This window comes from Rattus rattus, chromosome 5 (assembly GCF_011064425.1).
Source record: "Rattus rattus isolate New Zealand chromosome 5, Rrattus_CSIRO_v1, whole genome shotgun sequence".
NCBI classification, from domain to species: domain Eukaryota; kingdom Metazoa; phylum Chordata; class Mammalia; order Rodentia; family Muridae; genus Rattus; species Rattus rattus.
Window position 1 is genome coordinate 6,100,162 of NC_046158.1, and position 144,179 is coordinate 6,244,340.

Here is a 144,179-nt window from a genome sequence, read left to right on the forward strand (position 1 = left end):
ATCAACCTTTGGAGAACGGGAAGTGTTTTTCAGGTTGACTGTACCTTGGCTGTGATTTAAGGTACTGGGAATGTCTCACATGCATGGAGAGACATTAAAGGTGCTTGCTTGGGTAGGCTTTTATCAGGAGAAAGGAAGTTGAACCAAGGACTATGCGACATTCTTCAGGTAGAGGATGTATGATGTCAGGATCCCCAGATAAGGTCAAAGAGAAAAAAGAAGCCTTGCTGGAAAGGGGAATCCTCCATTTTGCATGTAGTCCAAAGAGATGTCCAGTCATGATCGACTGTAACCTTAATAGCAGGTTTTCGCAGGAGATCATTTGGACTTGATAGATATCTACAGAACATGCCATCGAACAGATAAGGAACAGAGATTCTCTTCATAGGCCACAAAGCAGGTCTTAATAAGGTAAAAAAAATCAAGTTAATTTATTAATTTCAATGAAATCATAGGAGAATAATATTAGAAATTAAGAAGGTTAACCTCAGAAAGCATACAAATGACTGAAAATAAAACAGAAAGTTTTCAATGAACAGTGGTACACTGGAGAAAATGGGGAAAAATTTTAAAAATTCCCAGAGTCAAATGAAAATCAAATTATATCATACCAGAGCTTTGGGACAGAGCCAAGGGAGTCTGAAGAGGACACTTTATAGCTACAAGTATTCACATTAAAAAATTCAGAAAAATCTCAAATAAACATCATCCTGAAGCATTATAAAACCTCAGGAAAGCAAGATACCAAACTTAAACTCTGTAAAATATAAGATAGACCAGGGTAGAAATTAATTAATAAAAATTAGAAAACCATAAAAGTATTAATTACATAAAGAGGTAGCTCTTTGGAGAGATTAACATGATGGACCAATTCCCAGACAAACTAACAAAAAGAGAGAAAAAAACCCATGTAAATAAAATTGGAGATAATGGGAGAGTTTTTCAAATGGACTCCAATATAATCCAGAAGATCAACAGGGAATTATATGAAAGCAAATATGGCAAGAAAGAGGAAAATCAAGATCATTTTAAATTTATAAATGTATATAAATTACTGAAATTGAAGCTAGATGATTGATGATTTAAATGAGCTAAAGAGACTCATAGCAAGCAAGAAGACTGTGTCAAAGTTTAAAATTCTTATGGCAAAGAAAAATCCAGGGTCAGATGGACTTATTACAAAAGTCAATTGAAAAGACAAGATATTAAGCATCTCACAACAAAACCAAAAGGAGAAAACCACAAGCACATAAAGCTACCTATAAAAGCAAATATAACAGGAATCAACAGTCATCTGTCTAATATTTCTCAATATTAATGGACTCATGTCACATATAAAAAGGCATAAACTAACAAACTGCATACATAAACATTATCCAGCATTTTGCGGCATACAAGAAACACACCTCAATAACAAAGACAGATAGTATCTCAGAATAAAAGGAGTCTACCAAGCAAAAGGTCCCAAGAAACAAGCTAGAAAAGGGTCTACCAAGCAAATGGTCCCAAGAAACAAGCTAGTGTTGTCTTCCAATAAAATAGATTTTCAGTCAAAAGTTATCAAGCATAATGAGGAAGGACACTTCTTACTCATCAAAGGGAAAATCCACCAGGAGAAAGTCTTAATTCTGAACATCCAATCCCACATTCATAAAAGAAACTTTAGTAAAGCTCAAAATACACATTAAACCCCACACAATTATTGTGTGGGAGACTTCAATAACCCACTCTCACCACTGGACAGGTGATTGAAATAGAAACTAAACAAAGCATACTGAAACTAACAGAGGTTATGAGCCAAATGGATTTAACAACTATCTACAGAACATTTCACTCTAAAACAAAAGAATTCACCTTTTCATCACTTCATGGTACCTTCTCCAAAACTGACCATTAATTGTTGGTCACAAAACAACCCTCAACTGATACAAGAAGAGTGAAATAATCCCATGCACCCTATCAGACCACCATGGCCTAATGCTGGTCTTCAGTAATAGCAAAAGCAACAGAAAACCCACATACATGTGGAAACTGAACAACTCTCTACCCAATGAAAATTTGGTCAAGGATGAAATAAAGAAAGAAATTAAAGACTTCCTGGAATTTAATGAAAATGTTAACACATCATAGCCAAAATTATGGAACACAATGAAAACAATGCTAAGAGGGAAATTCATAGCACTAAGTGCCCTGGTAAAGAAAAAGGGGACAGATTGCACTAGCAGCTTAACAGCATGCTTGAGGGCTCTAGAATAAAAAGAAGTAGACTCACCCAAGAGGAGTAGAAGGCAGGAAATAGTCAAACTCAGGTGTGAAATCAACCAAATAGAAACAAGAGAACAATACAAAGAATCAGCAAAACCCAAAGCTGGTTCCTTGATAGAATCAACAAGATAGATAAACCCCTAGCCAAAGTAACTAAAGGGCCCAGAGGCAGTATCCAAATTAACAAAATCAGAAATGAAAACAGAGATATAACAACAGGAACAGGAAATACAAAAAAATCATCAGATCCTACTATAAAAGCCTATACTCAACCAAACTGGAAATCTAGATGAAATGGATAGTTTTCTAGATAAATACTACATACCAAAGTTAAATCAAAAGCAACTAAACTTTGATAACAGACCAATATCCCATGAGGAAAGAGAAGTCATTAAAAACCTCTGAAAAAAAAAAAAAAACAGAGTCAGATAGATTTACTTCAAAATTCTACCAGACCTTCAAAGATGACCTGATATCAATATTCCTCAAACTATTCCATAAAACAGAAACAGAAGAAACACTATCTAATTCATTCTAGGGAGCCACAATTACTTTGATACCTAAACCACACAAGGACCCTACCATAAAAGGGAACTTCAGCCTAATCTCATTTATGAATATCAATGCAAAAATACACAATAAAATTCATACAAATTGAATCCAAGAACACATCAAAACATCATTCACCACGATTAAGTACACTTCATCCCAGGGATGCAAGGTTGGTCCAGTATATAAAAATCCACTAACATAATTCACCATGTAAACAAACTTGAAGAGAAAAATCACATGATCAGCTCCTTGGATACAGAAAAAGCATTTTACAAAATACAACACCCCTTCATGTTAAATGTATTGGAGAGATAAGGAATTCAAGGCCCATACCAAAACAAAATAAAAACAATTTACTATAAAACAACAGCAATAGCAAATTAAATGGAGAGATTTTTGAAACAACCCTACTAAAATCTGGGACAAGTCAAGAACGCCCACTCTCCCAATATCTAGTCAATATAGTACTCGAAGTGTTAGCTAGAACAGTAAGAAAGCAAAGAGAGATCAAAGGGATAAATATTGGCAAAGAAGAATTAAATGTATCACTATTTACAGATGGTATAATAGTATATATAAGTGACCTCAAAAATTCTACCAGAGAACTTCTCCAGATGATACACAACTTTTGCAAAGTGTCAGTATATAAAATTAACTCAAACAAATCAGTAGCCTTCCTTTATACAAATGATAAACAGACTGACAAAGAAATTAGGGAAAGAATTCCCTTCACAATAGCCAGAGATAATATAAAATAACAAAACAAGTGAAAGACCTTTATGATAAGAACTTCAAGTCTCTCAAGAAAGAAATCAAAGAAGATCTCAGAAAATGGAGAAATCTCCCATGCTCATTGATTGACAGAATTAACATAGCAAAAATGGCATCCTACCAAAGGCAATCTACAGATTCAATGCAATCCCCATTCAAAATCCCAACACAATTCTTCAAAGACATGGAAAGAGAAATTCATCTGGAAAGGCAAAAAAATCAGAATAGCGAAAACCATTCTTCACAATAAAGAAAAACTGGGGGAATCACCATCCCTGACCTCAAGATCTACTACAGAGCAATAGTGATAAAAACTGCATGGTATTGGTACAGAGACAGACAGGTTGTTCAATGGAATAGAATTGAAGACCCAGAAATAAAACCATACACTTAAGCACACTTGATCTTTGACAAAGAATACAAAACTATACAATGGAATAATGAATGGATCTTAAATAAATGGTGCTGGTCCAACTGGATGTCTGTGTGTAGAAAAATGAAAATAGACCCATATTTGTCACCATCCACAATGCTCAAGTCCAAGTGAATCTAGGACCTCAACATAAAACTAGACACACTGAATCTAATAGAAGAGAATGTGAATTCATTGGCACAGGCAGAAATTTCCTAACTCTAAAGGCTCATGCTCTAAAATCAAGAATTGATAAATGGGACCTCATGTAACTGGAAAGCTTCTCTAAGGCAAAGGACATAGTCAATAAGACAAATCAGCACCTACAGATTGAGAAAAAAATTTCACTAACCCCACATCTGATAGAGGGCTAATATCCAAAATATGTAAAGAACTCAAGAAGCAAAAAAACCAAACTACCCAATCAAAAAATGGGGTATAGTACTAAACAGAGAATTCACAATAGAGGAATCTTGAATTGCTGAGAAGCACCTAAAGAAATGTTCAAAGTTCTTAGTGATCAGAGAAATTCCCTGAAATTCCACCTTATGCCAGTCAGAAAACTTTGGCTAAGATCGAAAACTCAGGAGACCACAGATACTGAAGAAGGTGTGGAGAAAGAGGAACACTCCTTCAATTGTTGGTGGGATTGCAAGATGGTACAACCACTGAGGAAATCAATCAATGAAAAGTTCCCAGAAAATGGAAATAGGGATTACCTAAAGATCCAGAAATTCCTGGAAATATTAAAGATGCCCCACTGGCAAAGGCACATGTTCATAACTGCCCCTTGAGTATTTCTTATATACCCCTTCCTTATGGGCAAACATCCCCTCCCTTCCCCCTCCCAACCTCCCCCCATTGCTGCCCCTCTCCCAACAGTCTAGTTCACTAGGGTTCAGTCTTAGCAGGACCCAGGGCTTCCTTCCACTGGTGCTTTACTAGATATTCATTGCAACTTACGAGGTCAGAGTCCAGGGTCAGTCCATGTATAGTCTTTTGGGTAGTGGCTTAGTCCCTGAAGCTCTGGTTGGTTGGCATTGCTGTACATATAAAGGGTCCTCGAGCTCCTTCAAGCTCTTTCCAGTTCTTTCTCTGATTCCTTCAACAGGGTCCCGCTCTCAGTTCAGTGGTTTCCTGCTGGCATACGCTCTGTATTTGCTGTATTCTGGCTGTGTCTCTCATGAGCATCTGCACTCACATTTTGATCATCCGTCTTGAGTTTCATTTGTTCTAGGCATCTAGGGTAACTCAAGCATTTGGGCTAATAGCCACTTATCAATGAGTACATACTATGTATGTCTTTCTGTGTTTGGGTTAGCTCACTCAGGATGATATTTTCCAGTTCCAACCATTTGCCTACGAATTTCATAAAGTCATTGTTTTTGATAGCTGAGTAATATTCCATTGTGTAGATGTACCACATTTTCTGTATCCATTCCTCTGTTGAAGGGCATCTGGGTTCTTTCCAGCTTCTGGCTATTATAAATAAGGCTGCGATGAACATAGTGGAGCACGTGTCTTTTTTATATGTTGGGGCATCTTTTGGGTATATGCCCAGGAGAGGTATAGCTGATCCTCAGGCAGTTCAATGTCCAATTTTCTGAGGAACCTCCAGACTGATTTCCAGAATGGTTGTAGCAGTCTGCAACCCCACCAACAATGGAGGAGTGTTCTTTTTCCACATCCTCGCCAGCATTTGCTGTCACCTGAGTTTTTGATTCTTAGCCATTCTCACTGGTGTGAGGTGAAATCTCAGGGTTGTTTTGATTTGCATTTCCTTATGACTAAAGATGTTGAACATTTCTTTTAGGTGTTTCAGCCATTCGCATTCCTCAGCTGTGAATTCTTTGTTTAGCTCTGAACCCCATTTTTTAATAGGGTTATTTGTCTCTTTGCGTTAACTTTTCAGTTCTTTGTATATTTTGGATATAAGGCTCTATCTGTTGTAGGATTGGTAAAGATCTTTTCCCAATCTGTTGGTTGCCGCTTTGTCCTAACCACAGTGTCCTTTGCCTTTACAGAAGCTTTGCAGTTTTAAGGAGATCCCATTTGTCGATTCTTGATCTTAGAGCATAAGCCATTGGTGTTTTGTTCAGGAAATTTTTCCAGTGCCCATGTGTTCCAGATGCTTCCCAGTTTTTCTTCTATTAGTTTGAGTGTGTCTGGTTTGATGTGGAGGTCCTTGATCCACTTGGATTTAAGCTTTGTACAGGGTGATAAGCATGGATCGATCTGCATTCTTCTACATGTTGACCTCCAGTTGAACCAGCACCATTTGCTGAAAATGCTATCTTTTTTCCATTGGATGGATTTGGCCTTTGTCAAAATCAAGTGACCATAGGTGTGTGGGTTCATTTCTGGTCTTCAATTCTGTTCCATTGGTCTATCTGTCTGTCTCTGTACCAATACCATGCAGTTTTTATCACTATTGCTCTGTAATACTGCTTGAGTTCAGGATAGTGATTCCCCTGAAGTCCTTTTTTTTTATTGTTGAGGATAGTTTTAGCTATCCTGGTTTTTTGTTATTCCAGATGAATTTGCAAATTGTTCTGTCTAACTTTGAAGAATTGGATTGGTATTTGATGGGGATTGCATTGAATCTGTAGATCGCTTTTTGGTAAAATGGCCATTTTTACTATATTAATCCTGCCAATCCATGAGCATGGGGAGATCTTTCCACCTTTCTGAGGTCTTCTTCAATTTCTTTCTTCAGTGTCTTGAAGTTCTTATTGTACAGATCTTTTACTTGCTTGGTTAAAGTCACACCGAGGTATTTTATATTATTTGGGTCTATTATGAAGGGTGTCGCTTTTCCTAATTTTTTCTCGGTTGTTTCTCTCTTTTTGTGTGAGGAAGGCTACTGATTTATTTGAGTTAATTTTTATACCCAGCCACTTTGCTGAAGTTGTTTATCAGCTTTAGTAGTTCTCTGGTGGAACTTTTTTGGGATCACTTAAATATACTATCATATCATCTGCAAATAGTGATATTTTGACTTCTTTTCTTTTCCGATCTGTATCCCTTTGATCTCCTTTTTGTTGTCTGATTGCTCTGGCTAGAACTTCAAGAACTATATTGAATAAGTAGGGAGAGAGGGGCAGCCTTGTCTAGTCCCTGATTTTAGTGGATTGCTTCAAGTTTCTCTCCATTTAGTTTAATGTTAGCAACTGGTTTGCTGTATATGGCTTTTACTATGTTTAGGTATGTGCCTTGTATTCCTATTCTTTCCAGGACTTTTATCATGAAGGGGTGTTGAATTTTGTCAAATGCTTTCTCAGCATCTAATGAAATGATCATGTGGTTTTGTTCTTTCAGTTTGTTTATATAATGGATCACGTTGATGGTTTTCCGTATATTAAACCATCCCTGCATGCCTGGGATGAAGCCTACTTGATCATGGTGGATGATTGTTTTGATGTGCTCTTGGATTCGGTTTGCCAGAATTTTGTTGAGTATTTTTGCATCAATGTTCATAAGGGAAATTGGTCTGAAGTTTTCTTTTTTTGTTGGGTCTTTGTGTGGTTTAGGTATAAGAGTAATTGTGGCTTCATAGAAGGAATTCGGTAGTGCTCCATCTGTTTCAATTTTGTGGAATAGTTTGGATAATATTGGTATGAGGTCTTCTATGAAGGTCTGATAGAATTCTGCACTAAACCTGCTCTGGACCTGGGCTCTTTTTGGTTGGGGAGACCTTTAATGACTGCTTTATTTTAGAGTTATGGGGGGTTGTTTAACTGGTTTATCTGTTCCTGATTTAACTTTCGTAATTTGGTGATGTAGTCTGAAACACCCTCCATTTCCTGTAGATTTTCAAGTTTGTTGAATATAGGCTTTTATGGTAAGATCTGAATTTTTTTGAATTTCCTCAGAATCTGTAGTTATGTCTCCTTTCAGACCCATTTTGTTAATCCAGGACACACCTCTGATGCCCCACCATGCCACAGGAGCACATGTATCACTATGTTCATAGCAGCCTTATTTGTGATAGCCAGAAGCTGGAAACAACCCAGATGTCCCACAACAGAAGAATGGATACAGAAAATGTGGTTCATTTACATAATGGAATACTACTCAGCTATTAAGAATGAGGACATCCTGAGTTTTGCAGGCAAATGGTTGGAACTAGAAAATATCATCCTGAGTGAAGTAACTCAGACCCAAAAGGACATGCACAGTATGTTCTCACTAATAAGTGGATATTAGCCAGAAAAAAAAAGTACAGTATATCCAAGATACAGTCAACAGAATTCAAAAAGGTCAGCAAGCTGAAGGTCATTACGCCTCAGTTCCACTTGGGAGGGAAAAAGAAAGCAACTATAAAGGGAGAGGGAGGGAGAGATTGGGGAGGGAAAGGATTTGGGTTGCGGGGGAGAGGGGAACATGATCTGGTATTGGATGGGGGGAAAAGGACTGAAGCCCTGAGGGCCAGCAGGAAGAATGGAAACAGGTGACCTCGGGAGGAAGGAGGTTGGGAAGACCCTCTAGAATGTACCAGGGACCTGGGAAGTGAGAGACTCTCAGGACTCAAAGTGGGGGGAGGGGAACCCTAGATGAAATGTCCTACAGTAGGGAGAGGGAACTTATTGAACCCATCTCCAGCAGAAAGACAGGGCATCAAGTGAGGGATGGGGTTGCTATCCCCCTTTTTCCTGAAAGAACTGCAGGGAAGGAAATGGAGAAGAGCCTGAGGAAAAGAAGGTTCAGTGACAGGCCCAAGTGGCATCCAGCTCAAGGGGAGGCCCCAAGACCTGACACCATTACCGAGGCTATGGAGCGCTCACAAAAAGGGACCTACCATGACTGCCTTCCAAAAGATACAACAAGCAGCTGAAAGAGTCAGATGCAGATGTGTGCACCCAACCAATGGACAGAAGCTGCTGACCCCTGTGGTTGAATTAGGGAAAAGCTGTAGGAAGTTGAGGAGGGAAACCTTGTAGGATGACCAGCAGTCTCAATTAACCTGGACCCCCAAAATCTCTCAGATACTGGATCACTAAGCAGGCAGCACACACCAGCTGAGATAAAGCTTCCAATACACATACAGCAGAGGACTTCCGCATCTGGGTTCAGTCAGAGAAGATGTACCTAACCCACAAGAGACTGGAGGCTCCAGGAAATTTAAAGGTCTGTTGGGGTGGGGACCTCCTTGTGGAGGAGGTGGGGTATGGGATGTGGAACAGTCGAGGGTGGACCAGGAGGGGAATAAAATCTGGAGTATAAAAATAAATAAGTAATCATAAATTTTTAAAAAAAGAGAAACGGAGTAGAGAATACAGGCTCCCTATAGATGTTACATGGAAAGAAAATATAAACAGGCAGTTTGCATAGTGTTGACTCGGAAAACAATGCTAAGTAAGAACTACAGCAAAGTGGAAACAATGTGCATGTAGGGAGTGGAGTTACCTGGAGAGCACACACAGTGGAGGGTTCATGCAGTTCCCTTAGAGTAATTAGGAACATGTGAAAGAGTTAACTTACAACACCAAAGACTATGCTGTTACAGCAATATAACAGATCTTTCAAGTGGCTGCTATGAATTCCCAACTGCTTCCTCTAACTAGTCTTCATGAAAAATATTCTTAGGAATTCTCAGTAGTGCTGCTGAGATTTGACTACCTATGGACAGTTCAGACTTAGCTCCAAATCACATTAGTTCTGTAATGAGGAGGGAGTGGTTACTTGGAATTGAACCCAGGAACCTATACATGCTAGACAAGTTCTCAGCCACTGGGCAACACACTTGGTCTGATATCTAATGATAAATATCTGACTGATTTCTCAAAAACGGTAGGGATTCCAAATATACACCACAAAAATAGTAGAAAAAGTCACATTCCAATGGCTTATATATGAATGAAATTGAATGAGCTGTTGTTCTTAAACTACTCTGGCTCATTTTCACTAAATTAAATCCTAGGAGAGAATTTAAAAGCCGTGAGCCCATCATTCAGAGCATGACCCTGAAGTGGAAACAGTTCTCCGCATTACAATGAGAGGAAATGGTTTTGACTGTGAGCATACCGTCCACTCTGAAGCTGGATGTGGAGGGTGGTGAATGGCTCCACGCGGATGAGATAGTGCATGACGCCTGCAGAATTGGAATAGTGAGTACCATAATGAAACTTATCAATCGTTCCCATCGGGTCTTCAAAATTCTCGTACCTTTAAAAAAAGTGGACTTTATAACCATAACAAAAAGGTAATATAAGAGTTGAAATCGGTACTGGTTAGGTTATGGTATAGTACTCTTTAAAAAGTCAATCATTAGTCATATGCTTTATTATCAAATAAAGGATCTGCATCCCCACATAAAACTGCAGGAAGAAATAATTTCTAAGAATGTTTCACAAACAATGAAATATCACTAAAATAAGCCTTTGAAGTATTTAAGATCATTTTTACTTAACATTAAATGTATAGTTGTTTTGCCTGAATGTCTGTGCACACTTGCATGTCCATTGTCAGTGTAGGCCAGAGAGGGAGTAGGCTCCCCTGAATCAGGAGTTAACAGAGTCTTGTGAGTAGCCATTTGGGTAATAGAAACTGAGTCTAAGAGCTTTGCAAGAACAGCAAGTTCTCTCAAATGCTGAGTCATCTCTCCAGCCACACATGTTTTGCATAATACAATAATAACATGAGTTGACTATAGAAACTTCTTGAAATAACAGATTAGAAAATATTTTTGTCAAATCTAATTCACTTCCTTCATACAAAAATCTTTCTGACAAATAATTATCAATTCATTATTTTGCTTTTTAAAGATTTATTTTAGTATTTTCATTTAAGTACATGCATGCATGTTAAGTGAGTGAATTTCATGTTTATGTAGGTGCCTTTAGAGGCCACAGGATGACACATGTCTTGGAGCTGCAGCTGTGGCTGTTATGTCCCACAGTAAGCAGGTAAAGGGAACCAACCTTAGGCGTCCTGGAACAGGAGCCCATGTTCTTAACTGCTGAGGCATTCTCTATGTCCCATAACTTTAATTTTTTGGGTTTAATTTATTCTTTGTATGTGTGCATGCATGCATGGTACACATGTTGAGGTCACGGGACAACCTGCAAAAACTGTCTATTTGGGTTCTGAGACTCAAAATCAGATTGCAAAGATCAGTGGCAAGACTCTCTGTCCACTGTGTCAACATGCTAGCACTAATGTCTATTCTAACGAATAATATACAAAATTTTATTCAGCAACGCTGAGGAACACCAAAGTTTCACACACAACAACTAAGTGCTTATTACTAGGCTACACTCACTGAACTATAAATATAGTTCTACTTTTTTAAATCACAGTGTACACAAAGAGATTACAGCACAACTTATAGAAGTCAATTCTTTCATTCCACCCACTACATAAACTTACTATGGAAGTTTCTCACAAAACTAAACAAATCTACCACACGACCCAGCCATGTCACTCTAGGGTTATTTACCCAGATAACTTCAAGTCAGCCTGCACATAAGTGTTTAGTGCAGCACTAACAGTAAGCTACAGTACCAACACAGAGATCCAACAAGAGGAACGGATGAAGAATAGAATTGGTTTTAGTGATAATGAAGAATGTACTTGTGCCATCTACACAAAAGTGACTATAACTATAAAAGTCATATTAAGAAATTGAAGGCGGTTTCAAACATTGTTTTTGTTCTCTCAATTGTGGTTGCTAGATTTTATACAGATACATAAAATCTGGTTTGTGTATATATTTATATAGATATATGGCAAAATGGTCTAGAAAATTAGGACACAGGGGTGGCAGAGAGAGCAAAGCATGGTGAAATATACTGAACATACATTGTATCTTTCTATGAAATTTTCCTTCTATAACATGCACAGTGAATATGAACAATGGTCTTTGAAAAAAATTTAAGTAGCTTCTGTTAAAAGAAGATAACATGGGACTGGAGAGATGGCTCAGTGGGTAGCAGCATATGATACTCTTCCAGAGGACCTGAGTTTGGTCCCCAGCACCCATGTGTGGCTCGCAACCGTCTGTGACCCAGTTCTAGCATATCTGATGTCCTTTTCTGGCCTCTGCAGATATCAGGCATGCAAGTGGTATAGACATACATGCAGACAAAATAACCATATACATCATAAATTTTTTTCAAGCATTCAGGGGCTACAGAGATAGCTTGACACTAGCTCCTGTCCAGGGAACCAGAATTCAATTCCTAGCACCCACAACAACAGTTCACAGGCATCTGTGACTTCGTTTCCAGATCCAACACCCTCTTTTGACCTCTGCAGGCACATGTGCAGTATACACATATATATGCTAGAAAAAGATAATCATACTCATAAAATAATAATTAAACATATAACTTTTAATTTAGAAATGTAACATTTAATTGTTTTGATTGAAATCAGTATAAATTCAAACAATGAGCATCTCAAAAGATTTAAAAAGCACTTACTTCTCACGCATAGCTTTGGCATTTTTTTCATTAACTACTCCAATTGGTTTAGAAAGATCTCGAAATACAGTGGGGTTATTTAGGTCCAACTCTTCTGAAGTATAATCTTGCAAAATCCAGGGAAACTAAAGAGACATAATTCAAAATTTAGACATTTCTTCCTAGAGAACCTAGAGAATTTCAAACATAAAAATGTTCATATAGACAGATAATCATTAAGAATAGTTTTCCCTATTATAAAGATATATTGTAGTATTTATTTATCTTCAGTTCAGTTGAATAATTTTTAGTAATTCTTCAGGGCTATTTTCAATAAAATGAAAAAAGGACTTTACTGTTAACTACCAGTCTTCATGTTTTAATACTTCTTTAAAGATCTAAAAGTAGAAAAAAAAAAAAAACAGGCAGAGCATGTGTACTATGTAAGTTCCTGTTTTTTTAACCACAGTACAGTTTGCTTACTTTTCCATATTACGTTTCAAAATTCACATGCATACATATGCAAATATAAGTCAAAATTTTAAAAAGTACATTCTTATTTTTGAGTTCCAAACATCATTATTTTTTAGTACAAGTTTACACGAATTTTTTGTTTTTTCAAGTTTTTAAAAAATTATTATCTATTTATAATTTATTTATTTATTTATTTATTTATTTATTTATTTATTTATTTACATTTACAGTCCAACCATTATCCCCCGCCCCGTCTGCCCTCTGACTGTTACTCATCCTATGTCTCCTCCCCATCTAACAGTCCACACAGTCAGCAGGACAAATCGGCAACCTACAGATTGGGGAAAAATCTTCACTAACCCCACATCTGATAGAGTACTAATATCCAAAATATATAAAGAACTCAAGAAGCTAACCGCCAAAACCCCCAAACAACCCCATAAAAAAATAAAATAGTGTGTATTTCTTTTCCAGTGCTTGAGGTTGGACCCAGAGCCTTACATATGGTACAAGACATTCTACCACTGAGCTACACCCAAGCCTCTTCATTTTTTTCTACATAAAAACAGCAACATCATACATAGTTTTATACATTATAAAGTGTAAGGTCATTTAATTTTGAGATTTATACAAAACTCACCACAGGGTACTGTGCAAGGTCATTATAGGTCCGTCCCGCCATTGTATTTATTTGAATGAGGTAGTCAAAGTTTGTTATCTCTCTGTTCACCCATTTCTAGACAGCACAAAAAACAATATCAGAATCATATCGTATGACCTCTTAGAATGTGACAATTATTAATAACTAACCTAATTTTTTGTAATCTGTATCTCTATTGTCTCCATGATTGAAGATATGGAGCTAAAAAAAGTTTAACATGGAGACAAATCAATCTTCTTCACAATCTAATTCTTTAAAACATTACTCCCGAAGAAAAACCAAACATAAGACTACACTATCCTCAGGCAAGGCTTAGATAAGAATGAAGTATGGCCTGGGTGGAAGTGCACATGTGCATTTCCAGAGAGTCAGGAGGTGGAGGTGGGAGGGGAGCACGCTGGAGGACACCGGCCCATTTAACCAACCATTATAAAGCTGAGGCTAGGGATGTAGCTAGTGCAGAGTGCTTTCAGTGCACTGCTCTGGATTTAGTCCTATGTAACACGACGGGGAAAATTAAGACTCTTCTTCAGTTAAACGTTTTATTTATCTTAAAATTTTAATTTCTAAAAGACTGCCAAACCTTTGACATTTTCATACTATATGTACTAAAAGGCAGTACCTTACCACACTAAAGCATTCTATGAGCCAAGATAAGGTTTCAGGATTTTTAGACTAAGTATCTGAAGAAAAACTACCTTTAGAGAACAAAATGAGGTGGGATTAGAAAAATCACTTCTTTCTATTAATCACATCATTGTGTTTAGTCTTCTAATGACTGCACACAGTTGAGTTATACAGAGTTTTCCTGACAGAGTTAACAATCAACTTTAACTCACTGTGGACCAAAAGCAAACAGTTATAACTATGCTGAACAGTGGGAAATGAACTATGTATGCTTCGATCCATAAAGCAAATCTACATATTGAGATATAGTTCTATATATAGGAAGCTCAATTGCTCTTAGGTGTAAGATTCAGAAATCACTAGTTAATGAATAAATTTTATTCAAAAGCAAAAGGAATTGTCCTTTATTAACCAAGGCTTATTTCCAACAACAGAAAAGAATTCTTGGCTGGAGGACTTCACAGAAGAGCCTGGCATAAATGGAGTCCTGTATCCAATTCTTATCATATCCCCTGCACAAAGATAATTATTTATTTGTACTCTAATTGGAATTCTTATTCTAAATGGAAGAAAAAAAGCCAGGGGTGATGGATCACACCTTTAATCCCAGCACCTGGGAGGCAAAGTAGGTAGATCTCTGAGTATCTGAGACCAGACTGTTCTACACAGACACTTCCAGGACAGCCAGGGCCAGATAAAGAGACCCTGCATCAACAAAAGCAAAACTAACTAACTAACTAACCAACCAACCAACCAAGTAACCAACCAAGCAGTCAAATGAATGCATGAATTAATTAATGAATGGAAGAAGACAGAACACACAAAAGAAAATTATCACAAGTTTTATTTTTAAGCAATATTCTAAGGTACAAAATGAACAAAATACACAACAAGCTATAAAATGTCTTACCTGTGTCAACCCTGATGCTTTGAATAATTCCTGTGGTGATCTTGTTCCATAACTATTAGGAGAATGAAGTGACAACAGTCTGCTGTATACTTTGTTTCTAACCTATAAAAACATACTACTGATTAGTTTAAAAATTGGTCAAGACAAAAGATTACACCATTTATATAGTTTTTACAAGATATACTTACTCTTTTGAGAATAAGTGTTTTCAGGCTGGAGAGATGGCTCAGACGTTAAAGACTAGGCTCACAACCAAAAATATAAGAATAAATGTTTTCATACTCTTTCACAGTGGGCCTCTCTCATCATTATGTTGCTTTAGAAACTCTTCATTGCTGCATAAACTTGACAGCAATTATTCCCAATTCTCCCTCCTCTCTAATTTCTTGAAACCCAGAATCTATTATCTGTTCCATAATTTTACCTCTTCTGGATATTTCAATTTCTTTACCATATTTGGTGCTATGGTTTGAATATGTCCTTTTAAAGTTTATGATTTAAAACTTGATCCCCAACTAATAAGTTCATAATAAGAGACACAGCATTTGGAGACAATATTAAATAAGGTCATGGAGACAGTAAGACGGCAGTGAAGGTGCCTACTACCAAACCTGATCATCTGACTTTGATCCTTAGGAATTACATTGTGGGATGAAAGAACTGATTCTTATAAGTTATAGGTACACTACAACTTGTACACATAAGACAGTTTTTTAAAATGGTGTCATAAGGCCAAAGCATCATATTGACATTAGCGCCCTCCTAAGAAGAGAAAAGGAAATCCAGGCACACTATGCACACTTGTCTAATCTTATATATCGCATGCTGTAAGACAGAGCGTGTCTGGCATCCACTGATTGACATTCATGTTCTCCTGTACACACTCACGGAAAACAACCATCTCAATTCCCGAGCAAACCTCACCAATGCTCATATACTGACAAGCCTCAGAATATGTTTTCTTCTTCAATATTCTCTACTGACAGGAATACAGACCAAAATACCATGAGAGCTCACTACCTGGAAAATTATTTCAAAATAATTATTTATGATTATCAGAAAGGTACTGCACCTCTTTTTTGAAGTTGAGAAAGTAGTTGGACTGATCAACATGAAAAATCTCAAGTGCCGATCTCCTTAAGTTGTAACGACGCAAGTGAATCTCTCGAATTTGAGAATGAGGCCACTTGAAATCAAAACCCTGTCCTGAAAACAAAAGAAATCTTATGACTGAGTGCCAGCCACGGAAAGTTATTCACTCCATGAAGAAAATACCTCCTTGTTTCCAAAAGTAAAACTTAGGGGAAAGTAATCTTACATTAAAAACCAAGTACTCATTATGAGTTGTAAATTGTTTCTTTTAAACTACTCTATTCTACTATACCTTTGTATGAGGCCAGATAGTAATTCTGAATTGTATGACTTAGAACTCTTTCTAAGATGTTGGATCTTTAGATTTAATCATAAAAAAGTAAGAGCTTAGAGGACAGTGTATATATACAAAAGTATGATAAAATTAAGACTGCATTTTGTAACTAAGTTTACTGTGATACCATCAGGTCAAGTCTTTTTAAATACATTAATAATAATGAGGATGATAAAGCCAGCTGGATGGGGCATGCGTGCCTATAATCCTAGCTACTCCTAAGGCTGAGCCAAGAGGATTTTAAGTACAAGGCCAGCCTGGGTAACATTTGCCTTGTATAAGAATGGCCCTGGTTTCAATCACTGGTACTGTGTGTGTACACATAAAAATTACAATTCCCCTTCAATACATAATGGTTGAGTGAACCTAATTCCTTATTGAGTCTCCATCTCTCATTTTATAAGATAAACTACAATTCCCAGTCCCACCTTGCTTTTTTCTTCCTCGAACTGATGACTGGTGGACCTGAATACTTAATAAAACGAAAGGTAATTATTTTCCAACTACTCACCATCTTCTTTTTCAATACTGTTATCATGGAAGTAAATGTGTTGAGTAGTGACTTCTAATCTGCCGGGAATTATGTCAATTACAGTAATGAGTTCACAGTCTTCAGTCAACACCAATTTTTCCTTTTGATCCTGTTCTTCCTTTTCATCACTGAACAAAAAGTTTAAAAAAAGTGATCATGAATTTAGCTCACTTTTTCGGAAAAGAGCTTCTTTCACTGCTGATATTGGATGTTTACGTTGCTGTCTTTTTGAAATTCCTAATTAGTCTAGCTAGAAGATGATAGTTTTGCAGTATGTTCATTTTACTAACTCTTGCATCTATAATTATTCCATTTTTTATGTCTCCTGAATGGATGTCTTTTCATAGCATTATTTTTTCTTTTGTTTTCCTATTTCATACAGATAATGTTCTTTCATGGAACATCATCCTGGATGAAACCTAGGGCCTTGTGGATGCACACTAGATGAGTCCTCTACTGCTAAGTTACCGTCAGACTCTGTTGCATATTTCTACAAAAACACAGCTTAAAGCCATATGTCATTCAATATTTTCATTCAAAAATATTTTATGATTTTAAGATATAGATCCTAACAATCCTAGGTAGAAAGCCTTCTTCAATAATTTCAGTAAATACTCACAGATTCTTTTTTTTTTTTTCTTTTTCTTTTTTTTCGGAGCTGGGGACCGAACCCAGGGCCTTGCGCTTGCTAGGCAAGCGCTCTACCACTGAGCTAAACCCCCAACCCCCACTGAGCTAAACCCCCCAACCCCTCACAGATTCTTAACAGCTGGTATGACTTTAGTTGATGCAATTAAAGACTTGCAACACTTGTTGTAATTAAACAATTAATTAATTGTTTGGAAAACCAGAAACTCAAGTAAATCCACAATTTTGCAATCCCATTTCTCATATCATAGTCATGCTGCTCAAATGCTCGTACATACATAAGAGCTCTGGCCGCTGTGTCCTCCTCTAGAAGCTCTAGTCTGTCTTCTTCCACATCACTGAGTCTAACTTGTTTCACTACCTCCAGAAGCAATGAATCACTGGAAGGCTGTAGGTGCTGAACACCTGTTTAATAAAATAGAATAAATTAAAAAATAGTACAAAGTATTATAGCACTTCTATATTTTGATAGTTTTGATGTTTGATCATTTTTTAAAATTATCATACATGTGGTAAAATATACATACTTTAAAAATAATAGTTATTTTTAATAATGGCTAATTCTTGATTCAGAAACAAAGTATTGGATTAGCAGTCTGAGAAAGGTATAGAGCTGACTTTATGCAAATTACAGATTCACGAATCATAATTTAATTAAAAGCAAGTTAATAATTAAATAAATTTCAATGTATTAGTAGTAATGTGATTGTGCACTTGTACTAAATAGCAAATGACAGGCAGGCCAGGCATGGTGGTGCACACCTTTAACCTTAGCACTTGAAAGGCAGAGGCAGGTGGATCTCCGTGAGCTCAGGGCCATCCTAGTCTATACACAGAGCTTCAAGGACAGTCAGGGGTACACAGAGAGCCTGCCCCACAAGGAGAGAGGAGAGAAAAGACTGTGTATGAGTCGTTGTTTACAGCTGACAAATGACAGCAGAGCCATCACTTCCTGGAGTACATAGACAGGAACAGGTGACGCGAAGACATACATAAAACACATATACACTGTACAAACTAAGTACTTTGTAATGGCAAAGGGCTTTATAGTGGAAAGAACATGGACACTAAGTTGGGACACTAGATTTCAATTCTGCCCTGCCACTTGGTCTCTCTCAATCTAGGAATCCTACTTTTTAAAAACTTTACAATTTACATGGACCTGCACAATTAAAAAACAAAAACAAAACAAAGAAGTGAAGAGGAACCCCACAGAATAGGAGAGAATCTTTGCCAGCTACACATCCTATAGAGAGTTAATATCCAGAATATGTAAAGAACTAAAAAAATAAAGAGACAAAACAAAGCAAACAAACAAGAATAAAAAACCAAACCCACCTATTTAAAAATTGGGCATGGGATCTGAACACTTTTCAAAGGAAGAAAAAAAATGGCTAAGAAATATCTCAAAAAATGTCTATTGTCCTTAGCAATTGGAGAAATACAAATCAAAACAACTTTAAAATTCCATCTTACCACAGTCAGAATGGCAAAGATACCACACCCAACAAATGCTGAAAGGGATATGGAGAAAAGAGAGCCTTCATCACTGCTGGTTGGATTTCAAATTAAAACAGCCACTATGGAAACCAGTGTGGAAAATTATCAAAAAAGGCAAAAGCAAATCTTCCCTATGAGCCAGCTGTTCCACTCCCTGGCAGACACACAGGACTCGACATCGTAAACCACAGACACTTGCTCAGCCACATTCACTGCTCCATTCACCACAGCTAGTAGAAGGAGGCTACCTGAATGTCCTACAGCCGACAATGGAGAATGACAATGTGGTACTTATACACAATGGAAAGAAAAATGCAATCATGAAATCTGCAAGTAAATGGAAGGACTAAGGAAAGACTGTATTGAGTGAAGGGACCTAGACCCAGAAAGACAAACATTAGACCTTCTCTCTCATCTGAGGTCCTAACTCAAATCTTCCTATGTGAGTATGTATGTATCCTGGAGTAGCTACAGAAACCAAGAAAGTAAAAGGAACCATAGCAGGGTGGATAGGTGGGGAGCAAAAGAGAGGAGGCTAGCAGGAACATTATAGGCTCTTGCTATTGTCCCTGGCTACCTTTTAGAGATAGAAAGCAAGTGCCCACTGCTGAGGACACCACACACTTCAAAACCAAGAGCACAGAGGACTAGAGAGCCTCCTCCCTCAGAAATAGTTTTCATGGTAACAGAATATACCAAGTAAGCTTCTAAAGGAAGAAAGCAACCAAAAGACCTATCCACGATGATGTCTATGAATCACAATGACCATCATGGCATGGTAACCCTAAGAGTTCAGTAGAGGTACACATACTTCCAAGATTATCAGCAACTCTCTAATTGAACTAAAGATCCACTCAACAAGAAAGAAATTCTGGCTGGTGGGAGAAACCTAGTCAACTACTCAGGAATAGTGAAGTCATGTATCTTGGAGGAGAACCTACAACTACTACTTTACCAAACTAGCATTAATATTTTATACTCTAGATACTTGTCCTTATACCCACAGGTAAGTGTAGTCCTCACCCCTCATCAAGAAAATCTCTTTTTGCAACAGATGAAGACCATTGCAGAAAACCACAAATAACCAAAATGCAGAGTTGTGGAGCTGAGTCCTGCTGGATACATATATAAAACAATTCCCAAACTCAGGATCATCTTGGGAAAGAGGGCTGAGAGACTGTAAGAGCAAGTTTTCTGTGAGAATGAATCACCTGGTAACATCAGAAGATATACCCACAAAGTCTAACCAGCAAGGTTAGACTGTGCACATGTGAGTTGAACAAGGACAACAACAGACATGCTGAATGGATTTGGGGTATGGGGGGATATATAATATATATACATATGCATGTAACAAAAAGCTATGAATTTGAAATAGAGCAAGGATAGGATTTATAGGAGAATTTGGAGAGAAGAAAGGAAAGGGGTAAATGATATAATAATTTATAGTCTCAAAAAGATAGAAGAAATAATAAAAGATGTGTTTTTTTTAAAAATAATTTCTGTTGTAAGTCAGGGTTTCACTATGCTGCCTGGGCTGGGTTGACCCCTAGGTAACTCATTATTAACTCCTCAGTTAGCCGCAATTAAAGACATGCATTAGTGTACTAAGCTCATCAATCAGAAGAATCTGTTTGTCTCTTCAAGGTAGCCCATGCCTGAGAAACTTTACATAGCAAACAATGACACTGATGTCCTGTCCTTCTGCCCCTTCTTCCCAAGTACTAGGATTACAGATAGGAATCTAGATTTTTTAAACTATGAAATGAAGAATCCATCACAAACTTGGTGTTTTGACTTCTTAATGTGCTTTCCATTAAAATATTATTATATACAGGCATTTTATAGAAAAGTCCAGGATGTAGACCTAACCCTGTATATTTGTAATGAGTTATTTGCAAAGTGTACTAAGTGAAACAAAACAAGAAACTATTTTCTTACTAAAAACATCATAAATTGGCAGATTATCAAAATATTTTAAGAAGTAAGCAAAATAACTCCCCACTTAATTGTGAAGTACACACACCAGAAAGCACTGAAGGATTAGTGACTACTTGCTCCTGGTTTTCACTAAGGTCATACACATTTCTGTCCAGTTTTACTGTCACCATTGTACTTGAAAATACATTTTAAAATATAATATCGTACTTTAAAATACATTTTACATGAGTAAAACTGAGGTGAAAATGTTGAAAGACTGCTGAGATAAGAAGATATGATATAAACTCATATGGAGAGGTAAAAGAAGGTAAGAAAAAAGGAGGAGGAATTTCCCAGAGAAGGATTTCTTGGAAAATACTAGGGAGATATTATCATTGAAACTATTCCCAAACTAAAGTGATCCAATGAAGGGAGGGAAGTCTGCTAGATGATGAGAACAGTTAAATTCTGAAGAGGAAGTGTTCAAGTGCCAGGATACTGACAAAGCAAAGAGGCTCCTATAACTGTGGGTTGCTATGTAAGATACATTAAGCTAGTGTTTAAGTCAAAGACAAAAATATTATTTTTCCTTAAGAGTCATAAATTAAAGAGTGGGAAAGAAGGCTAACTTAATAGTCTAAGGGAAAAGATATTATTTCTCAACAAAACATAAATGAAATATAGTAAAAATACTAGTTTTCTTTGGAAGGTTACACTCAGATTTAGGCCGAAATTAACACTACTGAATTCATGTACCCATTTGCACATACACTAAAAGGTACTATACCCCTTTGTTCATCTAAAACAGCAAACAATAATAAGCAGTCTGTCAATGTCTCTTTATTAAAACACGTAGATACTAAAACTCACCTAAGTTATCTCTTAAGGCACTAGCTTCCTCATGGGTTTTGAAATTATAATTTGGTACCAGTTTAAGTCTCATGCGTGAATAATTTTCCACATTAGCTAGTTTCCAATGAATTCGATTCTGTTTCCTATAAACATTCACAATGAAACAAGTAAAAATGATTTAAAATTATAAAGACTGGTTTAAAAGATATAAACAGGTATCAAGTGCTTCACAATTGTTCAATACAATTTAGAAATTGTTCAAGATATAACGACTGGCTAGTCTGCACAAGTCTGGGTATGATTTGCAGCACCACAAGAATCCAGACCTGGGTAAATCTGAAGGAAAGCAGTGGGGCGGGAAATAAGAACAGCAGAATGGCACAATGTATGCAAACACCATACTGAAACCCACTACTCTGTATACCCAGCAACTATTTTCAAAACTAATTTAAATGTTTATATTTGTCATCTGGGCAACTGTCACGAAAACTAAAATGAATATGTTTAACTATAACATATATGAACTTAAGACAGCTTAATTTATTTACCCAAGATGTTATGAGGTTTAACGGTAGAGAAATAAGATTTGAACACTAGTTTTCAGACTTCTAGCTTGATTACTTTATTCTTTCACTGTTAAATGTATAATATTATAACCATAACATAATATTAAAAAGCTTTACTACAAATAAAAATAACTGCAAATGAATCAAAGACCAAAATATCAAAATAAAGATAATAAAACTCTTAGAAGAAAAGGTAATGTTTTTATGACCTTGGACTTGGGTATGCTTCCCTAAATATACTATAAAAAGTATGCAAGGAAAAAAAACTAGGTTTATTAAAATTCTAACTTCTGAGTAACAAAGGTCATGATCAAGAAAGTGAAAAATCATCTCCATCTTTGCAAACTGCCTGAAGAGTCAGTGAGAATGCAAATATTCTGACACACACACTTCAGTGAAAAGTCAACCATTCAATGTGGGAACTAGGCAAAGGCACAAGTCACCACTCTCTTCAAAGACATACAAACGGCCAATGAGTACACAAAACAGTGCTCAACATTGTTAGCTATTAGAATGATGAAAAGCAAAATCATACAATCATGCTTTATATACACAATGGGACAGTTATTTGAAAAATTGAAAAATGACAAGTATTGGTTAGAATGTAGTGAAATTGAAAAACATACTGACAATTCTTTAAACATGAAATATGACCCCTAATTTGCACTTATATCGTATACCCAAAAGGATTAAAAGCATGCTTTCAAAACAACATTCATACAGCTATCCATAGCAGCACTGTCACAGCAGCACTGTCACAGCAGCTCAAAAGTGGCCAACAAGTAAGTATTTATCCACTGATTGGCTGGTCAAAAAGATAAACAAAAAGTTTGCTACTTTTTTAAAACAAGGGCTATAAAATATATACACCAAAGAAGAAGTGACAATATTAAGTTGTAAAATGTTGAAGTACGTAACATCATCAACTCTAGCTTAATAAGGTGATGTCAGAAAGGCAAAAATATTGTTATGAAGTATAGGTCTAAAGTCTAATACATGCAACGTTAGGGTAAAGGAAAACTACGCATATGACGAATAATGCATACATACAAATCTCTCATCATCCCAAACCAACTCATAAAAACAATGAATTCCAAGTGTTCTTTAAAGAACTGGAATAAAAGGATAATTGGCTTAAAAGTTTATAATTTAATGCCACAGATGTAAAGAACAAAGCATGCACCTACTTTTCAGCCCAAGGCCCCCTTTCGCATGTAAGATAGAGCCGTATTGCCTTCCAGTGTCTAGAAGCCGCCAGCTGCTGACTGGTAAGTTGTTTTATCATATTATTGTACCTCAGGTTCTCTTGCCGAGCTTTTCGACTAAATGGCTCCACAAAATACTCCTGAAATAAACAGAAAAAGAGGAGAGTAATGTATCTATAAATTTTTAATTTAACAAAAAATGGTATATGAGCAAAGATATAATTTTATTTTATTACAATATTTCTCTTTAATGAGGATGGTAAAATTTTAGCTATGTTCTACCTAGGATTTCTTTGACTCATAAATAAAACGTACACACAACACATACATACACACACACACACACACACACACACACACACACACACACTCTCACTCTGTGGCTGATAAAATACCTTGATAAAAGGCACCTACTGCTGAGCATAACAACCTGAGTTTGTTCCCAAGTGTGGTGGGATACACCGTAATTCCAACAGGAAGGGGGTGGAGTCAGAAAGATACGAAGTTTAATGTTATCCTTAGCTGTTTATCAAGTTTGAGTCCACTCTGAAATACAAGATGGTCTTCCAAAAAAAGAAAAAAGGACTAAGATCTAAAATATCTACTAAAACTCAAGAAAAACAAGCTGTCAATAAATTGTTGCTGTTACCAGACTTGTAGGAAGGAAATCATTGCTGTGGGAAAATAGATCGTGGCTGAGACAAGTAAGGAAGTCACAAAGTCCCATGAAAACTAGGTATCAACTCATCACTGCCCTTATCACGTGGATATAATGTCCTGGAATCAATCAACAAGAGGTACTAACTGAGCCTTTTAATTGGACAAAAAAGGAGGAAATGTAGATTCTGTCTGAAAGCCCGTGAGGGTAGGTGAAAGACAAGGCTGGAGCCTGTGATTGGGCAGTAGAAAAGAAGGGCGGGCTGAGAGATTTTGAGAGGCGGGAGAGACAGGAGGGAAGGGAGAAGGAAAGAAAATGGAAGAAGAGAAAGATGATCCAGATCCATGTGGCTTTAAATAGCCACAGGTAGCTATGAATATCTTATAAGGGATGGATAATTACAGGACAATTTGTCTTATCTAGGTGGGCAGTTTCTATCAATAGCAAATGGCTCTGAGTTGATTATGTGGACGTTTTGTGGGGTGAGAATTTATTGATATAAATCTGATTAATAAATGTTAAGCATCTAGAGTTTTGATTTTACTGGTTACAGGGATCTGTGACAGCAAACTGCAGTCACTACATGGGGCTAGCCATGAAGGCAGTAAGACTGCTGGGACCAGAGTATACCAGAGTATATAGTATAGTTAGCATGGGATGGAGAATCGTTTTTTTAATTATTATTATTTAAAGCAACATAGCAAGTGTTTACAAAGTGAAACAGGATGTTCTAAGTTCACGGGCATCTTTGCAGGTACAGAAAATGTAACACTGCTTCAAAAACTAAGTATGCAAGTCAGTTAGGCAGAATTTGCCAGTAAATCACTCAGGCCCTGCATTATCTCTTTTTGATGATATATATAAATTAACTCTACTAATAGATAAAAGATGATTAAAAATTCATCTTAAAAACTGTCTACTAAGAACCTGATAGATCTGAGTAGTCATATTTCTATGTGCTAAGCAACTCACAGTGGCCCTGATTTCTGTGGGTAGACGATGACACTCCCTTTTTCGTTGTGCTATAAGTAAATTTTCACTTCTTTTTGATTTGGCAAGCTGACTAGAAGTTTATTGATTTTGTTAACCTTCTAAAGAGCTAGACTTTAGATTTATTGATTTCCCCTAATCTTATACCTTTTTTTTTTTTTTTTTTTTTTGTTAAATTACAGGGCAGGAGAGGTGGCTTGGGGATTAAGAGTGCTTTTTCTAAAGAAGAACCAGGTCCAGCAGTTCTAGCACCAACACAGTGGTTCACAACTACCTGTATCTCTAGGACTCCTGCACATACAGACACAAGCATGCATTCAGCCACACACAGAAACAAACAAACAAAATAACTTAACAAACATTTACACTTTTTAGTTGAATTTATTTATTTGTGTGAGGGATGTATCAAGATACCTTCTTAGCAGTATCTACAGATAAATTCTCATCTTAACAAGTTTCCATAATCTATAAGATTTACATAATCACTACACACTATGTTTCCTATTAAAATGGTTACTGATCAACCTTTTAGTTGAATTTATTTATTTGTGTGAGGGATGTATCAAGATACCTTCTTAGCAGTATCTACAGATAAATTCTCATCTTAACAAGTTTCCATAATCTATAAGATTTACATAATCACTACACACTATGTTTCCTATTAAAATGGTTACTGATCAACTGTTTTCATCCCAATTATGGAATATTTTCTGAGTATGTTTGTTTCAAAATTTCTGGTGGAATGGCTTCACCTAAATTGAATTTAATGCTTGTAGCCAACATGAACAACTCAATTTAGAAAACACTGAGTAGTTTTACCTGAAATTTCAGCTTGCTTTCTCCTCCTTCTCGGTCTCTTTTATGCATATTCACCATTAAGGCTTCATAACAATTCTTCCAGTAAAGTGCCATGTTCTCATGACCATCATAAAATGTATGTGCTTCATACTGCTTCATGTAAGGTACAATCTTAGTTTAAAAAAAAAAAAAGAAGGAATACACAGAATTTACACACTCCTCCATAAAAATGATGTCAGCCGGAAAGTCTTGCTCAGAGAAGATAAACTCTGGGACTGGAGAGACGGCTCCAGTTAAACAGCACTTGCTGGGAGCAAGCACAAGGCCTAGAGCTCATGTCCCGGCTCTCACAGAGCACTCCTGTAACTCTAGCTCGAGGGACTCACACACTAGGTTTTGTGCCTGCATGAGCACACACCTGCATATATATATATATATATATATATATATATATATATATATATATATATATATATACATACACACACATAAACAAATCATTAAAAATAATTTTAAAAACTTACATATTTTTCAATGTAAACTTGCCATTCATTTGAATTGCAGTATTCTTGAAAATCTTCAAAAACTGAAGTGCTGCCATTAGTAAAAGGCAAGGAAGGCAGGTGCAGGTTCATGAAAAGAAGTTCATAAATTTTAGAAACCAGAGTCCGGAGAAGAGGAATCAGAAATGAGTAGATTTCTGTCTGCTCCTTGATTGACCGACTTAGAATATGTTCTAGTTTCCCTAAAATATAGCATGCCTCATCTTGATTTTCAATCACTTTGGTCTGAAGAAGAGCATTGAGCTTAGCTGATGCCATTGCACAAACCTGGAAGAAAACAGGTCAGATGAAAAAAACAGCAGCCTAGAGCAAACATTTACTACTAGCAAAAGATCTGTCTCACGCTAACAGTGTACAAGTTTTATGAGTGAGCTGTCAGTAGTTATGAGTTGAGAGTTTATAAGATAAGTTTGTAAGTTAAGAGATGTGGCCAAAGGGGAAAAGTGGTTTTGGAAAAAGAGGGAAAGGAGGTGCAGCCTCAGGAAGTGACAGTGCTGACCAGAAGTCTCAGGACACCACACCTAAAGGTGGTGGCAATGCAGGAGAGATCAGACATATGCTATATGGGATGGAAAAATGTGGAATGAATAAGCCTGTGTTTATAAACCCACCGGTTAAGACAAAATTTGAATATCATATTATGGTTGAAGGGAGAAAATAAAATCACATGAAAGACTAAAAAAAAATAATGATGAACTGATTTAATTCTAAGCTAACAAGTGTGTTAGAGTGGCAGTTCAGAGAGAAAGACCAAGTCTAGGAGGCCTCAGTACTTTATAGTGGGTTTTAAGGTAATCTATGATATAGAGAAAGATATTAGCTTTATTACAGCGTCAGTCAAAAACTTGCCCTTTGCTCTAGAAAGAAACATGGCTTCTATCTTCCAGAGTTGTTCACTATATAAAAAAACTCAAAAAAAAAAAAAAGAGAGAGAGAGAGAGAGAGAGAGAGAGAGAAAGAAAGAAAGAAAAGAAAAGAAAAGAAAAGAAAAGAAAAGAAAAGAAAAGAAAAGAAAAGAAAGAGTAGCTATCCAGGTGTGGTGATCCCAGTCCTTGGAAAGCACTGGTACACAGATCTCTGTAGGTTTGAGGACTCCCTGGTCTCTTTAGTGAGTTCCAGAATATCTGGCACTACATCTCAAAACAAATCAAAATTAAAAACACCCCAGGACAGCCAAGACTAAATAGAGAGACCCTGTCTGAAAACAAACAAAACCTCCCAACTAAAAAATAAAAAATAGAAACAGAAGAGCAGAAAACAAGAGTAGCTAGTCACATGATAAACAGAAACACAACAGACCAGTGGAGAGCTATCTACCAACAATGACTGTAGGAAGCAGCATTAGATTCCTCTGGGGACAAATAAAGTTGTTGAAAATAGGCCCAACAGCCATTTGTATCCTTAAGGTGAAGAGCAGCATGGAGAGAACAATGCAATAGTTTGTTTTGGTGGTTTGTTACATGATGTCCTAACTATTTGGATACATAAAGATACAGAAGGAGTCTGGTCCTTAACTAGAAATTTAATTAATCTTAAACTTCCTACGGCAATTAATACATATTAAGAGCCCAGGCACAAGCAAAAGAGAACTCTCAGTTTACTATTCATTTAATCTATAGCACTGAAGAGGAAAAAGCTAATGAGAAAGGGTTTGAGGAAGGAGAAGGACTGAGACTACAACCATTAGATTAGAGGGTGGTTTCAATAGGCCAACCTTCTCCATACTCTTATCTTAGGAAGAGCACTAGAACTCAGCCTCCTCATCCTAAATCTCCCCATATCAAACAATAAAACTGAATATTAAAAGAAAACAGGGTTAAGGGGATGGACAGTAAATAAAATGTTAGCCATGCAAGCATGATGACCTGAGTTTGAATCTGTCCACAAAAAGCTGTACGTGTTAGTGGTTGACTGTAACTCCACCATTCCTATAGCACCATGAGAGAGTGAGACAGGATGATCCCTGGAAGCTCACAGGTCGGCAAACACTGCTATACTGCTCTATAAAGCAGTAAACAACAAAAAGGGGATGAACACCCAAGTTTGCCCCTGACCTCCACAGGTATGCTGTGCTAGCACTCTCACGCACTCTCTCTCTCTCTCTCTCTCTCTCTCTCTCTCTCTCTCTCTCTCTCTCTCTCTTTCTCTCTCTCTCTCTCACACACACACACAAACAGAAGTAGATAGATAATCAGGTTTATCATGACTAAAACTACCTAATGAGAATAGAAAAATGACAGGGCAATTTTCTAACATTTACATTTTAATTTACAATGAAAATAATAAATATTCTTGCAAATATATTTTATCTTTAGTTCTAAAATCTAGCAAAACAACATATATAACAAAACAATGTTCATAACAGCATATACATAATTGGTGTCTGATAAATGAACAAATGCATAAAGACTTAAAATTTTGGATTACTAAAACAGGAAAATTAATATAAATAATTTTTCCTAAAAATACAATTCTTAGACTTTACATACAAAAATCTCTGTGCTGGCTACTTAGCAATTAGTAAAGTACACTGAATACAGATGATCTATGAATAAACCCAGTAAAAGAAAATATTAAAATCACACAGAGTCCTAGGACTGGGGGAAAAAAGCTGCTTCTTAAGCTCCTTTCTGATCTTATAAGTTGAAATTTCAAGTGATCTAGTATCTTTTGGAACCAAAAAATACTGAAAAGGGAGTCTGAGAGATGGTTCAACAGGTAAAGGTGTATGCCACAAAGCCTAAGGGCCTGAGTTTGATCCCAAAATCCATGTGGTGTACTCGAAGAACTGACCCCCAAAAGTGGTGACTTCCATAACACACGTGTGCACAATGCAGGCATACAAAATAGACAAATACAGTATAATTTTGAAATCCTGAAAAGGCATTTATTATCTAGTTACTACATTAGTAGCTACGGTGTGTGAGAAGATAGAATATAGCATGAAAAAAATATCAAACCTGCAAACTGCCTCTTCCAATGAACTCTAGAAGCAACTGGATCTGAATCTGAGAGAGTTTTACCCATACCGGATTCTCAGAATACCATACTGACAGACAGTCAAGGAGCTGTGTGGTATCTTCTAAAAGCTAACACAAAAGAAAAATTGAGAAATAAATAAATGCATTCACTTTTAAAATGTAATGATAATCTTTCTTCAACAATACCCATCAACATCATTGCTGAAGTAGTTAACTGTGCAGTCGCTAAGAAACCAGAACCATGCAAGAACTAACAAAGCTGCCGACTCTTCATCTGAGGTATGTTTTCTGCATCCGATTAAACTCTAAAGTTTCACAAAGAGGTGGTGAGGATTTAATTCCTTAAATGATTCTCACCCACCTACAGTATTTATCTGCTCAGTTCCATCTTTTTTGCAATAGCACATCATCGCACTGTAGCTCAGGCTGACCCGGAACTGCCTAGTAGCCCACACTAGACTCAAACTGTGAAAATCCTTTTACCTTTCCCTCATAAATGATAAAATCACAAGTTTTGGCCACTACATTGAACCCTAAAATGCAATTTCAAAATGCCATTACTAACCTTCTCAGTCCACATGTTTGAATTAACCAATCCTTCTGACTGCAGAAAGTCCTGTATGATCAACATGAGGCGGAAGGCATTTTCAGCAGTTACAGGACTACTCTTTGCATCTCTGTTTTCTGTGACTGCCCATTCTAACATCTTCTGTAGCAAACTAAGTGTAAAATAAAGTTCTTTTAACACCATTCTTTCATACCATTGTAAGCTTAGAAAGAAAAATGAAAAATCCCAAACCCCTTATTTACTAGCAACATTGCAAATCCAAAGACACACTCTCACCAGCAGGTGGCCACTAAGACTGTAGAGGGAGGACTTCCGTGTGATGCAGTATGAAAGAAAAAGTTAAGAGTAAGACAAGAAACAGACTCTATTCCAAAGAAAGAAAAAGAAGAAGAAAACCAGAACTCAACAGATGTAGAGAAAGGCTAATTGGAAACTGCAGAGGAAAAGACAAGGAACATGGCTGCATGCTCTGAGACCTCTACAAGGGAAGGGTAAGCAGATGCTGCTGCCTTTCAAAACTAAGCCAGCCAGTGAGGACAAGCCCACTGCCTTCACGCTCCTCAACTAGAGTTGCAAGCTTAGGTGAGACACTGATCTCTCTAAGGGATGAGTCAGCAATGAAAAGAAAACATCCCTGCTACTCTCTGACTTGCAAGGCGTCAACTTTAAAGTCTCCTATTACCGCTGAGTCGCCTCCAGGAATGGTGGTGCACACCCTTAATCCCAGCACTGGGAAGGCAGAGGCCAGAGGATCTCTGAGCTCCCAACCAGTCAACACTACACAGAAAGGCCCTTTTGGGGTTGGGGGTGGGAGGACAAAAAACAAAAATGAAATAATTAGAAAGTCCTGAGCCACCATGAGGACCTGAGGACAAGGTCACAAAGCTTTAATATAGCCTGCTATAGCCACAGGGTGAAAGATAGCTTAGTGAAAAACTATAGAGAACCAGACACCAATACGCTTAAAATTTCAGTCAGCAAGAGGGTCAGATCAGGGAGAGAAGTCGAAAGAGAAGACACTCCCATCCTCAGAGGCTGGAAGTGGATCTCATCAACTGAGAACCCCCGAGTTTGATAGCACTAAAAATCAACCTCCCATTCATCAAGCAGTATGTATACTTGATACCCTCAACTAATTCCCTCCAGGAGGTTAGACTCGAAAGGTCTTGAAAGCATTCAGACAGGTCATCAGTCAGTACAGATCCATGGGTTGTGGTTGCTTCACATATTCACATTCTCAGCACACTTAGGAGCTACATCCAGCCAGAGCATTAGTCACACTGGAAGGTGCTCTCTGGGTACTCAGGAGAATAATGCAATCTGCCTAGCCATGGACTGCAAAGAAAACTATCCAGCAGAGCTTCCTGGTACACAAAGAAGGGAAACTGCCATAATGAAGACAGATTTGTTATGCAGACCACACTAGTCCAAACTAGTATACAAGTACGAACTCAGCCAACAATATAACCATAGCAAAATCAGGGGTGCAGAGTTTCAAAGCACCCATGCCCATGCAATTACCTGGGAGCCTCCAATTTTTAAGGATGCAAAAAGAATCCATTTCAACATGTCAGCCTTTATCTTAAAAAACTATTTTACTCTCTTGATTTGTCCCTTGACAAATATTTGTACTTTATTATGTTTTAAATGGGTGCGTTTATACTTTACTTCCACTGTGTACTCATCTAATTGTTTCTGTTCATTATTGCTGCTGCTATTATAATTGGAAGTACTATACAGATGGATGACTGGGGAGACAGCTCAGGCAGTAAGGTGCTCTGTCTGCCATGTAAGCATGAGGACCTGACTTCAACTCCCAGCATCCACATAAAACACAGAACATGGTGGAAGATGACTACAATGTCAATGCTGGAAAGGTAGAGACTGGAATCTCTGGGGCTTATTGACAAGTTAGCCAAGCATAACTGGAGGGCCCCAGAAGCCCAAGAGATGCTGTTGTAAAAATTAGGTAGACAACTCCAGAGGAACTTCCAAAGCCATATGCATAATGTGCACAAATACTTGCACACATGCCTCTGTGTGTGTGTGTATTCGTACCAAAACAAATAGAAAGGGAGAATCATGAATTGAGAATAAGCTCAATGGGATACTTCAAATATTAATAAAGGAAAAAATGACTAAACTACAGTGTTCAAGAACTCTACACATGATTAAAAAAGCAAACCTAAGAATCCACTGGGAAGAAGCTCAGATAAGCATGTAAGGCAAAGAAAATCTACTCAATTAAATTCTAGCAGAAAACATCCCAAATCTTAAAAACAAAAACAAAAGCACCAGAGTCCAAACAGGAGAGGATTTAGAGCCTCAACTAGATAAGATCAATAAACAACCTCTCTATGGCACATTATATTCAAGAAGGAAAAACTTCAAAACAAAGAAACAGTATTAAAAGCTGTATGGGAAAAATGTCAACTCATCTACAAACGTAGAAAGTTTCAAACAAGAGGTCAGACCTTTTGTCAGTAACACTAAAAGCCAGTAATATTTCTTTAGTGAATAAAACACAAAATACTCAATAAAAATGTCGCAAACTACACCTCTCATGTTGAATAAAAAAATCAAGTGAAAATGGTCAAAGACTTTAATTGAAGACCTGATGGTTTGAAAATCATACAGGAAAATACAAGCTATAGGTACAAACTTCCTACAGAGACTTCAACAGCACAAGAAATAATACCAAGAAACCAAGAATTGATGAATGGATAAACATGAAATTAAATTCTTAAAAGCAAAAGGAAAAAGAAATCACTATGGTGAAGAGAAAGTCTATGGAATAAGAAAAAAAAATCTTTGTCAACAGAAATCAGACAGGATCAATATCTCAGATATATAAAAAACTGTAAAAATTAAACCCATGCCTCCAAAAGCTATTTAGTAAGAAATGACTTAATAAACTGATAGTTCTCCAAAGAATACAATCAATAAATATTAATAAAAAAGTGTTCACCACCCTTAACCACGAGGGAAACACAAAGTGCAACTGGCTTAGAGTCCATCTCCATTCTAGTCAGTGACACTCCAGTCGGGAGAGCCAACAGTGGTGAGAGGAGCCTTCCTGAAGTGCTGTTGAGAATGGGAGCTACTGGAATGGAAATCAGTACAGAGCGCTCTCAAATCCTAAAAGGAGAACTCGCATGACCATCTGCACCACTCTGCTTCCACCTAAGCTCAAATTTAACCTCCTGACACTGGCGTTTGCTTTGTTCTTCTTTCTACATTCTACCAAAATGGTAAAACCTAGGAAGAAAAGAGAGTAAACTGTTCTTTCCCTCTCTTCTACTGTATACTGAACTAAGTGTTCACTATTTCATTTTAGACTCCCACTCATTCGAAGAAGGGGGCTGGAAAAAAAATGACTGAGTGCTTACGTTAGTTTTACTTCATCTGAGGGTCGAATCAGCTCACTTGATATTCCTGGTTTAGTTAGCGCTGAAAAGACCTGTCCTCTTTCAATCCAAGTGTCTTCATCAGACTTTTCTAGTCCTTTACACAGGACATAATTCAAAATATTTGTAAGCAGCTGAAAAAGTTCTTCTTCACATCTCTACAAAAAGCATTAAACAATACTAAATTATTCACTGAAGGAAATGTTAAAATAAATTACAGAGCCATCTACATATACTTAGTGTTTATGTAAGACACTTTTAAACATTTAAAAAAATTTTGTTTTTAATTATGTGTGGATATATGTGTCTGCGTGTGGGATGTGCACATGAGTATAGCTGCCCAAACAGGCCAGAATTGTCAGATTGCCTGAAGTGAGAGTTACACATCATTGTGAGCTGCCTGGTATGGGTTCTGGAAATGGAACTCAGGTCTTCTGAAAAGCAGAAAGTACTCTTAACTTTTACCCCTCCTGCCCCCTTTTAACATGTCCTTATTGACTGGAGACACAACATATGTAAGATGCTGGTTCTGTTCTCAAGTCAGTGATGCTGGGCTGGAGAGACTGTTCCATGGTTAACAGCATTTACTGCTCTTGCAAAAGGTTCTATTCCCAGCACCCAAATAATGGATCACAAGCATCCATAATTTGGGTTCTAGGACATCCAATGCCCTTTTTTGACCAACACGGGAACCAGACACATACATGGCATACATACATACATGTAAGCAAAATATTCATGCACACAATATAAAATAACCTAACATGTGTAAGCTAGTATGCTCATTCCCTACTGCCACACATATACAAATAAAAAAAAAAACCATACCAAACCAAACAAAAAGATATTTACAAGTGACAATCGCCTTTATAAATTTTAGATCACAAGACTTAGAATATGAATGGAAAATATTAGTAACAGCTTACATAATGCAAAGGACTTAAGTATAAAACTAGCATGTTAACATTTTATTTGGAAAGATAAGCAAATTTACCTCTTGGCTTTCAAGAAAAGAGAAGTCATCACTAAAGCCCATTTCATTTGTGATGGTTCTGTCTTTGTCAGACTGCACAGAAAATGACTTAGTAGACTCAACTGGAGATGGGGTGCTAGGTGAGCTGTCTGGCATTTGACTTCCACTATCGCTCAGTTCACTTGCATCAATTCCACTGAGATCCAAGCTCAGATGCGAAGTGTTACTATGCCAGAATTCTTCTTGATTCTCTGACCTGAAAGATAATTCTCCTTCAGAGCTATCTTCTTGAAATAACGGTGTGTTTGAATTCAAGGACTGACTATCTTCCAAGCTCCAATGGTCTGAAGATATGTCAGCTAATGTCATTTTTTCATCATCAAGTTTTTCAAAGGTCCTCTTAACATCTTCAGTTGACATATTTTTATTTTCTTTCACTGAAATTGTCTTCCCATGTTTGTTAAGAGAATTTACATTTTCAAAATTTGCTTTTAAGAAAAGTCTAACAAAGGTGTCTTGCCAACCTACTTGCTGTGATATCTGGTATGCCGCATCTGGTTGGGACTGCAAAATCTGTAATATCTATAAAGAGAATACAAAACAAAAAAGTACAACAAAAAGTGCAAAATTCATCAAAAGCATACAGTTTTTTTAATGACAAGGTCTCTAATTACTTTAATAACAAAGTAATTTAATAAGAAACAATATGAAGGTATACTTTAGGCTTCTGTTCTGTGCATGGTATATGTGAATGTGTGTGCAGATGAACACACATGTACATGGAGGCCAGAGAGGGACACTGAGTGTATGATTCTATCACTCTCCAACTCATCCCCTTCAAGTAGGCTCTCTCACTGAATCTGGAGCTAGGGTAATGGCCAGACCCTCAGCTGCCTTATGTCTCTAGCTTCTAAAATGTTGTGGTTGCAGGCATACATGGGAACACACAGCTTTTAACATGGGTGCTGGGGATTTGAACTCAGTTCCTCCTGCTGTGCAAGCACTCTTACCCACTGATCCATTTTATCATTCAGGAGTATGTTCTTAACTAGCATTATAGTATTTGGAACTATTTGATATTGTGGTTCTACCTAATCTGATATTATTCTTGCACAGAGTAAAGATGTACTAAAACATGTGCTAAAAGAACACAAAAACTAAAATCATTCTCAAAAACCATGCTAGATGTGAATTTGTTGAGATAAAATATTAGTAAGATGCATAATTGTTGAGATAAAATATTAGACAGTATGCATAAAATATAGTAACATGATCATTATCTTAATCAAAAAGTTCTCATGAGCTTATTACATCTGTTCAGCAAGATTATTGGGTAACTGACATGTGCCAGGTATAACACTTGGAGAGTATTATACCCAGGGCACACAAGTATGGAGCCCAAGTACTCTAAAGAGAATGCTTTCTACTTCCAATTTTTTTTTTCAAGTCAAGTTAATGACTACTTTTAGAAAAATATTTTTTAGTAAGTCTGTATTAACAAAGAAATAGATAAATCAACTTTAATTCAAAAAATTAATTCCAGTAAGATGCATGCTGTTATTTAGTTTAAGTACATTGAAGAATAAATGGTCACATTACAATATGTAAGAATTCTTCCTATACGAGTTTCTTCTTTGAAATAAAAAGTAAGTTCTTAGCTGGGTAGTAGTGGGAAATGATATTAATCCAGCACTGGGGAGGCAGAGGCAGGTGGATTTCTGTGAGTTTGAGGACAGCCTGGTCTACAAAGTGAGTTTCGGGACAACCAGGGCTACACAGAGAAACCTTGTCTTGAAAAAAAACAACAAAAACCAACAACAAAACAGTTTTTAGAAACAGTCAGAAATTTGGTTAATATTTTTAAGATATTTTAATCACAAAGCAAGTAAATTTCTATATATTTGACTATATCATTGCCTGTTTTCTGATGAGAATTCCAATGACAAGTGTTATAGCAGGGATGAGTGACTGCACACAGAAAAGAATCAATTTATATGATCTAGTCAAATCACTGCGATTCAGTGTGGAAATGTAATCTGCTGATTATTTTGAAGGATAAGATGCAAAAATCTGTCAAAACGTGAAGTGTAAATGAACGCTTTGATGCAACAACTCTATTTATATCCTAGAGACGTGTTACCACACATAAGTAAAGATACGCACAAGATGTTAATAAAAACATGGAAAGACAAGAACCTGAACTGTCTATCAATAAGGAACCACGTAATACTACACAGAATAATACAGAATAAGAAGATATAGTCAGATACGATGAGGTGGCTTAGTGGTAGAGTAGTCAAAGGTTACCAGCACAGGAGAGAAAAACGTCATGATCACAATGAGGCATACAGCCTGACCCTCTCTTCTCAAGGTTAAATGTAGACTGAAGACAAAGCATAGGAACGTTTATAAACAAAGTTTAGAAAATTATTTCCACAAACAAAACAAAACAAAAACTGACATACAGATTTCTTATAATCACATATTTAATTCTTTTCTAAAATAAATGCTTTATTGTTTACGTATATTTAATTTAAGTTTGTTGTACTATATAGCCTGGCTTCCAGCTTATGATCCTTTTGCCTGGGCTTCCCACATGTTGTTAACTACAGGTATGTACCACCATATCCAACTGAAACTGCTTAAAAAATAGTAAAATAGTAACTATTATGAAACAAGCAAACAAACAGCTTACGTCTGCCACATACTACTCAATGAAAGGCACTGTCATAGTTGGAGGATGTTATTATAAAAATAGATCTTGAAAGTTTACCAACCTTTCTACAGAGGGTCACTCTGACATTCACATGTGCTTTGTGACAGATATATACTATAGATAACAGATCTTTGAAATTAATAACAGGATCTACGATAAAGAAGAAGTTAAAAATTAAACTTCATGGATATCCAAAATAAGAATTCTATAATTGTATAAATGGTGAAATAATTATTCACTTTCCAAAAGAGAACTATAGCTATATTCAAATTTCCCTCCAAAACTTCAGGTGCTAATACTCCAATTAAGCCTAAATAACTTGTCTCTCTTTGATTGCCTGAGTATATTGTCTATACTGCAGGAATATAATGCTATTATCTTTTTATATACCTATTTTGAATTATCAATGAGACTTGATAAACTACTTAGCAAACCACGCAAGCAAGATAAAGAACTTAATTCCGCCACCTAGACAGGGTGTCTGCCATAAATTCTAGTTTATGGCTAAGTTTATAAAAAATGTATTACACAAAACTAGAAGAAAATATGTCTCAAATTAGTTTTTATTTTATCTTTAAAAAATTTAAGTACTTTAAAAATTTTAAGCTCTTTCTATACATGTTTTATTTAATGCCCCTCTCTTATTTAGAAAGCCTGTCATTAACTTGGCTACTTTACTCAGTAGGCATTTACTTTAAAGCTATGTCTGGAAAGACAAAAAACCAACTACAGAAATATATTATCTGAGAAACACCTTGAAAGATCAAGTAACAAATAATTTACAAAGTAACCTAAGGTTGGGGATTTAGCTCAGTGGTAGAGCCCTGGGTTCAGTCCCCAGCTCCGAAAAAAAGAAAAAAGAAAAAAAAAAAAAAAAAAGATACTTACACAAAAAGTAACCTAAATGAGGAGATATAAAAAAAAAAAAACCTTCCAGAGAAAACCAATTTCTTTAATTTTGAAATATATTCTTTCTTATTGAAAATATTTTTTCTATTTTAGATTTTCAATTATTTTATTTTACATGTATGTATGTATGTATATATGTATGTATGTATTCACTTCACATTCCTCTTGGTGCCCTTTCTCCCATTCATCCCTCGCTACAATCCTCCCCATCCCCATCCCCTTCTCCTCTGAGGGAGTAGGGCCTCTCTGGGTGCCCCCCTCCCCCGACCCTGGAACATTAAATCTCGGTGCATCCTTTCCCACTGAGTCCAGACACGACAGCCCAGCTAAAAGAACATCCCACAGACAGGAAACAGCTTTTGGGATAGCCTCCACTCCAGGAAAACCAATTTCTTAAACACATCATTGTTATTAGTCCCAGTCTTACCTGTATTAATGATTTGGTTAACAAAGTTTTTAATAAGAGATGTGTTAACTGGTACTTCATTAAGGAGGAGTCCAATTCCTGAATAGCCAACTTCTCTAAGACGGATACGTTGTTTACTACGTTCATAAACATTTGTGCATTTTAACATCTGTTCCATGACCTGGTCACAAAAAGTATTAGTCTTTTCAATGCAGAGAAATATCGGATTTTGGAGAATTAACAGTAAATTGTACTGAAATGTATTTGTATTTGTGTGAATAATGTTTAAATCTCTAAATATGGCAAAAGAAAGAGTAGTGCATACAGCTAGCAGGCATGAAGAACACGTTCATGTATCAAGATGTTACTATTATTATTATATAATTATCAAATTTCTTTTGAGACAAGAGCTCTATGTATATTCCTGGCTGGCCTAGAATTCGCCATGTAGACCAGGCTTGCCTGACTTCCACTGCTGGGATGTAAGGTATGTGCCATCACACACAGCCTAAAACATTCTTTTTTTTTTTGGTTCCTTTTTTTCGGAGCTGGGGACCGAACCCAGGGCCTTGTGCCTCCTAGGCAAGCGCTCTACCACTGAGCTAAATCCCCAACCCCCAGCCTAAAACATTCTTAACTCATTTATATAATAGTAACCAATTTTCAAGAACAGAAAATATTTGTGAAACAACCCAAATAATAAATTCATATCTACATATTGGGGGACAGGCTGATCTTGTAGCCACATTATTTTCAGGAGTAAAAGCAGTGTTATCCAAGAGGTTTAACATTATATATATATGTATATATATATATATATATATATGTATATATATATATACACATATATATGTAATAAAATGATAATATGTCAGAATATCATAAACAATCCTTAAGAAGTATTTTAAAAGAAATACTCCCTCTCCATGAATGAACCCTAGTGAGGGCAGATGCTTCTTCTAAGAGCAGCCGCATTGGTAACCAATAGGATATAAGCAACCTCACAAGACAAACCACTTAGACCTTTTATCCCATCTTTGTTTTCTAAAGCTTAGTGATTTCAAACACAGGTGATCAAAACATAACCTGTTAAAAATATGCTTAATAACATAACTCTAACAACAATTTAAAAACAAATGCCAGGAAGAAATAAAGTATACCAAACAGGAGAATTAAGTAAGAGGAAAATGCTTGTAGAAGTGTGCCTGGATCTTCTACTTTTAGATAACAAAAAGCTCAAATGTGTGCTGTTACACAAGGGCCCAGAGTCTAGTTTCCATAGAAAATAAAATACATTCTGTGTATTTTGATAGAACTGTTAGTCTCTCGGCTTCGATTTTATCACCTATAATATAGGAATAATTAGAGCATTTATCTCATAAAACTACTATAAGGACTAAGGAAACTACTACTTGAAGAATGCCTAATGCATGACCTATGGGGTCACCACATCACAGTTGCTATTACTAACTGTTAAGTGTTCTGATGTACCACACAGGTTTATTGTATCGCAAAGAAGAACTGAGAAGTTTTATATTAAGGACAATATGACCAAGTGGTTATAGTCCACTGAGATGATTTATCTGATTATATTAATTTTTATTTGCTATTTTGATGGTTTTGCTTATCTGGGTGCCCCCCATCCCTGCCGCCACCTTTTTGGATGTAATGGTAGATTTGGAGGAAGGACATAAACCCAAGGCATGTATGCTAAGCCAGTACTCTACTACTTAACTATATTCTAATTCTATGATATACGCTTTAAAATTCACAAACATGAAAAATATATAACAAGCTAAAGGAGTATGAAAATATATATACGGGTTGGGATTTAGCTCAGTGGTAGAGCGCTTGCCTAGGGAAGCACAAGGCCCTGGGTTCGGTCCCCAGCTCGGGAAAAAAAAAAAAAAAAAAAAAAAAAAAAAAAGAAAATATATATATAGTGAGCAAATTCATATACTGGAAAATGAAAGATATAAAGATGATTTTTTGTACCTTAAAAATGATTTCTCTTAGTTTGTCAGAGTACTTCTGATTTAACAGCAAGGCATAAAGTATGTCAGCATTTCCTGGTTCAAACATCAGTAAGAAAAGCTGACCTCTAGTTGGGCTGGTTCGTAGAAGACTGAAGAGTATATCCAAAATTCCAAAGAGCTTTTCAAGTTAAACAACACAAAACAAAAAATCATTGATGTATACAGGCAGCACAGGGTGTATGTCTCAATCAGTTATTTAAACTAAATCTGATACACCATGCTTCTTGTCTCTGATCTCTTTTGTATCTTCCATTTCCTTTTGCATAGCCTTCCATGATACATACTCAGTATCTCTGAAACCATTCCTTCATTATTTGCCCATATGAAGAGAGATCTCTTCTATAAAAGTTCTACTCTGGTTACTAAACATGTAAACTCCTCCTGTACTGCCTCACACGTTTATCTCTCTCTTACAATCATACTCTTGTTTCACAGTTATCTGTTAACTTCTCTTAACTGTGTAGATCCATTAGGTTAAAAAAATTCCATTTGCATCCCTTAATACTACTGTATACATATATTTACGTTCTAAAGTTGACGGCAGGTAATACTCACAAAAAAATTATGAAAACAAACTGAAAATCTGCCAGATACAACTACGTAATGGTTTGGATATGAAAGGCTCATGTGCTGAAGGCTTGTTTGGTCACTAGCGGGAGGCACTAATGGGGTGATCAGATCCTAAAGATTCAGATCATAAGGACCTACTTCATCAAGTGACTAATGACTAGTAAGTCATTATTGTATTATAGTGGCTATAATAATGGTGACTAGGTTATAATAATGAGTATAAATTGTAATGGCTATAAATGATGATTATAATGGGCTATACAAAGGTCAAAGGAAAGAGAATACTTACCTTTAGGTATGATTGGGGGAAATAATAAATGGAATCATGTCTCTGTGAACTATTTCCTGTCCCTGGCTCCTTCCTATCCAGCTCCTTTCTGCCTCTTGATTGTCAAAAAGGAGCAGATTTGCTCTACTCTGCTATACTACCAAATGTTCTGACTTATCATGGCTCAGAGGCAAGAAGGGAAAACGACAATAGGATGGAAAACCCTTGAGTCATAAGCCAAAGGAAACCCTTATTCTTTATGACGGTTCATCTCTGGTATTTTGTCACAGCAACTACTTTCCAGATAGAAACTGTAATGTACTTCTTTACCTGTGTAATATTTCGACAGGATCCAAAACAATTCTATTCATTAGACAATTAAGTATCTAACTTTACAAAATGACAAAGTAATTCAACAGTTAAAAGTAAAATTCATCTCGGCTATACTACCTGTTCTTCTTCATTAGTAGCGGCTATATAACCTATGATACTTTGAATTTCTTCATGACTTCCACCTTTACAAAGAAAATACTTAATTAGCCCATACAATGAAGTCCTTATTGTTCGAATATCATCTGGAGATAGCTCATTACATATAGAACTATGCCTGAAAGAGAAAACGAAAGTGTTAAAGTTGAAATAATAATTTAAATTATTTGATAATTTTATATAAGAGAATTCATAATGGTAAAAATAAAGGCTAGTAAGACATGATAAAGGTACTTGTTACTAAGCCTGATTACCTGACTCTGATCCTGGGACTTAGGTGGTATGAGATAACCAAGTCTCACAAGCTGGCCTAACTCCACACACGTGTCATGGCACATAACACCCCCCCACACACACACCAAACACACACATACAAAACACACACATATACAACGCAAAGAAATAAATGTATTTTTTAAAATTAAAAACAAAACCTTTCTAGGAACTTGCCATAAAGTCTATACAGTACCTGCTTTATAAGCATGAGGCCCTGAGTACATTCCCAGGAACCCAGGTAAAAAGCTGGATATGGTAGTACACAGTTGAAGTCCTAAAACTAGGAGGGTGGAAACAGATAGATTCCTGGGGCTTCCTACTATACACCTTAGCCAAAGAGTGAGCCACAGGGCAGGAAGAGTCTGTCTCAAAAAACCAAAGGAGATGGAATCTGAGGGAAAACGAACTTAAGGTTGCTCTCTGGCTTCTCCACACACACATGTGCACAAGCCCCATATAAAAAGAACACACACAATTGGCCTGGGAAACTGACTCACTCCATCAATAAATGCTTGCTATGCAAGCCTAAGTTTCTGAGTTGAGGTCCCCAGAACCCATGTAAAACGCTGAGTGTGGCAACCAGTGCTGGGGAAAGGATGGTAGAAGGTTCTTAGGATTTGTTGGATATCCATCAAGCCAAATAGATGAGCTCCAGGTTTAAGAAGAGCCACTGCCTCAAAAACCAAGATGGGGGACAATTAAGAAGGATACCAGAGGGGCTGGAGAGATAGCTTAGCAGTTAAGAGCACTGACTGCTCTTCCAGAGGTCCTGAGTTCAATTCCCAGTAACCACATGGTGGCTCACAACCATCTATAAATGGGATCCGATGCCTCTTCAGGTTTGTCTGAAGAGAGCAACAGTGTGTGTACACACATTAAAAAAATATATAAATCTTAAAGAAAAAAAGTATTCTAGAGAGGTTAAGGATTTAGCTTAAGTTATAAACTGCTTGCCTAGCACGTACAAGGCCCTACCCAGGTTTAGTCCTCAGTTCCAAGAAAAAGAACACCAGAAGCTGGGTACGGTGTCTACACCTTTAATCATAGCATTCAGCGGAACAGTCTAGGACAACCAGAACTACGCAGAGAAACCCTTTCTCAAAAAAATAAAAATAAAAAAGGGGAGCAGAAACATCAGAAGTTGACCTTGGGCATCCATAGCATGTGCACATATATTCCCTCCACCCCATGAACGCACACACACACACACACACACACACACACACACACACACACACACACACACACACACACACACACACACACACACACTTTTAATATAATTATTACAGTCTGTGGTATCTTTGCTTTCTTTTCTTTTTTCTTTTAAGAAAGGGTCTAACCTTTCATAGGCTGACCTACGACTTACTATGGAGCTGAGAATGACCGAGAGCTTCTGATCCTACTGCCTCTAACACCTAAATGCTGGCATTACATGCTTGCAGTAACACAGGGTGTCTATGAATCTGTTCATTAGGAAAGTACTCTACCAAATGAATAGCATAGTTTGCTTCTTTTACACTAAGGGATATTTTAAGAGTTTCAATGACAAAAATTAAACTACCACAATATTCATTATACAACTATAAAATTATAATAATAAGAATCAGACAGTTGTATGTGTCTTTACATATTAACTAATTTAATTCTCGAGACCATCACAGGTCATAGTCACTTTTTAATCTGCTCTAGACAGATGAAAAAGCTTAAATATAGACAATTTGAGAGATTTGAATAACATTACACAATAAACAAAAACCAACATACAAACCTAATAAATGTGAATCTACCACTAACACTTTAGCCTCTACACTACCCTGTTTCTCTGAAGTTTTAAAGTTCCAGAACTGCTGGACAAGGGAACAAGCTACATACATACTCAAGTGTGTATGTCAGACAGAAAATAGCAAACTAAACTGAGAAGGAACCAAGATGTCATACCCATAATAAATCCTAAGTGTATCCAGGAGAAACTGCACACCATATTTCTTCCTGAAAACTCGCCTGCTGTCTTTAATGATCGTAGAAAGATACTGTATATGACCTAAAATAAAATGTTCACATAAAATAACATAACTGGAATAAAGTCACACTGATGGCTGTTCATTCCAAAGACAACTGTATAATATTTTATTCGATAGCTTGGTCTTACCAATCCGAAAAGGAAAATCTCCACGGTTCCAAATACGGAAGTCAAAGAGTAAGCACTGATACATTTGCTGAAGCAACAGTGTGTTTTTTTCTAATGATACCTGTTCAATTAGTAATTGAATTGCCATCAATACATTAACATCCATTAGAGTACCTGGCACCTAAAATTTAACAGAGAAGAGTTTCATAAAGGTCAGTTTAAATAATAGTATAAAGCTGTAACTTCAAATAACTCAGAACATCCATAAAAGATGGTACAAAATATAAACAACTTAAATCATTAGTGTTTCTGATTTAACATTGGATCATATTTTCCTCATGTCACATCCTTTTTTTAACACTCAAAGCACCTTATCACTCTAAATTTTTAGAGAAGCTCTAGGAAATTATTATCACTCCCATTTTACAGACTGTGAACCTAAGGAATGAAACAGCATCTCCTTTAAGCTCAGGCAGTCTAGTGGTACTGTCCTTAACTGTATGGTGGCTTCCCACCACACCTTTCCCGTCACAACACTGTGAGGAAGACAAGACTGTGTTCATTTCCCCCAATTGTTTTGCTGATAAGTAAATTAACCTCAAGAAAAATGACTTTTACTGGAGCCTTACACACCAACTTTGTAAGAAGGTCTCTCAACAACATTATAAAGTGATCTTATAGAGGGAGCTTCAAAAGAATTCTACACTGGTAGTTCACCAGAAAGCAGGCTACAAACTTAGTATACTGGCATCCTAGGTTGATCATAACATATCAGCTTAGGATAGGAAACCTGTTAAGTGTCAGTTTCTCTGGCAATGCTTTTTTTTTTTAATTAATTTTTATTCATATGAGGTTACTGTAGCTGTCTTCAGACACACCAGAGGAGGGCATCCGATCCCATTACAGATGGTTGTGAGCCACCATGTGGTTGCTGGGAACTGAACTCAGGACCTCTGGAAGAGCAATCAGTGCTCTTAACCGCTGAGCCATCTCTCCAGCCCAAGTGTCAGTTTCTCAATATGACTCTGTATGTTTTCTCATCTGGCCAGTAGTCTTAAGTCTGGCCTTCATAAACTGGCTTCCTAAGACAGTCTGTAAGCTAAATTAACAACTGGCGGTGGAAAGGACCCTATGTTGTACAAGACGTAAAAGTATACTACAGGGGGGTTTGAGGATTTGACTCAGTGGTAGAGCGCTTGCTTAGCAAGCGCAAGGCCTTGGGTTCGGTCCCCAGCGCCGGAAAAAAAAAAAAGTACACTACAGGAAAAAGAACTTAATTTGGCTGTACAGAAGACTCTCATTCTTGGCCACACGAAATAATCTTAGTAATTTTAAAGTGAAGTTCTTCAATGATTTCCTAATTTCTCTGACATTGAATGGTAGTCTTCCAGTGGTAGGAGCTTCAGACCAGGTATGTAAGAGTCATTCATTCTTTCTGTTCTTTTTTCGTTTTGTTTTAATGTTGTTGTTCTTTTGTATTTTTTTGAGAAAAGGTTTCTCTTTATATCCTTGGCTTTTCTGGTACTTACTCTGTAGACAACGGTAGCCGTGAACTCAGAGATCACCCTGCCTCTGCCCAGCAAGTGCAGGGCTTAAAGTTGTGCACCACCACGCGCAGCCTCAGTCTTTTTTTCATCTTTCAAACTGCCTAGTAGTTATCTGAAATGGCTATACAGGGCTTAACTAATGTTTTCATTTCTTTTTAAAGACAGGGTCTCACTATGTAGCTCTGACTGTCTTACAACTCTCTATGTAGATCAGGACAGGCTTAATCTTACAGAACCCAACCTGCCTCTCCCTCCCAAATGTGGAACTGAAAGTATGCACAGCTATGAGCAGCCTTCTGTGTCAGGAGCGTTCCTTCTAACGTTGTCACTAGGAGACACTCGACCACGATGAGGTGGTACTCTGGATTTATTAGTCTCATGGAAGGCTTCTACCTTTCCAAACATCTTATGATGGAGCCTTTCAGCAGCTACCAAAGTTTAAAACAAAACAAACAAAAAGTCTGTAGGAGAGAAGCCAAATCCTGGTATATGCACAGGGCTTCCAATCAAATCAGCTGTGTGATTTGCTGTAATTATTCCTTATAGACTGGGGTTTATAGAAAGCCCCATGATAGACTTGATTACCTTCTGAAGTAAAGCACCAAGAGTTGCAACCCCATGGGACTGAATAAGATTGTCCTGGTTGATGGGATGTCTCTGGATGAAGTGTTTCACAATCAAAATGAATGTTGCAATTAGGTTTTTCTCCAGCCTTGACTCTGTGAAAACAGGATCACTCTCATCACCTTTACACCACGTATTTTATATCGCTGCACAAAGAAGCACTTCCATGTGTTAGCTTGCTTCCAAGACATATTTGGACAATGAAATCAGAAAAAGCAGTATTTTCTATATAATTGTATCCATATGTAAATATTTTCTTGGTACCATGATTTAACAATATGATGGAGTTTTTCCCTCTAAGAGTATAAACTAAAGATAGTCAAAAGTAAAATTACTATCTTCAGTGTTTTGACCAAAGTATTATAAAAATTTACTAAGTCAGTTCAGTAGGGGAGCTCTAACAGTTATAAATAATTAAGTGACATGGCATGTTATTTTCTAATTCTCAACTGTGTAAATGACTAATCTGGGTGGGGCTGATGTAATTTTATTACCTGATGCCTTTGTAGAGGCCACTCCCATCCCTTCTTGTTCAATAGGTATTATTAATTCAGGAACCGTGTTTTCACTCATTGCTTCACAAGCCTGTCCTTCACTAACATGGCTTATTTGTTCCAATAAAGGAAACAGTACATTTAATCCACCTATGCAATTGATGATGTCCTGCAAACAGAAATTAACAATTTTTTAATATTACAAAGTAAGAGCAATGGTGTAATTCAGTATCTGCAGTGGATATGAATATGGAATTTGTTAATAACCCTTAAGTAATGTATGTGATAGCCTCAGCTGAAGGTATCCTTACACAGACAGTCTCAAAGATAACTGTTAACTTACATTCAAAAGAGACCATTTGGATCATTTTTCTGTGCTTGTGTTTTTAGAAAGTTCAAACATACACAACATATAATGTAACTCCAAAAGTGCCAAGAACAGGCAACTGTCACACAACTGTACAATTATGCTTTAAAAACACAGGTGAGAAACCAGAAGTATGCCTCACTCCTCTAATTTAGTTAACAAGAGATGGAATAGGTAAAGTAAGCTAAAATATAAAAAGTGCCCATGGCTGACAAAAAAGAAATGTTATATAAAGTTACTCTTAGCATTAATCACTAACACATTCAGACCTACTCTGATGTGTTATTGTACCCTGGTAATCCTAGTGCAAAAAAGGCTGAGGTAGAAACATTCCAAATTCAAGGCCAGCATGGGAAGGAAAAAGAGAGAAATGAAGAGAGAAAGGGAAGAAAGAGGAGCAGAAAGGTAAGGGGAGGAGATGAAGAGATTAACAAATCTCTCATCTCATGGTTACCTGTCGCAACTGCAGTTATAAAACACTAATTTAGCCAAACTTCCCAAAACAATGTTTTTAATGTTGTATCTGTACCTGACATTTTAAGGGCTATTCATACTACATACCTGCCACTTTGTTTTGCATATTTTAAATGATCCAAAATTCACTTTACCCATTACATAAAAAGATAAAAGTGTATGCTGGGAATAAACCATAACAATTACTGATTGTAAAGAGCTCTCTCCATGGTAGGAACTGAACTTTTTTGGATGACAAATATTTTTCCCCTCAGTTGTCTTTTTCATTTTTGTGAGGGGGAGGCTTTAATTTTACTTAAACATAAAAACATAACTGTCTTTCTCTTAATAATTCTGTTCCTGTCTTGATTCCCACATTAGGCAAAATTACCTAATTTATATAGTTATAATAAAAAGTACTAAGGACTGATTTTCAGATCTGCACATAAGTAAATTTCTATATGTAACACACAGAATTCATCTTATAAAGACAATATTACAAAGGAAGCAAAAGTTAAACTGTAACTTATACATGAATATAAACAAGAACATTTTTTTTGAGCTGGCTTGATGGACAGCATAGTTTACAAAGGTAATTAAGTTCCAGCCAGTCATTCTACTATACTTATTCATCCTTCAGAATATCAATCTGCATAACATTTTATCTATCTATCTATCTATTTATCATATATCTATCCATATCTAACTATCTATCTAAAGATTTTTTTTTGTTTTATTTTGTAGACAGAGTCTCACTAAACAGCCTTGGATGGCCTGGAACTACTCAAAAAGACCAAGCTGAACACAAATCAAAGAGATCTGTCTCTCTCTGCCTCCCGAGTGCTGGGATTAAAGGCACCACAACCATGTCCCAACACTGCATAAAATTTTAACAGAGACCTATTATTACGATCAATTTGGTGATGCTTAAAAGATAAAATCTGGTTTAGTGGATACATTATGCACAAGATTGAGAACCTGAAGGTCTGAGATCAAATCCCAATTACCCACAGAGAGCTCTGGGCAGGACTGCCTGATAACTCCAGCACTGGGAGACAGAGACAGGGAGATCCTGAAAGCTCATCAAGCAGCCAGCTTACTTAGCCTAAAAGGCAAGCTTCCTGCTCAATCAAAGCAACAGGTGACGCACAATAGATTTCTGTGTGCACAAGAGCGTGCGCACGCATGCGCGCACACACACACACGCACCACCCTCTCCTCTCTGTCCTCCTCTCATACTCTAGAATGTCCTGTGTCCAGCTCCTAATATTGAAAAATTCTAGCTATATGCTCTTCTTAAGTAAACTTAAAGTAAATTTAAATTATAGTACAATGCCCACTGTATATTATTAATTTACCTTAATGTCCCAATTCACTACTTTGTTTCCTGTTAATCTTCCATGCAAACAGTTAGTAGACAAGTCAAGGCAAATTGAATTTTTGCAAGCCTAAGAACAAAAGAAAAATACAACAAGCACCTTAGTGCAATTAGAACAAAACATAACTTTAATTACACTGAGAATATTCCACCATAATGTTTAAAGTGCAAAATAAAATCAATAATAACATGCCTAGCATTTGTTTTTTTAGTGTTCTTTCTATCTATCTATCTCTTATCTATCTATCTATCTATCTATCTATCTATCTATCTATCTATCTATCTGTGTTGTATATGTGTTTCTGTGTGGGGGCATGTAAGCAGGTCTAAAGCTGGGAGGCAGAGGCAGCCATCAGGCTTTAGATGTCATTAATCCTTCTTTACCTTCTTTTTTGAGACTTGATCTCTCACCAAACCTAGAGCTCACCATTAGCTAGACTGACTGGCCAGCAATCTATGCAGCAGTCTCTGACACTCCCACTGGGGTTACAGGCACACATCATAATGTCTAGTCTTTAGATAGCTGTTTGAGGATCCAAGCCCAGGTCCTCATGATTACATATCAAGTACTTTAACTAGTATCTCTTTAAAAAAAAAAAATCACTCAACTTTAGACATGTATCATTAGAACAGCATTTTGGAGAAACAAACTTTCAATAAATTGACTTACATATAAACCACATTTCTTAAGAAAAAACAGTAAGGCAATAACTGATATTTAAAAGTACATATTTTTAAAAATTCAGTCTCAAAAGATACGATCTGTAAAAAGGTAACAACCATAAAGTTAAAAACCACAAAAGAATATGTCACTGGGTATACTACTTGAACTTATGTTTTTATATTTATTTGTTTTATGCGTATGAGTTCTGTAACTGTCTTCAGACACAGCAGAAGAGGGCATCAGATCTCATTACAGATGGTTGTGAGCCACCATGTGGTTGCTGGGAATTGAACTCAGGACCTCTGGAAGAGCAGTCAGTGCTCTTAACCACTGAGCCATCTCTCCAGCCCCCTCGGTATACTATTTGAATTAGATGCAATGATTTCCTAGAATCTGGAGACTGAATAGTAGTTGCCAAGAAAGAAGATTATTATGTTTAGGTAAACAAACATATTGTTTGGGAAAAATATATAGATATTGACTGGATCAAAACTAACTTTTGCTAAATAAGTATTTTGGGGGAAAACTCAATAGATGATAGATTCAATTATGTAAGAAACATTTTAAAAATATTCAGGGATAAAGTTTTATAGTTATATCAATCTACTTGTACAAATGACTTGAAAAAAGTCATCAAATACAACAAAATATTAACAATTGGCTAATTCAAGAAAGAAATGTATAGGATAATTACACTGCTTTTTTTTTTAACTTCTAAGGTTTGAAAATTTTCAAAATATAAAGTTGGAAGAACATAAAATCAGTAAATATATTTTATCAGGTCAAATGTAACAAATAAGCAGTATGAAATGTACCAGCTTGCTAAACTAGAAAAATGTATTTTAAGTTGCCTCATACAATACAAGTACTCTCTATGTCAATGAAACGTTAAATATGATGAGAAATAATGCTGTTTGCGGCACTTGTCTGCTTTCTTCTTCCCACTGTACCTTATATCTCTTTCCTTCCATCTTTGCTGGTTTGTTACTTTCATTAACTGAGTTTTAAAAAGAGCTAGACATGGCAGATATACTGGAAAGTGTTTTTATTCTTTAGAAAGCATCTCCCCTAACCTCAATATCATATTTTTAAAAAGCAAAGTTTGAGTATTGCTGTTTCACTTCTCTTAAGATAACTAGAGAAGTACAAGTTTAAAAGGTTTCATCTCTAAAACCAACTCAGAACAAATTTCAGAAACTATTTCAATACATACTAAAATGACACACAACCTAAACTCCGGTTGAGGAAGTAAGCCTTAATTTTTGCTGCTTCTCAACTTCCTTTTACAATCCCTAATTTTTTAAAACTCAAGACTTAAGGTCCAGCCCCCCACCACCCCAATTACCCACTGAAATGACAAAAGGAATAATTTGAGCTCGTGGAAGTTACAATTCCATACAACCCATGCATTAACTCTGACCTTTCCTGTGTAGTGAAGGAGGATGTTACTTGGCAAATCGGCCATATCACAGTCCTGACACTTCCACGGGCTTAAGCAATTTGGACCTGAAAATTAGTTACAGACATACACACACATCACTAAATATACATGATCTCTTTGATTCTATGTTACCAGAACAAACTTTAAAATCAAGATACTTCAAGTTACTCAAATAACAGAGTTAAAACACACTGTATACATGTACTTTAGTTTTAGGTCACCTCTAATTTTTCCAAAGCCTAGAAAGTTTGGGGAGTTGATTAATCTCTCATGTAGAAAGGACATTGTATGAAAATATTATAAAATACTAAATTTGTATTGATTTCTTATTTTTTGGAATTTGTTTTATTAGATAAAACAGAAAGGCATTAAAAATGTGATACTTAGCATGGTGGTACACAACACACACACGTTTTATATGTATTTATTTTTATTTTATGTGCACTGGTGTTCTGACTGCATGTATGTCATGTGAGGATGTCAAATCACATGGAACTGGAGTAGAGATTATGGACAGTACGAGCTACCAGGTGGTGCTGTGAACCAGGGTCCTCTGAAGAACAACCAGTGCTCTTAACTGCTGAGTCACCTCCCAGCCTAGTTGGTATACACTGGGTATATACCCAGTTGGTATACACCTTTAGTGCTAGGACTCAGAAGGCAGAAGCAGGCAGATCTCTGTAAGTTCAAGGCCACACAGGGTTATATAATTAGACCCTATCTTTGAAAAAAACTGTTTTTTCAATCTGGACAGACAGCAGAGAAGTGAAATAGCATTTTATTTACAACTAAAATGTAAACTCACATAAGGTTCCATCTGACACATAATGGAAGAGTATTTAAAATACTTAAATGAGTGAATAAGTGTGTGTATGGAGGATATGTGCATATGCATACAGGTACATGTGCACGTGCACATGTAGAGAGGCCAAAGGAAGACACTGGGTATCTTCTTGTATCTCTCTTCCTTAGCCTCTGCCTATTCAGCATATCCCAGCTTTTGCCACAACCGGCTCTACCGTATTTTTATTAGACAGACCATTTACTCAATCTGAAGCTCATCATTTATGTAGGCTGGCTGGCCCAGGACCCACCTGTCTTGACACATTAACACTGGGGTTATGGGTAAGCAGCCACATCCAGCTTTTCCAGAGATGCTCGGATCCAAACTCAGGTTCTCCTGCTTCCGCTGAGCCATCTCCACAGCACAGCTTGTACTCCGTCTTATGGAGCTGAGCTAAAGCTGGCATACTTCTGTGCCATCAGAAGCACTGGGACTGCTCTCTTTTGAGTATATGACATGTGTATACAACCACGCTCTTATTCACACTTTTAATGTTTATTCTCAGAATTTAATAATTAAAACGACTAAAACTCTAGATCCTCCCCCAGCACTTGGGAGGCAGAGGAAGGTGTATCTCTATGAGTCCCAGGCCAGCCTGGTGTAGAGAGCAAGTTCCAGGAAGCCAGGGCTACACAGAGAAACTCTGTCTCCAAAAACAAACAACAAATTATAAACAGTTTATAATCATAAATTCAAAACCAACAGAGGTAAAAAAACGATAATTTATAATAACGATATAATTCTCATTTAAGAGTAAAACTGTAAGTAGAACTATAAGAATAAACTATATACTAATAAAGCCACAAACACTACACTAAATAACATTTCTTTTTTTTTTTTAAGATATATTTATTTTATATATGAGTACACTGTAGCTGTCTTCAGACAGACAGAAGAGGGTATTGGATCCCATTACAGATGGTTGTGAGCCACCATGTGGTTGCTGGGATTTGAACTCAGGACCTCTGGAAGAACAGTCAGTGCACTTAACCACTGAGCCATCTCTCTAGCCCCCAAATAACTTATTTCTAACCACACATTTACTTGGATTAGAAACCACACATTTAAATACTCAATGAGTGTCAAAGAAATGATAAGGTTCTAATTTAAACTCTGAAAAATTCAGAGAGTCCTATTCATCTCAAAACTCCTATGCAATCTGAACAGGGTATTTTTATGAAAAACAGGCTCTCTGCAGAAGTAATGTCTATGACTCTTAAAAATTTTAATTCAGAATATTCTGATAAAATATGCTAGAAGACAAAAATGTTAGGATTAAATAGTAATTAATATACTCAAAATTATAGTCAAAAGAAAAAACAAAACAAGAAAATTTATAATACTATCCAAGAATAACTAACTGTACTGCCTTCAGAAATTCTTTAGGTATATTAATGTATAAATCATAAAATGACAAATTCTGGGGAAAGATTCATGATTTTAGAATCACTTATATAATTTCTTATGTAGGTAAGATTGTATGTGGGGCTGGGGATTTAGCTCAGTGGTAGAACGCTTACCTAGGAAGCGCAAGGCCCTGGGTTCGGTCCCCAGCCCCGAAAAAAAAAGAACCAAAAAAAAAAAAAAAAAAATTGTATGTGATTTCATCAACTCATTAGCATCTGTCTAAAGTACTTACAGTGTTGTGGAAGTGAATGACCTTAAAATTCACACTAAAAAATAATTTCCAATGTGACTGTATTACAATTAGAGACTTTAAACAAAAAATTAAAAATAAATGTCTTAAGAATGGGATCCTAATCAGAGTCTCTCGTAAAAAAAGGATGAGACACTATAGAGATCTGGTCTTTTTCTTTATATGCATAGTAAGGGAAAAAATCATATTGAGATTACAGTAAGAAAGGGGCTACCTAAAACAAAGAGATGCCTCACTAGAAAACAATATTCATATTACCTTAATCTTGAACTTTTACCCTCCAGAAAGATTAAGAGGTCCTAAGTTCAATTCCCAGGAACCACATGGAGACACACAACCACCTGTAATGGGATATAATGCCCTTTTCTGGTGTGTCTGAAGACAGCAACAGTGTATTCATACACATTAAATATAAAGCTTTTTCTAGTTTTTTTTTTTTTTTTTTTCGGAGCTGGGGACCAAACCCAGGGCCTTGCGCTCGCTAGGCAAGCGCTCTACTGCTGAGCTAAATCCCCAACCCCAAATATAAAACTTTTTTAAAAATTTAAAGATCATTCAAAATGGATCTGGAGAGGTAGCTCCGTGGTTAAGAGTGCATAGTACTTGGGTTCAGTTCCCAGCGCCCAGATGAAGCAGCTCATGAACTTACAAAGGTGTACACATACATACATACCACACACACCACACACATACACACACACACACACACATACACACACACCATACACATAATACACATATACACACACACATACACCACACACACACACCACACACACACATACACACACACTACACACATACACCACATACACACACACACACACAACACACACACACACATACACACATTCACACAAACACACATATACCACACACACACACACACCATACACACACACAGACACATCATACACATATACACACACACACACCACACACACACACACCATACACACACACACACATACACACACAATACACACACACACACACACACACCACACACACATCCACACACACCATACACATATATATACATACACACACACACACACACACACACACACACACACACACAGACCATACACACACACGCACACACACACACACGTTTTAGGTATTCCTACAAAAAAGTATAGTATACAAACTGGCTTTTCTTTTCAGTTTCAATTAACACAAACACGGGTTTGTAATATAGTTCAGTACTTAGATTACTTGATCAGTGCTAGATCCAGAAAATGTGAATGAATGAATGAGTGAGTGAGTGAGTGAGTGAGTGAGTGAGTGAGTGAGTGAGTGAATAAACGAACAATTCTTTAAGTCGAATAACTCTTTAGAAAACATTCAGGTAAAGTGGCAATGGTGAATACTGTGGCTGTGCACGCTCACCTGCTAAGTACAAAGCCTTGACCTGAGGAGGCTGCAGAGCTTCGTGGAATATAACCACAGATCCCAGCTGGCCCTCCAGGGACGTGGGACAACCCCATTCACTATCTTGGGTTCCAGCTGAAATTAATTTGGTAAACAATTTCGATTTTTCAACTGTTCCTCCCCAGGAGGCTGATGACAATATTCCACCAAATGATGTCCGGTGAGGGGTAATAGGAGTAGAAAATGGTGGATCTGGGATTTGAGATGGTGGAGGAGTAGTGGTTCTTTGCCCAGCTGAACCAATACAACAGGAAGTAAATGGCTAAAATTTAAACAAAAACGACAATTTTAAAATAATTCTCTTCACATTTAAAAGTAAACAGTGCAAATCTGGGCTAGGTGGCACACAGGTAGTAGTCCCAGGACTGAGGAGGGCCAGGGCAAAATGGTCATGAGCTGCATAGTGAGAACCCATCTTAAAATACACAAAATAGCAATGAAATGAAATCCTATGGAGCTGTACATCCCACTCCATAGTAAAATACTTGTTTAGGATTTGTGAAGATTGGGTTTGATATCCACCAATGTGAAAGTAAATAAATAAAAGTAAAAATAAGATGAAATAGTATATATAAAACTATGCAAATAAGCACATTAAAAATAAAAGTGAAGCTAATTTTCTAACTAGATCATGATATATGTAAGCAAGGATACACCTAAGGTATGACTGTCAAGGCTTTTGCAGGAGAATATACACATTACTTTAAAGATTCAATAAACCTTTGTTCAGTGCGTCTTTAACCAGTGAGGATTATTTTTAAAAAGTTAAATAGAGGTTTACTGCTATCTAAAATAGAGATAATTACTTTCCCCCCCATAAAAAGTTATCATTAGAATTATGTAACAGAATAATGTTAATTAAAGGCTACTCATGAGAAGCAGCAAGGAACTATCAGGTAAATCTTATTGACAAACACCCCACTCTGTCCTACTAGTTACAGAAAAGACTTTCTTAAATTGGCCAGTCTCAAAGAGCTGTCTTTACCTGTGTGGAGAAGAGACTTTATCACCAGTTCAAATTTAACAGATAAGAAAGTCTATTATAGTATTTTCTTAAACATTTTGTATACTTTGAAGAAGTTTGGGGGTCTTATTTGTTTTGTTTTGTTTTTTATGATACTTTGGTTTGGTCTATTCTTTTCGCTGGCTTTGCTGAACCTATTTCTCCAAACCTTTCATTATATGTTTCTTTCTTTAATTGTCTTTTTTCCCCCACATAAAATCTGAAATTATCTAATGGCAGACTAAGAGAAACAAATACCAACTTTCTGTATCTTAACATAGAATACAGTTCAAATTTTTAGTCAAAAACCTGAACATAGTTCATAAATGTCTTCAGGATTTTTCCATCAATAGGCCTAATAAAGAGTAAGTTACATATATTCACCTCATTCATGGCAGGAAATCTGAGAGGGGCAGAAACCTTTTGTTGTCCATTGTCATAGATATAGACAAGACTCTGGCCAAAGGGTCTTTTTCCAGGCACGTGAACGATGGTTATGTTGTGCTGACAAAGGAAAGGATGTATTAAAATGACTAAAATCGGGTTGGGGATTTAGAAAAGTGGTAGAGCGCTTGCCTAGCAAGCGCAAGGCCCTGGGTTCAGTACCCAGCTCCGAAAAAAAGAAAAAAAAAAATGACCAAAATCACACTGTGCTTTTGCAATGGCATATGCTAAAAGAGTATTACTTCATAATTTGTATAAATAAAATATTAAGGAGAGCTAAAACACTGATTTAATGTTCCCAAAACAATTAACAATGTTAAGTACCACCAAAAAAAAAAAAATCAAGCATTTACCAGAATACTTACAAATATTGTAGTCTCTTTTGCATTTTATAATGCTTTAAATATTCTTATAATTATCTTTTTCAATGAGGAGCATTTTATAATTTTTAGATAAGCAAAAGAAAGAACTAGTTTTAATAACCTCACCTTTCATTTTGAATTGAAATTCAAAAACTCTCTAGGAAATCTTCAAAAACTCACAATTTAAGTTTCAGCAAAAAAATTATTATGGTTCTTTAATGAAAATGGTAAAATCACTAACATCTTTATAGATAGAACTTCACAACTTGGAAATAAAAGTTGACGAAGCCCATAAAAACTTCTCATGAAAATACATCAAACTGTTATGCATCTTAAAGGGAAGACAGAACCAAGAGTCTGACATGGCATCCTCAAGTCTTACCCAGAGAGAATCACAGAAACTGTGGTCAGGAAGCATGACTGTTGCGTACTCTCTTTTGGTGCACACTGCCACAACCAACATACCTGAGTGGGTAATAAAGGCTTCAAAACCCATTCCACTTCCTGTAAAAAAGCTAACAAAAGTATGTCATCAGAACCTCTGAGATCAAGTTGACTGGTCTCTTTATCATTGAAGCCCATCATCATTACCTACAAAGCCATCACAAATATCTTTATTAACAATGTTGCTACTTAATTCATCAGCCCAACTTTATTTCAGTCATTTTTAAATCCACTTGGGGAATAAAAGAGAATAAATTATAAAAGATAACACTGTAAGTGGGATTTTATTAGGCCTTCCTAACACAGCAACCCTTTAATCAGTTCCTCATGCTGCGATGACCCCCAACCATAAAATTTTGCTGCTACTTCCAAACTGTAATTTTGCTACTCTTATGAATCATAATATAAATATCCATGTTCTCTGATGGTCTTAGGTAATGACTGTGAATTGGTCAAATAGACTTCCCAAAGGGGTTGCAACTCACAGATTGAGAAACACTGAACTAGAGCAAAACTAAATTTTCAAACTTTAAATTCTTCTTTAAATCCAGAAAGCATACATAAAATTTTTAAAACCATAAAGCATGCTAAAATTGATTACTGGGATGTCATGGCACAAGCCTTTAATCCCAGCACTCAGGAGGCAAAAGCAGGTAGTTCAAGGCCAGCCTAGTCTACAGAGTGAGTGCCAGGACAGCCAAAGCTACAGAGAAGTCCTATTTGTTAAAAGCCACGTTTTCACTAAGAACACAGCTCCTTCAGTAGGGCAGAGTTTACTATTCTGTTCTTCTCCACTTTTATACTACTTCTATTTTTATTTCCTAAAGACACTCAGTTCTTAGCCAGAAAAAATATCTAAAATACACAATAATTATTTTGAAAGCAATAAAACATCTCTAAACTATATGGCAACAAAATGAAATTTTTTCACATCAACTGTTACAAATTGTAAAAACTAGATGTTTACTGTTTCCTATTCATGAATCATAGCATATACTAAGTGACAATATACATTTATATTCCACAATTTGTGCATTACCTATATAATTGTTTTCTTTTTCCTCCTTTGTTAGCATTCCCAAGGGATAACGGATCCTGATCTAAGCAAAACCAAGCAGTGAAAGAAAATGCAGACCCAGGCCATTTCTGAATGGGAGGTACAGAAATTCCTGCCATACTATGTGACAAATTAAAATACTGCAGCGCACTCTCAAAACTGAGTTTCCGTGCCATTATCAGGATTGCACGAGTCACAGGAATGGTATATGGGTGAATACACTCTGATTCGTCTACTCTGAGCAATCGCAGAAGCCGACGGAGTTCTTCAGAGCTCACAGACTGACTCCCCAAAGAACCGTGGATTGCAATCAAGTTCTCAGCACAAGTTCGATGCAGGGAAGAATGGGATTCAAGGGTTTCAATGATTTTTATTCCCATGTTTGCATTCACACAAGTAGTCCTGCTTTGTTTATTAATGCAACAAATTTTTTTCAGCCAATCAGAGATGAAGATTTGTAGGTCATGGGATTCTAGCTCAGGAAGCCACTGGATAAGAACCAAGAGAGGATGGACATTACTAATGCCCAAAATGCCAACTGAAGTATGATCACCCTCTACAGCCTGAAAACACAAAAGGAAAGGGTAGTTACTATTCTTAAAGTGAAGACAATGGAACTTCTTATCATAAAGGTTAAAAACTCACCATGTTCATAAGTTCTTTAAGCAGTTCTTGTGGTGGCTGGCCCAAAGATTTTAATACCTCGAACATGTGCATATAGCCAATTCTTTCTTTAAATACTTCCTAGAGAGTAAGACAATATATCAAAGCGCATTTTCAATGACTAAATTTGTTGAATACTTATTTAAACTAATTGATTAATTAATTAACTAATTGATTAATATAAAATACAAAGATTATGAAATCAGTTTTATTCTCTTATATTATCTATGTCCATCTATACTCATCATTCTCATTTGAATGATGGGGCTTTCTAGGTAGCCTAAGCTGACCTTAAAATTGTAATCCTTCTATCTATATCTTTCTATAATGATAATAAAGGTACAAAAGTCCATCCAAGTAAGTAAAATTAGAAACAACTGCTTTAAAGAACTGTTTTCTTCAGATTAAATTATATGACACTTCATATGCCCTCATCTTCTCTGTCTGTCTATCTGTCTGCCTGCCTGTGTAGTCACCCTGTCCTGTTTTGCCCTCCCCTCTGCAGGATCCCTAAGACAGGGTTTTATTACATAGCTTTGACTGGCCTAGAAATCTGTCTCAAAAACAAACAAACAAAAAAGGCTAGATTAAACTTCTGATTAGTGTGGTGGCCTAGAACTGGGGAGGTAAAGAAGGATTGAGTGTTCAGGGCCACCCTGGGGTATATACTGAGACCCAGTTTAAATAACAAGAACTAGGGATGTAGCTCAGTGGCAAAGTGGAGGCCTGACATTAGGTTTACAACAATACTCAAATTCGAGCAGAATAGGAGTACAAAGAATTTTCTCTCTGTTCCCTATATCTAAATGGTCTGTATCAAGTTCCCATTAGGAAGCTTGAATTCATTTACATTTTAAAACTTGAAGCTAAAAAGTAAAATATAAAGACTAGCAAAACACCTAAAAAAGAACATCAGTCTATTAAATTAGGCAAAATTTAATAGACACACCAACCATAAAGACATTTTAAAAAAATCAGTAAAATCAGTTAGTTGTGTACAAGGATCAGAAGAACTTCTTATCAAGAGGTACTTTGTCATATAAGCTCTTGTTTAGAGAGGGAAGATGAAGGCCCTAAACACATTAAGTATATATATACTCTGCCAATCCTGTTGCACAACCTTTGAAATTTTAGACCATAAAAGGTATTCAAGTTAAAAAAAAATCACCTTTAAAATTACTTAAACAGCATTGAAGGTTTGAATTTCAGAAGTAATAGCAATCTATTATAAGTGAATTTCTGAGTGCTTTAAGTGACTTTCCTTACAAACAACAACAACACGAACACCCTATTATTATACAGCAGTTAAAATCAGAGTCAGACTGTAATGTCTGACATACACTTAGCCATGGTTTCCACTCCTGATAGTAGAAGAGTGGAGCATGCCACAGGCACGTCAGGGTGCAGATCGGAAGTTTAGGAGGACATCATGTCACTTAACCACATGCCTGGCGCTGCACATAGACATCTCACAAATCGTACAACAATTCAATGAGCTACTTATCAGATATGAGCATAATCAGACAAAACTGTTGCCACAGACAGCAGGTACAAACTGGCATAAGGGGATGGAGAGACAGCTCAGCAGTAATAGCACTGGCTGCTCTTACAGAGGACTTGGGTTCAATTTCCACCACCTACATGGCAGCTCACAACTGTCTGCAACTCCAGTTCCAGAGGATCTAGCATCTTCACATGGACATATATGCAAGCAAAACATCACTGCACATAAAAACAAATCTTTAAAAAAGAACTGATATAAAACCTTGAAGTTAATGATCACAAAAAAAGAAACAGAATCCTATAGCCACACATACTGGGAAAACAAGTCCCATACTGTCAAGGTGATCACATGTGAAAAATACTCATATTCTGGATAGTTATAAACTGACTAAATAGCAAAACTGATACTAATTTTTAAATACTACATTGTAAAATATAACTCTTTTTTTTTTTTCCGGATCTGAGGACCGAACCCAGAGCCTTGCACTTACTAGGCAAGCGCTCTACCACTGAGCTAAATCCCCAACCCCGTAAAATTTAATTCTTTAAACACAATAACCATACACTGACTTCTCAATACCAGCAACATGACCCCTTTAATCCCATGACCTTCTTTTGACCAACACTTTAAACAGTGATTAGTGTGCAGTTCAGTCATCAGGGTTTTTGGGTTTTTTTGTTTTTGTTTTTTTTTTTTTTTTTGAGACACTCTCACTGCAGCCCTGACTAGCTTGGAACTAGTGATGTAGAACAGAAGGCTGCAAACTCACAGAACGGCAGCCATGTGAGTGCTGAGATGAAAAGTGTGTACTATCACACAAGTTCATCGATACCTTTTAAAATCCTGGAGTATCCATAAGGAGTTTGTTTATTAAATTATCAGCAAATTATAAGAAGCCACTGCATGTAGCTATAGGATTCCATTTTGTAAACTACAGGTGTTACACTAGGTTTCTATATACTTTCAAATATAATTCTGGGATTTATACAGCAAAAAAAGTTGATAAAATATATACTTTAAAGCTTGAGTATCCATTTTTTACCTTAGCAGCTGGAGAATTCTTCATCACTGCTGTCAAAGCCTGAATGGTTGATACAGCCAAGCAATCCAACTGGCCCTGGAATACCTAACAGAGGACAACAGCAAGAAATTAACAAATGAACCTAGAATTTTGTTCACACGGAAACCTCTTGTTCTGAAAACCTGGAGAAATAACAACATGCATTACACACCTCTTCCTATCACATGGATGATTGAAACATAATCTGCAAGAAAGAGGTACTTAATCCACAGAGATGAGCCACACGTCAGGAAGGATGAAGCAACACTCGCTCATTATTAAATGTTCTAAGGGTGAGGGAAAACAAATCTTACACATGCTTTTGAAAAATAATGGACAATCTCAAGAGGAGGGGAGGGAGGTCTGCAACGAGAAACTATATTATGCTTTAATTTACTCTCAAAATATACTTGAATTTACTAGTCTTAATTACTGTTATGTAATTAATGTGTATCTAAATAACCTTGTTTGCTTAGTTTCCAAATTCTGTACTAAAATGGAAATGGTATGTATATATCATTATCTTTTAAACGAAGCATCTATTTTTATAAAAAAAATTGAGGTAAATAAAGAAAATGAACTCTATAACTATAAGTACTGGCAAGTTTTGGAGAAGGCAGCCTTTAACGCCAAAAGTGTTACAAAATAATTAAAACTCTGACTTTTATTTGGGCTTAACCATAAATATGAGATACATTAAATTTCAGGAGATTCCTCCTAGAAAATAAAACAATAACTACCACCAATAACACATTTAAAAAAATTTCAACCTAATTGCTATACAAGGCTTAATAGAGCCTCACAGCATCGAGCTTAGACTGTAGAAAGCTGGGGCTATAGAGATGGATTCAACGCCCTCTCTGGCCTCTGAAGGCACTGCACTCTTATACACACAGATATACTTAAAATTGAATTTAAAATGGTAGAAAGTTGTAAAGCCAGCATTGAAAATCTGCTTTGGAAACAATATTATTATGACCTGACACCAGCCACTGCACAAATAGCGTTCTCTATTCTAACACCCAACAGACTTGGTCTGCAAATAGAAGAAGCTATTTAGATTTCTGTTTACTAAGGTTTACCACTTGTAGGAATATTACTTAATCTAAAGTCTTGACTTTCATATATAGATTAACATTCTGCATATATAAATTCACATAAATAAGATCTGTGCTGGACTTTGCTCAAGAATAAACTGAAAGACTTCATCATAGCTACCATTTGAGTTTACAAAATCTCTTATAAAAATATAATTATATGTAAGTATTCCTTGGAGTCTAAATAAGAGAAATCTAAAGCAATAAAAACTCTGTAAGTCTCTATTTTATACCCAAAAATGAAATTAACATATTATAACAGTCTCTTTTTCAACAACTCAGGAAACCTATGCATTAAAATAATTTTATCAAGATATATTAATTTTCCATCAAATATGTTGAGGGGAAAAAAGGCAATTTTATAAGTAGGTTGAATTTGGAGAACAATGACAAATCAAATTGTATGCTGAATTAACATTCAAAGGGTTCATCATCTTCTTCCCTTCCTCCAAGATTCAGGTTGTCCATTTAATTATAATCATTGTGTCAATAAGAAGCAAAGAATCAAGATATTAACCATGACTATGCATTTTCACAAACCAAGCCCTCATGTCCCAGTACACCACAGTGCTTAGAAAATGAAGCCCCTCAAACAGAGTCATCACCAGGTGGTCAACACTGAAACCGGGTTCCATTCCTGTACTTTTTATCTTCTCACACTGGAAAAGGCACGCATTAAAAATGAACAGAACTGTAATGATGATTTAAGATTTAATTTAAATAGTCCTCAAAATTAAACAGACTTAGAGGTTTGTGGGTTTGGAGACATAAGAAGAAAAGCACAGGAATGGTTATCCCACTGACTGACTTTGGACTGCAGCTGAGACAAAATGCAGGCTTTGGAGGTACCTGGTCCTCACTCATCTCTGTCAGTAACTGGTTGGCAAGGTCTTTCTCATTCTTGTCTGTCACCTTACTGTGTACATTTAAAAACAGCTGTTAAAAACAGAGACAAGAACAATGGAGAAAGAACATTAAATTGTTACCTAAAAGCAGAATGAGGTCCAGCTGGATGTCCATGTCTCTTGAAAACTAATCCAAGAATCCACACGTGAAGTACATAATTTCCAGAAATATGTAATTATTTGCTTTCTGAATAACAATTTAATAGGAGTATACATACTATATAACTATTATCAAGTTCTTAGACTAAAACAACCAATAACTCACAACTGATTAATATTCTCAAATTAGTGAAGAATCAGCAGAGAATGCCTTTCAAAAAATACAGTTACTATTGAGATAGATAAAAGACTCCATAGGAAATATTGTATTTGGCCAAGTAAGACTGCAAAATCCTGTGAAGCTAACATTAAAAGAGGCTCTTTCCAGCAATTTTTCTCAGAGTCTCAAAAGAGACTGCTGTGTGGCTTGACAAGAAAAGTCAGTGTGCAGCACTGACTACCCACATTTATCTGATCTCACATCCTCTTAAAAGATATGCTTCGGCAGACCTAATTCATATTTTATTTTGTACTCAGGAGAGGGAAATCCCTGGCACTCATGAAGATTACATTGTAAGTTTCTTTAAAAAACTTACTCTGGTGGATACATTTATATGTGTGTGTGAAGTGGGCAGGAGGCATATGCCACACTGCACACATTGAGGGTAAAGGACAACTTGTGGAGTAAGTTCTCTCCGCTCACTTTTACATGGGTAAACTCCACTCACTGGGCTTGAATACCAAACGCCTTAACCCACTGAGTAGTACAACTGACTCATAATTACTCTCTTTACATGAAGTAAAATCATTAGGTACTTTAGTTTAAGTGCATTAACTCAGTATTCCCATTGATTCTGTCAAATCAATGAAGAGAAAGAAACTTCAAATGAAAGTGAAGGGTAAGATTTATAAAGAATCTAAAACCATTCTAATAAGAAACTTTGCCAGCATCTGTTGTCATCTGAGTTGTTTTTTTTTTTTTTAAAGATTTATTTATTTATCATGTATGAGTTTACTGTAGCTGTCTTCAGACACTCCAGAAGAGGGCATCAGATCTCGTTACAGATGGTTGTGAGCCACGATGTGGTTGCTGGGAATTGAACTCAGGACCTCTGGAAGACTGAGGTCATTTCTTCAGTCCCCTGAGTTTTTGATCTTAGCCATTCTGGCTGACGTGAGGTGGGATCTCAGGGTTGTTTTGATTTGCATTTCCCTGATGACTAAGGATGCTGAACATTTCTTTAGGTGCTTCTCAGCCATTCGATATTTCTCAGCTGAGAATTCTTTGTTTAGCTCTGTATCCCATTTTTAATAGGGATACTTGGCTCTCTAGAGTCTACCTTCTTGAGTTCTTTTTATGTATTAGATATTGGCCCTCTAGTGGATGTAGGATTGGTAAAGATTTTTTCCCAATCTGTTGGTTGCCGTTTTGTCCTAATGACAGTGTCCTTTGCCTTACAGAAGCTTTGTAATTTTATGAGGTCCCGTTTGTCGATTCTTGATCTTAGAGCACGAGCCACTGGTGTCCTGTTGAGGAAATTTTCCCCCGTGTCCATATGTTCCAGGCTCTTCCCCACTTTTTCTTCTATTAGTTTGAATGTATACAAGCTCATGATGTTTATTACTAGCAAGCAATGGGGAGAAGGAAAAAAAAAAGTTCTCACAAAACAGTTTGTTAATCATATTTGTCAGATTTTAGGAAATACTGGATATCATATACACACAAAAAAGTATGTTATTAACTGTAATGTACATTTTTTAAAAAGAACTACAGGGTTGGGATGTGGCTCAGCTGTGCTGTGCTAGCCTACCATGAGCAAAGCTCTAGTTAGAGCCCTAGTCCTATATAAACCAGACATGCTTGTGAACACTGGGAATCCCAGGACTCGGGAGGTATCAAAGTAAAATATTATCCCTATTATCCTATCCTCCAATTCTGAGGCCAGTCTGAGATAGATAAGACCTTGTCTCAGACAGACAGACAGACAGACAGTGCCCAGTGTGATGGCAAAAGCAGGCATCTCTAGGATTCAGCGCTAGTCTGGTCTACATGGTGAGCTTCAGGGCCAGCCAGAGCTACATAGTGAGATCTCATCTCAAAGAGCAAACAACACCTCAGTATTCACATAATGAATGAAATGTACATAAATATTCTTTTACAAAATCCCAAAACATCTAAAATTACACCAACTATACAAAAAGAAAACAGAAAATAAAAATAGTGCTAAGGGATTTCATTGTCTGAAATGACAAAATTAACCCTGGATATCAGTTAGTTACATCTCTTTTTTCCCATCCTACCCTTTTGGTTTTCAGTCTTATGATATCTACCCTTCCTACAATACTGTAAAGGAAAAGTACAAATGATATTAATATCCTATATTATTGGTGTGCAATTATTATTGGGGTGCTCAGATGAAAATGAAAAATTAGTCTCCAGAATTGGAAATATAACTCATTAATAAAATACAATCTTATACAGGCAAAGATCCAAGACTGATCCCTAATCCCACAAAACAGAAGCTAGCACACCAATCTACATAAAGAATATTGTCAGCTGGGCTGAGGGGTAGCACATGACTTTAATCCCAGCACTCTGGAGGCAGAGGCAGGAGGATCTCTGTGAGTTCGAGGTCAGCTTGGTCTGCAAGGCAAGCTCTACGATAGCCAGGGTTACACAGAGAAACTGCCTAGAGAAACAAAACACAAACAAACAAACAAACAAACAATCTAAAGTTGTTGCTCTTAAAACAGAAAGTGTAAGTCTAAAAGTTTACAGAGTCAAAAAACACAAGATTTCAGCCTTCTTAAAGCTTTTAAATCCTTGCTAGCACTAATGACAAGTTGTACTGTTCAATAATCTAAATACATTGTAAAAAAAAACTCAAAGAATAAAATGTGCAACATTCATCACATCTAGTGACATACGTCTAATGTCATGCAATGTATATTTTATATATAAAAGAGTTTTGTATTATAATGAAACTTAAGTTAACAAGCATAGAAGTCTTTACATAAATTCCAGGGAAACAAACACATATGATATTTGTGAATACTGTTCACAGAGATGCCAGAGAAACCACCAATGGTAAGTAAAGCCAACAAGATAGTTCAGTGTATAAAAGTACTTTCTACACAAGTCCAACAACCTAGGTTTCATCCCCAGGTATCCTCTGATTTTCAGATGTACATTTTAGCATATACACATATTTATATCATGCAGACACACAGACACTCACATAAGTACACACAGATGCATGTACACATGTGCACACAATAACTACTCTTTCAAAAAAACTACAGTTTAAAATTTTCCATCTGACTCATAAATTACTTTTGCTACTCGATAGCTTTACTTGAAGTTGTTTCCAGTAAGTATGAATATTTACACAGTAAAATCTTGATTTTGCACTATTGTACAACAAACTAAATGACTTGTTTATTAAAAGCAACAACAAAATTACACAGAAAGCAATATGTATATCATAAAATATACTGGGGAACCTAAATTTTCACGACTCCAATTATTTTCATAAATTCAGAAATGATAACTATGTTCATAAAATGCCTATATTGATGAAAACTATAATGCCTTATATTTAATGCACATTAAATATTTAATACTAGGTAAAACCAGTAATCCTGAATATGAAAAACAAATTTACAGTAACTACCTGTTACAGTGAACGTGGGGCCAAAAAAAATGTGAGTAAAAAAGATTCTAGTTCCAACAATTATTAGTATTGAGCCTGAGCTAGTAATTTAACACCTCAGGACATCATTTCTTCACATGTGCAATGAGTAAATTTGGAAATTTATTGTAAAGACTTAATTTTAATGTTTTAAATACTTAATTACTGCCTCAATGGTTAACTTCTTTTAATGTTGGAGAGGATATGAAGATGAAACCCTTATATGCTGCCAGTAAGAAGGTACATTAACACAGACAAAATGTAAACAATAGGAACATTTCTCAAAAAAGTAAGCATAGAACTATGGTATAATCTCGTTCTCTGACTTCTCTGTGTATAGCTAAGGAAATAATGTCAGTAAACAAAAGATATTTGCATGATTGGTTATACTGCTGAAATACGTACTACAGCTAGGAGAGAGAACCAGTGTTCTGTCAACCACTAAGCAGACAAAGAAAATATGGCACACCACATACTGTGGTATTAATGTTAACCATGAAAAAATATTAATTTCTGTCATTTGCAACCAAATGAATGAAACAAAATACGCCAGATAAAGACAGGTGTCACATGTTCTCGTCCACATATGAAAACAAAGAAATAAACAAAAATTGATTTAATTTAAGCAGACAAAGAATTGCTGGAAATTAGGAATGATGGGAGTATCAGTGGCAAACACCGAAAAATGGAAAAGCATGATCAAAACAACATACATGGTGGGTGTAAATACCTCATGAACCCAATTAACTTATAAAAATAATATGAGCTGAAAGACGATGGCTGGAATACCACATGACCTGTGATGATTCAGACAAAAAAAATGTTCCAAATGGAGAAAAGTCCTGAAAGGAAAGGCTCAGACCCCAAGAACTGACTTTCCCTCCTGAAACACAGTTCTTTGGTATGTTTAGTACCAAAGGAAAATGCAGGAAGTGACAGGCAATTATTAACTTTTTAAAAGCTAGTACTAGCTGCTGAGGCAGGAGGATTACCTGAAGTTCAAGGGCAGCCTAGTCCCACAGTGAGTTTGAGGCCATAGAGACCTACATCAAAAACAGACTCGAGAGCTGTATTATGAAACCTCACACAATACAGCAGATACATACATGTACTGTATGAGCATATTTTGATAAATGAGAGATCACTACGTGACAGTGGTTCTCAAGGATTCTATCACATGGTGAGTTGTATCTATCTTAGATTGAATAAGTATACTTGATGATGTTCATCCTAAAGATCTATTTTTAGAATGTACCATTCTGTAAGATGTAACTGTTAGGTCTCAATCCTGGTTAGCTGTGAGAAAAAAATTATATTTTTAAGAAGACACGAGACAGGCTGACAGGTGAGCCCTAGCAGTACCTCGTACAGGTGTTTTGGGTTGTGCCTGAGTTTTTTATGTGGTTCTGAGGAGTGAAACCCAGGCCCTGTAGCTCCCTGCAAGCACTTTCTGGACTGAGCCACCTTCCTAGCCTTGCTTGATGACTATTTATCAGCAGACTCTGGGAGTTGGAAGATGGGAAGATAGTTCAGTGAGGTGCTTGCTGCTAAGCCTGACAACCTGAGTTTGAACGTCCCCATCTTGACAAATTTCAAGGGATGTGGGAAATACCATAAAGATTCCTTGATATGTGAAATCTGTTTTGTTTTGTTTTTTTTCTGTTTTTTCAAAACAGGGTTTCTTTGTGTAGTTCTACCTGGACTGGAACTTGCTTTGTAGACCAGGCTGACCTAAAACTCACAGAAATCCACCTGCCTCTGCTTCCAAAGTACTGGGTTTAAAAGCTGTGCCACCACCACTTGGCTATATATGGATTCTCTCTTTTTTTTTTTTTTTTTTTTTGGTTTTTTTTTTTGGAGCTGGGGGCCGAACCCAGGGGCTTTCGCTTTCTTGGTAAGCGCTCTACCCCTGACTAAATCCCCAGCCCTATGGATTCTCTTAATACATCTGAGATAACTATGTTACTGACACTGTCTTCCTAAGTGACAAAGCAATATTGTTTTACAATAATAAAATACTTCTGCTGTGTATTTTTCATCTCTCTAGAACATTTTCCACATAAATAATATTTATAAGACAAGAAAGGCATGCTAACTAACCAGAAGTCAGGAGTTTGATAACTTTTGAAACTCTCATGATATACGTCATCAATATATTGAATGTACTGTATGCCCTATTTAACGATATTACTATAAAGTAAGCAATGAAGTCACATAGAAACTTTCAAAGATATGCCCTTTAACACTCAAAAAACCAAGAATCCTTACTGAGGAATAATATCAGAATCAACCAAGTGTTTTCAACTAGAAAGTACAAAAATTAACTGAAAGACATACAGATCTATGGAGTAGTTTCATTTCTAACCTCTCTAAAACCTTTTTAGCAACATCTTTTTAAAATTTAATTTAATTTAATTTTAATTGGTCATTTTGTTTATTTACATTTCAAATGTTAAACCTACATGATAGGAGAGAACAAATTCCCACAGTTATCCTGACCTCCCTCATGTGTGCCACAGCTTGCCCCATACAAACAATAAATAGATGTTTGAACATTTAAACCCCTCCCAGTTCCCCCACCCAAAAAAAACCCCATTCCATACCCCATCACCCTGCCTCCACGACGATGCTTCCCCGTCCTACCACTATCATCCTCTATGCTGAGGCATCAAGATTTCACAGGATCCAGGCTTCCCCTCTCATTGATGCCAGACAAGGACATCCTCTACCACATATACAGCTGGAGCCATGGGTCCCTCCATTGTGTATTCACTGATTGGTGGTTTAGTCTCTGGGAGCTCTGGAGGTCTGGTTGGTTGATATTGTTGTTCCTCCCACAGGGTTGCAAACCCCTTCGGCTCCTTCAGTCCTTCCCTCAATTCCTCCATTGGGGTTCCCTTCTGATATTTGACTGTAAGTATCCACATCTGGATCCCTAAGGCCCTGACAGAGCCTTTCAGGAGTCCACATCAGGTTCCTGTCAGCAAGTACTTCCCAGCTTCAGCAAGTGCCTGGGTTTGGTGGCTGCACATGGCATGGACCCCCATGAGCACAGAAACATAACTGTTGTGTACTCTCTCACACTGCTGTGGCAAGTGTAACTGGAGAACAGAAACAATAGTGAAAAAGCTAACTGGCAATATGTACTGAGAGCCTTAACAGTGTTCTGATTCGTTTTCTGTATTTTCTAATTACTTGTAAGTTGTTTAATACAAAGTCTCCTAATTTTAAAAACATACAAGTCTAGTTTATACCCCGTGACTATGAATTCTACAAGAAATAGAATTCCATTTACAAAAAACTTCAAAGAGTTACCTGATAGAAAATATTGAGCTGAGAAGATGACTCAGTGAATGGAAGTGCTTGTCAAATGGCATATGGAACTGCACTGTATTTGTATGCTCTAGACAGTCAAGAAACCAGAAGCAAATTATGACTTTAAGTGGTCTCAAGTATGTGTATCAATGCCCAACGGAAACATAGTACTTCCTAAGCTGAAATGTCATCATATAAAAAAGTTCACATGAATTTTAATACTTTTAGACAACCATAAACCATATAATTCTAGTTTCAATCAAGACAAGGCCTATCCCCATGTAGACAGTGCATAGTTCTTTCTTTTTTTTTTTTTTTTTTTGGTTCTTTTTTTTGAGTTGGGGACCCGAACCCAGGGCCTTGCGCTTCCCAGGTAAGCGCTCTACCACTGAGCTAAATCCCCAGCCCCGCATAGTTCTTTCTTTAAGGGGCTCTTCTGAGATGGAGGATTTAGATATCTGCTAGTTCCTAGACCAGGGTATACGACTACTGAATGCACTCTGCCTAGCCTGGGCTGAACGAAATGAGAGCATGAGGCAGAGTGCCCAGTGATAAGTGCCCACCCTGAGATAGGACAGCTTTGGCCAGAGTCCTACATCTGTCTCTCACTGGATCAAGAGATCTTGGACCAGGGGTTGGGATTTAGCTCAGTGGTAGAGCGCTTGCCTGGAGCGTCTGGCCCTGGTTCGGTCCCCAGCTCCGAAAAAAGAACCAAAAAAAAACCAAAAAAAAAAAAGAGATCTTGGACAAAGTATAAATCTTTGTGTCTCATTTTTCTGATCTCTGGTATAGGGTATGTATAAATATATACTAATATGTTCTAATTTTATAATGATAATTAAATCAGTTTAATTGTTTAAAGATAAAACTTGATTATATAATGAAATGAAAACACAAATTAACAATAAAAATGTCCGTAATAATGTGGTCAAATCTAAATCAAAATAAACCTTTATTTTATTTATTTTTTTTTTTCTGTGAAACGAGGTTCCACTAAATGGCTCTGACTGTCCTGGAACTCACTACATAGATGAGGCTGGACTCAAACTCACAGAGATCCACCTGTCTTTGCTTGTCCAGTGCTAGGATCAAAGGCATGTGCCACTATGACCCCCCCCCAAAGAAACATTTTTAAAAATTATAAACAATGCCAGCAAGATGGCTCAGGGAGATAAGGTACTTGTCCAGTCTGCCAACCCAAGTCTAATCCCTAAACCCACATGCTAGAAAAGTAGAATCAATTCCCACAAGTTACCTTCTGACCCTCAACATTCACGCTGTGGTACAAATAACTAAACAGGCAAACAAACAAACTTTCATGAACAAAAATAATAATAAAGTACCTTGCAGTTCTGTAGAAGTCGTATGAGATGTTCAAAACAATTGCTGTTGAGAAAAACGGCCTGAAGGACAGGCCTGTCTGCGCAATCTAACATGGCTGTGATGGTGTCTATAAAAATAAAAACAAAGTCACTCATGTAAAGGTAAAACCTTGGGATCAAACATCTACTGCTATCATTTTAGACTTTTAAGTTGACAGAACAGAATACAGACGAACAGAAAACAAATGCTGAAACTAAGAAAAATTATTATTTTCAACTTCTTTATAATTCCAGCTAGTTTTAGATGTACATATGACTGGAAAATACTTTTCAGCAACTTGCTAAAGTGTTCTGAAAGGCTAAGTTCTGTGTCTGATTTGCGATTATATGACTGGAAAATACTTTTCAGCAACTTGCTAAAGTGTTCTGAAAGGCTAAGTTCTGTGTCTGATTTGCGATTATAAGCAGTATCTGGTTATAATATTTAGTAGTCACGTTTAAACACTATGAAGTGAGTACATGGCCCATAACAGCAATGATAACATTTATCTCTCATTTCCTATTGCAGTGATAACCCAATCAAGAAATCAAAGGACATCTGGCATGGAAAATACCATAGTTCCCAATAAAAAAGAATTCTAACAGAATCAAACTGACTTTTAAACTTACAATAACTAAAGAAAATGACATTATAGCATATGAACTAAAAACTATACAAAATGATTCTTAATTTTCTATATAACAATATTGTAATGTACCATTTCAATAATACTTTATGCACATTTCCAAATTAATATAGTACATATGAATTTATATAATAATTCATTACTGTTTCTTATATCTAGGTGGGGAGATATAAAAACGTTTACTCCTGGCTGAGTGGTGGTGTACACCTTTAGTCCCACCATTCGAGAGGCGAGGTCAACCTGGTCATCAGAGAGAGTTCCAGGGCAGCCAAGGTTACACAGAAAAACCATCTCAAACAAACAAAAAAACAAACAAAAAAAAACAAAAAGAAAGCAATGTTTTATCTGAGTCTCCTAGTGTAGTGTAACGACGACATACACTGCAGTAAGTACAGTTCTTTAACAACCTAACATAGGCGATACAACAAGAGTCGTATAAAGTACTGATCACAGTGCACAGCATACTGAACTGTCGTCATGGTTTCCATCAATGAGCCTTTCCAATGCAGTGTGTGGGAGCCACGAGCTATCTCATGGACATGGCACACTGTGGTTCTGTGCCTTATTCATTGCTCTATTTACACAACATAGATTACAAAGGGAAAGGGAAACATCATTCTTTTTGTATTAGGTTGTGCATTTTAACTGTAGTTATTATCATTTCCACTCATGCCTACAATAGAACTATAAAAAGGATTTACATAAACAATAAAAATAAGTAATAACCAACTGATATGTTTAATCTGGATTCTAGAGTCTAGGATGCACTTGCGATATCACTCATTTTTGGCATGACTTATTCTCTTCAGGATCACAAAGCTGGTGAATCAGAGGATGGGCCTGTAGTTGGGAGGTTTTGCCTTTCCCTGCCAGTTCTGCTCACTAGGAGCTGAGAGACTTTGAGAAAATTACTGCACATCTAATTTCTATACATTCATCTGTTAGAAGGAAATAAGGAGTGTATGTAATCTATTGTTGATTAAAGCAATTGATGGAAAGTATTTACTACACTAATACACTGAATCCAAAACAAATTCAGTCATTTTGAAGGAAAAAAAAAAAAAGAAATCATATAAACTGGCTAGAGAGTTAGTAAAGCATAGAAACCAGATATTCTTACACAGATACAAAAAGAAGAAAGTCAGAAGAGACCTCTGTGACTACTAGACAATCTGTCCTAAGGGGTTGGGGATTTAGCTCAGTGGTAGAGCGCTTGCCTAGCAAGCGCAAGGCCCTGAGTTCGGTCCCCAGCTCTGGAAAAAAAAAAAAACAAAAACAAAAACAAAAAAAACAAGACAATCTGTCCTAAAAAACAGAAACATTAGAGGCATTTACCTAATTAACATCACAGTAAAGACTACAAATGGTACCTTCTAGAACTTATACTTCCTGACAATTTTAGCCATAACTGATTTTCTTTTATCGTAGACACCTTAATGGATTAGACTTTCAAAAAAAGAATATAAACAAGTTTTTGCTTGATAAAGTAAAAATGTAAACAAATCAATTTCACACTAATTATTTGGAAGTCAAAAATCAAAATATTCATTACCTGAAATAAACAGTTAACATTTCAAAAGAAACTGAGACTAAGAAATAAAAAATAAACTGAGGAAACACTTCACTGAGTACTTACTGAGCATCTTAATCTGCAGAGCTATGAACTGGCTTTCCCAACGCCTGGACCTCCCCTGCTTAGGTAAAGCTGAGTGATCAGAATTGAGCAACTTAAAATAGTTCTCCAAAATGGTACTGGTTTCCACCTGACGCTGGTCAGAGCTGCTAGTAAGAAGGATATGCACCACTTGTGTGAGGCATTTCAGAGTCAGCTCTCTCTTTCTACCCACTTCCTCAGGATCTCCTTCTTCCCATGAATCACAATCAGACAAAACTCGCATAAGAACTTCCATGGTCGCTGGAGAAATAGCTTGCAAAGCATTCTTCTGAAACATTAAAAACAATAAAAGATAAAATTAAGCCTAAAGGAGGCTTTATATATTTACAAGAAAGTGAGTATGCCTACGCATAACTTCTTTTAATAAATTAACATAGTTATTAAATGATAGCAGATATGCAAATATTACCCATAGCTAAGTCTTACTTTGCTCTCTACTAATCTGAAATTTGCTTTCCATCCTTTGAAACTAAAAGTAACCATGTTAAGAAAATTCTGTTCAAAAAAACAGAGGATGAAGATCATGAAAAGGATATTGTTTTTAAAAAATGAGAATGACTGACTGATTCTACAAACATTTCTGAAACTCCTTATATTGAGCAAGTGGTTGCTGTTGAAATATAATGAGACCAGGCCTGATAGTACCTGCTATTTTAGAAGGTTAAAGCAAGTGGACCAATAAGTTCAAATCTTTTGTGGGCTACAAAGTGAGTTCAAGGCTAGTATAAGCCAATTTAGCGAGACCCTGTCTCAAAATTCAATTGTGGAAAAAAAAAAAGGGTTGGGAATAGGTGTATACAGTGCAATGTCTAACACATGTGAAGCCCTAGGTTTGGTGTACAGTAATGCAGGAGAAAAACAAAATGTAATTAATAAAAAAAAGTGTGCAATAGTCTGTGGGTAACTTAGTCTCATTATTACCAATAATAAGCAATAAATAATATTATGGAAGAAAATTACTGATGTCACACTCAGTATTCAATCTCCCCTTAAAATCTTGACTCGAATACTGATGTTCTCCTGGCTACATGGCTACCAAGAATAAAGATCATACTACCTACTAAACCTGCTGATAAGAAGGCTTAGGAAGTGAATTTTATCATCTAGACATGTCTGCCCTTTTGCAGTCACAATGCCTGGGTTTGGTAAAGGAGACACAGGACTGAGCAGATGCAGTGGTACACATCTCTAATCCCAGCTGAGGCACACAAATCTCTGTGGTTTCAAGGCTAGTCGGATCTACAACTGAGTTCCAAGCCAGTTTCTCAGTATCTCCTTCATGACCCCAGTTTTGTGTTCCAAATGACAGCATTATGATCAAAACTCTAGCAGCTACTAACAAACTGACACTCAGAAGGAATCAATAGGACTTGCAGAGCCTAGATCCACCATGCTACCTCCAAGCTGTTTACTGCCTGGTTACTTTCTTTCTTCCCGCTCAAGCGCGAGGAACTGAACTCAGGGCTGCCGTGTGCTGCACGTACAGTCTCACTGACTACACCTACAACTCCATAATTGCAGGGTTTTTCCAAAGCAATTAAATTAGGCTTGGATAATTTCATTATTATAAGCAAATCAAAAATTGGATACAATTCTAACTCCCTTCGTTTTTAAAAGTATAGGTCACTTTGTTCATTGTTTTACCTTGATTATGTGTCCTTTAGTCCTGGTAACTATTCTGTAAATGTCACTGTTTCCATATTATAAACAAGTAAATCAAAAGACAAATAATTTTTCTGAGCTCGACCTCTGTGGGATGGACACAAGATTCAAACCTAGATCAACCCCAGTGTCCTTACTCTTAACAAAACATGAAAGTTTCTCTTATGTGCAGTCACAGATCTAAAAGGCAAAACTGTCAATGGAAAATTCTAGCACAGTGCTTTGGGAACGACCGGTCATTAGATTTTTTTTTTCTTTTATGATAGGATCATTCTTACATCATCATGTTGACTTGCAAGTCAACTAAGATTGCCTTACCCTGACCTAACACCTATCAAGCAACCTTCTGACTTAAGTAAGTCTAGCTGATTTACTGATCACAAATGTTTTGAGTAGTTTTTAAAACAATAAATTGAGTCTCTGGTATCTTTTACTTTTCATAGTAAGTATTCATTACAGAACTATATTCAGTTCTAACAAGAATTATGTCTTTAGGTGCTCAAAGGTAAAAGAGACCCAAATAGGCTCTTCATCAGTCAATGACAATATTACTCTTATTTTTTCACATCTATCTGTCAATTCCTATACAAAATGGTGAAGAATTATGAAAAATGTGAGGTAATAATCCAAAAGAAGAAAATCAGCTAATAAAGCAAAACGATGAGGCAGACATAAAGTAGAAGGCCTGCTGGTGGCGACATATGCCTTTAATCCCAGCACTTTGAGAAGCGGAAGCAGGCAGATCTCTGTGCTTTTAAAGCTAGACTAGTCTACAAAACTAGTTCTAGAATAGCTAAGGCTACACAAAGAAACAAACAAAACAAAACAAAACAAAACAAAACACATCAGAAAGTAAAATATAGACAACTGTTCATCTTAGGAAGACTGCTACCTTCCATCAGGATCAAGAGAAGTCCACAAAACCAAATAGAGACACTGGATTCTAAAAGGGACAGGATAAATAAATCAGAGAAGGAAATTTTCGCAACTATCTAAAAGTGATAGGTATGAATAATGAATGGGATGTGAGGCCATTAAATGAATAGTATGATATAGATACAAATAAAAACAGTAAAAATGGAGAGGGAATTTCAACAATAGGAAAGCCAATCTTGGACTGAATTTAGACACTAGAAATCACACTTGAATATACCTAGATACATGAATATATATTAGATACATTAATTAAAAGGAATCAGGCACAAAAGAACATGCCTACAATCTTAACCTTCACAAGAGGCAGGAGGATCCTATGTTCAAGGCCAGCATGAGTTACAGAGTTAAATCCTATCTCAAAAATACAATCTTAGGGGGGAAAAAAGGAAGGAATACATATAAATAATCAGTTTATGCATTTACTTGAGAATAAAACAGTAACTTCTCAAGTATCCAAACAAAATAAACTGTAGCCCAGTATCCAGTGTCCCTACTTGGGCTTCCTGGTTGATCATAAGGACTTCTTATCACCTGCTGGAAGACAAAGAACAACTTCCTGTTGCTATGCAACTAAAAGTTCTTACTGGCATAAAAAAAGAAGCTGTGTGAGAGCTATCAAATGCAGAAATATCTAAATTATCAACTCCAAGATGCCTTACTGAACATGGACAAAATTAGTTCTAAATACCCAAAGTAATCAGGTAAAATGCACAGTATCAATGAAATTTTATATTTAAATGAAATTGAAGTGTTTCAAAAATATTGAATTCCAGATTTTGAAATAAAATTATAATTTAAACATATAATTTGCTATATGCACAAGAATGTTCCATGTGAAATAAAAGACTACTATTTCAAAACAGGAAGACAGAGAAAGAAAAGAATGAGAATCCAGGCATGGTGGCTGTGATGGTTAGTATATGCTTGGTCCAAGGAGTGGCACTTTTGGGAGGTGTGGCCTTATTGGAGGGTAGGTGTGTCACTGTGGTCGTGGGTTTTAAGACCCTTGTCCTAGCTTCCTGGAAGCCAGTCTTCTGCTAACTGAAACAAGAGGTGGAACTCTCAGCTCCTCCAGCCCCAAGTCTGCATGGATGCTACCATCCTCCTGCCTTGGTGATAATGGACTGAACCTCTGAACCAGTAAGCTCTCCTCAATTAAATGTTGTCCTTACAAGAATTTGCTTGGTCATGGTTTCTGTTCACAGCAGTGAAACCCTAACTAAGACAGTGGCACACACCTTTAAACCCAGCAATTGAGATGTAGAGGCAGGTAGACCTCTGTGAGTTCCAGGCCAGCCTGGTCTACAAAGTCAGTACCAGGACAGTCAGGGGTACTACACAGAAAAACTCTGTCTCAAAAGAACAATAACAACAAAAGTTGAAAAGAAAAAAAAGAGAAAGTAAGGGGGGAAAGCAGGAATTCAAATAATCTATAAACGTGAATAAAAACAGATGTCTTTATTTCCAGTAGTCTGTATTTGAAATTTAGTATTTCGTTCAAATTTAAATGCAAACAACAAAACACAGCAATGTAAGCAATACTTGTGATTCTGTTACCAATAAAAATTCTATATACTTTCCTATTATTATAACTATTATGACATAACAAGAGGCAGGCACAGCCTATCAAATGCTGGCTCTTCCTAGGTCATGTATGTGTTCTTTCAAACTCCTAGGCTCAAGGAACCCTCCTGTCAGCTTCCTGCACAGATTTGACTACAGTTTTGTAGCACATGCCTTACTCACTGCTGTATCCCATCATTTTACACATTATACAAAGCCATAGTGGGGCTAGAGTATAGCTTAACAGCATGAGTATTTGCCTATATCATGTATGGGGCCATAAATTCAATCTCAGGACCACACAAAAACACACATAAGTGCCAGGCGCGGTGGCACACCCCTTTAATCCCAGCATTCAGAAGGCAGAGGCAGGTAGATCTCACTGAGTTTGAGGTCAGTCTGGTCTACAAATCAAGAACCAGGACAGTCAGTAGTAACTCTGTTTCAAAACAAAACAAACCGCACACACGCACATGCGCGTGCTCACACACACACACACATTACTATATCATAAACTTGTTTTCTTACCATTTCAGCAAATTTCAAAACAGGAAGACAGACACATATTTATGATATGTGTTTTACTTTAGACATTTAAGAAAGTCTAATAAAGTCCCTAATAAGGGACTTTACCAAACTATAAAAGGGGTATGCACACAACGTGAGCCTCTCTCGTTTAAACTGCATGGTTTAAGAACATGCACAATGTTGGCAACTAGTCAGTACTCAGCTTACCAGAGACACAATTTTTAAGACACCAAGCACAGAAAAACTTGAAATTCAATTTTTTAAAAAATGAAATTAGTTGAGTTTGCTGGAACAGGCATAAACAGCTGTATAAATATATTTAGTAATTGCAAATAGGCAGCAGAGTGACTAAATTCATGACTCTGAAAATCAAACTGGCTACAATTTTATTTCTTCGTGCCTATAAGGTTGATTTCCTCTATACTTTAAAATAATAACTAGTAACTAAAATCCAAGAGAAATAAGAACTTAAATTACCAAATTGTCCAATCTATTCATCCAGTAATATTGTCAGTGTTAATGTTACATAGGATTTAACGAAGATTTTCAGAAGTTTAGTTTTGAACAAAATATAAATTTAAAAGTTATATGAGGCATTGAGTTATAAAAAGACACACACTACATTGAGTAAATCCATGGAGAGACTTTGTGCTGTTAACTATAGGTTAACTTTCAACACTGTCCTCACCTGCCCACCGGCTACAATGGCTCCAAAGAGATGCAATAAGCAACACTTAAGACTTTCCTTGAGATGTTCACTTTCCTGAAAACATTCTGTGAATATAATACACAAATAAACAAATAAATAAGATTTCTATTTCAGAACACAATTCATGTCTAAGGAATGCTTGAAACTGACACATTAAGACTTATATGAGAGGGGTTGGGGATTTGGCTCAGTGGTAGAGCGCTTGCCTAGGAAGCGCAAGGTCCTGGGTTCGGTCCCCAGCCCCGGAAAAAAAAAAAAAAGACTTATATGAGAAAAGGCTAAAGTCTGTTGAAAGAAAAGACTGACAAACATCTGTCATGTTTCATTTAATTTCCGTAATAATCCATATAAGGACATCCTATCCCATTATGAATGAGCTACTTTAAGTTATTATCTCATCTAAAGTAACATGGTTATTACTAAGTGGCAGAACGAGAACTTATCCCGGTCCTAAATTAAATTCAATTTTATTTGTTTTAGCAACTGACCCTACTTTAGTGAATTACAAAATAGAAGAGCTAAATAAAAAGATTTACTAAATCAATTCCAAGGATCAATTTCTAAACTTATAGCACGTTTATGTGTTTTAGCATAATAAAATATTTTTGCTATTTTAAATGCTATATAAATACACAAGTCAAAGAAAAATTACGGCAGAAAAACAAAATGATTAGGAAACATTCCCCTTTGACCAGTTTCTCAATTTACCAACATTTCTCTACCTTAAAAAAAAATATTTTTTAAAGAAAAAAACAGCTGTATAATATACAGTCTTTCTCAGGAATTCAGGGATCGTTGGTTCCAGGACCCTCACCTTAGAATACAAAAGCCATAGATGTTCAAGCACCTAAGTAATGCATCATTTGCTTGGAACCTATACCAATCCTCCAATACATGCTAAACCATCTCCAGATTACAGAGGCTATCTAAAATGATGTAAATAGTATGTAAGTAACTGGAACACTGCACTGTTTAGGAAGTGAAAACAAGAAAAAGTCTGGACATGTATACATGTAATTTCTTTCCCACTACATGATTTCAAGCTACAGTTAGGTGTATCTGCAAATGTGGAACTCATCGATATGAAAATCTGACTATCCTGAACACGCTTTTAGTTTTTTAATTTAATACATTATAGATATTACCATCATTTCACAGATAATCTACTTTATTCATCTTTATTACCAAAAAATAAAATAAAATCACATGATGAGCATTTCTTTAGCCAGTTTTCTGTGACCTATATCCCTGGTTTTCATTACCCAGTTCTCTACTGACAAACTGTTGTTCCCCACTGACTTGGGGAGAGTGTTAAGTTCATGTGCATGAATGTGATTCTCCTTGACAGTACCCCTGAAACACTAGAATTACAGGCATGTGCTATGATGTAGGTCCTCATGTTTGCACAGAAAGTACTTTATTGACTGAGCCATCTGCCCAGTCCTTGTTTGTCCTTTCTTTTTACAACCCTGTAATAAATACTGGTTGCCTTTATTATATTCTTACACAATAGAATGACAAATATCCAACGTTATATACAAGACTGCCAAGTACAGCTATAAAATGTTCTAACAGAAACTTGTGATTAAAAAGAAAATTAAGCCATTAACACTACGTTGGAATAACTGCCATACACAAGCTTCCCTGTTTAAACAGTACAAATGGGCAAAATAGGTCCCAGAAATTAGGTTAAAAAAAAAAAAAAAAAACTGACATATACAGGAGAAGGCAAACATGTTGAATTCAAAGATCACTTCAGATTTGTTTTTAGAGATACTTTTAGAATTACTGCAGAGAATGGGAGGACCCCAAAAGACCAGTTCAGGGACCAGAAATAAATATAAGATAACTGAAATTTGCAAAATGGAATACTAGAATAGAGAAAATTATGCAAAGTGCTCTAAAAACATATGTAGTACTTGGTTTGTGTCTGAGTAACAACCCTCACAAGATAATATAAAATCCAAGAAGGCAAAAAAAAACCTACTGTGATGTAAGATGAGTGTTTCATTCAGCCACAGGGAAACCCAGGAAAAGAAATAGTACAAAGTACCATATATTGTTTAATCTAAGGCTCACTAGGAAGGGCAGTGAGATAAGTCAGCAGGTAAAGTCAATTGCTACCAAGCCTGACGGCCTAAAATCAACCTTCAGGATCCACAGGCAGACCAACTACCTTCCTCTAATGTGCACATGTATGTAGGTATGTGCAACATATAAAACAGGGAATTTTTTTAAGGATTTTTTTATTTTCAAAGTATGCTAAGAATAGTATTAATATCTGGCAAAACATACAACAAATATTACTGCAGGTAGGGATGAACTGATACCAAAAAAACAAAAACAAAACAAACAAAAATATGTTTTCTAACAAAGTAGCAAAATATAGTTATCTGAAAACCTTTTTCACGAATATTGAACCAAAAGTGGGGAAAAAAATCTCTGTCCTATCCAAAGGCCATGGAAAAAAGTGAGTTTGAAAGGTGCATACAAAAAGCTCCAAAGTTACCTACTTTTGATCATCCAAAGCACACATCCCTTCCCAAGACAACCTCACTGTCTTCAGAGATTTTCAGAACAAATAAGCATGGTCACTTTACCCCTACCAATATCCTCCAATTAAGTAAACCATTTACAACAAAAACAAAAACAATGTAATAAAGTTCTCTATTTCAAAGTCAAAGTCAATAAACATCTAATCAAACAGGTTTGGAAGACAATATATGATACTGAAACCGACAACACTTTGATGGGAGAGAAAAGGGCCTACTATGTTCCACTAGCTTCTATCTAGAAGGTTTCAGATATTGTCAACAAATTGGAATCATTTGAGATCTCAAATCATCTAACACACCCTTTCAATTTCCTGGCTCACAGACTAAATGGAAGTATCATGTCTGGGAGTCATAGGACTGAGGGTATTGATCCAATCAAAGCCATTCAGGTCCTTCTTAAATCCTACCACTAGAAAACAGCTTAGGGCCTTTGGAAAACTAACAGGCTACTGTAGACTATGGGTTTGTTTCTATATGTATGGTCTTATGGATAAGCATCTAAATGAATCCCTAAAAGGAAGTGATGTGTTATCAAAAGATAAAAGAGAGGGGGGATATGTTCTATGGAGGTGTGGTCAGGTATGGGGGAAGGGGATGCCTAGGTGGGCCCATGCTGAGGCATCTTTTCCTCCTGAAGGACCAGCTACACGATGATATAGTATAGAATAGAGTTTACTCATGGCATGGGGAGGGGAGTCAAGAGGGTAGTAGAGGCAGAGAAAGGCAGAGGGGGGAGGGGTAAGAGAAGTAGAAAAGTAGAGGCCAGCCATGAGCATGTGGAGAGAGGGGGAAGGGAAGAGCAGGAGCAAGAAGGCAAGAGAGAGAGGAAGGGGGCAAGCAGCCCCTTTTATAGTGAGTCAGGCATACTTGGCTGTTGCCAGGAAACTATGAGGCAGAGCATACCTGGCTCAGGTAACTGTGGGGTAGCTAAAGGCTAACAGGAAGCAACCAAGTTCTCCTTCATGGGAAGAACAAGAGAAGTCTTAATGATAAATTAAAAGCTTTCCTCAGGGCTTGGTCTTTGGGGGTTACCCCAACTTGGCAGACATTTTAAACTGTTACCAAATAGCAGGGTGTAATCCTGGAGTTCTCAACTATGCCCGAAGTCAAGGCTATCCATCTGCTTGTAGGATATTTATCAAAATTGGCTCAGTTGCCTAAGGGTTGACAGAATATATCAGAATAGTAGCTGTAGCCTTCAATCCCAGCACTTAGGAGGCAGACACAGATAGATTCTGTGAGTTCAAGGCTAACCCAGTCTACTGAGCTCCAGGACAGCCAGAACTATGTAGAGATACCCTGGTTCCAAAAACCAAACAAAAACAAAAACAAACAGAACAAAACAACAAAAATAGTAGCTGTCATGCCTCTCTTAATAGAAAACACCCGTAAATTTACTTGAGCTCTCCACTGCCTCCTTATACTTTACAGCAAACAACCTCTGTATAAAACTCAAATCTCCCAGTGATTTAGATATTCTTTTATGTTACCAAACTTGTTTTCTTGGTAACTTTGAAATATCTTCTCAACAGTGCTCTACCTCAACAACTCTACTTCATTTTCTACCCCAGAGTATGGTTGACCTTAGTCAAAGTTCACAGATGTAATATGGTTCACTGACAGAAGTTCTGTGTGAGAAAGGAAGGAGAAACCGGCTGTGTTATTTTTCCCCTTACAGATATCACAGAAGCCTGATCTCTGTTGCCCAGAAATCAGCACAGCTGGTTACAAGAGCAGATTTAATTTGCAATGTCATTTAACCAGAACAAATAGACAACGATGTATACTTACTTTCTTGGTAATGCATACACAGCATTTACCCCAATGCTAAAAAACTGTTTGATCCATTATGGATTTCAGATTCCAACTTCACTAGAGACAATACAGCGCTGGCTGAAATAGCAGCAGTCCATTAAAGGACTATCTAATAAGTCAGAAGGAAACCAACAGAGTAGATGCAGCACCTAAAAAGGCAGGGGACTCTCCCTTACCTAGCCCAGGACAGATGGCCTTCCAACTCAACCTGAAAGGGTCACTAAAGTATCTGACACCCTCTTCCTGGAAAATAGTCCTCCATTTGGCTTCTCAAGAGCTCTTTGAATTATAATGTGCCCTCATTTGCTTTCCAAATCACTCAGTCTATACCCGAATCTCTGGGAATTTGCTATCTTCATGACAATTAGAGACCTTATTCTTCTAAAAAAAAAAAAAAAAAAAAAAAAAAGGTTGAACATTTTAATCAAACCATAAAGTTATTTTCAAAACATTATGCCCAGAGACTCAGCTTATCTGAAGGGCAAGATTACCAATAGCCCTCCTAAAACTTTAGATAGCTTTTGTCCTAACCCCTGCAGAGGTGACTTATCAATGCCCTTTTCTAATGTAGATCAGTTCCTAGAAGAGAAGCCCAGTCTTCAATACAATTTGCCTCTAAGCCTAACACATTCCAACATGGTTATAAAGGAGGAGCAGCCTTAAGGTCCTGCCAAGGCTGGACCCCCCATTGTAGGGAAAAGTCAGGGCATGGAGGCGGGAAGGGGTAGGTGATTGGGTGGGGGAACACCCTCATAGAAGCAGGGGGATGGGGATGGGACAGGGGGTTTATGGACAAGAAACCAGAAAAGGGGATAACATTTGAAATGTAAATAAAAGGATATCCAATAAAAAAAAAAAATCACAGGCTACAGAGACTGCTTAAGGGTTATGGAGGCTGCCTATAGGGAAAACAGTGTTCATATGAATTTACATGGAGAAGCCTCAGAGCCAACAATTTACTGACTTCCTTCCTTTCTTATCTTCCTCCTCCTCCTCTTTTTTCTTTCTTTCTTTTTTTTTTTTTTAACATTTATTTACTTATCAGAAGGGAAAGGAGCACATGTTTGTTATGACACAAGTGTGAATGTCAGACGACCACTTAAGAAGGAGAATCATTCTTTGGAGAGGATGTGGCCACCAGTAAGATTCCCATGCTCCAGTGAATGACTTTGCTATCATGCACACAAGGCCAGTCTTAGTCTTTTTATACCAAAGATAAAAATTAGTTCTCTTGGGGCTGGAGAGATGGCTCAGTGATTAAAAACAATTGTTGCTCTTGCAGAGGACCTGGATTTGATTCCAAGTACCCACACTGTAATTCATAATCATCTTTAATTTCATTTCCAAAAGATCTGATGTCCTCTTCTGACCTCCAACAGATACCAAGCACATATGCAGTGCATGTACATACATACATAAAGGTAAAACATTCACATAAAATAACTAGATCTAATTTTAAAAAACAAAATTCAAAAACAAAAATATACATATGGGTCTATATGCTCATGACAATAAAAATAAAAGTGAATATATAGACTTTTTCCCACCTGTGCTATTTCTGAACTTCTACAGTAGATACTCCTCTTCAAGGTATACTAAAGTAAACCTCCATACTACACCGATTATGCCAGAACTAGTTAGTTACCTTAAACCTGGTTGCTAGATAGGATTTCCCTGATGCTTCAGTAATTCAACTTGAAATCAAAACGGCAAGGAAAGAGTTTTCAAGTCCTAAGACAAGGACAGAAGTGCTGGGATACACTAGGCCTGCCTTTCCAGTAGTCCATTCACAAAAATAAACTAATGAAGTCATCAAGGAAAATTTTAAATCTAAGGTAAAGACATATGGGAAGAGCTTTCAGTTTCTGTCTGCACCCTGAATTGACCCTACTCCACAGCTCTCTGTATCCTGATCCTGCCAGGAGAGAGCCAGACTCCCAGGAGTGCTGACACACAGGCTTATAAGAGGGTCAAGCCACTGTTAGAGACAGCAAGACCAGCTAGCACCAGAGATAACAAGATGGAGAGAGGGACAAGTGCAAGAATCTAAGCAACAGAAACCAAGGCCACTTGGCATCATCAGAAACCAGTTCTCCCACCATAGCAAGTCCTAGATATCCCAACACACCAGAAAAGCAAAATTCTGATTTAAAGTCACATCTCATGATGATGTTAGAGGACTTTAAGAAGGACATAAATAACTCCCTTAAAGAAATACAAGACAGCACAGGTAAACAGGTAGAAGTTCTTAAAGAGGAAACATAAAAAAACACTTAAAGAATTGCAGGAAAACACAACTAAACAGGTGAAGGAATTGAACAAAACCATCGAAGGTCTAAAAATGGAAATAGAAACCACAAAAAGAGACAATCTTGGAGATAGAAAACCTAGGAAAGAGATCAGGAGTCATAGGCGAGTAAGCACCACCAACAGAATACAAGAGATTGAAGAGAGAATCTCAGGGGCAGAAGATGCCATAGAAATCACTGACACAACCATCAAAGAAAATGCAAAAAGATCCTAACCCTAAACATCTAGGAAATCCAAGACACAATGAGAAGGCCAAACCTAAGGATAATAGAGAGAATAGGATACAGAAGAGAGCGAAGATTCCCAACTTAAAGGGCCAGTAAATATCTTCAACAAAATCACAGAGGAAAACTTCCCTAACCTAAAGAAAGAGATACTCATAAACATACAAGAAGCCTACAGAACACCAAATAGATTGGACCAGAAAGAAATTCCTCCCTTCACATAATGGTCAAAACGCCAAATGCACTAAACCAAGATTAATAAAGCAGTAAGGGAAAATGATCAAGTAACATAAAGGCAGACTTAATCAGAATTATACCAGACTTCTCACCAGAGACTATGAAAGCCAGAAGATCCTGAGCAGATGTCATGCAGACCCTAAAAGAACACAAATGCCAGCCCAGGCTACTATATCCAGGAAAACTCAATTAACATAGATGAGGAAACCAAGATATTCCATGACAAAACCAAATTTACACAGTATCTTTCTACAAATGCAGCCCTACAATGGATAATAGATGTAAAACTCCAAGACAAGGAGTGAAACAATACTCTAGAAAAAGCAAGAAAGTAATCTTTCAACTAACCCAAAAGAAGATAGCCACACAAACATACTTCCACCTCTAACAACAAAAATAACAGGAAACAATAATCATTGGTCCCTAATTATCTCTCAACATCAACGGACTCAATTCCCCAATAAAAAGACATAGATTAACAGACTGAATACATAAAGAGGACCCAGCATGTTGCTGCATACAGGAAATGCACCTCAGTGACAAAGACAGGCACTACCTCAGAGTGAAAGGCTGGAAAAAAAGTCTCCAAGCAAATGGCCCCAAGAAACAAGCTGGAGTAGCCATTCTAATATCAAATAAAATTGACTTTCAACCAAAAGTTATCAAAAAAAAAAAAAAAAAAAAAGGATAAGAGCACTTCATACTCGTCAAAGGAAAAATCCACCAAGATGAACTCTCAATTCTGAATATCTATGCTCCAAATGCGAGGGCACCCACATTCATAAAAATTTACTAAAGCTCAAAGCACACATTGCACGTCACACAATAATAGTGGGTGACTTCAATACCCCACTCTCATCAATGGACAGACCATGGAAACAGAAACTAAAGACAGACACCATTAAACTAACCAAAGTTGTGAACCAAATGGATTTAACAGATATCTATAGAATATTTCATCCTAAAACAAAAGAATATACCTTCTTCTCAGCACCTCATGGTACCTTGTCCAAAACTGACCATATAATCTGTTGAAAGGAGAATTATACGAATTCTAGGTTTGGAGATACAAAATTAAAAGAATAAACTCCAAAAAGCCACAAACTCAGGGCTAAGCCCTGCCGCCAGGAATAGCAGGCCATAAAGATAAAGAAAAGGAATGCAAAAACCAGCTCAGGCTATCGAGGACTGACCCATAAACCATCCAAAGACATCCCCCCAGCTTACTCAGAGTCATACTTTAACCAGATGTCCTCCAGACCCTGATAAGCCCCTACTTGTGCTTTTCAGCCATTGTGTCCTGCAGAGAGCATTCCAGGAAACCGGGCAGCCCAAGCCTAACCAGAGGTGTTTCAAATACAAATGCTTCATCAATTTTGACAAACTTTTAAAAATAATGAGGACCTGAAGACCCTACCCTTCTCCTGATTTAATAGCTCTGTTCCAGGAACCAGGGGGCCATAAAACTTTTGGCGTCCCCTTATCTCCTGGAGCCATAAAACAATCCTGTAACTTGTGGTACATTCCCCCTTTGACATTCCCCCCCATCCCCCTGGTGCTCACAGCCTCTGCCTTTAAATGCTCTTTCTCCCAGCCTCTCGGGGCCGACACCTCTGTCTCTTGCGTGGGATACATGTCGGCCCGGAGATCTCTGTAATAGGTCTCCGTAATAAACCTCGCCTTTGCTTATTACATCCAAAATGGTCTCTCTGTGTCTGGGGTCCGCGATTTCCCAAGACTTGAGTAAGGGTCTCTCTGTGTGGGATCTTTCACTGTCACAAAACAGGCCTCAACAGATACAAAAAGATAGAAATAATCCCATGCATCCTAGCAGATCATCACAGACTAAGGCTGTTCTTCAATAACAAAAAACAAAACAAAACGACAGAAAGCCCACATGCACATGGAAGCTGAACAATGCTCTATTCAATGATAACTTGGTCAAGGAAGAAATAAAGAAATTAAATATTTCTTAGAATTTAATGAAAATGAAGTCACAACATACCCAAGCTTATGGGACACAATGAAAACAGTGCCAAGAGGAAAACTCATAGCTCTGAGTGCCTCCAAAAAGAAACTGGAGAGAGCATACATTAGCAGCTCGACAGCACACCTGAAAACCCTAGAACAAAAAGAAGCATATACACCCAAGAGGAGTAGATGGGAAGAAATAATCAAACTCAGGGCTGAAATCAACCAAGTAGAAACAAAAAGAACTATACAAAGAATCAACAAAACCAGGAGCTGGTTCTTTGAGAAAATCAACAAGATAGATAAACCTTTAGCCAGACTAATTTTACGGCACAAAGAGAGACTATCCAGATTAATAAAATCAAAAGTGAATAGGGAGACATAACAAAAACTGAGGAAATTCAAAACATCATCAAATCCTACTACAAAGCCTATACTCAACAAACTGGAAAATCTGGATGAAATGGACAGTTTCTAGACAGATACCAGGTACCAAAGTTAAATCAGGATCAGATAAATACTCAATAAGATTTTCGCAAACTGAATCCAAGAACACAATCCATCAAAACAATCATCCATCATTATCAAGTAGGCTTCATCCCAGGGATGCAGGTATGGTTCAATATATGGAAATCCATATAGTATAAACTAACTGATGAAAGGATATTAGTCCAAAAGCTCGTAATACCCAAGATACAATTCACAGACCACATGAAGCTCAAGAAAGAATGCCAAAGTGCAGGTGCTTCAGTTCTTCTTAGAATGGGAAACAAAAATACTCACAGGAAGAAATATAGAGACAAAGTGTGGAGCAGAGACTGAAGGAAAGGCCATCCAGAGACTGCCCCACCTGGGGATCCAACCCATATATAGCCACAATATTGCTGATGCCAAGAAGTACATGCTGACAGGAGCCTGATATAGCTGTCTCCTGAGAGGCTCTGTGAGAGCATGACAAATACAGAGGCAAATGCTCGCAGCCAACCACTAAACTGAGATCAGGGTCCCCAGTAGAGGAGTTAGAGAAAAGCATGAAGGAGCTGAAGGGGTTTTCAACCCCATAAGAACAACGATATCAACCAACCAGACCCCTCAGAGCTACCCAGGCTCTAAACCACCATCCAAAGAGTACACAGGGATGGACCTATGTCTCCAGCCGCATATGTAACAGATGCCTTGTCGGGCATCAGTGGGAGAAGAGGCCCTTGCTCCTGTCAAGGCCTGATGCCCCAGTGTAAGGGAATGTCTGGGCGGGGAGGTAGGAGTGAGTGACTGGGTGGGTGGGTGGGTGAGCATCCTCATAGAAGCAAGGGGAGATAGGTTTCTGGAGGGGAAACTGAGAAAGGGGATAACATTGAAACGTAAATAAAAAAATATCCAATTAAAAAAAAGAAAAAAGATAAAGACATATGGATGACTAACTAAATCTGTTGAAGTCAGAAAGCCATCTAATACTGGGAATAACATATCTATACTTGCTGTTATATGTCTAGGATGGATCTCTCAGTTTATGACAAAGTATTATTGCCCTTGACCCATCAGAATGGTTTGTTACTGAGTGGGTCATGAAACAGAATACACATGTCAGCTCCTCATGGAACTTAATGGCTGAGGCACTATCCTTCCATCTTAACTGCTCTTAGGATGAACTTGCAAGTACAGTCTAGGATTTCCAAATATAGGGTCAAGAAGTAAAAATTCCGACTATCCTGCTAATTGACCTGCTAATTTCATATGTATAACCATTTAGCTTTTGTTAAACAACTGATTATGCTCCTGTAGAGATCAACCACAACTTCTATCCTATCTTTGTTAAGCTGCAAACAAGTAGAAATCTCATGTACAACAGGACAATTGGATTAGTTTACTGCAGTCCAGACCCAAGGCACTCTGAATCGCCTGGTATTGTAGCTAGGACCTTCACTAAACTGCTACACTCAAAAGTCTCCCTATGAAGTCTTCTTTGTTCTGTGTTTTTCCTCGTACTCCTACGCCAGCTTCCCCAGCAGGAGGTGAAGAGCATCTAGCATCACTAAGGCCGGGGTGTATCCCAGGTTGGCCTCAAACTTGATGTAAAGCCAAAGATGGCCTGATCCTCCTGCCTCTATCCCTCTAGTGCTTAGATCACAGGCGTGTCCCACCATGCCCCACTACTGTAGTTATGGGAATGAATCTAGTATATGATAGGCAAGCATTCTACCAACTCAACTACCTTTCTAGAAGCACAATCTTTTTTTTCCCCCAGATTTATTCATCTTTATTTTCTGTGTATTAGTGTTTACCTCCATGTAAGAATGTGAAGCATGTGAATGTAGAGCCCAGGAAGGCCACAAGGGTGTCAGATCCCCTGGAACCGGAATTATAGGCATGTAATACATGAAACACACCATGAGAGTGTTGGGAACCAACCAAGGTCTTCAACAAAGCAACAAGTGCTGTTAACTATTGAGCCATCTCTCCAGCCCCCAGCACAATCATTATTTAAGAGTAAAATCCAGCCAGAGGTGGCAGCATATTCCTATAGTGAGAACACTCAGGAAGAGATCAGAGAATCAGAAGTTCAAGCCATCCTCAGCTACAGCAAGTTTGAAGTCAGGCTAGTTGATGTGAAACCTTGGCTCAGTATGAAAAGAAAAAGTGACAATGTGACGGATAAGCCATAACATATATACAGCCATGCACATAAACAGTAGTCAAGTCTCAATGGTTTGGGTGCAAACTGGTTTGTTTTCTGGTTCTATTGATCAAATGGCAGGTTTTTGTGCATGCTAAACATGTGTTCTTAGGGTATCTCTAGCCCAGTTTGTTTTTAGTAACAATTGTGAAGTTCTAAAATATGCTGTGCTCTTTAAAATGCTCAGCTCACCAAAACAACAGATCAGCTTCTAAATAGAAAAACATGGAGAAAACTAATCAAACTGAGAACCATAATCCCAACCAAACACAAATTAACTAACAGGGTCTTTTTTTTTCTTTAATAGCCTTTATCTTATAAACTCACACACTAAATTAAAGTCAGAATTAGTAAGCAAAAACAAACACAAACAAACAAACAAAAAAACCCCCCCACTAATCAGAGTTGATCAAAATCAAAGTAAAGTGAATTAGAGTATTACTTACGATAAAAGAAAGGAACGAACTCCACTGTCAGAGAAGCCGGTTTGTATTTCTGTCTGCTCTTTTCCACAGAACTAAGGATTCGTCTATCATTAGAAAAGAAGTCAGTAACAAATTACAACATGAGCAAGTAGAGATGGTACAATTTAAAAAACAATTATAAACAAATTCAACATTCTGATTTTGGGTTATATGCCGAACAAAAACATCTAAAGGACTCGTGCAATGCTCAAAATAAGTTAAAACAGTAACTTAGGTGCTTACCAAGTAGTCAATTTTTTAAAATAACTGGAGAATTTTTTAAGTAAATCTTTTTATTTTTGATCTCATAAATTATGTTTTTCTTTTAGTATGTATACAGTGTCCTGCATGCACGTATGCCTGCAGGCCAGAAGAGGACACCAGATCTCATCACAGATTGTGATTGTGAACCACCATATGGTGGCTGGGAATTAAACTCTGAACCTCTGGAAGAGCAGTGAGTGCTCTTAACCTCTGAGCCATCTCTCCAGCCCCAAAATGCTTTTTATTATACACTGTGATAGCTAAGTTAAGTCTCCAAATATTTAGAAATTTAAAAATAAGCCAGCATTTTAATTTAAATCTACAGGAAAATGTGCATAGTAGTTCTGGCCAAGTGATAGCTCAGACTATGACCTGGAGACTGCAGGAGCTAGTGACTGACCTGGGTATTACTGAGGTTTTAGTCAGCTATAATGCGTCTAGATCTTTAAGTTCCCTCATTTTTAGGATACAGATCCAGTGTCAGATGGGATTATTTTTTAATGAAAATTCCAGGAGTTTTCATGAATATTTTCTATAAACTTTAACAAGGCTAATACAAAGTGTATATATGCTTCTACTGAGAACATTTCAATTAAAAATAATAGCTTAGACAGCCATGGTGATAAAGAGATTGAAGAATAAAGTCTATTGAAAACTATAATACTTCCAACTAGTGAAATGGTAAAAAAAGTAAAATAAAAACACAGGAATTTTCATCATTACCTAAAAATTGTGTTTTTTAATAATAATAATAATAAATGGAAAATATCTGAAACTACCTATAAATTTTGCACATCTACAGACTACAGATATACACGTATACAGTTTCCTAATAAAAAAGTCTGACTTGGGATTTTGCTTGGTGCTTTCTCACAATTAGGTTTGGACTAAGCATTCATAGCCTAATTAACTATGTTCAGACAAAGAAACTGAAATCTGAATCCCTTAATTTGCCATTTGCCACTAAAGCGGCTCTATTACTGAAGGGTTTTTTTTTTTTTTTTTTGGCATATTAAACAAAATATAAAGACAGCTTCAAGCATAGTTCCTGGTGAAACACCATATGCACTTATTAACTGTTACTACTTAATGCGTGCTCTCTTCTTTCTGTGGCCACCTTATATATGCATATCTTATATCAAATGATATATGACAGACATCATGCTATTTAAATTTTCTCTTTGTTCTAGATTTTAAAAATTGTGGGTGTTTTTAACAAACCTCTTTACTCAATTTGCTTTAGTTTGATATCATAACTACTATTTTATATAGCTTCTCTCCTTTTACCACATTTAAATTCTTTTGCTCTGATTTCTAAAGGATTTCTTTAAAAGCCTTTGTCATGTTCAGACTGACAGTTCTTTATCTACTTTGGTGACTAAAAAGAAAAGATCAATGTCACTGTTTCAAACAGTACATTTCTTTAGATCGTCACTGCTGAGTACAACAGGAGGAAAAGAGAGGGGGGACAGAAGTGGGAAAGAGACACAAGTCCCCTCACAGAATCTCTATTATACAAATCAAAATAGAGGAAAACTGAGTTGTTGGAAGCTGAAATGATAAATTACTTTTCTAGTAATGACGAAGAGTCATGTGCCCTTCTGCATCCCTAGAGTCTTGAGAGGTACAGAGGCAAGAAGCAGTCGTGGTCCTGCTTGCCAAACTACTGCTATTACAACAGTCCTTGAATTCACATGGCAGAGCAGAGGACCATTCAATATGGTCCCTCTGTGGTAGATGGGGACACATAATCACTTTTCACCAATAGTAAATTCAGAATGAAAATGATATGCTGTGTAGCATGACCAAAAAAAAAACAGATTTAAATTGCCAATGTGAGAGTTTTACCATTTTCTTTCTACTTTCTCATGCTAACTAACACGAGATGTTGACTGTCCTGTGCACTTGACTGACTAGAATAGGGGTTTCTATCTACACACACAGACAAATGAAACTTTTTTCAGAAATATGGAACATTATGAGGAGATGCTGAAGCAATTAAGAGCATGTAATACTATTCCTGAGGTCTGGGGTTCAAGTCCCAATAACCACATCTATGTGTGGTCTGTGTGTGGGACTCTAGGCCCAGGGGATCCAAAGCCTCTTACTCCTGAGGGCATGCACACCTGCACACAGTAAAAATAACTTTTAAATTTTTTCCTTAAAAATAAGACAGATGGCATGAACAAGAAATACACCTTTGTTATTCTAAGGTCTTTATTTAGTACTACAGATAATTTAGTCTATCCTGAGCAAAGCAAAAATCTTTATGGCAGGAAAAGTGAAAAGAAGTTATCCCTAGAAAAAGAGAGATATTAAAGTTTAATGGATGGGCCCAGGACCTACTCAGGACCTTCCCATTACTACTTAGACAAAATGTCTTGACACAATGTGAGTAATTTCATTAGCCTGGAAGATGCTTTTAGATGAGATGACTTGGTACATTTGTGAACTCATATATTTTTCATGAGATGAGTGACAGAAGACAAAACCAAAAAACAAACAAAACCTTCAGTATCAGAAACTTCTGTCTTGGGGTTTCATCGGCAGTTCTGGCTTTCCCAAGTGTCACCCTGTCACTCTTCAGACTGAAGCTGTTCCTCAGGTTCACTCAGATCTATCTCAAGCCTGCTCACCTACATGTCAGACTTGGACTTGTCAGGCTCCCTGCTGTGTGAGCTAATTTTATGAATATTAAATGCTTTCTTGCTCTCTGGCCATTTTGGTGGCTGCTCTTGGTTAGAGGGCTGTCTGTCCCCACACTTAAGGCAGAATGATGAGAGCCCCAAAGAGGAAAAAGTCTCAGGAGGCAGTCAACTCTAGATCTAACGTGTCAAGAAAAGTGGAAAGTAGGCGCTGGAATACAAGCAGACTAAAGATGGTCAGACAGAACAAACAAAATTACCCAGCTTTCAGGAACTCGAATACAATAGCATGCATGTTAGCCAAAACTGGTGTCCATCACTACAGTGGCAGTAATACTGAATTGGGTACAGCATGAAGAAACTTCCACAGAATACACTGTATTACAGTGTATATACAGTGTGTATACACTGGCCCTCACTGACCCAGGTGCTTCTGATATCACTAGAAGGATGCCAGAACAGACTGGTGAGAAGTAAACCAGGAAAAGGTTTTCTTTGACAAAACTAGACAGAACTTGTTTTTTAAAACAATTTTAAAAAATTCAAATTCCTATAGACATAATTATCTTATATATTCATTGATGCTGTTTCTGGAGAACTTTAACTTATACAATCAACTTTTTCAAAATACAAAGTTAAAAAAAATGAAGGGGCTAAAGTGATGCCTTAGCAATAAATAACACATGCTGCTCTTCCAAAGGACTGACGCTCAATTCCCAGCACCCAAATTGTGGCTCACCACTGTCTACAACTCCAATGCCCTCTTCTGGCCTCTGCAAACACTGTATGTGGTACATAGACATCTGTGCAAGTAAAGCATAAAATCTTTTAAATGTAACTTTTAAAAAGTATAAGGACAAGATTCTTCTGTTAAATAACTAAAGTACAAGTTATTGAAGGTTTCCAGTGATTGTGAACTTGACAAGATATAAAAATAGCCTGAAGACAAATCTCTGGGCTAGATTAGGTTCAGATGAAAGACCTACCTTAAATACCAGACTGAAGAAAGGGAGTGAGCACTAGAATTTTCTCTCTGTGTCCTGACTGCAGACCCGGTGTGACTACCTACCTCAAGCTCCTCCATCACAGTTCACCTGCCATGGTGACTGTACCCTGAAACCCATACCCAAACTCAACTGGGTTTAGTTTGAGTCCAAATGAACCTGTCCCGGCCAGGCAGTGGGAGCAAATGCCTTTAATCCCATCACTCAGGACAAGATGGCCTTAACTATGTAGCTAAAAATGAGCTTGAACTTCTGATCCTCCTGCCTCTACCTTCTCAAGTGCCAAAATATGTTCTGTTAATAAAATACATCATATAGAATATATGAGGTGTGCTATCACAGTCTGTATAAATGTTCTGTTATAAACTCTTCAACATCACGTAACAGTAGCTATTCAAAGTGCAAGTACAGGGACTCAGCAGATAAAGTGCTTGCTGTGCAAGTAGAAGGATCTGAGTTCCATCACCATTGCACACACAGCAGAGAGAAACAAGATGTCCTATAACCTCCACATGTGAACCAGATTCATACACAAAGGTAAACTGTCATACTGTGCCTGTAACCCTAGCAGTGGAAAGGAGGGCATATGAAGGTCTCTAGAGCTTGCTGCTTAAACAGTAAGAACCTGTCTCAAAAAATAAGGTGGTGCATGCCTCTTGATCTCTTTGGGTTAAATAAGGTGGTGCATGCCTCTTGATCTCTTTGGGTTAAATAAGGTGGTGCATGCCTCTTGATCTCTTTGAGTTAAATGTCTATGAAGCAGTTCCAAACCAGACAAGGATACAAAGTAAGACTCTGCCTCAAAAATTAAATTAAAGTAGGGTAGTATCTGAGAAAGACACTAAGTAAGCTACAGAGGTTACCAATCTCCAAGGATTAACCTGTTCCCACCCACCTCCCAGTGCTGGATTTATAAGCACATTCTGCAGAACCTAACCTTTTTATGTGGATTCTGTAGACCAAACTTAAGTTCTCATGCTTGTACAACGAGCATTTTACTAACTGAGTCATCTCCCCAACATTCCATATGTGGATCTTCTATGTACCTTTCCATATCCCTTTCACAGAACGATACTCTTTTAAGAATCACATACAGAAGACTCGAAAAACCCACAAATGTATGGCATGCAAGGTTCTGTTCTGTTAATGTATAATGTGTGCATGATGGATGTGTCACGCATGTGGGAATAAAGTCACATACAGTGTGCATAAAGGTCAAAAAACACACTTGGGCATCAATTTGGTTTTGAATTTTGTTAGAGATAGGATCTCTGTTGGTTTTCTACTATATGTGCCAGGTTAGCTCATCTGCAAATCTCCCAGATTTCCTTGTCTCCACTTTTCATTTCTACATAGGAATACTATGATTACAGATATTTCTGCTCTCATATCCTGATTTTACATAAATTCCAGGGATCTAAACACAGATCTTCATACATTTGTGGCAAGTGCAGTACCCACTAAGAGCACACTGAGCCATCTTCTCAAACCAACACTCAGTTTAAACATTATGGCCAAACTGGTGGTGCGTGCCTAGAATTTCAGCACTCCAGAGGTTACTGATTCTCTCCAACCTGGTCTATATATCAAGTTCCAAATCAGCCAAGGTTACATAGTGAGACTCAATCTCAGTATTATCATTTATAAGACGTACCCTGAAATTCTATGTCTCCAATTTCTATACGGATCATACAAGCTTTCACAGAAGGCCAATGCATGAATCACAAATTCTTCAATAGACGTCTGATCAGCCATTTCCTTCTCCTTTTTTTTGCTTTTTAACTGAGAATAAAATTAAACATAAAATTAAAGACATGTTTCATTAACCAGCTTACATTAAATCATTTTTATTAACATAAGCCTAACTTCCCCTTTGAGTCCTTAAAAGTTATTTAATCATATATACTAGATATATTTTCTAAATTATTAAGTTCTTCCTAGAGTAAGTTTAAATTAGCCAAACATCTTTGGAAATCATGTTTTTCAGTAAGATATATTACATAAGATGATTCATACACAAAATGAGACATTGTGTCATTTTAAAAACTACAAAAAATGTTAAAATAATGCATTAATAGCTACTTGTCGAGGGTTGGAGAGATGGCTCAGTGGTTAAGAGCACTGACTGCTCTTCCAGAGGTCCTGAGTTCGAATCCCAGCAACCACATGGTGGCTCACAACCATCTATAATGAGATCTGATGCCCTTCTGGTGTGTCTGAGGACCGCTACAGTGTATGCATATATATAAAATAAATAAATCTTTTAAAAAAATAGCTACTTGCCTACTTTTAGAAAATATAAGATTTGGGACTGGAGCAATGGCTCAGTGATTAAGAGATTGACTGCTCTTCCAGAGAACCCGGGTTCAATTCTCAGTACCCACATAGCAGCTCACTGTCTATAACTCCAGGTCTAAGGGAGTCAATATCCTCATATAGACAAAACTCCAATGTACATGAAATAAAAAGAAATAAATCATTAAAAAAAAAAAGAAAATATAAGATTTATAGAATGACTTACTGCCCTATTAATTTTAACTGTCTTTACAATTACTACCTTCTTTGAAAACACTTAGCAAGTTTAATTACAATACTAAAAAACTTTTAAAAAAGTAAATCCTTATCAGTGTCAGTAAGACAACGAAGAGGAATGTAGTCACACCTACTTGCTGAATATACAGTGTTGTCATGGTAATGACATGATTAATATAAGAGCAAGTCCCAATTTCTTCTACATTTGATAAATTCCTAGGAGATAAAAAGAGTAACATTTATTACATATGCACAATATGCTTCTAGTGTATTCGGCGTGAACTTCTGAGAACAGATGCTGGCAAATGAAACATCACTGATATTAAAGCAAGAAATGATACCACCTACAGTACTGCCACTATACGAGACATGTACCATTACTGTTTTTACTCTGACCTCTGAATTGTAGTTCCCTTTTTCTGACTTACATCATGTTTTGTAAACTGTATCAGAGGTCCATGACACAAAGGGCATGGCTTATCATCTTTAAATATTCTAATACTACATCCTGTTTAGAGAGCCCATAAGTACCTGAGCTGGGACACATACTGCGGTAATTTATGACACAATTATCTCTTGGCTTTATTGTTAAAAGTTAAGCTTATTAGTTCTCTGGTCTGAGACACTGACCTAGAAGATACTTTATATCTTGAAATCCAGTAGATGCTCACAGAACAGGAAAAAATAACAGACTTCACTACTTAGAAATTAAATTAGCATGACATCTTAGCTGTTTATCCCTTTCTCTAATACGAGAACACTTTAAATTCTCTGTACAGGGACATCTGGCCCAGTGGTTATGAACACATGCTGATCTTTCACAGAATCTGAGTTTAGTTCCCAGCACCCGAATCACCTAGCTCACTACCACCTGTAACTCTAGCTTCAGGGGATGACATCCTCATCCAGCTTCTGCAAGTACCTGTCATATGTATAGACACATATACACATATTTTTTTAGTGCATTCTTTTATTGGATACATATAATTTTAAAAAGTGTTTTTAAAGTCTGAAGTCTGCACACAGCTCACAATGCACTGATTATACCTAGTAAGCACACGGAAACTCTTCACTCAGCGCCAGCAGCCATGGAAACTTTCATTTTCACCTGTTCATTTTTGTAAGACAAAAGTAGAAAATGGAGCAAACACTGGCAAGGATGTTCAAACCTCCAAGCAGGTGGGAATTTAAATTACAATACTCTGGAAAATAGTCTGGCTGTTTCTCAAGAGATTAAAAATTCAACATCCTTGAGGCTGGCAAGATGGCACAAAGGGTAAAGGCATCTATCTGCCAGCAAGCATGACCAACCTGAAATGAAATGGAATCTTTTATTCTTATTCTTAACAGATCTAACATATAGTTTATTCAATATACCAAACATATACTGGCTAACTATAGCTTAAATACAAGTGAAATGAATTACAGTGCTATTGTGGTTTTGGTTTTCTGAGTTCTTTTTTCTTTTGTATGTAAGAGTGTTTTGCCTGCATATACATCTGGGTACTACCAGCATGTCCAGAGTCCTCAGAGGCCAGAAGGAGTCACAACCCCTTCAACTGGAGTTAGAGATGGTTGTGAGCCACCATTCAGGTTCTAGGAGATTAGCCTAGGTACTCTGAAAGAGCAGGATACACACTCTGAGCCACCTCTGAGGCCAGGAAAGACAACAACGCTGTCAGAGAATACAGGGAAAGACCTAAGGGCTCCTCGGCTGACTGGCGATGTTACAAATGAAAAACTAAAAGCATAATTCATTGGGGAAAAAAAGACTTATTAAAATTAAAAACTTCTATGCCTCAAAACACAGTATTAAAAGAATAAAAAGACTGGCCCACTGTGGTAGCTCATGCCTTTAATATTAGCACTCAGTAGGCAGAGGCAGGTGGATCTCTGAGTTCAAGGCCAGCCCAAATTCTAGGACAGCCAAGGACACACAGAGAAACTCTGTCATGAAAAACAAAAACAACAAAATGTACCAATCACCTGAAAAAAACCTGTGCATCAAAACATTCACAGACCAGTAAAAATAAAAACAATCCAATTTTAAAACTGGGCAAAACTCTGGAAGGTGAGAGACCCTCAGGACTCAATGGAGGTGACCAACAGTGGGAGAGAAATAGATAGGTGATGCCTTAAGTGGAGGGACAGGGTTACCAACCCACAGTCAAAACTTCTGACCCAGAATTGTTCCTGTCTAAAAGAACTACAGAGACAAAAATGAGAAGAGACTGAAGGGAAAGCTGTCCAGTGACCAGCCCAACTTGGGATCCATCTCATGGAGGGACACCAAGACCTGACACTATTACTGATGCTATGGTGTGCTTATGGACAGGAGCCTGTTCTCTGAAAGCTGCCCTAGCAGCAGCTGACTGAGACAGACACAGATACTTATACCCAACCAATGGACTAAAGTCAGGGACCCCTGTGGTTGAATTAGGAGAAGGACTAAAAAAGCTAAAAGGGAGGGTGGCCCCATAGGAAGACCAGCAGTCTTAACTAACCCAGACTCCTAGAAGCTCTCACAGGCCAGCCCAAAGACCCCACTGCATATATGCAAGAGAAACTTAAGGTCCCAGGGAAGGGGGATTTCTAGGGGGATGCACCCTTTCAGAGGCAAGGGGGAGGAGGAATGGGATGAGGAACTGTGGGGGGAGGGGACCAGGAATGTAAATAAGTAAAATAATTTTTAAAATAAAAAATGGGCAAAACTTATATAGATGCTTCATAAAAACATTATGACAGTCTCAAAAATAAAAAGAGGTTAGTTATTTTTTTTTTATCATTAAGGAAAAACAACGAAACACTATACACCTATTGCAACAGCCAAAATCTCAAAGACTGGCATATCAAATACTGAAAAAAATGTTCCTCATTCATTGATTGTGGAAATGTTACAAATATGTAACATAGCATTACTGTTCCTAGGTATTTTCTACATGGGTTGAAAAATACTCATGTAAAACCTGGACATGAATGTTTATAGCAGCCCCAAACTGGAAATAACTGGAATGCCCTTCAGCATGGGTGAGTAAGCAAGCAAACTGTGGTACTGCATGTGAGACAGTATTCAGCAATGAAAAGACACTTAGGCATGCTCAGTTTCTACAGCTCTTCTCAAGAAGCTCACACCCATGCGCTCCTGTGTGCCAGCCAGCATCATCTACTCAGCAAGGCTACTAAGAAACTCTCAAGTGGAAGGTGATGTCTCACCACTACCCCCACCTTTAATCCCAGCACTCTTAAGGCAGCGACAGGTAGATTTCTGTTAAGTTCGGGATTAGTTTAGTCTACCCTGTAAATTCTAGGCCAGATGGACTACATAGTGAGACTATCTTAAAAAAATAAATAAATAAAATGTTGTGTATGCAAACTTTTATACACACAAGTGTACACATTTACAAATGAAAAGCATACAAAAATATTAGCATAATCATATCTTGCTGAAATAAAAGCTTCTGCCACGGTCTTTAAAGTTCCTTAAGTTTATTCTTTTTTTTAAACAATGATTTTACTACACTTCTCAAGATTTATTTTTGTGTATACAGCGTACACTGTACTGGCCATAAAGGACAAAACTGTAGGGAGCCGGTTCTCTTTCCACCATGCAGGTCCAGAAGACTCAGCTCAGGTCACCAGGTTTGGCTGCAGGTGCCTTTACCCACTGAGCCATCTTGATAGCACACATTTAAAATTCTTGCCTGGTGTCTCTACAATTAGGTACAGTAATTACGAAGCTTTTCAGTGTGCAAAACAATCATGCTATAAAAGATATACACATTCTTAAAGAGCCATACAAACAAATATCACTAGCAAGTATTACTATTATTATTTTGGAAATAATTGTGCTGAAATTTTACTTTATATCAGATACCTGCAAAGAATAATGAAGAATTTGACAAGCAGAATCGACAATGCTTGTTGCTGTTCCTCTAATCCATCTGCTGTTTTCTGAACACAATGTAGCAGCTGGATCCTCAGAACCTGCAGAATATTATCAGGAAGCAGAGATATTCCTGGAGGCATATCATCTACCCTGTAAAATATGAGCAAGTGTTGGAACTTAAGACATATAAACAAACAGATCAATGAATGCAATAAAAAATGTTAAGTGTGGATAATTCAAGTAAAAGCAATCCTGTGGAGGACTCTGTCTTCCACTTGTAAGCCCGGTACTAGTGTCAGAAACTAAGTAAATTGCAGACCACCAAGAGGGTAGTAGCTCACCAAAGTAAAGAAGAGCCATGTATAATATTTCCCAGCAACACAGCTATGATCACAGAGCAGTATTTGTCCTGAGAACATGGTCATGCAGAGAGTACAGAGACTGTTAGCATGGCTGCTCTACTTGTAATATGTCAATAAAATCCTTTTGCCAAAGGATTCTCTTTCCACCATACGGGTCCAGAAGACTCAACTCACTTGCCCACTGGTGATAAATGAGTGTTTTTTTGTTTTTTGTTTTTTTTTTCTCTTTTTTCTTTTTTTTTCCGGAGCTGGGGACCGAACCTAGGGCCTTGCGCTTGCTAGGCAAGCGCTCTACCACTGAGCTAAATCCCCAACCCCTAAATGAGTGTTTCTACATACCTTGTAGGCAGCTTTTCAAAGTCAACATCTAAAAACTGTTCATAACTTAAAACAAAATTGTCCAACCACAGTCTCAGGTAATCTGGATCTTTCTGAAATGAAAAGATCATCACATACTAAGTTTACTTATCAGAAAAAGCAATGCTTTTATATCTACATAACTACCTAACGTGGAAATAACACTTGTTTGAGGCAATCAAATTTCAACATGTAATTTAGGAGTTTAGTACTTAATCATTAAACATCACAGTTTAAGCACTGATCTAAGACAAAGGGATCACTAGCAAGTTGATTCCATAAAAGCATTTCACTAGAATTTAGAAACTTTTTTTAAAGATTTATTTATTTTATGTATGCAAGTACACTGCCACTGTCTTCAGGCACACCAGAAGAGGGCATCGGATCCCATTACAGATGGTTGTGAGCCACCATGTGGTTGCTGGGATTTGAAATCGGGACCTCTGGAAGAGCAGTCAGTGCTCCTAACCACTGAGCCATCTCTCCAGCCCTAGAATTTAGAATCTTAAAGAATGTTCCCAAAACACACGGCAACTGCTGATCTTTGGGGGTCTGTTTTCTACTACTACATCAAAATCAGATTATAAATTACCACCATCTATATAACTTCACCAGACAAATCAGAAGAAAGAAATATTTTAAGGAATGAATAGCATCTATAAGAAATTTTCTAAGACATTACTTGTTTTTTTATGTTTGAAACTAGGTCATGTATCTATTCATTCACTCATCTATCCATAGGGATAACGCTCCGAAAGTATAAGTAACTGGGGCTCTCATTAGATTCTTTATAAAAAGCAGAGGGATACTTCTTGGTAAAAGTGAGACATAAAACCGTCACACAACACTATAAAAATTTAATGTATTTCTCTTCATGTTTTATTTAGCAACTCTCTGGTATCTGGTTCAAATTCTATACCAACACTGTAGCACTGATCTACATTCTAAGCCCTCACTCAGACTCTAAAGGTCAGTACTACCAAGCAAGTATAGAATTCTCAGGAAACTCAACAATTACAAAGAAGATACTTCATTTAAGAAATATCTGTTATTACCTGGAACAGCAGGCATTTTTAACCTATTATTTATACCTTAAACTATCCAGAATGGGTTTAGTTTTCCTAATTTTACAGGTTACAAAAGGATATGTAACTTGCCCAAAGTCATAATTGAGAAACTGATAGTGCTACAAGGATACATGAATCCAACAGTCCCATTCTACTATACCACACTGGCTGTAAATCATGCATGGAGACAGGATGGAAATTTAGTAGGTTAAAAAAAGAAAAGAATGGGTTCAGTCAAGATCTATCAAGTTTAGGCTATAAAAAGTTAATACACAAAATAATCATATCTCATTCAGCCTAGAAGAATCTGTAGGTGAACTACACTTTACCACCAAAGGCCATAGAAAGAAAGATCCTTACATCAGAAACAATAGTGATTATGTTATTTCTCCTCAGTGTAAAACGATAAATATGCAACTACCTGGAGCTCTCTTTAGCAGACTTTCTTTTTTTTTTCCCCCTTCAGTCTTATCTTTATTCATTCATTCATTTATTCATTCATTCATTGACTTAAAAAAACAGGAGAGTCCTGCAAGCTGTGGACTCAAGGGCTGTCTATTTCCTGGATGGCAACCAAGAGACACTCAGACCTCCACACATAGTGAAGCCTTCTCTCAACCTCAGACCATTCCAGATGCTTGGGAAGAGGACCAAGATGAGGGGAGTAAGTATTGTGCACTATGGAAAGTCAAGTGGATAGGCCGAGATTTTGTTTTAGCAGACTTTCTAACAGAACAGCCTGTTAACCTCTTAGTCATTCTCGTGATTAAGTTCAGCATGCTGAAACACTACAGCAAGACCTTATCTCCCTTATTTGTACATTTACAAACACGATACAAAAATGTAGTGAGGATTCCAAGAGTGCTATGGTCACTTTAATGTCACCCAGACTTAAGCTCCAGTATCAGGAGGCAAAGGCTAGAGAACTTTATTGTTTGAGGCCAGTTTGGTCTAATACTGAGTTCCAGGAAAACCAGGGTTACAAAGTGAGTCCCTATCTAAAAAAAAACACAATTTTTTTAATGGTTTTTTTTTTTTTTTCTTTTTTTTTTTTTTTTAGATTTATTTTATTTATTATATATAAGTACACTGTAGCTTTCTTCAGACACACCAGAAGAGGGCATCGGATCTCTTTACAGATGGTTGTGAGCCCCCATGTGGTTGCTGGGAATTGAACTCAGGACCTCTGGAAGAGCAGTTGGGTGCTCTTAACCGCTGAGCCATCTCTCCAGCCCAAAATAACACAATTTTAAAAAATAAAATTAAAATCAAAAAGTTGACATACCAACAAAATAAAAAGATGTCAACTACAGAATATCAACAATAATCAAGATCTATGACCTGATTATCATAGACATTTTCTGAAATTAAAAGTAGCCTAATATCTGAATCTCAATGTACTCATACAAAACTACTCAGTAACTGCATTAATATATTCTAATAGTCACAGACATGCAATACTGCAAACAGCACCAGAGAATTTAGAGAAAAAAGAAAAGTCAATTATACTGACTTATGAGCCAAAGTGATTCTATGTAAAAGCATACATACACATCTTAGCTCCAGAATCTAAAGCAATGGAGAAAATTCAGTCCTACTATTAAAATAAGGAACAAGTGGTGGCCTTAACTCCAATATGGAGTATACACTGGAGTTACTAAACAATTTAAATATAAAAGAGAGAGCAAGTAGCAGAATTAGTAGAGCATCCTTATTGACTTTCGAATATGAAAAGCTGACCTCATTGTCTTGTCACAATAAAGAACAAACTCTGATACTCTCTTGAGATTTAAAAAAAAAAAAAAAAAAAAAGCCCTTGGTCCTGTGAAGGCGCTCAGTTTCCCCAGTGTAGGGGAATGCCAGGGTCAACACCCTAGTGGGAGTGGGTGGGAGTGGGAGCATCTTCATAGAAGCAGGGGGAGGTGGGGAAGAGGCATGGGAGAAGGGGGGAAAGCCAATAACATATGAAATGTAAATACATAAAATATCCAATAAAAAAGATTTTATAAAAGAAAAATTATACAAAAATAAAAATTTTCAAGAGCACAGAGCCAAAAGAAATAGGGCGGCCTGGGTTGGTGGGAGAGGAAAGGAATACAAGCATGGCAATGTAATTCTCTGGAGGTGGATTGGAGCAGCAACCACTTAGTTTTCAGAATTGCCATGAACTGCTGCTATGCCCTTTCCTCCCTTTCCTGAAATCTTTCCTGTGGAACTCCCATTTGTTTTAACAATCTCTGTCAGCTTTGTGAGGGGCATATGTTGACAGTGTCTTCTGAATTCAGTGTCAAGAGAAGTCACAATTGGAGGTGATGATATATATCACAAGTCCTGGCTCAAGACTGAGTGCATAAGTACATAAGTTTCTAAGTTACTGAGATAAGCTAAGCGTGCATGTTACACATAGGAAGGATAACTGTGATCAAGAAAGCAGACTGACACAGAATGGAGTTTTGGTCACAATTCATACTTTACAGTAAAAGTTTTTAAAGGGAGTATGGTGTTGAAGGCTTTGGGATTTGTTTTTGGCTTCTTGAATCAGTCTATGTAGCTCTGACTAACCTGTAACTAACTCTCTATGGAGATCAGGCTGGCCTTGAACTTGGGAGATCTGCCTGCCTTTGCTTGGCTTACAGAGCCATCACTCCCAGCTCCCTGTAGTAAACCTGCCCCATAATTTCACAGTAAAGGAAAGTGCTGTAAGGGCAAATCCACATGCAGATACGATAACTGTCAAAGCTTTATTTCTAGCAGGACAATAGTGGTGCATACCTTCAATGCCCACAACCCAGGAGGCAGAAGCAAGAGGATCTTGAGTTCAAGGCCAGCCTGGTCTACAGAGTGAGTTTCAGCACAGCCAAAGCTACCCAGAGAAATCCTGTCTCAAACAAACAAGCAAACAAAAAGTTTTACCTCTAAAATTGCAGCTTCAAGGAGCTGTCACAAGTTGGTTTCTGGGATGTCTAACTTATATGCAAAAAATCTTTAAAGTTTGTGCTATTCATACAAATTTGTAAGCTACTTTAATCAGAGTAGGGGTCCCTATCTTGTAAATAGTATTGTTATGGAAACGTTTACAATTATTCAACTTATGGAATAGTAAGTTTCTTGTGTGTTATACATACATACATGTTTAATTCTCTAGAATTACAGATGGATTTTTGGAAATCTGAAACTGTTACAATGTTCTAGATGGCAAAGTGCTGTCATACCAAGAACCAATATTCTTGACCAATTGATAAAAAAAAAAAAAAGTCAAGAGTAAACCTTTTACATGGTAAAAGCAGCATGGTAACAAATTCAAGTCTAAATTTAATAAAGTAAAATAAAATGGGAGGACAAGCAGCTTATAGCTCAACTGCTTAGCATTCATGGGGCCTGGATTCAATCCCTAATATAATTAATAAAGAACTTGTATTTTTAACATCTTTCATCATCACTCTTTTTGAATGCTTTTACTGACACTACCAATAACCTTTGAAAAATGAGTCCAACAGATACTCCACAATGTTTGGGGGATTATTCTTAGAGAGGGACAGGGAGACAGAGACAGATAAACAGACAGAAAGGATATGTGTATGCCCAAGCATCCATATAAAGTTCAGATAATAACCAGGGGTGATGGTCCTTACCTTCCACCTCATTTGAGGCAGGGTCTCTTGTTCACCACTGAGCACACTCAGACTAGCTGGTCCATAGGCTTCCAGAATTCCCCTGTCTCACTGTAGACTAACTAGGATTACAGATGTCTCTACTGCAGCAGGTACCTGACCACATCAGAACTCTAGCTCTTAGACTTCTAAACAAGCACTTTAGTTACTGAGCTCCTCAGCCCTAATTTTTGGTTTTGTTATGGAACTCAGAATTCTCCTGTCTCAGCCTCCTGAGTACTAGAAGTACATAAGTGCACCACTGCACCCAGGCTTCCAAATGCTTGCCTCAAGAGTTATGGTGCATTCTGCTGGACTACTCCCTGCTCCATAATACCAGTCTACTTCCTGAGGAACCAATACTCCTAGTTCTCTCACTCAAACTCCTGAACATGCATTTTGTTTGTTAAAGGAATGGTTAACATTGGACTTCTCTCTAATCCTAAGTAAAAGTCTAGGGCTTCCAGATTTTTGCCCTTTTCCTTATATACTTATATAGTTAATTTCCAATATAACTCTCAAATATTTATTTTTAAGACAGACCCCCCCCTTTTGAACTCCATATCTACATACGAAGTACTTGAATGTCCCTCAGGGACTAAAAACTCAGAATGCTTACCTGAAAATCTAGTGATCTTGTACTAGCTAACTTTGTGAATAAACTGCCAAAGTATCAGTTCCCAAAACTTGGTTACTCTTCAAACTCTTTGTAACTAAGCACAATGCTACAAAGACCAAGTGCTACATCCACTACCAACTACCAGGCAAATTTAGATATCAATAGAATAACAAAAAAAAAACAAAACAAAACAAAACAAAAAAAAAAAACCACCAAACTGGATCTACCTGCTTCTGCATTCTGAATGCACAGATTAAAGGCATGCACCATGCCCAGCCCAACAATAAAATAAGTTTTATGCCACCTTAACTTTATTTCAGAGTATTGTGTGATGAACACAAACCAAGCTATATAGGTAGTGGTCATTTCCTAAAGACAAACTTTCAGGTCTACTGATAATAAAATATTTATTTCTTACTTTCACATCTAATGTCCTAAAAAAACATTAAAAGCCACCAGTACAATTTTTCAAAAAGAGGCACATGATTTTTTTTAATCTAAATAAAACAGGACTAAATAAAAGCAAAACTTTTATTCTGAAAAAGAACTTTACTGTGAGCTCACTGCAAAACTATCTGTTTTAGTCATAGTCCAGATTTAGAAGGACAAAGGGCAACAGCAGGAAATGAAGCATCACCAAGGTCCAAAGCAAACTTGGTTTAAAGTTGGGGAAAATAAAAATTCACATCATTATTCAAGATAACTAAGCACTAAGCTTGAAGGCCAATCTTTTGAAAGTTAATATATTAGCCCAACTTCATTACCACCAAAAAGAGAAAAACTGTCTTTGGCTGTAAATATATAAAGGCCAATGAAAATTATGATACAAAAATACTAATAACTGCATTTTCTTACTGTTAATATACTTGTAAATAAACTCATTTTTTTCCTCAACAACTTTGAGAGGTAAATAAAATTGTCTTTATTTCTCCCATTTGGCAGGTGAGGAAATAGAAATGTAAAGAACCCAATGCCCTGATTTGAGGTCCTTAAGAGGAAAAGCAAAACTAGAACTAAATTTTGGATCCACTAATTTCTATTAGCTCCACTAAAGTTTTTCAATGTAATCTGAATCTCAACAATAACAGAAAAAAACAGAACATCTCTACAGCACCAGTGCTTGCGAGGACGAGGCAGGAATGCTAAGAGTTCCAGCCGAGTGGGAGCACTTGCTGGTCTGTAGAAGGCCAGGGCTCAATTCCCAAGGCCTAAATGATTAGTCACAACCATCCACACCTCCAGTTCCAGGGAATCCAATAACGTCTTCCGCCTTCCACAGCACCGAGCACACACTTAGTATGCATGCATGCATGTAGCCAAAACATTCACACATAAAATAAATTTAAAAAATGTTAAGAGTTCTATGCCAGCCTGGGATTAATGAGACTCTATCTAAAACACAAAATAACTAATGAACCCTGCCTTTCAACCTAGATTGCACTTTCCAAAATGTCACCTTCCTATCACTGCGATAATTTGTGCCAGCAAGAACAAAAATGCACTCAAACATTTTATTTATGTTTGAGTGGTTTGCCTCTGTGTATGTCTGTGCACCACATGTATGTCTGATGCCCAAGAAGGCCAGAAGAGATCACGGAATCTCTTGGGACTAGAGTAACAGACATTTGTGAGCTTCATGTGATTCTGGGAATCCAACCCAGATCTCCTGAAGAGCAGCCACTCTCAACCACTGAGCTATCTCTTCTACCCCCAAATAAACTTAAATCTTACTCAAGAATTTGAGCGCTCAATTTCTCATTTACATACCCTAGCAACTAGCTGCCCCATACCTACATGTCTGGTAGAAATGCATCTTAGTCAAGCCTGATAGTGCATGTCCATAATCCCAGCTACTTAGGAGGTTCAGACATGAAGAGGTCAAAGTTCAAGACCCTGCCTAGGCTACAGAATGAGTTCAAGACTCCGCTGGGCAATTTGGTAAGACACTACTGAAAATAATAAAATGTAAAAGGGCTAAGGATACAGTTCAGAAGTAGAGATGTGCCTACTATCTGCAGGGCCCTAGGTTCAATCAGTAACACTAAAAATATAGGAAGGAAGGAAGGCAGGCAGGCAGGCAGGCAGGCAGGCAGGCAGGCAGGCAGGCAGGCAGGCTGGCTAGGAAAGGGCAGTAGTTAGAAGCAGGGAGAAGGCACAAATATATAAATTCCCAAAAGATGCTTAATAATTAAACTGGTATAGTTATATAAAACTTATGTCTTTTTCTTTCTGTCTTAAGATTAAGCAAAGAAATGTCAGAAGACACTAAACAGTTGTCATTTGACTGTCTACTCTTAAATACATCCAGAGAAGCAGTTGCCAACTAATACAGTAAAATTAGACAGTAGATTAGGGCTGTTCAAATGTAATGTTTAACTTTTAAGAGCTATTCAAAATATAATGTCCTGTCAATGAAATCCTTGACCCTGGGTGGGGATGACTATTTGAAAGCAAGGAAGTTCGGACTACACATCACTTGAAACAGTGGTCAGTCAGCTCAACTACTACCATCAATCCCAGAGAACAGGAGTAGTGTTCCTTCTTATCATCCTTCCTATACAATAACTATTACATAAAGCTAACAAAATTGCAATTAAACCCTCTTCCCAGAAGGACAAGGTAAGATAGGCCTGAAATATTTTGTAGCAAAACAAACTGTACACCACAAAGTGAGGGGAGATAAGATAGACAGACAGACAGACAGATATCAGCCTGCCTTGATTATTTCATGCACACATGTATTAAAAATTAGAATACACTCCATAAATACTTATTAATTTAAGGAAAAAACTATTATACTCTTGAAGATGGGGGAGGGGGGTATAAGATGAGGAACAGTCAGAGGGTGGACAGTAGGAAGTAGGGGAGGGGAATAAAGACTGGATTATAAAAAAAATTAAAGAATAAAAAAAATTCAGAAAAAAATTACCAAGTGTTTTAAATGTTCAGTTTAATGTATGAGGATTCACCTGCTAAAATAGAAACTTCTCAGAAGACTTTAATCTCTAGTATTTAGTCTTACAACTGAACTCAGATCAATTATTCATATTATAGTCCACAGCATTCCTTCTACAAAGCAGTATAAACCAAGGGTACATTTACTAAACTTTCCAACTACTTAGTGGCCATGTCAAACATTACAAGAGTGGCCTACTAACAACACACTGAAATACATGTCCCATCAGTGGCAAATAGGAAAAATGTCTTAACTTCTTTGCCATAAAAACAGACTTTCCTGATCTTCAAGTATTTCTTCTGTGACTAGGTATGTAAACAATGTTTTGTGTACACACACACAAAAAAAAGAAAGAAACAAAAAACAAAACCAAGTAGGGCAGCAAAATGGTAAACACTTTAAATTTTAATCATTAAAAAAAACTTGGTACTCCAGAAAAACTGGTCATTTTGTTAATCAAGTCATTGTTCTGCAAATTGACAAAAAGAATCACACATTATGCAACATGACTATCTTTTCAGGAACTGTCGTCAATAAATGGTGAAAAGTCATTTCCCTATCATCCTAACAAAAAAATGCCAGTACATTACAGAAGCGTGAAACCCTCACAAACAGGCAGCCACTGCATTTATGAATCACTATAGTCTTTCATGACCAATGAGAACCCTAGATTCATTAGCAAAATCCAGACTGTGGAAACTCTAGTCAAAAACTGCTTTCTACCACAAATAAATAGCAAAGGAAAGTATAGTAAAGGAGAACCTATAAGGTGTTACATATTCATTCAATAAGATACAGTACATATCATTTGTTTAAATATTTAATTATGCAGTGAAAATAAAATCTTATGAGATTAGCAGAAGAGTGAATATAAATACATCTTTTAAAATTTAAAGAATTATTCTAGTGTGCTGTTTTTTCTTTTCTATAATAATTCACTTCCAGGTTTTGTGCACTGCCTGCGAGCATGTCTGTGTGAAGGTGTCAGATCTAGGAGTTACAGAGGGTTGTGAGCTGCCACAAGAATGGTGGGATTTGATCCTGCGTTCTGTGGAAGAGCAGTCAGTGCTCTCAGTCACTGAGCTACCGCTCCAGCACCTATTCTACATTTTACAGACATCAGATATGTATTTTACAGATAAACTTTTTAAATATCTATAGGCAACATCAAAATTGTGTGGAATTTGATTTAAAAACATTCAGTAGAGATGGGGAACCTGGAAAGTTATAGTAACACTAGGATATACACTGATCATTGTTGAACTAAGTGACAAATAAAGTTTATTATGAATCCAAGCTCATGCATATTCAAAATTCCCATAATAAAAGTTTTTAAGGACAAGAACTAAAAGAGTTTATATAATAATTCACATTATGAAAAACCAAAACCAAAACAAAGCTACTTATCTCTCAAAGGTCAAAATCAAAAGAATAAGACTAAGACTAAGAATAAGCAGCAGCTAAAGAGAAGGCTCAATGATTTAGAGCACTGGTTGCTCTTCCAGAGGACCTAGGTGCAATTCCCAGCACACAACTGTTCATAATTTCAGTTCCGGGAAATCCAATGCCTTCTTCTAGAGTTCAAGGTCAGCATGGTCTACAGAGCAAAGTTCCAGTACAGACAGGGCTACCTAGAGAAACTGTCTCTAAAAATAAAACAAACAAACAAAAAACAAAAAATATCTAAACACTGGGTTAGTTTAACAAGCATCCTCCCTAAACAGGGTCGCAAAAGAAAACAGGAGAGCCGAAACTGGACCTCACAATTACAAGCCACAAGTCTAGAAATCTCTCAGAACTCAGATGCAGAAAACATTTTTAAAACATCTGACAAGTCTTCAAATTGTATGAAAACTCATCAAAAGTATAGATCATAAAGCAAAGAGACCTTAAGATGTGACCAGTGTTGATAAGGAAGTCCTGTTTTGAGGAACTACTAGAGAAGGAGCAAAAGCACAGCAGCTACGAAGTCCAGAGACCAGTGACGTATTAGCATCCTCCGCAGAGAGATGAGCTGAACTTGTGAGCTGTACGCTTGGTAGCTACCTGATTCAAGTGTAGAAGTTATTCTCTAACAGGTTTATTATCCATAAACTGGTAAAGTATTTAAAAAAAAATCACAATTTAAGCAACTACTTTTTGAAACATCACAAAATTAAATCTTAAGAGCAAACATGGTTTAATTTTAATCATAAAAATCATTATCTTCTGTCCATAAAGAGAGGCTCCAAAATTTGACAGTAGGGATACAGTACTTGCCTAGCATACTCAAGGCCCTGAATTCTATTCCCAGTACCATAAAGAAAGAGAGAGAGAGAGGAAAGGGAGGGAGAAAGAATTCATGACAAAAGATTTCATGTTTATATTCAGTAAGATAAATTTTAAAAATTCAGTATGTATTAATAACATACTATCTTTTCAATATATACTGTCATTTAATCTAACTAGGAAAAAACATAAGTAAAACAACATAATCTCATTTACTGTTTCTCATTCTGAAAATGGTGAAAATTAGTAAGTTTAATTTTTTTTAACAAGTCACTTTCAAATTATTGAACATTCATACTAAAATTTCATTTCAACTTTTGGCTAACATATTAGTGATATTTTCAAGTGTCTAGATGAAACAGATTCCTTTATTGGAAGGGGTGTTTATTTTTAAATTTCACATTTACATTTCAAGTCGTGTGCACGTTTGTGTAGATATGCATGTGCAGATATACACTTTAACAGTCACAACTGTCAAACCAGGGAGTCAAGGGAAATATAGTGAAAAGATGACTTCTTACAGGGTAATTGTTGTTTAATTAGCTGAGTGATATTTCAGAAACAAACTTGAATATATAATGCAAAACTATAGGCTGTGATCTGTGAACATAACCACACAGAACAAAGTTAACCAGCAGACTGACTAGGAATGGTTCTCTGACCACTGCCATATCTTCAAAGTCCTAACATAAATCCTAACTTGAGAACCAAGTTCCTACAGCCTTCTCAGTGGCCTAAAATCAAGCTTACTATGCAAAAACTCACATGAAAGAAGGCAAAGAAATTTATTTCCAAATGGCAAAATGGTTTAAAACATGGGACCTGCATCAGATACTTCTGAACTCCAAATTCACACCTACACCAGTTGTCACGAATAAAAGGATAATTACAATAACCACCTCACCAGACTCTAGTTAGTATCAAATGAGGTAATGCTAGTAGGTGCTAACATGTTAATCCCATAACCACCACCTCAATCAATAACCTTCAAAAAAAATTTAAAAGGTTGATGAAAAAAAGTTTAATGGCCACACAAAACTATCTTTACCCCCCAATTGAGGGAAGAAAAAATAGCATAAAAATAAAATATTTGAGGCAGGAAAGATGGCTCAATGGGTAAAACACCTGTCTGGAACTCCTGCTGACCTAAATTCAATCCTAGGAGCCTATGTAAATGTGAAGAGGGACAACCAAACCCACAGCACTGTCCTGACCTCTATAAAGTACCAAGGCACCCATGTGGCCCCCACACATCCTATACACTATATGAGTTTTATTTTTCTTTTATAGGCACAGTCTACCTATATAAATTTTGAGATCATTAAAGATATGTCAAAGAAAACTTTGTAAGTTTTTAATAGCAGGCCAATATTGTCAATATACTCAGATCTGAAAAAAATATGGTTTTTTAAAAATTAATTAATTTACTTCTCTCGCATGTTTTTTAAATTCAAGATAGAGAGGTGTTTGGGGTTTTGTTTTCAGATAGGGTCTTTCTATGCAGCCCCGGCTGTATCTGTTATGTTGCCGAGGATAGACTCGAACTCAAGTAACTCCACCTGCCCCTGCCTCTTCAGTTCTAGGACTCTGTTCTGGGACTAAAGATATGTGCCACCACACCTGCCAATTCAGGATTATCAATATGAACAAACACACTACACATTAAGGTCATAATGCTGGACACAAAGTTTTATAAGTGAGTATTTTTAAGTACAGAAATAAAAAGGAAAGTAAATTACCTTTGTACAATAAAGCATCCAAAGTTCAAAGAGCCTCTCTCTGGCTGCCATTCCGGCCTTTCACTCTGGCACTTTAATATATCCTCAAAAAAAAAGGTTCAAGACCACATCATGTTATTTTATTTTCCAAGTTTTTCAGCCGTTACAGTAAAGCTCAAAGCAGTGGGATAAACAAACAAAAACAAAAAAAAACAAAAACAAAAACAAAAAACAGAAAACGTAGAACAAATAATTGTCTCAGGTCAATAAGGGTCAATTTCAGCAACTACTCCAACATTCTTCATCAGTGGTAGCTGGTCTCATAAATAGGTCTGTAAAATACAAAAATACCCAAAGTTTTTTCAAGCCGTATTTGAAAAAAAAAAAAAAATCCAGATATCTGTCTGCCTTGCTTACCCCATTCAAAGGGATAAATTTTTAATGTGATTAGATATTCCAGAAACTCCTGTTTGGCATACCACGACTAACGATCAACATAAAATACTAAAATCTTCCAGGCAGATTCACAACCAAAACTGCGATAGATGGGAAGGAACACGACTCCCTAACTCATGTTTTCCCTTAACCCGGAACACAGATCAAACACAATAAATGTCCGAGATTTCTCGCCTGCTTCTTAAAAGTTTCTGGGAATGTTTGCTGCGTTGCAGGGCAGGGCGTGGGGGGGAGGGCCCGAGGAATTCCTAGTCTGTTTGTTTTAACTATCCACTGGCTGAAAGTCACCCTGCCTACCTGGCCTCTACCTCTCCACCCAAGAAGAAAGGGGCTCGTACATTCGTACACCGCGGCAAGGACCACCTCCGGGGGATCCCCCAACCCCTGCCTCGTAGCCGGCCCGGGACCTTTCCATTTCCTCCCCGCGTCCCCGTTAAGAACAAGAGAGACAAACGTCAGGCGTGCCAATCAACTTCAGAAGCGCGGCCCCGAGCGCTCTTGGACCCAAACCCGGGACCCACGCCAACCGGCCGCAGCCAGACCCGCCCGGGCCGGCCGCGCCCCCTTGCCCGCCGCCGCCCCTCAGGCTGCAGCACTGCGCCTTGATCGCCCCGGCCCTCCGGCCGAGCAACAGCCTCCGCCCGACCTCGGCATTCCCTCACCGCGCTCACAGGCCAGCCGCCGCCACCCCGCCGCGGGCTATCTTGCTGCCCTCCGCCCTGCCCGCGGCGAAGCCCCGTGTCACCCCGAAGCCGAGCGGGCGGGAGGCGGAGGCGGGGCAGCGCCGACGCGAGGCGGGAGGAGCCAGGGGCGGAGCAGCCCCTCGGCTAATCATTCCGGCCTCTCCGGATTTACCCGGCCCTCCAGCAGCCGCTCCTCAAGGGCCGCTTAGCCCGAAGCCCCGCCCCCGGCATGCCTGCGCAGCCGCAGTACCCTCGGCTCCGGGCTCAGAACACGGTCGGAGCCAGCCTGGACCCTCAGGTCAGTAGTCTCCCAGCTGGACGCGAGGACCAACGTGCTGACGTCGCGCCCCGCCCTGCTAGGTGGGGCGGACGGAACTTTCCTCGCCAGGCGTCGCCTCTGCGAATCAGCTGAGGGCCGGTGGCCCTGTGTTGGCATCGAGAGGATTTCGATTTGATTTCCTTGTAAAAATGGGATTGGTCCTGGGACAGAACTCAAAAGCAAAAAAAAGAAGAAAAAAAATCTGTTCCTTTATTTATGGTGCTGCCTTTGTACTGTCACTGCCATTCAGTGCCTATTCCAAGGAAATTGCTCTACCAAGGTCTTGGAATGAGTTCCCGTCTTTCAGAAAAAGAAGCAAAAGGCGGTCTTACTGGCTGCACCCAACTCTCTTAAGCTTTTTTGACGTTGCTGTTGGTAATCGTGGGGTTTTTTTTTTTAAGATTTATTTATTTTATGTGTGTGAGTACACTCTCGCTGTCTTCAGAGTCACCAGAAGAGGGCATCAGATCTCATTACAGATGATTGTGAACCACCATGTGCTTGCTAGGAATTGAACTCAGGACCTCTTGAAGAATAGTCACTGCCATCTCACCAGCCCTACTGTTGTTTTAAGGGAGGAGAAAATCGTAAGATTAACCATCTTTTAAATCTAAACATTTAAGAAACTATTGTGAAATTTTTCAAACATAAAAAAAAAAATCAGTGTTAGAACAGCTTAACATCCGAAATGCCTTGTGTTTGCTTCCTAGCAAGTACTCACAAAGAAACAAAGTAGTAAAATGAACTTCTATATGTAATCACTAAGGAACAGGTCTGTGATCTAGCACTGAGGAGATGAGGCAGAGAGATCAGGAGTTCAAAGCTGACATCGTCTACCTAGCAAGTCTGGGACCAACCTGTGCCACATGAGAACTTGCTGTGAAAGAAAAAATGAAGAAAGGAAAGGGAGCGAGATGACTTGCTGTGCAAGCCAGACGTCCTGATATGGGAGACTGGAGGGCCAGCTAGCATGTAGTAAGTAACAAGGGACCCTAGCTCACCAAGTGGAAGGCAAGAATCTACTCATAAAAATTGTCCTCTGGGGGTTGGGGATTTGGCTCAGTGGTAGAGCGCTTGCCTAGCAACCACAAGGCCCTGGGTTCGGTCCCCAGCTCCGAAAAAAAGAAAAAAAAATTGTCCTCTGACATAAATACATGCGCAATAAGTAAATAAATGTAAAGCTTCTAATGCCATCATGGGGTTCGCTATGTGTCCTTTATTTTTTAAACTACACTAATGCCCCCACATGCTCTGTGTGTGCCCTCAGAGGCCAGAAGATACCTGATCCCTGGAGGTACAGGGGGAACCTCCTGACATGGGTGCTGTTAACATCGTCTCATGAGCTGCAAATGCTCTTAACCACTAAGCCATCTTCCAGCCCTCATCTATTTTCATCTACAATTAATCGACAAGTTTTTCTTGTCAAGAATCACAGAATAAATGTTTCCGTTTTGCATACCATGCTGTAGCTTGGGTATCAAAGGTGAAAATAAATTTTGTGATACTGCACCAAAATGCACAGTTCCCGTTACCCTTCACAACAAACATCAATGAGCAGTGGACAGGAATTGAATCATTAAGACTCAGTAACATTATTTAGAAACCCCGTGATCTGAGGAGACAACTAATTAACAGCCTACTCAGTTACTTTCTGATCTCCAGCCAGTTGGCTGGAATGGAATGGAAACAGAGGCAGTCAATCATTCCAAAGTTTACTCTTCCTTCTCTGGTCAGGTGGTCAGCCTCTCCCCTCCTCTCTCCTTCCCCTCCCTCCCTCCCTCCCTCCTCCCTCCTCCCTCCCTCCTCCCTCCTCTCTCTCTCTCTCTCTCTCTCTCTCTCTCTCTCTCTCTCTCTCTGCTTCATATTGCCAAGACCACAAAGCCTTGTAATCCTCCCTAGGATCACCTGGGCTAAGAGTTAATGCAAAACAAGCAAACCATTAGCAGTGCTGAGCTAGCCGGCTATTTACAATGTGTGCCTGAAGACTTCTTTCTGTGATAAGAAGTATAAATGTGGCTTTATAAGATTTGAAAGGGCCTTTATCTGTTCCTCTGCTCCAATCATTACGTGAGTGTTAGATAAAATTCCGTTTCCATTGGTTGAAAGTTTTCTCAACACTACCACATCTGATCATTGTTGTCCTTAGCCACTTTCACTCCATCAGGACAGAATTAAGAACAGTTGTTTGCAAATTATACCTTCAGAGTTTCTGGGCTGGCTTTGAGAGGGAGTTTCACGATGTAGCCTTGGCTAGAAGAGAGATCTGCATACCTCAGGCTCCAGAGTGCTGGAATTAAAAATATGCACCACCCTACCCAGCTCAGCTTTTTTGAATCTTCAGACTTTATTTTGTGTGACATGAATGTCTGTGTACTCACATACCCCCTGTGTGTTCCATATCTGTTAGTGCAGCACCTACAGAAGGTATCCTTTGGGAGCGGAGTTTCAGACAGGTATTAGTCATCATATGGGTGCTTGGATTGAAGATCTTCTGGAAAGCAGAGTGCTCTCCAGCCCCTCCTTGAGTTTTTTGTACAAAAACTACATTTTCTTTTTTTTTTTTTTTTTTTTTTGGTTCTTTTTTTCGGAGCTGGGGGCCGAACCCAGGGCCTTGCGCTTCCTAGGCAAGTGCTCTACCCCTGAGCTAAATCCCCAACCCAAAAACTACATTTTCAATGGTACATTCTCCTTTGTTGTCTAGCACAGGTCTTCATTTTTTTTGTTTCTTCTTTAACAAAATGAATTTGTTAAATGGCTAGGAATAATTCATTATTCCAATTCTTTAATGTCTCCAATGATGCCATGTAGTCTTGGTTTCTGTTGCTTGGGTTCCTGCGCTTGCCTCTCACCATCATCTCCAGTATTACTTTGTTCTGCTATTTCTGACAGTGGCTAGACTGTCCTGTAGGCCTGTGTGTCAGGAGTGCGGTGGACCTGTTTTCCTGTTTTCTTTCAGCCAGTTATGGGATCAGAGTGCTTTCAGTCATGTAGTCATTCCTGTCCACTGGTTTTCAGCTGTCCCTGTGGGCAGGAACCAGAAGGGCTTGCCCCTACTTTTCCTGGGTCCCTGTGCACAGGGGGCCCAGATGGCACTAGGCGTTTTCCTCTAGAGTCAGAAATGTGAGCAGAGAGTCGTCTCCTCTGGTTTCCCTGGTCTGCCCCTCTGGTTTCTCCTCTGGTCTGCCCCTCTGGTTTCCCTGGTCTGCCCCTCTGGTTTCCCTGGTCGTCCCCTCTGGTTTCTCCTCTGGTCTGCCCCTCTGGTTTCCCTGTTCTGCCCCTCTGGTTTCCCTGGTCGTCCCCTCTGGTTTCCCTGGTCTGCCCCTCTGGTTTCCTGGTCTGCCCCTCTGGTTTCTCCTCTGCCCCTCTGGTTTCTCCTCTGGTCTGCCCCTCTGGTTTCCCTGGTCTGCTCCTCTGGTTTCCCTGGTCGTCCCCTCTGGTTTCCCTGGTCGTCCCCTCTGGTTTCCCTGGTCTGCCCTCTGGTTTCCCTGGTCTGCCCCTCTGGTTTCTCCTCTGGTCTGCCCCTCTGGTTTCCCTGGTCGTCCCCTCTGGTTTCCCTGGTCTGCCCCTCTGGTTTCTCCTCTGGTCGTCCCCTCTGGTTTCCCTGGTCTGCCCCTCTGGTTTCTCCTCTGGTCTGCCCCTCTGGTTTCCCTGGTCTGCCCCTCTGGTTTCTCCTCTGGTCTGCCCCTCTGGTTTCCCTGGTCGTCCCCTCTGGTTTCCCTGGTCTGCCCCTCTGGTTTCCCTGCCCCTCTGGTTTCCCTGGTCGTCCCCTCTGGGTTTCCCTGGTCTGCCCCTCTGGTTTCCCTGGTCTGCCCCTCTGGTTTCTCCTCTGGTCTGCCCCTCTGGTTTCCCTGGTCTGCCCCTCTGGTTTCCCTGGTCTGCCCCTCTGGTTTGGTCTGCCCCTCTGGTTTCCCTGGTCTGCCCCTCTGAAGGTCTAGCTCTCCCTCCCACGGTCCATTCAGATTCGTGCGCAGTCCGGACCGCAGGGCTCCTGCAGCTTGACTGCCCCCATCTTCCTGTGCCCAGAGGCCCTATACAGTTTCCCCTTGGGCCAGGGATGTGGGCAAAGGTGGGCAGAAGTTTCGGTCTCTCCTGCCCTGCAGTCTTAGGATTGCCCACCTGTCTGGGTGGTGACCTCTCTCTCCCACAGGGCTTGGGAGCAGGGAGCTGTGGGCCGGGATCAGTGAGGTTCAGGCACCAGCTAGAAACCAGAAGTGTCTGGTCCCAGAGGAATTTTGCCTTTGTGTGTCCTGAGTCCACCAGGCAGGTCACTTGGAGCAGAAAAGTTGGTCTTACCTATGCTCTTGGGCCTGAAGTCGCTCCTCACGGCTGGGTTTCAGCTCTCCATGAGAGCAGCAACCAGAAAGGCCTGCCCCAGCACGGGGCCTTCTTAAAGGTGTTTTCACTCTAGACCCCTTTTTGGCTGAGAACTTTTCAAATGACCCTGGGTATAAAGCTACATAAAGTAAATATGCAAGTCAAACATTTACAGATGATAATAATGAAACTTATTTTTAAGCCACTCTTTGGCATATGTGCAATTTTACCATTTGTTATAGACAAAAGCAATTTTATATGTTTTATATAAAATTAAATGTTAGCTCACTATTTAATACTGCAGGATGTACAGCATCGTCTATGTTGATTTTTAAAGTTGGTTTGTGTTTTAATTTTATAATCATTTTGCTGAGAATATTGATTCTCATAAATCCATAGTACAAAAGGGGGGAAGGATGGCTCAGTGGGTAAAGTGTTTGCTGCACAAGTGTAGAGGACCTGATTCTGTTTTGTTTCAATTTGTTTTACTTGTTATTTTTTGTTTTTTGAGACAGGATTTCTCTATGTAGCAGCCGGGATGTCCTGCCTCTGCCTCCAGAGTGCTGGGACTGCAGGCATGCAGCCACTTGCCTGGCTGAGAGCCTGAACCTGAGAACCTTGATCTGCAGAACCTGCAGAAAACCACACGTGGTAGTGCATGCCTGTAATATCCTAGTGTTCCTTTGGAGAGGTTGGAAATGGAGACAGAAGAATTTTTAGAAGTGAGAGAGTGAGCTACCCTGGGGTACACAGCAAAGGAAATACATCAAGATACCCTGTCTCAAATTAGGTAGACGTAGAAGACAAGCCCTCATTTCTTCTATTCTCCACAGGAATGGCATGGTGCACACGCACATGCACACATGCACACACAAAGATATTTTCTAAATGGCAGAGGTATGTTTAGAACCATTTCAAAATTTGCTGGAAATTCTGTCCAAATTCTAAGTCAAAATTCCTTTAACGATTTTTTTTTTTTATTGAGACTGGGTCAAACTAGCCACTAAAGACTTTAAACACCTAATCTTCCACGTCCAAAGTACTAGGATGATGGGAGTGCTCTACTAAGTCCAGTTTGCATCGTGTTGGGATTGAACCTGGGACTTCGTGCATGTTGGGCAAGCACTCTGTATTAACTGAGCTGTATCTCCAGTTCCTATTTAACGCCTTTTTAAAAATGAAACTCAGGTCATAACCCAAACAGCCGTTTTTAAAGTTACATGCATTTATTTAGTGTGAGTGTGTGTGTGTGTGTGTGTGTGTGTGTGTGTGTGTATGTGATCATAGGACAGCCGGTGGGAGCCGGGTCTATCCTACTGTATAGGTCTCTCAGGGATTGAATATAGATCATCTGGCTTTCACCCACTGAGCCGTCTTGCAGCACTCTAACAGCAATGTTTAAGATCAACATGCTAACACAATATAATCTTGATATACTAACCTGATACTTATGTGCTAAGGAATAATGACAGAAAAATATTTAAAGCCATTATTTTTCATAATTAAATCACTATTCCTCTGTAAAAACCAGAAAACATTGTACATAGAGTGTCGCGCCCACCTCGACCGGCAAGGAAGACGCAACACCGTTGGATCCTTCTCAATCAGCCTTTATTGCAGGACACCTCATTGATGATACGGGGGACCCCGAGGAACAAAGGCACTTGCCTTATATACAAAACAGACTGTGGCTGTAAATTTGTCCACTGGGGATTGGTGGAGTATGAAATAACCTATTTAGCATGAATATCACCCTGGCCTTGTAGGTGCTGGGGGTATGCCAACACATGCGCTATAGGTGTTTACCACAAACGACCACCGGATGTCCACGCCATCTTTAGCCGCTCCCTACAATAGAGTAAAAACACACAAGTCCTAACACCTAGCATTCTTGGACCTGACCTAAGGTAAGCATTCACACACATCATGTGTAGTGCAGAAACCCCTGAGAAATATAACTTGTGAGTTCAAAATCAAGAAGGCAGGGAAGTCAACAGAAACATTTCAGATTAGTTCAGCCTTTGATTTCAAATTGTCTTTCAGTAGTGGTGTGCCCAGAAACTTTTGACTGTTGTCGACGATGACATCACAACTCAACTTTTAAGAGGTTGGGGTCTACCAAGCTTATTGTGTTACTTATGTCAAAGTTGAGGAGAAAGCGCTTTGAGTACAGCCAAATGGTAGAACATAGCAGGTATTTTCTCATACTGTAAACCCTGAGATTGTGTTATTTACTGAAAAAAACATGTTTCTAGTTATGGTGTGGCTCAGCCTTAGCACACACTTTTAATCCCAAGCAATGAAGGTAAAGTTAGTTTGTAGAAGGAAGCACCCATGTTTGAAAGTGATGTCTAATTGAGTGGCAGACAAAGTGATGAATCAGAGACAGATTTGACAGAATAGGAGATGCACAACTCTCACAAGAAGAGAGGAAAGGAAGGCTACTTAATGGAGCAGTGCAAGCAGACAAGAGAGGAAGGAGGGGGTTGGGGATTTAGCTCAGTGGTAGAGCGCTTGCCTAGGAAGCGCAAGGCCCTGGGTTCGGTCCCCAGCTCCGGAAAAAAAAAAAAAAAAAAAGAGAGGAAGGAGTAGTCAGTTTTACTGGAAGAATTTTACAGAGACAGGGTGCAGAGAAAGAACAAGCCAGAGAATGAGAAGGAGCCAGAAGATTAGACCAAATTACTGGAGTTAGTTTGAAACCAGGCAAAGCAATCCAGGAGAGGCAGACAGAAGCCAGACTGAATCAGTCATCATGGAGAGGAGTTTCCCCAGAACAAGTTTACTAACCATGCAGGGTTCAGAAAAAGCCAGAAAGGGTGAATTTACTCAGCAGTAGGTCTCAGAAGATGAAAACATTCTAGGTCTAGATTATATTGTATGGATGCTAGAAGCTTCCAGGACTCAGCCTAGGTTAGCAGACAGAGGCAGTAAGCTTCAGAGATTACAATTACATCAGGCGATTAAAAGTTACTTTCACAGAGTAAGCCCTGGAGGTCAGTTCAACAGCATTGGCTGAGGAGATGACTAAGGATAAAGAACACTCCCCCTAGGAGATGCCACCCTTTAGTCTTCACAACAATATATCCTTCCAGTTGCTACTGTCAAGAATCTAGGAAGTACCTTCCTCATACTTCAATTCTTAGAATGCATCTTCAAAATGTATCTGGAATTGAACCATTTCTCTATTCCACCACCACCACTACCAGCTGACTGAGTTCTAGCTACTAAGTCTTTTCTGGATTGCTGTAACAGCCTTCCTCCACATCCCATTGCTGTCGATCACACACACACACACACACACACACACACACACACATATTCTAGCCACTCTACCCATTGGCTTATTCTCAACATGGCCAAGAGATCTCCAAGATCTATCCCCAGAACCCACATGGTGGCTCTCAACTGACTTTAACACCAGTTCCAGGAGATCCAATGCCCTCTTCAAGCTTCTTCGTGCACCAGGCACACGTGTGGTATACAGACATTCATGCAGGCAAACCACTCACTCATAAAATAATCCTGGGTTTTGGTTTTTGAGTTTTTTTTTTTTTTTTTTTTTTGGTGATCATGTTTTGTTTTGTCAAGACAAGTTTCTCTGTGTACCCCTGGATGTCCTGTAACTCGATCTTTAGACCAGACTGGCCTCAAACTCAGAGATCAGCCTGCCTGTACCTCCCTAGTGCTGGGATTAAAGGCATGCACCACCATGCTCAGCTATAAAATATATATCTTTTAATTTTAAATGCTGAATGTTGACCCAGTAGGGCTGGATATAGCAGCAATGCAACCACACCAGCTCCAGGAGACACCAGTGCTTCAGAGTTACAGTCTGGGCAGTTCACAAAAGATGCATGCATTGTCTGCCTAGTCTCACTTTCTTTCCCTTGTGACTAGTGACGTAGATATTCAAGTGTTGGAGAAATGTTTAATGCCAATCCGGGGTTTCTACCCCACTGTTGACCATTCAGTTTCAGGATAAAAGACACACAGAACTTTATATTTACAATAAGCCTTAAACGGCACGAGAGCTGAACAGATATCTACCTTCTATGCTATTAGAATCTACTTTCCTATCAATAACCCCAAATTATTACTTACTGTTTTATCTGGGCTGCTCTTAACTCCAATTCACCAGCCCTCAGGACCACATTTTCATGATCACCTAACCCATGGTGACTTTTTCTTCCTCCTCACCTTCTTCTTCTTGAGGTTCTCCAACCCTACCCCCCACCCCCACAATTCCTAAACCCTGCCTATGTGTCTTCTGCCCAGCTCTTGGCTGTCAGCATCTTTATTCAGCAATCAGAAATAACTTGGGGGTGGAGTCACACAGCTCACTTGGGGGCAGTCTCTGGGCCAGTGAGGTCTTGGGGTGTGCACTTAAGCATACAATAAGCAATAAAAGACCAAACCTCAACCTCGAAAAACTGTGTGCATGTGACATAAAACCAGATCAATTGCTGTGTCGTCATTGACTTCCTTACTGAAGCTATGCTGAGGAAGAAAAGGTTTTCATATTGTCTTTGAGGAGTCTCTTATTAGGACCCTAGCTACTTCTTAAGTTTCATACACTCTTCTGCCTTTAGGTAACATTCAGCTGTCAAGATAAGGACAGCAGCTGCCCAGAAGCAGGCCCAGGCTCTGGGTTCCTGAGACGCCCTTCGGTACCATTGTGCCTTTCTCAGCTAGGAAGCTGCAGGTCCCCTTTTCCTGATGTTCCTCAAAGTGAATGCATTTGCTACCCTGAGACCACAGTTTCCTATAAGCCTGTGACGCAGCGGCTTCTAAAAGAGCCTGGATGTGAATACTGAAAGCACAACTGAGGCCCGATTTTCATTGGCAGAGGCCTCCACAGTAACTTGAAGGGTCTTGTGTGAGTCCGTTGATGCTCCTGTGCTTAAAAAGCCACTCAGTTTAGCCAGGTGGGGATGGTGGTGGCTCATGCCTTTAATCCAAGACTCAGGAGGCAGAGGCAGTATCTCAGAGCTTGAGGCCAGCCTGGTCTACCAAATGAGCTCCAAGACAGGCAGGGCTACCAAAAAACCCTGTCTTGAAAAATCAAAAAAAGAAAAAAGATAAAAAGCTTCTCAGTTGATGGCGAGACTGGGAAGTTCAAGTCACCTCACCAGGTCTCGGTTTCCCAGCTGTAACCTCAGAAGTCAATGAACACGTAATGAGGAATATAACTACTAAGGTAGTTGGGCTATCCCTCTTTTGCACATGGCCTTATCTTCTATAGAAACGGGCAGGGCTCAGTGCAAGATCCCCAGCACCAGAAAAAGGAAACTGTACAAAGCTTCAAGTTCTATTCTTCAGGTAGCTGGTTTAGGATTTAAAACAAGTAAAATTAATTGGATTAACTTAATAAGTAGTGTCGTCTTGTATAACAGCCTGTTACAACCACAACTACTATGGGCAGCTTGCCCACTGAAACAGATACTTGGTTCTACTATTTAAAACAGTTTCTGTTGGCTAGAACTGGAAAAACCATTGCATTTGCTTCTTTAAGTTCCTCTTTTCTCAATCCTGCCTCTGTTCTCCAAGTTTCCTGGGGGTAGATTAGTGTCTGTCCTCAATTAAGGGGAGATTCTTAGCCATTATTACCTCGAATATTGCTTCTATTCCTTCCTTCTCCTGGGATTTCCACTGCATATATATATAGTGGTTGTATAAGGCGGCCATTGGTTTTCGATGTTCGGATCCATGTCTTCAGTCATCTTCCTCTTTGTTTTCAAGTTTTGAAGTTTCTGTGGACATTCCCTCGAGCTCAGAAATTGTTTCCTCAGCTATGTCCAGTGTACTAATAAGGCTGGCTTCACTCAGTTTCCAATGAGCACTCATTTCTGCTAGAATGCCTTTGGTCTGGAGCATTTCTTTTTTTCTTATTCTTTTTCATCTTTATTTTTAAATTTTAAATTAGATTATTAATTTTATGTGTGAATATTTTGCCTGCCTGCATGTCTGAGTCCCATGTAAGTGCGTGGTGCTCTTGTAGATCACAAGAGGACATGGGATTCCTTAGACTGGAGTTATGGATGTGAGCCACCATGAGGATACTGGGGATTGAACCTAGGTCTTCTGCAAAAGCAACATGTGTGCTTGACCACTGAGTCATCTCCAGCTCTCTTTTATTCTTGAAATTTCCGTTTTTCTATTTACACTGCCTGTGTATTCTTGCGAGCTGAATGTTATCTCCAAAGAAAATCAGTTATTTTAAATTCCCAAAGTCTCATGTATCACGGGCTGGTGTTGAATCACTATATAGCCAAGGATGACCTTGAATCTCTCACCTTTCTGCCTGAGCCTCCAAGTGCTGGAATTCCAGACTTCAGCTACCACAACTTAGGTAGCTACATTTACCTAGGATTGAACCCAGGACCTTATACATATAAGGCAAGCACTTTGCCAATGGAGCTAAGTCTCCAGTCCTTATTTTTTCTTGATAGCTAGACATGATTTACTTGGTAAAAGGTATTTCTTTATCTGTCTTTTTAAAGATTAATTCACTTTTCATGTGTGTTGGGGGCGGGGGGTGGGGGGATGAAACATGCCCAGAAGAGATCAGAGGACAGCTTTGGGAAGTTGATCTCCATTTCCCCTTAGTGAAGGAGGCCTCTGTTGTCTTTGCTACTTTGCAACATTCTCAAGGCTAGCAGGCCTACCAGCTTTGGGCTTTTCGTCTCCCTGCCCCTACCTTCTTGCCTTAGGAGAACCATTATTACAGATTCACAACATTCTGTCTCCGAGGGTTCTGAGACTTGAACTCTGGGAGTTTGCACAGCTGGCAGTTGTGCATGTCAACATCTTCTCACCCCTGTGTGTACCTCTTCAGCAATGTAGTGAGATAGGTATGGGGGCAAGGAACCCTGAAACATCTTATAAGGTTATGGGGCACCCACCAGAGAAGACTACTGGGACATAGGTTTAATCCAATAGAAAAACTTTATTGGACTGGAGAGATGGCTCAGTGGTTAAGAGCACTGGCTGCTCTTCCAGAGGTCCTGAGTTCAATTCCCAGCAACCACATGGTGGCTGACAGCCATCTGTAATGGGATCTGGTGCCCTCTTCTGGTGTGCCTGAAGACAGATACTTATATACATAAAAAGAGAGAGAGAGAGAGAGAGAGAGAGAGAGAGAGAGAGAGAGAGAGAGAGAAAAGAAAACCTTTATTAGCCAGTCTTCAACTACACTGGGTATTGAGTAGCCCGATATAGCACTCAAGGGTTGACACACTTCAGTTCACAAGAACAATTAGCCAGAAGTGCAACTACACAAACCAAAAAGCAGAGACTTCCCTGGACTACGGACTGTGGTGGATTAAGCCCTTGGCAGTGGAGCTGTCTAGGTGTGCAGTTTTACAGCCTGAATGGCACTTCCATTGTGGAGTTTGTTGTGCTAGGATCTAAGGGATACTAAGGTGTGGAGGCAGGTTACAATACTTCAGTCTTTTAGTGAGTCCATGCCTCTGATCTGTGACTTCATAAGTACTTCTTGGCAGTCTTTACCTTACAGGGGACATGAAGATGAGGGTAGACTAGAGTTAAGCTTTTGTCTTCTCTCATATAGAAGCCTAAGGCTGGTGGGAGTTAGGTAATTCTGTTCCCCCAGATTAACTGGGCTCTCAGAAAACCCAGATTTTCGCCAACAGTTTCTCTCGAGAGCAGGCTTTATTAAAACCAACAACCAGAATGGTTATTTCATAGTAGCCTCTTCCTTTCCCCTCTCTGCTAGAAGATCTAAAAACGTAATCAAACTCCTGGAAGGTAATGTCGCAGGTAGGAGAAGAGCGGCCTCTTACCTCCTTCCCCTGAAGGTTTTAACTGAGAAGGTAATGGTGCGAGTCCAGAAATGTGTTAATTACAGTTCACATCTTCCTGCTCTGGCCTGGTTCCTGTGGGGAGCTTCCTGATCTAAGAATAGCTTTTGATTTTTTTCCCAGTCACTTCAGCCTTTTATTTTTTGTTGGGAGAGTCTCCTCACTGGAAATGAGGTCCCTTCCTTTTTAGTAGGCCCCATATATTGGTCAAACAAGCTCCTGAAAACACACTGATATGATTATGCGGAATGGAATGTGGGTGTGACCAAACAAGCTCTTGCTTAGTCACCTGTTTGCAGATTCTTTTATCGAACAGATTACCCTCCCCCCTTTCTTTTTCTTTCTTTGTTCTTTTTGGTTTTTCTGAGACAGGGTTTCTCTCAGTGTTGTAGACAGTGTTATAGCCCTGGCTGTCCTGGAACTCACTCTGTAGACCAGGCTGGCCTTGACTCAGAGATCTGCCTGCCCCTGCCTCCTAAGTGCTGGGATTCACTATTATCAACAAATAAGAGATTCTTAAAGGATGAAAGTGGGTTTAATGGGAAGAGATGCAGCAGGTAACCACTGTGATCCCAGAAGGTCCTGCCGGAAATGTGCCTAAGTAGAGAGCACAAGATCCGTGGCCAGAGAGAAAGAATACTGCAGAGAAGACCTAGGGTTCCCAGGATATTTTCCTCCTCAGTTTGAGGAGGAATTACTTGATCAGCCTGCCTGGTGGAAGCAGCTAGGAGATGGGGGGGGGGGCAGATATAGGCAGCAGCCAGCTCGGTGGACCCCTGAATGATTTAAATTCCATTCTGTGTCAGCTAGGGGTTTCAGCATGGATGAAACAGGATGGAAATTCTCATCCATAGGATCTCTTTGTTAGTTACACACACTTCATTATTTTATGTGTGTGGCCGTTTTGCCTTTATGTATGTCTGTGTACTATGTACATGCCTGATGCCCATGGAGGGCAGAAGAGAGCACTGGATCCCTTGCAACTGAAGTTGCAGATGGTTGTTTGCCCCTGTGTGTCACAGACCGTATGAAACCTTGCCCATATTAACATGCGTGTGTGCATGCATGCATACATGCATGCGCTCTCTCTCTCTCTCTCTCTCTCTCTCTCTCTCTCTCTCTCTCTCACATACACACACACACACACACAAAGAGAGACAGAGACAGAGAGACAGAGACAGAGAGACAGAGACAGAGAGACAGAGAGATGGAAAGAACACACAGTAATAAACTGGACTGAAACATGAAGGAAAACCACTTCCTTTTCATTGAAAACATACTTCCATTGTGGCAGGAAGCTAACTAAAAGTTAAAATTTCATTTCCACCTTTCACAGCAAAATACCTTTAATGAAGGAGAAAAAGAAAGGAAATTATAAGAATTAGCTTTTTGTTTTCAAATTCTCTTTTAAAAAGTAGAATGGAACATTTCAAGATGGGGCTTTTTTTTTATTCTAAGAAAGCTACTTCCTTGAAGGTCAACTGCTCTGATTCAAATTCTAAAAGGCTTTACTGTACATTGAGCAACATTTTTTTCTTAGAATGAGAAAAAAGTGAAATTGGGCTATAGATGGATAAGTAGTTTGTGGTGCTTGCTGCACAAGCATGAGGACCTGAGTTCAAATCCTCCAAATTCAAGTTTAAAAGCCAGGTATGGCCATGTGCATGCCTGTGACCCCAACACTGTGTGGGAGTTGAGACCAGAGAATCACTGTGGCCTGTTGGCCAGCCAGCTTAGCTCCAAGTTCAGCAAGAGACCCTGCTTCAAGGGAATAGAATAGAGAAGCAGTAAAGAAGAAGCTGATATTTCCATATGTGCACACATGGCTGTATACATCTTCGCACACACTTGCCCATGAACCTCATATACGTACTTGGGGAGTGTTATGGTTGCAAATGATTGGCCCAGAAGTGACACTATTTGGAGGTGTGGTCTTGTTGTAGTAGGTGTGTCACTGTGGGTGTGGACTTAAGACCCTCATCCTAGCTGCCTGGAAGTCAGTCTTCTGCTAGCAGCCTTCAGATGAAGATGTGGAACTCTCAGCTCCTCCTGCTCTATGCCTGCCTTGATGCTGCCATGAGCCCACATTGATGATAATGGATTGAACTTTTGAACCTGTAAGCCAGCCCCAATTAAATGTAATAAGACGGTTGGGGATTTAGCTCAGTGGTAGAGTGCTTGCCTAGTAAGCGATAAGGCCCTGGGTTCGGTCCCCAGCTCCGGAAAAAAAAATTAAAAAAAAAAAAAACAAAACAAATGTAATAAGACTTATTGTTGGTCATGCTGTCCACAGCAGTAAAACCCAAACAAAGACAGGGAGGAAATGGTTTACTTAATCTTATTTTCTGCATAACAGTCCATCATCAAAGGTAGTCTGGGAACTCAAGACAGAAACCTGGAAGTAGAAGCTGAAGCAGAGACCATGGGAGAGCGCTGCTTCCTGCCTTATTTTCCAGTGCTTACTCAGCCTGCTTCCTTATACAGGCGAACCACATGCCCAAGGGTAGCACTGCCCAAAGTGAGCTGAGCTCACTTAGATCAATCTTACATCAATCACTAATCAAGACAGTTCCCCACAAACATGTGAATACACCATGCCCATGGAGGGACTTTTCTCAATTAAGATTCCTTCTTCTGGGACTGGAGAGATGGCTCAGTGGTTAAAAGCATCGACTGCTCTTCCAGAGGTCCTGAGTTCAATTCCCAGCAGCCACATGGTGGCTCACAACCATCTGTAATGGGATCTGATGCCCTCTTCTGGTGTGTCTGAACAGAGAGACAGTGTGCTCACATAAAATAAACAAATCTGAAGAGGAAGAGGAAGAAGAAGAAGATGATGATGATTCCTTCTTAGATGACGTTAATATGTGTCACATTGACATAAAAACTAGCCAGTACACATCCCCTGGAACTGAAGTGACCATGTGAATGATGGAAACCGCCTGGGCCCTCTGACAGGGTCGTGTACACTCTTAACCTCGTATCCACATCTCTGCAGTGCTTTTTAAGTTTTGAGATTATACTTATTATTTTGGGTATGTGCATGTGCCATAGCACACATGTGTAAGAAGGTGACCTACAGGAGTCATTTGTCTCCTCCCATTACCTTAATCCCACAGACTGAACCCAGGTTTCCAGGTGTGGTGACAAGAACCTCTACCCACTGAGGTAATCTACTGGCTCCGAGCCTTCCTTAATATTAACCTTTTAGCAATCCTAGGAACTGTATCTCATCCTGTTTTCTCATACTTATTTTGACATCTTTCTCCATTTGATTTTTTTTAGCATCTTCTACTATTTCTATTTTACTAATACTAATTTATTAATTATTACTGCCTTGAGTTTAAATGTTGAGATCTGAATTCTGGGGAGTGAATGATTAAAATGATGACTCGTGGGATTTTACCTTTTTACAGATCAAATTTTTAAGAAGTAATAAAAATCACTCTAAGGACAGAGAAACCCTGTCTTAAAAAAAAAGAAAAAGAAAAGAATTTTAAGGAAAAACATAGGTCTCAGACCAGCAGTTCCCAATTAATTTGACAATTCTACACCTGTTAAGTAGTCTCAACTTTAATTGTTCCACTATTTTAAAAGACAGTATTTTATTTTATTTTGTTTTGTTTTCCAATTCTAGGTTTTTCTGTGTAACAGAGCCTCTGGCTGTCCTGGATTTGCTTTATACACCAGGCTGACCTCAAACTCACAGAGATCTGCCTGTCTCTGTCTGCCCAGTGCTAGGATTAATGGCATGCACCACCATGTCTGGCCAAAAAAATAAATTTTTGAAGTACAACTGGAGTTACAGATGGTTGTGAGCTGACATGTGGGTGCTGGGAATCAAACCCTGGTCCTCCGAAAGAACTAGTTCTCTTAATAGCTGAACCATCTGTCCAGGCACATGAAAATATATTTTAAGATTTGGGGGGTTGGGGATTTAGCTCAGTGGTAGAGCACTTGCCTAGCAAGCACAAGTCCCCAGCCCCGAAAAAAAAAAAAAAAAAAAAAAAAAAAAGATTTGGGCCAGCCAAAGCAAACCAAAAACATCAATAAACTGACAAAGACAAAAACATAAATAATTTATATAGAATTAAAAACTTTCAACTATATGGAGAAAGGCACAAGAAAATATGTAAGACCACTACAAGGGAATTTTATAAAATGTTTTATTTTTATTTTAAGCATATATAATATATACATACATATATATACATACATATTGAAATATATACGTGTGTGTGTGTGTGTGTGTGTGTGTGTGTGTGTGTACCACTTGTATGCCTGGTGCCCTAGAAAACCAGGAAGGAACCTCTGGAACTGGAGTTACAGACAGCTATGAGCTGAGTGTTGAAACTGGGAACGGAGTATCCAGTACTCTTAACCACTGAGCCATCTTTCCAGTCCCAAGTTTTAGGACTTTTTAAATACAGACGTTTAAATTTTTTGAGATAGGGTAATGTGAAGCTCTGCTGACTGGCCTTGTACTTGCTGTACAGCACAGGCTAGCTTTGAAAAATCCTCATGTCTACCACCCAAGTGCTGGGATCTACACTGCTTTGGTTCCTGGTGTTTGTAAACACTTCTTTACAAACCTCCATGCAGGGCCGGGACTCTCTTGAGAAATTAAAACTCTTACTTCCTTTGTATATATCTCTCTAATGATCTCAACAACTTCTCAAGTCAACCTCTGCTCTCCCAGCTCATCCCTCTCCTTCCCCACCCCCACCCCCACCCCCACCCCCCTCCGGGCTTATCTTGAGTAGTCATCTGAAACTGTAGCTTCCGAGTTCTTGCCAGATGCTCTTATATTAGCTTAAGTGTCTGTGTGCTGAGAAGAAAAGGGTATGTGAACCCGGCTAAGCAGGTTCCAGGTCATACAAGGTCAACTCACCACAATGAGGACAGGGGTTGACACTATACCAGTCCATGCTGGGTGGTGTGCACTTCTGAGTGGCATGTAGGTAAGCAAGTTTCCCCAGACAGAGGGAACTCTGAAATGTTCATAGCTCTCCTGTAGGCCAGAGTGTTCCTGCAGGGCACTGCTATGAAGGTGGGTCTCCCCTAGACAGGGAAGGTCCTGAGCTGGGAGTGATGGCTCAGCTCAGAGGATTGGGACTTAATGATTCACTACTTATCTAAGTCTAGGCCCTAGTCAGAGGTAGAAGCTCTCTCTAGCAGTATCTGGAGGGTCATAAAGTTTATCCTGGTCTGTTAGGCCTCACTATGCTCTGCCCAACCTCTATCTGACTGATGCTGGGACACTTAGACAATTGTATCGTTTATGACCACTCTTAAAGCAGACAGTGGTTGAGAGGTTCTTCAAAAGGTTCTTCAGATACCTGGTATTTTAGTTAGGGTTTCATTGCTGGTCAAAGATACCATGACCAAGGCAATTCTTATATAAAGAAAGCATTTAATTGGGACTGCCTTACAGTTTCAGAGATTCAGTTCATTATCATTGTAGTAGGAAACATGGCAGCATCCAGGCAAACATGGTACTGGAGAAGGGGCTGAGAGTTCTACATCTCGCTCTGAAGGCAGCCAGGAGCAGATTGTTCTACACAGTCTGGAGGAGGGTCTCTTTCACACTGGGCAGAGCCTGAGCATAGGAAACCTCAAACAACTTCCTCCAACAAGCACAAACCTCCAAATAATGCCAACCCCTAAGGGCCAAACATTCAAACTCATGAGTCTTTGAGGGTCACACCTATGTGGTCAAACTACCACATCTGACCTGCACAGGAGCCAACTTGCTCAGGATGGATGGCTTCTAGGTACTTACAAATACTGAGGAGAGTTTAGCTACACTATTGTCAGGACGAGCCTACAGAAATCCTCAACTTCTTATAGCACAAGGGAGTAAGCTTCTCTTCTACTTGACTTTCTCAGAGGGAGGCAAGCAACTCACATGCTTGTCTTCCATGAGGTACATGTCTAGGAGACCTGTATGAGAGCCAAGGACTGTTGGCTCTCATCCTGAAACCATCCACTATTTCTTTCCTCCATGGGCAGCCTCTGATTTCATCACCAAGGACAGAACTGCCCTTGTCCTGCTGAGCATTCTTGGTTAAATCCAGCTATTGGCACTCTACCTCCCAGGACTGTGTGTCAAGCCTGTAGTGGACAGCTTGAAAAGTCTTCTGGTGGGTCCTCCCTTCATTCATTACAACTGCAGTAGGAGGAAGGTGAAGACCTAGCCTGCACTATTGCTTGTGGGTCTAGTTGAATCCCCAGCACTGGAAAGAGATGATGCCTCATCCTTCAGCAGGTTTTGCCCAGCCAGCGCCATAGTTCCCACAAGCTGATCCTGGTGAATGTGCTCCAAAAGTAATCCTGAAGGTGGGTGTTTCTTCTGCCCACCGCTCTGACTACCTCAATAGCCTTACAGTCTGCAAGCCACTAGAGGTCCACTGCTGCCCATCCCAGTGCACAAGGGGCACATTTTTTAAATATTGCCTCTCTTCTAGTTTATAGAGTAGATGCTATCCCAGTTAAAATAAAATATATGCCTGGCATTGATGGTACATACCTTTAATCCCAACACTTGAGAGGCAGAAGCAGACAGATCTCTGTAAGTTTGAGGGCTGCCTGGTCTACAAAGTGAGTTCAAGGACAGAGAGGGTAACACAGAGAAACCCTGTCTAGGAGAAAAAATATATATACAAATATATGTATATATGTATGTATGTATGTGTGTGTGTTTGATATGTGTGTGTGTGTGTGTGTGTGTGTGTGTGTGTGTGCACATGCACCTGCGTGTTTGGGGTAGAGCTGTAGTTCAGTTTATAGGGAACCTGCCTAGCATACACCAAGTCCAGACTTTAATCTAGCATCACATAAGGTAGACATGATGCCATACACATGCAATTCTAGCACTCGTGAGGTAGAAAGAGGAGGATCAGAAGTTTGAGGGCATCCTCAGCTACACTGTGAGTCTAAGATCAGCCTGGCCATAGGAGACCTTGTCTCAGACAACACAAACTTTGGGTGAATACCAGAGGTAGAAAAAGTTATTCAAAATGTGTACAAAAACAAAATTAATTTTTTATGTATAAAAGGTGGAATCAACCAAAGTGATCTTCAAAAAGATCAATGCTTATGGAACTGGTGGATTAATAGAGCTATGGAACAGAAGAATACAGATTAGAAGAAGACCCATACATTAATGATCAAATAACTCAGGACACAGGGGAGATACTATAAAAATGCTTGGGCCAGGCTGAGATGCTCAGTGGGTAAAAGTGCTTGCCAAGCAGGCCTGACAACCCAAGACTGGTCAGAACCTTAGAAGCCACAGTGCAAGGAGGGAACTAGCCCCATGACCCAGGTTGTCCTCTGACCTCCAGTCACACCATGGCATGGGTACACATACAGGGGCACACCCCACCCCCAAAGTGTTAACTGATGCTATGTAAAAAAAAAAGAAAGAAAGAAAAAAGAAATTTTACCCCATTCAGAAAAACGTTAATGCAGAAATTCAATTGTATTTTGCAATGGTGAATTACACAGGTTTCAAGAGATAATATAGAAGTAATTTTACTGGGAACAGTCTGCCCCACTCTCGCAAGTATACTCCTGAGTAAAAGACACAGAAACTGGTATTTTTCTTAACAAGCTGTAAGCCTAGACTGGGCAGGTTCTGAGCTGTTCTAACTTACATCCCAGCCATAGGAAGCCATGTTCCTTGCCCACTGAGTCTTGCTATGTTTGCCTTGCTGTGTGTGTGTCCCCAGGCAGTTTTCTCTTGGCCACATGTTCATAATCCATCCTCATGGTCCATTCCTGCTCATGGCGACCTCCCTCTTCCCATACCTTTCTCTTCCTCCTTGTGGTCCCTACCTGAGATCCCCTACTTAATCTCAAGTTCAGCCTTCCTCCCTCTCCTGCCCAGTCACAGGCTTCAGCCTTTTATTATCCAATCAGAGGTTATTGGGGAGCATTCTCTGCAGCCCATTGGTCAATACAATGCCCATGTCCAGACTGCAACCTGATCTTGGGACACAGAGTTCAGCATCTGAATACACAGCGCACAAGACCAACCCCAATAGGATACCTTCAGAACCTCACCACAAAGATTTTGATTTTTTTATCATTGTGATAAAATATAGAACAAATTTTGCTGTTTATGACAAGTTTTTGCCTTGTCCATTTAAAAGTTATTTTCTCATTTACTATGTCTGGGTGTTTTGTCTGTCTGGGAACCTTTGGAGACCAGAAGAGTGTATCAGATCTTTGGGAGCTAAATTGCAGACAATTGTGAGTCGTGAGGGTGCTGGAAATTGAAGGTGGCTCTCTTGACAGAGCAGCCATAATTCCACCCCATACGTCCATTTAAGACAATACGCCGCTCAGAGGCATTTACTATTTTCACAGCCATCACTACTGTGTATTTCATCAGGCAGAGACTTTTTGTCTTAGTTAATATTCTATTGCTGTGATGAGACGCCATGACTGGAGCAGCTTACATTTAGAAATGTTAAATAGAAAGCACTTAACTATGGGCTTGCTTATGGTTTCAGAGTTAGTCCATGATCACTGTGGTGGAAAGTCTGATTGCCGGCGGGCGTGTCCCTGGAGCAGAAACCCAGAGCCTTACATCCTGGTCGGAGGCAGCAGAGATGGGGGGTGGGAGGGACAACTGTGATGGAGGCTTTTGAAGCCTCAAAGTCCACACCAAGGAACACGGCCACACTCCCTAATCCTTGTTAAGTAGTCCACCAACTGGGAACCAAACATACAAACCCAGGAGCACAAGTCTCTCCCTCCCCACTTCATAAAGTCTTTTCTTTCTGTTTGTTTGTTTGTTTGTTTGTTTTCAAAGCAGGGTTTCTCTGTATAGGCCTGGCTGGCCTGGACTCACTCTGTAGACCAGGCTGGCCTTGAACTCACAGAGGTCTGCCAGCCTCGCCTCCCCAGTGCTGGGATCAAAGGCATGAGCAACTACTGCCTAGCACATGAAGTTTCTCATGCTACACATTTCATGTAAGTGGAATCAAATCGTATTTACCTTTTTGTTCCGAGCTTACTCGGCATAATGTTCAAGGTCCATTCATGTTACTGTATGTCTTTGTAATCCCTTCTTCTGTTTGTGTAAATTATCCCATGTTGAGTACATGCCATAATGAGTTTGCCCACTTATCTGTTGATGAACACTTGGGTCATTTCCCCTCCTGCTCATGTGAATAATGCTGCGCTTAGAGATGGCATGGAGGCACCCATGTGAGTCCATTTGGCTTATGACAAAGCATGGGATTGCTGGGCCATGTGCCAGTGTTTCACTTCTCTGGCACAGTCAAATGGGAGTTATTTTCTAAACTAGCCACAGAAGGAAAAGTTACTAGTCATTTGAGTTACATTCAGATTAAGAGGGGTTTTTGCATTCCTTAATCCCAGCACTATGGAAAGCAGACACAAGCAGATGGGTGTGAGTTCGAGGGTAGTCTGGTCATTGAGCTCCAGGACAGCAAAGTCTGTATATACAGTATGACCTTGTCTCAAAATAATGAAACAAGGATTGGTGGTGGTGGTGCAGGCCTTGAATCCCAGCACTGAGGGGGGCAAAGGATGACAGATCTCTGAATTTGAGAGGACAGGTTGGTCTACAGAGTGAGTTCCAGGTCAGCCTGGGCTACACAGTGAAAACCTGTAAAAACCAAAAACAAAGAAACAAAGAAACAAAAACAAAGATTAAGAGGGGCGAAGGGTATACTCCAACGGTAAAAGTGTGTGCTGAGCCCAAACAAGGCCCTGGTTTCAATCTCTAGCAAACAGTAAGAACAACTGTTTGGTGATAGTTGTGTGAAAGTATGGGCTTTTCTCTGCCTACACTTGCTCTGAATAATGACAGGGAGACCTTCATATTTATTAAAAGCTCCAGGAACTATAGCTGGGAAGATACTCAGATAGTCTACCCGACTATGCTGGCCTGGCCTACTTCCCAGCCATACGGCCCCATCAGTCAGTCTTGCCCTGGGTCATCTTTCTTCATCTATGTCCCTACCCTATGTCGACTTCCCTGGTCCCTGACCATCCTGGGAGCCTCTCACTCTCCCTGGGCCAGAAGTCTCTCCTGACCAGCTAGTGGTGTTCAGCTCTTTCTTTAACCAATTAGAAGGTTATAGAGATGATGATTTACGAGACACTGAGTGAGGAAATGCTTCATAGTAGTGACAACACAGACGTCAGGACTGCAACCAGATCTTGGGGTCAGAAATCAGCATCTGGATATACAATTCACAAAAACATCCCCCAACACAGTTGCCCTCCAAATTCTAGGTAAATAAAGTTACCCGGCAGCAGCCGGTTATTCAGTTGCTCTGTACAATGAAGCTAATTCAAATCACAGTGGTGTGAAACTATCCTTCCTGTAGTCTGACAGTGTTTCACTGAGACCCTCAAGATTCCAGAAAGACATGTATTGCCCATTTTCTCTCAATCATGTATTCTAGATTCTATGTAGGCACATGAAATCATACATGACATAGGCATATGAAATCATACATGACATGAAAGTGGAGGGGATGGGTGGGAAGAGAAAGATCCTGGTGGGGAGACAGGGAGGAAAAGGGCATCGGGACATTGTTCCTGCTAAGTCGAAGGTGGCATGATCCCTAACACACAATTCTACTTTAGGCCTGGTTTGTTTCTGCCCTCTGCTGGGTGCTTGGGATGGCTAGTCTTGGTTGTCAACTTGATTACGTCTGGAACCAACGGAAGAAAAAACAAAAACAAAAAACCCCAAAACCCAAAACCCAAACAAAAAACCAAGCAGCCAAACACACCGGGGAGGAACTTTTTGACTGTATCATCTGGATCATTTGGGGTGGGAAGATTCACCCTAAATCTGGACCACCCCTTCTAGTGGCTACCCACATGAAGTGACTTAAAAGAAGAAAGCTTTTGCGTTTGCCTGCTTGCCTTCTCCTTAAGGAAAGTTCATCTATTCTGTAGCCTATGAATTCCTCTATTGACAGGAGATATTAGAATCCACTCATTCAGGATTCTAATGCCCACTGAGGACTAACAGCTCTTTGGGACTTCTCTGGGTCCCTATCATTAGATTGGGACTGCTGACCCATCCCCACTACTGGATTCTTGACTTGAGATAGCCATTGTTGGATTACCCAAACCACTGCCTACAGTCCATTCTGGGGTGTGTGTGTGTGTGTGTGTGTGTGTGTGTGTGTGTGTGTGTATGTGTGTGTTGTGTGTGTGTGTATGTGTGTGTGGTGTGTGTGGTGTGGTGTGTGTATGTGTGTGTGTGTGTCTGTGTGTGTGTGTGTGTGTGTGTCTGTGTGTGTGTGTCTGTGTGTGTGTGGTGTATGTGTCTATGTGTGTGACTGTGTGTGTGTCTGTGTGTATGTCTGTATGTGTGTGTCTGTGTCTGTGTGTGTGTGTCTGTGGGTGTGTGTGTGTGTGTGTGTGTGTGTGTGTGTGTTGTGTGTGTGTGTGTCTGTGTGTGTGTGTGGTGTATGTGTGTGTGTGTGTGCGTAGTGTATGTGTGTGTTGTGTGTGTGTGTGTGTGTCTGTATGTGTGTGTGTGTGTGTGTGTTGTATACTGTTCCTGTAGAAAAGCCTTACTAATGCACTGTTGAATAACCTTACAATCTGTAAAATCAGAGCTTGGTAAGTGAAAAGGAAATGTAACTTCAGTAGCTTCAGCAAGTGAAGTGATAGTACTGCCACTCTCTGAAAGTAATTGACTTGATACGTTGGACTTGTTTAGGTCCTTTTGTGTGTTAGCACCATCCCAATCAAGTGGCAAGAGGTTTGCTTTGGTTTTCTTTCTTTCTTGCTTGCTTGCTTGCTTGCTTGCTTGCTTGCTTGCTTACTTGCTTTTTTTGTCTTCTTGGAAAATTCATACATGGAAACATGTATGTACTTACTACTTTTATGAAACAAAGTTGGGCTGGAGAGATGGCTCAGAGGTTAAGAGCACTGGCTGCTCTTCCAGAGGTCCTGAGTTCAATTCCCAGCAACCACATGGTGGCTCTCAACCATCTGTAATGGGATGTGGTGCCCTCTTCCAGTGGCTCTGAAGACAGTGACAGTGTACTCACACACAAAATAAATACATCTTAAAAAAAATAAAACAAAGTCTGCTAGTACTGTTTAAAAACCAGGACTGGATTTGGAGCATGCAGGTTAATGAGCATGTAAACTGGTATGATAGGTCTGCAGAGTGGTTTGACACTCTCTGGGAGACCTAAGTGTCAGGTCCAGGAGGGCAGTGCTGGTGACAAGCGGAAAGGCTTCTGTTTACTAGAAAAGCAGTTAAGGTGCTTCCTCTTCAGTAGAACTTTTCCCTAGTCCTCCAGGAACTGCCCTTAACCAGCTCCCTAAGGGCAACTACCTCAGGCAGGCAAGGGCACCCAGTTCCCAAGTCAATCTGGACAGCCCATATCCAGTCAGGACCCCACCCTGCTGACCGTTGTATAAAATCTACTTGCTTTTCCACCATTCTGCTCTTCTGTCTACTCAGTCCCCAACTCAGCCACCAGAAATGGCCTTGGCAGTTGGATTCCCAATGAATTATTCTGTCTATGGAGCAGTCTGGTTCGGTAGTTTCATTGGGGCTAACATTATGTTTTGTTTTGTTTTTTTTTCCGGAGCTGGGGACCGAACCCAGGGCCTTGCGCTTGCTAGGCAAGTGCTTTACCACTGAGCTAAACCCCCAACCCCACATCATGTTTTAAGTTGTAATTACATAAGAGATCTATGAAACAAAGAGGCCTCTAACCTGAAAGCTCCACTTGCCCAAGGACAGATAAACCTGCAAACCTAACCTTCTCAAGGACAGATAATTTCTTACAATGTTGGGGGTGTTGATCATATAAAATTAACAGCCAAATGTTTTCAGTTCTGTAAATAAGTTGTCCCAACTGCACAGAATGTGCTTGATCATGCATAGGTGGGAGGTACATAGGCAAGAAGTAAGTCAGGATGTCTGCTTGCCCCTGATTGGATGAAGGTGGGCTGTAGGTGGCCTTATGGGTTTCACCTTTATTAGCACTGGGCTAACATGCTTTGCAGCCATTCTCTGGGCATCCCAGGTATGGACCTAGCCAGTGTTCAGCATCCTGGCCAGTATTTAATAAAGCTAGCTTCAAATTTGGCTCGAAAATTGTGGGAGAGGTTTTATTCTCTCCTGGTGGGTTAACATTTTCTCTGTACCTTCGCTTAGACGTAGGATTTGTAGAATCTCTACTTTGTGTTGAGAAACTTCAAATGGAACAGATAAACACTACCCTAACCATTCAAAAATCAGCCCATGTGTTTCACCAATAAAATCAGCTATAGAACTACCACATTAAATAATATAATTATTGTATATAATTATCATATATACTTGTTATAATTAAGTAATGAATCTTTTTTCCCCATTTTTATTAAATTGGGTATTTCTTATTTACATTGCAAACGTTATTCCCTTTCCCGGTTTCCTGTCCATCAGCCCCCTAACCCCTTCCCCTTCCCTTCTATATGCGTGTTCCCCTCCCCATCCACCCCGCATTACTGCCCCACACCCAACAATCCTCTATCCTGGAGGTCCAACCTTGGCAGGACCAAGGGCTTCCCCTTCCACTGGTGTTCCAACAAGGTTATTCACTGCTACATAATGAATCTTAATAGATGCAATAGAAGTACGTGACAAATTCAACATCCTTTTAGATTATAAATTATTTTCAGAGTAATTAAGATATGAACTCCAAAGCATGCCACCACACGTGTGAACTACATGGAATGCTGGCTTTGTGTTCCAAATACCTCAATCACCTGCATATGAAATCTTATTAGCTCAGGGACATTCTCTCTTGGTTGTTGTCCTATGTTTAATACATTTTTTTTTTTAGCATTTCTAAAACTTTGTGCCTTGTCACAAAGGCTTTCAGAAGACTAGGTAATTTGAAAATAAAATTTAAATGCTGATAACAGTTTGGAAGAAATACATTAGTACCATTTTTATATTAGTGAAGGTCCCAGAGTACCTTACCTACATTTTCTAAACTGACAAGTATTTTCTTGTTACTGTGAATTTTGATCACATGAGTTGTTAATATATAATAAAATCTGGTTGTGATAAATACTTTGATCTGTAGCTGGATTTAGCTACTTTGTGTGTTCTTCTTTTTCCCACCCTCTATCCCCCTCCCCTTCATTCCCCTATCACTAGATAGGAACAGAAGAAGGATAGAGCGAAGAGAGAAAGATAGATATCCCCGAGTACTTATGTGAACTACATAACACTCCCTTAGGTTCTCAAACAGGGACACCTAAGGGAATGCTTTATGTAGTTCACATAAGGACTCAGAAGCCACTAAAGCCACCATCCATGGTGGTGTTGTGCCTGTTCAGGAAGTTTCCAGAATACCAAAAGACTACCAAGTTGACAATTCCGACGCAGTCCCTCTACTTTATTCAAGCCTGAGTTGGGGCTCACTGCTGCCACTGCCACAGCTGGACAGGAGGGTGAAGCCCCGAGCCTTCAGCAGGACAAGGGTTTATAGGAAATGTTGAGCAAGTGATGGGGTGCCCAGCCTGGCAAGCATCTCTCTGAGTGACTGTTGTAAGCCGACAGGCGGGTGCTCTGCAGCAAACTATGAACATTTACAAAGGGTCTGGAAGTACATCCGGGACTATCAGACTATCCTGATTGGCTGTTGCTAGGGAGTATCTAGGGAGTAGATGATTGTATATCTGTTTGTCTATACCGTGCCTCTCCATGAGTAGGATTAAATCTTACTAATTATTCTATATCCAACAAGTAAAACTATCTAGCTCTCAGTGAGTCCTCTGTAACTATTAATCTGATTGGAGAAAAATATATACTGACTACTACTAAGTTTATTAACATAAATCCCAAGCAGGGCCAGCTGGGGAATTGTACTGACTACTCAACTAGCTGCATAGATACCCTCCAGGCTCCTCTTTCTTTTTTTCTTTTTTTTTTTTTTTTTTTTTTTTTTTTGGAGCTGGGG

General features: G+C 38.5%; 2 protein-coding genes across 2 annotated transcripts; one reads left to right on the forward strand and one right to left on the reverse strand.

Moving 5' to 3' along the window:
- Positions 1-9,987: 9,987 nt before the first annotated feature.
- Positions 9,988-116,719, reverse strand: Nbeal1 (neurobeachin like 1). Its single transcript, XM_032901807.1, has 41 exons — positions 115,631-116,719; positions 103,314-103,405; positions 102,601-102,762; positions 98,861-98,942; positions 97,849-97,976; positions 92,264-92,346; positions 80,011-80,096; positions 74,595-74,901; positions 72,294-72,400; positions 63,849-63,935; positions 61,885-61,968; positions 59,321-59,419; positions 58,658-59,238; positions 57,557-57,689; positions 56,753-56,872; positions 55,324-55,627; positions 51,410-51,495; positions 49,306-49,395; positions 47,128-47,296; positions 46,595-46,728; positions 44,484-44,643; positions 44,273-44,375; positions 42,017-42,173; positions 40,688-40,846; positions 38,714-38,873; positions 37,439-37,527; positions 34,683-35,243; positions 33,671-33,846; positions 30,279-30,432; positions 29,693-29,821; positions 26,694-26,999; positions 26,191-26,340; positions 23,706-23,863; positions 21,971-22,095; positions 17,959-18,085; positions 17,012-17,160; positions 16,147-16,280; positions 15,075-15,176; positions 13,517-13,612; positions 12,424-12,548; positions 9,988-10,165 (listed from the first exon to the last, which is right to left on the reverse strand). The coding sequence occupies exons 1-41, from the start codon at positions 115,679-115,681 to the stop codon at positions 9,988-9,990; spliced, it is 6,483 nt and encodes a 2,160-aa protein (XP_032757698.1). The 5' UTR covers positions 115,682-116,719.
- LOC116901195 (peptidyl-prolyl cis-trans isomerase NIMA-interacting 4-like) lies at positions 27,157-27,445 on the forward strand. Its single transcript, XM_032902887.1, has one exon. The coding sequence runs from the start codon at positions 27,157-27,159 to the stop codon at positions 27,391-27,393; it is 237 nt and encodes a 78-aa protein (XP_032758778.1). The 3' UTR covers positions 27,394-27,445.
- Positions 116,720-144,179: the final 27,460 nt, after the last annotated feature.

Excerpts from the sequence above, each read along its gene's own strand:
- LOC116901195 (XM_032902887.1), top strand. The coding sequence starts at position 27,157 with ATGTGGCCAAAGGGGAAAAGTGGTTTTGGAAAAAGAGGGAAAGGAGGT.
- Nbeal1 (XM_032901807.1), bottom strand. The coding sequence starts at position 115,681 with ATGGCAGCCAGAGAGAGGCTCTTTGAACTTTGGATGCTTTATTGTACA. Across the intron at positions 97,977-98,860 it reads CAACACTGTATATTCAGCAA|TTAAAAAGCAAAAAAAAGGA; the intron begins GTAGGTGTGACT and ends TTTTATTCTCAG. Across the intron at positions 15,177-16,146 it reads TTCTCAACTTCAAAAAAGAG|GTTAGAAACAAAGTATACAG; the intron begins GTGCAGTACCTT and ends ATGTTTTTATAG.